The sequence below is a fragment of the Alosa sapidissima genome, chromosome 4 (genome assembly GCF_018492685.1).
Source record: "Alosa sapidissima isolate fAloSap1 chromosome 4, fAloSap1.pri, whole genome shotgun sequence".
Classification (NCBI taxonomy): Eukaryota; Metazoa; Chordata; class Actinopteri; order Clupeiformes; family Clupeidae; genus Alosa; species Alosa sapidissima.
Window position 1 is genome coordinate 30,492,859 of NC_055960.1, and position 123,184 is coordinate 30,616,042.

Below are 123,184 nucleotides of genomic sequence, written 5' to 3' on the forward strand. Positions count from 1 at the left end.
GTCTGGTTTAAATGAGTTACGTTGTGAAATGGAGAATGGCACAGACTAAATCGTTTAGTCTATTTCTTTGTATTGTGAAATTGAAATGAGATATGGACTATTATAATCAATAATATGTTGAAATTATTTAAAAGTAATCAATTTCTATGGAAAATCTAGGTCTGTTGTGTGCGTGTGTCAAGGTAAAGCCTAGGCCTACCGTGCGCATACTGTACTGCGCAAAAGCGGCACTTGCGCCTAGGCTATTTCATTGTATCGCCTTGTTAGGCTATGCGCGGGGTGTGCCAACTTTTTATGAGATAGAGAGACCCCCTTAAAGACAAAAAGTGATAGCTGCAGGGGCAAAAGCAAAAGGGAAAAGAAAAAGAAACCTAGATGTACCGCATAGCGGTACAAAATATGACCGCCGCTCAGTCCTGTACATCCGTTCCGCGAAAATAAATCACACTTCAATTTGTCTCCATATTTTACTCCATCCCCCACTCTTGAAACTTTTGTGTATGCTTGTTTGGCATGCCTGAGTGTGTGTGTGCGGCTGCACAGAAAGTAGCCTACTGGTGCTGAAAAGGTGAATAGATTGTAGAATAGCCAAAGAAGATGTAGCATTGTTATAAAACCTTTAAAATCTCTAAACAATCACAAGTAGGGCAGTTCATCACAGTTCATCCATTGCAACTGGATTGATGAAAGATCACTTACACCTGTAGGCTACATTGTATTTGGGAAAAGCAAAAGGTATCAGCATAATGTTATTTATTTATTTACTTATTTATTATGTATTTATAAACAAAAACATCTCTGTCAGTTCCATGCCGTTTTCAACAGCTATCAAAAACAAAGGTCATTTTTGGATGGATGGATTTTTTGTGAATGTTTCTTCTTCTACATAAGATTTTAGTCATCTTTAGTTCATGTAATACTTTATTGTCAATGCACAAATTAAGTAACAGTAGTCTGAAACGTTATTGTTAATGCACAAATTAAGTAACAGTAGCCTAGTCTGAAACGAAATGCTGTTTTACATCTAACCAGTGGTGCAAATAACTGACATGTCCAAATGGGCCTTGATGAAATGCGTCGCTAGACTGTTCATACACATTTTAACGGGCCAAAGTTGAAGAGCTTTTGTCCGTTATTGTTCGTGCAAATATAGGCTGATTCATGTTCCCTTGCATTGTGTAACTGAGGTCCATGGCTAGTCTGGCTTTCATCAGACCAAGCTCAATCTTTTAAGAAATCAAAAAATAAATAGCGGGCAGATCAGGCTGGGTTCACCCAGCCTAGTCAGTCCATAGGCACCCGATATTGTTTAATTTTCCGATTGAGATATACACGCTCTGGCTATTCTAAATGCAAAAATGCATCAGGGAGTTATAACAAAACGGTAACTAACAAACTAGATCCTAATAGAAAGCTGTTAGCTTCCCTAAGCTACAGGTAGGATTATAAGGTAGGCCTATTTACAACATAAATTGTCAATAGGCTATGCTGGCGACACAAATAAAATCTCCTTTGGAAACCAATGGCTTAGCCTACGCCTTACAGTATCAAGCGGACTTAAACTGTCATATCGTGGCGAAAAGTTGTAATAACATTCACGCAGCTCCATGAGTCAAGGAAAGCGCGAATGAAGTAGCCACTTCTAAATGGGACCCACTACACAGTAGCTTAAGGTGTGTTGCTAAAGCAGCCATAATGAAATGAAGGTGTCATTGTTTGGATACTTCACACACACGTGCTTTTTAATTTCACAGACTACAACTACCAAGCTGTAATCAAAGCACATCGATTCCCCTCTCACACCCTGCACGCACTTAAAACAAAATAAACAGGCGTCTCAGTCTCACGCATGTATAGGCAAAACTGTATCAGACCGGTGTAACGTTGGTAAATCTTCCATTGCACAGAATGATTTTGTAGCACGTGCAATAAATGACAGTCGAAAGATACAAACAGTGCTGCTATCAATTTGCTTGGTATAACCACATTTATAGTTTTCTACAAATGCAATCAATCAAATGCCTCTATCACTCAACCAACGCTAACGGTAACATTACATAGGTCCTTGTTGATATTACAAGATTAACGTACCTGCAGTAAAAACCAAGCATGTCCGATAAACATCCTCAGATTTATTTCGGCTTCAAGAAGAAATGGGAATTACACTTCATGTGAACATAGTCCTATCCTTATTAGATGTTCGCTGCGGTAAATTACAGTCCTTGTAGGAAGCGTCCATTGTTTTTTCCAACCCACTTTTAACTTCCAACAAAATTACGTCTCACTGCAACGATGCGCCATCTAGTGGACAAACGACTACTTATCGCCAATACTGAAAATGCAGCCATGATGATGAATATTTATTTTGGCTTTCTTTTAATCCTACTGAATTTGTAATTATGTATCGGCCGTTCTAATACCAATAGTATGTGGGTGCCTGTGTGTGTGTGCATGTGTATATGTGTGCACCGCCATTTACAGGCCAATGAGTGTACAGTCACTAAATGTACACATAACCTAATTTTTTTAGACCCCCCCATGGATGAAATTCTACGAAACTTGGCATACCCCCAGAGAATGCCAGGTCAATCATACACATAAAATTTGGTGCAGTTCTGAACATCTTAACTGAAGATAGGGGCGATTAAAGCAGAATAATATTGCATTTTCATTTTTTACCGGGGGGTGGGGGTGCAAATCACAAATGAGTGATTATGAGCCAGGTTGATGTGGGCCCTTGAGACCAACATACCATAAAAGATTCTTCATCCTCAGTGCCACGGTTCAGGTAGTTATTTAGGAAAAACTGTTTTTTTTTTTGCGGTTCGGGGGGCCCAGCACGGGGGGGGTTTGAGGGTGGCTACATTGTATTTGGGAAAAGCAAAAGGTATCAGCATAATGTTATTTATTTATTTACTTATTTATTATGTATTTATAAACAAAAACATCTCTGTCAGTTCCATGCCGTTTTCAACAGCTATCAAAAACAAAGGTCATTTTTGGATGGATGGATTTTTTGTGAATGTTTCTTCTTCTACATAAGATTTTAGTCATCTTTAGTTCATGTAATACTTTATTGTCAATGCACAAATTAAGTAACAGTAGTCTGAAACGTTATTGTTAATGCACAAATTAAGTAACAGTAGCCTAGTCTGAAACGAAATGCTGTTTTACATCTAACCAGTGGTGCAAATAACTGACATGTCCAAATGGGCCTTGATGAAATGCGTCGCTAGACTGTTCATACACATTTTAACGGGCCAAAGTTGAAGAGCTTTTGTCCGTTATTGTTCGTGCAAATATAGGCTGATTCATGTTCCCTTGCATTGTGTAACTGAGGTCCATGGCTAGTCTGGCTTTCATCAGACCAAGCTCAATCTTTTAAGAAATCAAAAAATAAATAGCGGGCAGATCAGGCTGGGTTCATTATGATTGAATTTTTATGATTATGAGCCAGGTTGATGTGGGCCCTTGAGACCAACATACCATAAAAGATTCTTCATCCTCAGTGCCACGGTTCAGGTAGTTATTTAGGAAAAACTGTTTTTTTTTTTGCGGTTCGGGGGGCCCAGCACGGGGGGGGTTTGAGGGTGGTGGTGGTCGGGGACGAAATTAAATTTTTCCGTAAAAGTCTAGTGGGGCTACATACCCACCAAATTTCATGTACCCCGGTGGTTCGGTGTCCCGGGTATCAATGACCAAAAATTCAGGGAGTAGATGACGGGAAAAATTCTTGAATTGTGTGCATGTGTGCGTGTACAAATTTATGTTTATGTGTGTGTGTGTGTGTGTGTGTGTGTGTATGTGCGTGCTTGTGTGTTTGCCTGCGTATGTGTGTTTGTGCATGTGCATGCATGCGTACATATGTCTACTGTGTGAGTATGTGTCATACGTATGATTACTGTAAATGTATGTGTGTGCGTGTGTATCTGTTTATGCACATGTGTGCACATGGAATGGGTTAACATGACCCCTGGAGGCAAACATACGGAAAACATTGGTCATCCTAGGCCCTACATTTCTCAAGATATTCACAGAGAACTGTGTCTGCCCTACCCTCCTTTCGGGGGGTCCAGTCCAGCGGGGGGGGGGGGGCTACAGATCAAAACGAAGAATGACAGTTCCATGCTATCCATGTGGGGGTACATGCCCACCAAGTTTTGTGTACCCCGGTCTTTCAGTGTCACGGGAATCCTTGTTGGTGTACGTCACTAAATGTACACATAAATTATTTTATTGTAAGGCCCCCCATGAACGAAAGTACACAAAACTTGGCATGCATTCGGAGGGTGTCATAATGATCCTACACTTTTAATTTCGTGCAGTTTTGACCTTGTCAGCCAGAGATATTGTGATGAAAACACCTAATTTTTTGCTTTTTAATTTTTAACTAGGTGGCGCTATACATGAAATAAGTGGTAATGGGATGGGTTGACATGCCCCCTTAAGACCAACATACATAAAAAAGGTGGACCTCCTAGGCCCTACGGTTCTCGAGATATTCACAGAAAACTGTCTCCGGCCACCTGCAGGCCAGTTGGTGTATAGTAACATAAATTAATTTATTGTGTGGCCCCCCATGAACGGAATTCCACCAAACTTGGCGTGCATACAGAGGGTGTCATAATGATCCTACACTTCCAATTTCGTGCAGTTTTGACTATGTTAGGTCACAGATACCTTCAATTACAACACCTCATTTTTACTTTTTTGTGTTTAACTAGGTGGCGCTATACATGAAATGAGTGGTTATGGAATGGGTTGACATGGCCCCTTGAGATCAACATACAAAAAAAAAATGGTCCTCCTAAACCCTACGGATTTCGAGATATTCACAGAAAACTGTGTCTGCCCTACCCTCCTTTCGGGGGGTCCAGTCCAGCGGGGGGGCTACAGATCAAAACGAAAAACGATGGTTCCATGCTATCCATGTGGGGTTACATGCCCACCAAGTTTCGTGTACCCCGGTCTTTCAGTGTCCCGGGACTCATTGACGGAAATTTGGGCATGCGAAAAAGAAAAAAAAAAAAAAAAAAAAAAAAAAGAAAACTGACTAAACCTATATGACCGCCGCTTCGCTGCGCGGCGGTCATAATAAATAAACTTTACATAACGGAAGAGGGAGGCATGTGTCTGGTAATGTACACAGCTTGTAGTTATGTTTTTGTGGAATTTAGAAATCATTCTATGACTTGGACGGGATCAATTCTGAGCAATTCGGAGTCTTTCAAGCATCACTTACTTGTGAGCCTGACTTGCTTCAGAGCTTCTAAACAAAGAAATCATAAAGTATGCCCCTTCACTGCCTGACGTCACCATCTTAAGGTAATCCAGAGCATCTCCATACCTACCGCACAAGCTCCCCCTGCGCCCCGTCCTGCCTTCATTACAGCCTGAGCTGCTGATGAAGACGCCGCAGCCTAATGGCCACTGACACTCCAGATCTTATCCTGCTCTCTGTTTTATGAGATTTGGGCTGGTCGTAATGAAATGAGCTCCATGATTAATCGCCTTAGCCATATCAAACAGTGGCCGCAGACACCTCTTCCTGTTTTCTGTGCCGGAGAGACTTGGGCACACTCCTGTTTGCTTGTCTGGGAGCCGACCGCATCATATGACTTCCTCACGGCACACCTCGGCTGCCCCGCTCAGAGCAGATGGTGTAAGCCGTCACTTGCCGTTGTGCGATGGATGTTCTAATCTGTGAGTGTGACAGTCGTATGCGCAATTTGACAAATGTGTCTGTGGGCTCGTTCTCCAACAGCCCAGCTACAACGTTTGACAGAGTCCTGGGACTGTGAGATGTATTTACAGATAATACAAATGATTTCATTTTGTGCGTGGTGGGATTCGTTGGCGCTTTATGATGTGATTGCAGTTACCTGCATCTCTCGCTCTCTCTCTAATCTGAGCCTCTGGAGGACAATAAAACAGATGGCATGCATTTCCTCTGACATGCCTAATATGGACCTAATCAGGAAGCTTTGGGACTAGAGGGCCCCCTTGGGATCTACAGACTAAGTCCCCTTTATGGTGTATGTGCGTACATTAGATAGATAGATACTGTAGATAAATATATAGATAGATAGATAGATAGATAGATAGATAGATAGATAGATAGATAGATAGATAGATAAATACATAGATAGATAAATACATAGATAGAAAGATAGAGGGGGTAACAAAATGCCCTCTGCAATCAGGCTTTAACAAATCGTCATGCAGCATGAGGGAAACCCAGCATCTTGCCACATTGTCGTCACAGCTGATTGCGCAATGAATAATGTATAGCTGTGGAAAAGACAGAACAAAAACAAAAAAATCTCCTCTTGCTAATGGCGCTCAGAGAGAAGGGCGCTGAGGGACTGCAGTGGACGCAGGCTGCACATCCATCAGCCTATCAGAGCCCATCATGCTACCGACACTAATGAGCACGAGGAAAGACTCAAGGAGTGAGTGGACTCCATGAATCTTTCATCTCATGGCGCTAGAGTAACATGTAATTAGTGTCTGCGAGTTGCAGGAAGTCTTCTATTGCCGTGATAAGGGGGTTTCCCCAGTCAGGCATAATAGTTTGTATGTGCGTGTGTGTGTGTGTGTGTGTATGAGTGAGTGAGTGAGTGAATGGGTACAGTATACAGTGACACTAGAACCAGCCACTTAACATGCTTAATAATAGCAATTCAACCATGAGACAGATGGCCTGTGCATCACTCATCCAACATCTTCAAAGGTGGAAAGTCCCAATCACTAAGGACCATTTCCTGTCTCACTCCATATCTTCAAACTTCACCCTTGGCAAGGATATTCTCACTTTTACAATCAAGGCGCACATTCAAGTCCTCCCAACAAAATCTAACTTGGCTTCCTGGTACGATAAAAAATATGCAAACACTGTGCCGTACAAATGGACTGGTTCAGTGACGAAAATACTAACAACATCTCCCTCTGTAATATTCCAAGTGTGAGTGTGTGTGTAATCGGGGGAGTGAGAGAAGGTGTGTGTTTGAGTGTGGGTGTCTTGTTGGACTATTTTGTTGAGTGAGGATGGATATTTTGGAGTTTTGAATTCAGTCGATCATGATGACAGAGTAACTGTAGCCAGATTCCCCACTCCCTCTTGGCCAGCAGCACAGTCAAGCCGTACCTCCACTCTACCGCACTGTGTCAGGCTTCTGTGATTGACAGACACAATAATTGCTGTCCCGCTTGTTTTCACACTACACTGAACCTCTCATTTACTTCGGAAAGTTTGTTAGCTGCCAACAAATGTGAAAGACGCAGCGGCAGCAGCGTATGTGTGTCGACTGGTTTGGTTAGTGCATCAGAAGGAGAGGTGGTGAAACTGAACGAGCCGCTGAACATGTTGAAGCCGCGAGGGAGTCCCACTGTAGCTAATTTTTGTGCGTGCGGCGTGAAGCTGAGGACAGGTGCATTTAAATCCTTATTGTGTCTATGAGTGTTTTAGTCTGTCCACCACGCTAGCTGCCAGAGAGAGAGAGAGAATGTGTTTTTGGACCATGTTCAAATGATTATCTAGTGAGAGTGGCAGCACATAGTCAGGCAGTTGTTAGGAGAGGATTAGTGTGGATGAACAGTTAAAAAAAAGATGCTTGTCAGGCGGCCGGCGTGCCTGTAGGGGTACTGCAAGAGACTGATTAGGAGAATTAAAGCAGTCATTTCAGCTTGCATTGTTTGCAGATTGATTGCTACTGGGGCAGGCTTTGGCACGGCAGCCGTGCAAAAACTGTTTGGCCCCAAAAAGATGTGATCATTTTGCTCAGGCCACCGTTAAACAAGCATTTGCCACATGCATTACGGTGACTAATGACATTTAAATGACCGCATATCCCCACAGATTTGATTTGAAATCTCATGTCATTTTCATCAGGGCGGGGAGCTTCTGCTGCTGCTGCTGCTGTAAACATCAGTGGGATGCAGTTCTATCACACACACACACACACACACACATTTACTATCTCAGATCTTCCACCACAGAAATTCCATATATCTACAGTGAATCTGTCATGTGGAGCCCTGCTTCTCATACTCACTCTGTGGTCCCAATGCAGCCCTCTCCTAATGGGAGCAGATCCAGCTTCCGAGCTAGTTAATGAGGGGATTCCCGGGCTCCGGAGCGCTCCACGCCGCATATAGATGACCTCCACATCAGGGAGGAAGCTGGAGCCTCTGCGCCAATGGGGCTCTTTGCATATGAATGCGGCTCTCTAGACCTGAGAGGGATTGGGAATCCTCACACAGATTCACACCTTGCGAGGACCACTCCTCTTCCAATTTGCTCATATGTCTACTGTGGCAAATGCATGAATACACACAAACAGCTGGATCAGATGCACATCACATATATCACACGGACACCCATAGGCAACACACACATATACATATACATACACACACACACACACACACACACACACACACACACACACACACACACACACACACTCACACACACATACACACACACACACATGCACGCACGCACGCACGCACACTTTTCTGCATTCTTTTGCACTGTGTACATTGAGCAGTGTAGGGAGCTGGCATCCTCCACATATTCAAATTAAAGAGGCCATCTGGTGAAGTGGAAAACAGAGCTAGCTTGAGAAGGGAGGGACACACACACACACACACACACACACTTTGGCACGGCAGCCATGCACACACACACACACACACACACGCACACACACACACACACACACACACACACACACACACACACACACACACACACACACAAAGAGACAGACACATTTGACAGCTCTCTGAAGAGAACAATTGAATTAGACTGTGGGCTGAACATTTGGAATGATAACTATGAGTATGGCTCCACTTCAAAAATGCTAATAAACTTGCATGGACAATATTTTCAAGTGACAGGCGCCGTCTACGAACTAAGAAGTAAACTGTTAAGACTGCATGTTGTGGATCCTCTGTTCAATGTACTGTATGGTGGATATGCTGAGAAAACTGTAGCTTTGTGTGTGTGGTGGTGTGTGTGTGGGGGGGGGGTGACCCAGTCTAGTGGTCAGCATGGGCAGCGGTCCAGCAGGAGATAGAATAGAGAGACCAGTCAGGAGGAGGGGAGCCGGGCCGAGCGGAGCGAACTGCAGGGGGTTTCCTGGCCTGCCGTGTTGAGTGGCATGAGAGCGGCCTCTCCTGGGAGCCCAGTCTGCTGATAAGAACGCCACATGTTCCTGTGGAATGGGAAGCCTTTGTCACTCGCCCTCACCTACGCGCTGCGCTCACTGACACGCGCTCCGAGTCACAACGCAGGCGAGATCACCACTTCTCACCGCCAGCACAGGAAGAAAACAATCTCTCCCTGTCAGCTACGATGAATGATGACACATTTAGTAATATCACAGTAAGCAGGTGAAGCTAATACACAGAGTCAATTGTTGTTCTATTCAAGATGTTCTACAGTTCAGTGAGACAATAAGCATTGTAAGACAGCATTGCATATTCATGAGACTACAGTTGCATGTTAATTCCTGACCGTGCTTGTGCATTGTGAAGTGAATAGAACCTCACTTCAAACACTGCTACTCACTGATTGACCTGCCAATAACCTCTGAGCCTCCAAACTCTCTTCTGCTGAGGACATTCAACCTGTATCCCAGTGAGAGAGCTGAGCCCAAATAAGATCCATGGTGACCAGGTTATGTGCCCAGTGAGAGAGCTGAGTCCAAATAAGATCTATGGTGACCAGGTTATGTGCACAGTGAGAGAGCTGAGCCCAAATAAGATCTATGGTGACCAGGTTATGTGCACAGTGAGAGAGCTGAGCCCAAATAAGATCTATGGTGACCAGGTTATGTGCCCAGGCCACATCTCATAGCTCAGGGCTTTTTCAGCTGTGACAGATTCATGATCACTGTAATAAAGGTGTAATCACAAGCTGAATATTACTGTAAATGGAACTGAGATGAAATTGAAGCCCATCATTAAATATTCAACCTTTATCCCTCTGGCTGCACCTCAGCACTGCACAAACAAACACCGAGGAGTACTATAGCATATTAGCCCTAAAGGACATTTGTCATTCGTGACTTGAGTGGTCACTTCAAGATCTTATGGTCATCAGCCACTAAAGGGGAGGTTGTGCACTCTGACGCAGCCACCGGAAATAGCCAGGGCTTGACTGACCACACTAATGGACTGTTGCTGTGTGTACAAATCCCTGTGTGTTTATTGCCAGTTTCTGAGCCAGAGAGAAGTCTTTTAATATTTTAATATCACTTGACACACTCACATATGCAGAGCCACATTGACCATCACATAACAAACTACTTTTCTAAAAAGAAAATCACTTTGCTGTTGTCTAAAAGCAGAGGTGTGGATATTCCTCTGTAGAAACTAATTACATGAATGTTAAATGAATTAACGTGTCCTCCTAAATTAAAACATTTGTCACTGCTGACATTAAGATAACATCAACCCCTGCTCTATCAAAAATGCTTATCTCCATATCTGTACATTAGCTGGTTAGCCAGCCCTGTGGAGCATAAGCTGGCCAGACGGAGGGGAACCCATTAACCCTTTATGGGCAGGGAGGTGTGGGAGAGGCATGCTGTAAAAAGATACGGCCAATTTACAGTCGGCTGGCCACTGCCCCCCCCCCCCCGGGAGCCGCTCGCTGGTCAGATCGGCCCACTTGTCCTCCTCTCCACACTCTATCTGGCCTGGCAAGTTTCCATGGAAACAAAGCCTTGGGGGAGAGGGGGGGCTTAATGAGTGCTAGAATGTGTCTCTCGGTCAGATGAACACATGTATCTTAGTACAAGATGTGTGTGTGTGCCTGTGAGTGTGTGAGTGTGTGTGAGAAAGAGAGCGAGAGAGAGAGAGGTGTGAAGAAGAGAGAAAGACTCCTAGGCCAACATCTGTGGGATGCCAGGATGGTGAGAAGTGAAGTGTACACAAAACCCTCGGGCTTTGGACCAAATCTACTGCAAGCGTGGCTCTACTCTACTGCCTAGCTGTGTATCAGATATGAAACACCAACACTGAATCCAGAACAGCCTGCAACCTTCTGTACTCAATATACTGTATATCCTTCAGAAACATGCTGACCAAACCATATATTTTTTCAACACATAAACAAGTTACGTAATATTGTAACACTTTACAATACTGTTTCATAAATAAGCATTCTTTAAAGCTTTGATTAATGTTCAAGAGGTAATGTATGCTCCTCAATTTATCATTATCACATGGCACACTCAATTTATGTGTTAATGCTTAACACATGTTTTTTTTCTTCATTTCATTTTAGTAACATTTTCCAGGACATAAACATAATCCAATTAATATAATCTCTAAAATTAAATGTTTGTCTCAACATCCAATGATTGCACTGAATACTAACACTAAATACTTTGAGTGACAGGCTGTGTTTCATTTACCTCTGGGCATGGTGGGACAGGGGCGTGGGACTGGGGGTAAAACCAGTACTGATTACTAGGGCCCCAAGGGGAGGGAGGGCCCTTGAAAAGTCTGGAATATATTTTATTACATTTATTATGAGGGCCCATCAGGACTGCTTATGCATAGGGCCCAGGATCTTGTACTATGCCCCTGGGGTGTGTTAAGAAGAATAGTAATCCACCATTAGTCCAGACTAGCTCATCTGTGTCCTTAGGCTGTTTGACATCAGTGAATTTGCTCCTTGTGTTGCGCTCTTGTTGACAGCGGCAGTGCCCATTGAGCTGAAGGGCACAGAGAGAATGGATGGAGGATGACCTCATGTCAGCCATTCCACTGACTCTGGCTGAGAGTGGGCAGCGCTGTGTGATGATGCTTCAGCTGAGGAGTGTGTGTGTGTGTGTGTGTGTGTGTGTGTGTGTGTGTGTGTGTGTGTGTATGTGTGTGTGTGTGTGTGTGTGTGTGTGTGTGTGTACTGGCATGCAGATGTTTTATAGGGGAGAGCGCATATGGCACTTGAACAGAGACACAAACAAACACAAATACAGACAAGATTTAAGGACACCAAAACCATTGGGGTTTATGCTACTTTGTGTGTGTGTGTGTGTGTGCTTGTGCAAGGTCCGTGTATTCATCTGTTGAGTATACAATGTGTGCCAATATGTTATAAGTTTTAAATCTGTATTTATTTTTATATGGAATTGTCAAGAGTAATTTATATCAGATTGGTCTCTGACTGAGGCTTCATGTCTAGCTCTGTGTAGTGCTGTGTGGGCGCACGTGTGTGTGTGTGTGTGTGTTTGAGTGCATCTGTGCAAGTGTGTGTGCGTGTACACCTGTGAGTCCATGCGAGTGTGCATTTGAGTGCGCAGGCGCGTGTGCTTGCGCACTCTATGAGTGAACGGCTACAGAATGAAGAATGCGGGATCTGTACATGAGGTCAGATAGGAGGGGGAAGGCTGGACACCACTGCAGTTGCGTGTGCCCTGAGGAGAGGACTTAGGACTGGACACACCCTCTGCCTTAAGCAGAGTGACATTGGCGTGCATTGAGTGGGACTGCCTCGGTATCCATGCAGAGAAAACACCGGGAGCCTGCATCATTATCCCACAATTCCATAGATCTAAAACTGTGGAAATGTGGCACACAAGACCATCAAACAGGGAATATCTCTTTCTCTCTTTTAATCTGTCTTTCTTTCTTTCTTTCTCTCCATATACACATATTTATTTCCTAAGATGTGTATCCTGGGCCTATACAAAATGTGATTCTATTTCCATGATATTCAAAGTAGCTTTATTGGAATGGCTGCTTTACAATTTCAAGTACCCTTTAAAAACACTGGGAAGAAACATATATGCAAGTGTGCACACAGACATCTATTTCAGTCAAAGGCTCTCTCTCACTTTGCGTAATGTTCAGCATCCTTCACAGAGCTCTGGGGAAAACCACCTTATCAGGCAGCCTCTCCCTGTTTGCTTCTACCAGGAGGCTGAATTCCCCCACAGACCATCTTGCCATTTAACACAGACTGGGCATATCACCTCACTCCTGTGATGTACAACTCAGAGGCGCCACCATTATGAATATCCCCCTGAATTTGACATGAGTATTATGAGAGACGGGTTTATGAGCAAGTATACTGTATCCTGCTCATAAACATGGCAAGAGGACGTAAGGGGACTACACAAGCCAGTAAAACTCTATGCATATTGCATGTATATTTCATTTGTAATTGACTGAAGCACCCAAGCGCTGTTTATTTGACTTTTAGTTATGCCATCCCATTAAAGGTTACCAGCAACCATTCGCACTTCTCAAACGGCTTTACAACCCTGTATATATCAAATACATACAATTGGACATTAAAGAAAACATTATTAACTGCAAATAATAACAATTATTTGTCTTAATAACAATTATTTGTCTTACACAAGTTACAATGGGAGCCAGTCACACAGCTGTCCTTGTGTGCAGCAGAGCAGAGACTGACAAAGGTCTGATTGTGTTTATGTTAGTTTGTTTGTGTGAGACAGTGACTGAGGCTCCTCCTGTTTGATCCGCAGGGGCTGTGATCTCCAGACCTGAACAGAAGACGATGTCACTGACGGAGATAGCCTCGGCCTGGACAGAAGTGCAACGTCTTTAAAGCCGGGCCGTGACGCATCCCTGCCGTCCCATCCCATCCCCAGAGGGTCACCAGAGAGGGTGAGAGCAGGACCCAGACAGAAGGGACAGAGGGGAGTGGAGGAGGAGGTGAGAAGGACTGAAGTGACCCGACCTGCCCTGCCCTGCCCTGCCCCGCAGTCATGATGGCTGGGAGGTCACCGCGGTTCAGAGCGACGCCTGCGCGCTGGCTGCTCCAGCTGGAACTCCTCCTGCTGCTAGTGCCGACGGCGTGGACGCTGGCCCTGCCGGGCCTCAACTCGGACCCCAAGCGCGAGATCGTGGTGGAGGGGGACCTGGTGATCGGCGGCCTCTTCCCCGTGCACCACAAGGGCGAGGGCGCGGAGGACTGCGGCCGCATCAACGCCCAGCGCGGCATCCAGCGGCTGGAGGCCATGCTGCTGGCACTGGACGTGATCAACCGCGATGAGCGCATCCTGTCCGGCCTCACGCTCGGTGCCCACATCCTGGACACCTGCTCCAAGGACACCTACGCGCTGGAGCAGTCGCTGGAGTTCGTGCGCGCCTCGCTCACCAAGGTGGACGACAGTGAGTACACGTGCCCCGACGGGTCCTACGCCATACACGACGACGTGCCCTTGGCCATATCCGGCGTCATTGGAGGCTCCTACAGCGACGTTTCCATCCAGGTACAGACTCCCACATGTCTTCTGATATATAGGGCTTATTATTGCTGCGGTGATGTCGCCAAATTTAAACCAACAATAGTTTTTTTTTAATCAGATTGTGCTCCATGGTGCATGTTTACCACATTAAAGACATCCTATTATTTTTGATAAACACCCCCACACATTTGCTACAGTACATATACAGCAAATAAGCCAATAGGAAGGAAAAATTAAGCCAATCAAAATGTTTCGCTCCTGTGATCAGCCCTATGCTTGCAGAATGTTGATGCGAATTAGTCCCATGGAATGCTTATCTTGCCCAGCTAAGCGTGACTGCTCACAGAGAAGGGAACATGCTACCAATAGGATGCCACACAGCAACGGGGAAATGTGGCTGATTAAACGTGCGTGCACTGAGAAGCTGGTCCAAAGCCATTAATGAGGCTACACGTGCCAAGTTACCATACCTGCTGCGCATATGGCTGGCGGAGTTCATTTAACAGGAGCCACGTTTTAAGGGCCTCATCCGACATCAGCAATTCACACCGGCAGTCTGTCTGTCAAACGTCTGTCAGACATCTCCCAGATCTTGGAGGCAAGTTGGAGGAGGAGGAGGAGGAGGGAGGGCGGGAGAGAGGGAGGGATGAAGGTTGCAGGGGTGTGATGCGATAACTAGTGACAGCATCATTGCCTGGGCTCTCGCTTCTCTGAGAGACTTGATGAAAGCCCCGTTAATTGGCCCGTTGTCACAGTGGGTTCCCAACAACAGCTCTGTCGATATGTTTGTACCCGCGAGTGATTCTGTAACACCTCAACTAGCGTGCAGACCCCTGGAAGCACTCAGAGAGACCGATTGATGAGCATGATCTAACAGCGGTGTTGGCTGTAGGACGTCAGAGGCGTTGATTGACTACAGGCTGCGGGCTCTATCACACTGTAAGGTTAGGGAGGGCCCATGCTGGGAAAACCACACAGGCTGTTTGGAGAGAGACAAATGACTTCTCTTTTGTGGAAGCTCAAAGGCAGGACAGCAGTTCTCTGGGTCTGTGGGTAGCTGTTAGACGTGAAGGCTGAAGTCTCTATTTCTCAGCTTCACAGGCAGGAGGATGGCTGCAGGGCTGGAGTGGGGGGATGCAGGAGCGCTTTAATAATGCAGTGGACCACTACACACATCTCAGTGTGTGTGTGTGTGTGTGTGTGTGTGTGTGTGTGTGTGTGTGTGTATGTGTGCACGTGTCAGGAGGGAGGCAGTTACTATCACTGTGTGTTCACTCCAGGATATACAAGCAGAGAGCGCTCTGTTGGTATAAATGTGCCAGTGAGTATCAGTAGTGGCCAGAGTCCCACTCTTCAGTGGCAGATGTGTTACTTTATGAATGCAGACCAATACCTACTCTGCCATCCCAGACTGCATCCACTCGCTCTTTCATCCCACCAACAGCAGAGTCACGTCAGCCCCAGCCCTAGACCAGGTGAACTGCCTCCCAGCTACTGGGGAAGCAGAGCTCCGCCTCAGGCTCTTCAGCCTGGGAAGCCAGCGCTCAGAGGCAGCCGCAACAAAAAGGACCAGCACACAGGCTAATGGATAGAACAAAGAGAGAGAGAGAGAGAGAGAGAGAGAGAGAGAGAGAGAGAGAGCAAACATACTACTATACCATCACTCCACTTTGGACACTGAAAGCCCTATGCCACAAAAAGGTCGACAATAAGTCACTTTCTTTAAATGGTTTCTCAAAAAAAAAAAAAACAACTCTGGTCTCATAGCCCTTTGGGAAGGTGTCTAAGGGGTCCTGAATCTCATATGAATGATTACTTTATCAAAGGATGATGATGTCAGTGCACTATGTATTTTGTTATATAGGCATCTAGTTATCTCATCTTGTTTTTAACACTCAGCTGAGAAATTTTATTGAATATTTTCATGTTCAGTTTTTATTTGATTCGCTGTAGTGATTAAATGATTCATGTGAATCCCTAACCAAATTAATATGCTCTTGTTCTTCTTTAATTACCAGATGCCATGATTCATTCTTGTCATCACTTTAGTCACAGAGGACTAGGGACATTATTATTTCTAACTTTTCGATCTTATCTGAGCTTCATTCACTTAACGCTGGCCTATAATAGAAAAGCTGCCATCAAGCAGCTTTTAAGGAAGTATTCAGTAGTTTAGACACCCACCATACCTGTGTCTCAGGAGATTGCAAGCCACAGGGATTTGGAGTTGAACTTATTGCTGCTTTTCACAGATGTACATGATTCATATCTGCAGTGTCTGCACGTCAGACTGCACGACTGCACGTCTGAACACTGGCACCCTTGCATCATTATGATGCTAATCAATACTTCATGGTCTTGCTAATTCTACCATGGAATTGGAATGAGTGGGTTAGAGTGATTTGCTTGAGATGGGTTTCAATGTATTACTATCCAGAGCTATCGCTGGGTGTGATAACTGGGTTATGACGTTCTCTCTCCCTCTGGTGATGGTGAAGCTTGATCTCTGGCTACGCTGGCCCATCTCACCCTCACTGCACTACTGTTGCCCCCCAGCCCATCTCACCCTCACTGCACTACTGTTCTGTTGCCCCCCAGCCCATCTCACCCTCACTGCACTACTGTTCTGTTGCCCCCCAGCCCATCTCACCCTCACTGCACTACTGTTTCCCCCTAGCCCATCTTACCCTCACTGCACTACTGTTGCCCCCCAGCCCCTCTCACCCTCACTGCACTACTGTACTGTTGCCTCCCAGCCCATCTTACCCTCACTGCACTACTGTTGCCCCCCAGCCCATCTCACCCTCACTGCACTACTGTACTGTTGCCTCCCAGCCCATTTCACCCTCACTGCACTACTGTACTGTTGCCCCCCAGCCCATCTTACCCTCATTGCATTACTGTACTGTTGCCCCCCAGCCCCTCTCACCCTCACTGCACTACTGTACTGTTGCCCCCCAGCCCATCTTACCCTCATTGCATTACTGTACTGTTGCCCCCCAGCCCCTCTCACCCTCACTGCACTACTGTACTGTTGCCCCCCAGCCCATCTCACCCTCACTGCACTACTGTACTGTTGCCCCCCAGCCCATCTCACCCTCACTGCACTACTGTTCTGTTGCCCCCCAGCCCATCTCACCCTCATTGCACTACTGGTGCATAAGCTGCTGCAGTCCAGTGTGTGAGCGGCTCCTCATTCTGCTCCTGCAGGAGACTGTGTGAGTCATTGGGAGGTGTTTCAGCCATACTCATAGCAAGATATCTCACTCTATTTAAGTATACATGGGACAGATCAACTGTGCACTGTACACACACAGCGGTCAGCAGTACGAGCGGGGAGTGGGGCGGTGTGGGGTAGGGGGTGCATCGCTGGGCACTCAGAGGCATCGCCCCAGGCTGACCTGCCGCCTTGCTGTTGGCTGTGTGGCCGTGAGGTGCCAAGGCGCCCTGAGCATGACGTCGCCATGCCAACCCAGACTGGGCGCAGTGGTGGGTCCAATGGGCAGATTCAGCTGTAGATGTAGACGTGTGCTCCAACTTACAGCCATCTGGACACTTCAACTCAAAGGATTAATCAACCAGTGTTTTCTGAAACTATGTTCCTGAGGACCATGAGATTCATTCAAATGCCAGAATGCCTATAGTTTTGTTCAAATGACATTCCAAAAATATAATTAATACCCTCATGAAACTAATGTAAACACTGTATCTATGACAATCCCAAGCTCTTGAAGTACATCTATGGTGAATAACCTTTCATTTTCTTATGGTGCTGCATTTTAATTGATGGGCTGAACAGTTCATAGGAATGTCATTCATGAATCTCTACTTCAATTCATCGCAAAGATGCCAGTATGGTGGCATGCTGTCACATTACCCTTGTGTAAATGAACAAAAACGTTGTTTATGCAGCATTAAACATCGAAGTGCCCAGAATAGACATAGCTTGCACAGCCTGGTCTGAGACAGCCATCAAACAGCAGACACGCTATGCTAATTGGTAACACTCTGTGTTCTGCAATTACAGTGAAGAACATCTAGCCCCGGGGCTTACTAGTAATTAATTCATGGCTGAGACTCCAGCTCTTTTTTCCGCTACTCCTCCAGACCTGGACTGAGTTCTTGTGATGAGAGTGAGTCATTTGCTCGAGTGTGTGAGCTGCAGCACAGCTGAACACCACAGCGCTTCATAATTCATACCTGTCAACATTTAGCTTTCCAAAAACGGGAGATTTTGTTTTCGGGGGGGGGGGGGGGGGGGGGGGGTCAGTGTTTATACTGGATCAGGTTTGCATATTTATTTAATACGTTTCATGCACGTGTTTCAACACTGCATTTCGGTCGTTGCTTTGCGAGGACACAAGTTCAGTGTATCAACAACACTCAATAACAGTTAATGTGATGTGAATTAAATTTCACAACAGCTAGTTCTGGAGTGGGCCATTCAACCAGCCCGCTTGCTTACGTCGAGACTCAGGCTGCGCAGTCGGCACCCGCTTCCTTATTTGGGATTTGGGTTGCCAGGTTTTAGCCTATGACAAAACGGTCGAAATTGAAACTAAGTGATCGTGTATGTGTAGGGTGTATTTCATACACAATCTGGCAACCTGGGAGATGTCAGACTAATACAAGTTCTCCGGGAGAAATAACAAAACGGGAGGGTGCCGGGAGATGACCTTGAAATACGGGAGAACCCGGGAAAAACGGGAGTGTTGACAGGTATGGCATAATTGGGACGGAGATGAATTCCATAACATTGACAATTTTTCTGCTTATGTGTTCAAGTGTTTTTTTTTCCAGCCTGTGTCACTGGAACCTGGTGTCATAACAAAACCAGTTGATCTGTTTAATATCTCAGTGAAAAGGTGTGAGATAATGAGACCTGGGGTATTATGTGTTCAACCTGATGAGCATCAGTGCTCATAGACACTATTCCTCTTTCAACTATCTGAGATGAAAAGCTAATCCCATTTCATCATGCTCCAAATTATTTGGCTTTATTATCTCTGCCATACAATAAATTATAGTTAAATGATTACTGTTTTGCATCCTAAAGGTATCACTGTGAATTCCTCTCTACTTCAGGTAATATTTCAAGATGACCAAAAGTGAAATGCATTATTGTGCTCAAATATATTATATATATGTTAAACATATTAAGTTTAAATCACTCACTCATGCATATATGATACAAAACAGCAGAATTGTAGGACAGCTGTGGCCTACTGGTTAGCGCTTCGGACTTGTAACCGGAGGGTTGCCGGTTTGAACCCCGACCAGTAGGCACGGCTGAAGTGCCCTTGAGCAAGGCACCTAACCCCTCACTGCTCCCCGAGCGCCGCCGTTGTTGCAGGCAGCTCACTGCGGATTAGTGTGTGCTTTACCTCACTAAGTATAAGTATATATACTTTTTTGATCCCATGAGGGAAATTTGGTCTCTGCATTTAACCCAATCGGTGAATTAGTGAAACACAAACAGCACACAGTGAACACACAGTGAGGTGAAGCACACACTAATCCCGGCGCAGTGAGCTGCCTGCTTCAACGGCGGCGCTCGGGGAGCAGTGAGGGGTGCCATGTGTTCCCATGTGTTCACTGTGTGCTGAGTGTGTTTCACTAATTCATGGATTGGGATAAATGCAGGGATCAAAAGAGTATATATACTTATACTGTTATTGTGTTGTATATTTTACCAGATCTGTCATTTTCATATACACATACACACACACACACAAACACACATACACAAATAAGTACCTATTCTGTACATTAAGAGTGGATCATAAACTCATCCAGCATAGACTAATTTCTGTCTTCCACCAAACATGATAAATCCCTTGTAGCTCTCATGAGTCATGGATGGCCTTTCAGAAAGGTACAATAATTATTGGGTCTATCATTGAGGCTTTTCCATGTAAATCCATAATTCATAAGTAAAAGTATAGAAAGTGTGCTATCTGGTAATAAATAATTTAAAAGTGAGTAGATAATTCAGCAGATTAGCCAATTTTAAGCGTGGAGTCTCTCCCAGTACATCATTCCCCCTGGCCCCTCTGTGTTGTAGACATGTTTCCCCCTCTCCACTATGAATCCCTCCATTAAGACAGATACATACTGTGGTTCGTCTCTTATTAAAACAGTCCAGAAAAGCTGTATATCTAAATCATTTTACCTTACTGCGTCCAATTGCACTAAATGGACCACACATTTGTAAATGAGGATATATGTGTAATTCACCCAATCAAAACAATTCAGCAGATTGAGAAGTTGCTCTGATGCGTTTGCCGTCAGCTCAAGTGTATGTGTGAAAGACTCAAGTGTATGTGTGAAAGACTCAAGTGTATGTGTGAAAGACAAAAGAGGAGAAAGGACAGTGGAGCTACTGCTTTGCATTGCTGCTTTGCTGTGCTAGACGGTTAGTGAGATTTCTGCTTCACTGGGTGGCAGGTGCCTGTGCTGCCGGGGGCCTGCTACAGAGGTTGCTTAGGCGCTGGCGTGCGTGTGGGGGGGCTGCTGCCACTGCTGGCTGGATGGGTGGGTGGGCGAGGGATCAGCGTTTGATTAGAGGGATGTTCTCCCGGTGTCTAACGGGGTCACTCCTCCACCTGCTGGAGCACATTAAGAGAGGTTGCCAAGCAACCAAACCCTATCGAGCCATCATGGGATTTATGGTCTCGTTGTGGCAAAACATGGTGGACACTATACCTCTACAGATGACGGAGGAGCTCAGCTTAAACTCGGTGCTTGGTGCTAGTGGCACGGCTCCACTGGCAGCCTGGTCGTTGGCAGTGGTGAGTGCGCTGCGCTGCGCTACGCTGCGCTGTGTGTTTGGCGCGTGGGCGTAAGAGAGCTGTGGACAAGGCCCCAGCCTGCAGCTCGAGGGATATTATGTTATTGCTGCAGGAGCACACTGAGAAAGCCTTCTGGGAAGAGCAGATGGGCTTTTCATGTTGAAAAAATCATGACATCTCCATGAGGTAGGGCTGCTGTGATCTGGAAGAGGGGTTGTTTATTCTCTCTCTCTCTCTCTCTCTCTCGCTTTCTATCTTTTCATGTGTACTCTGCCTTAGGTCACAACCTCAACAAAAAGCTGTCTAGGATTCGAACCCAGATGGGCAAACACACAGGCTGCATAGTGAATGTAAATATGATTGTGCAATGGCTTGGTGCACTGCATACCGCATGCATAGACAGATAGCCTGTGCCATCTGATGTGAAAATGCACGCCATAATCACCTGACTGTTTGTTTAATCCTGTCATTACTTATAGGAGCCTCTGCCTTCAAAACTCAGAAATTCCACCAATCATGAGTTGGAATCAATTCTGCCACGTGGCAGCAACATAATCTCATCTCTGCAGAAATCAGCTGCAGCAAAAATAACATGGAACTCTCCAACAGCATTTCATGGCATTTCACATCAAAGACTCTAGACAATGGGTGTCGCACCTGTTTTCTACCACTACTGACTGCCATAGTCTCCTCTCAGAATACCAATGCCTTGGTCTTTGTAGTGGTGGACAGCTGACACTATCCACTCGGTGCTCTGAGAGAATGAGACATCGGTGGACAGAAGCATCTGTCTCACAGAGCCTGTTTTTAAAACATCATTATCAGACTGTGTGGTATCCAACTTATTCATCAAATGCTTTCTTCCACAAATACTTTATACAAATTACTCTATTAATGAAATCTGGAGGAACATTCCACAATGTGGTCGATTTAGTGCAAATGTGGTCATGATTTGGTCAATTTAATGCAGTTAGACAAAAGCACTTGTGCATAAGACAAGCTGTCTGGATGTGGTGCTGGTTGCAGCTTAAGCTTTTATTCTCACAGATGGGTTTTGGGGCAGTGATTGTGGTTCTTACTTTTTGCTGCAAATAGAGCTGACTGGCTGAGAAACTGAGAAACCTGGAGAAGCTTCAAATGAGATTTCTGCAATGTGCCATAAGTTTGAGATAGTATCAATGATAGCATAACAGATAACATTCTGAAATGAAATGCATTAAAATGCGCAATTTCCTTTTCTGGTAAGAGTAATGAGACTCGGCTGCCTGAGTTATTCCACTGTGGCAACGCAGATTTGCATTTCATGGTTGAAGAAAAGACTGAGACAAGATTTAGAATGAACTGCGATGTTAATGCTGTATTTTATCACACTGGTAGTGTGGCATTGGTGTTAGGGCATCATGCAGTGTATATTTCTGACAAGCTCATTACCTTTAAGCACCATGTTATACTCCCAGGAGAGGCACTGTGGGTTCTGTAATTTTCATCAATAGGCAACCTCCTTGTCCTCTGCACAAGAGAAAACAAGGTCATGTCAAGTGACAGGAGGTTAGGGAAAAAGCCTACATTTTGTTCTTTGAAGAAGGACAAAAAGAAAAATAAACTTCTAAAAACACCTCCTCTAAAATAGACACTTAGCTCCTTTAACATAACTCACATAGGTAGAAACATCTTTGATCAGCTATCTGTAATCTTTTATCCTCGTTGAATGTCACACCCCTGTATTGCATTCACAAAGCTCATTCTCTGTCATCCCTCGGTTGGCAGCTATCTGCTAACAAGATTAAATGGGTTGTCAAGACAACTTGTGCTGGGATCAGGACAGGTGTGTGTTTTTATTTTTGGATTTTGTCTTAAGACGACTATGAACCAGAATGAAGATCATATCTGTGTAGGGTGGAAACCTCAAGGGGAACCTTTCTTGACAGTATCCCCCCTTCCATTTACCACAGACCACCCTTTCCCTCAGAACCGTTTCTATGGAAACATGCATAAAAAAGTATGATCAGCCAGTATGGCTTTTTTTCTGGGAATGAAAAGCTGAATCAACGCAGGTGACACAACACACTGGGCTATACTATCGCGTTGCGGTTATGAGATTGTGCCAATGTTCAAGGGTGTTATTCTCATAATTTCTTCTCACATTTTTTCACACATTAGTTTCTTTTTCACACATTTGTTATTGCTAAAGAATGTTACCTCTTTTGTAATCTCCCTCTCTCTCTCTTAAGAAACTTGATCATCTTTAATCTATTTAAGCTTTTTAAAGCTATAGCACAGAAGACAAGAATATAGAACTCTGTCAAGCCATGCCCTCAAATAATAGAAAGTATGTAATAAAGTATGTTATAAAGCAGGGTGTCAGACTCATATTAGGCGGTGGGCCGGATTTGTGAATTAGACATCGTGGGGACCGTCATTATCCTTTTTCGGCATGTTATTAGATTGTTGTTTGATGATACAATCCTTTGCTTTACTCACTTATGAGCAAACAAGTACAAATCTCTTTCTCTCTTGAAATACCCTACCTTTCAGCCTCTTCCTTTCTGAGGATGATTTGTAGTATTAGGTTTATTAAATGTATATATCGTAGAGATATTCCTTATTGGACATTATTCAAGACAACTGGATGTGAACATCTTATTTTTTCTAATTTTCCCCTCCTACCCAAAACATCTGGGTGGGGGTTATGAAACCTGCTAGTGGGTCAGATCTGGCCCCTGGGCCTTGTTTGACACCCCTGTAATAAAGTTCAGAATGTACATGTATGCTCTTACAGTTGAGAATGAGGTAATATTTCTGTGATTACAGGGTAGACATCCATTACAACAAAGAACATTGCACAGAGTTATAGGAGCCTGAATACTCAAGGAAACTTACAATATCGGCAATATCTGAAAAATAATTGACGTTCTAAAGAGCGCATCACAAGCAGTGGTAAAATACATGGATATTTACACCTGAGTGGTTGCAGTGTCGTGGGCAGTTTTCAGATTCTACTAATTCAAATACAGTAGCCTATGCTTTATTAAAAGACTTACCACCGCTTCCTACACTCTTAAAACGAATGTTGTCCCAATCTGGACACAGACAAAAAAAACAATGCAATGTGTTAAAAAACAATGCAAGTTGTGCTGTTTTCAATGCAAGTTGTGTTATTTTCAGCACATGTTGTGTAACAAATATAAAAGGAAACAACACAAACTCTGTTGTCCCTACCTGGACACAGAGATGTGTTAAAAACAACACAAGTTGTGTTGTTTACAACACATTCATTTTAAGAGTGTATCAAATAATGTCACAGCTAATTACCGGCAGTATGACCCAGTAGTCTTTTTGGATCCTTTTCTGGCTGTCTTGTAGCATAACTGCATAAGAGGACAGATAGGGATTCACTGAGTTATATATGCCTTTGTATCCAATCACAACTCCTGTAAATTTGATCGTGACCTGTCACTCTGTGTTCTCATTTTCATTGCTAGACATGGCCAAGAGCATCAGATGCTATGAGACAGCCCTGGAATGTTTGTCCCTGGCGCCCATGATGACTCAATGATCTTATTAGGCAATCAGAAACATGACAATGTGTGAAGCAGCAGGCTGCTTGAGTGAAGAGTGTAAGAATGAAATGGAAGCCATACCATGAGTTACAGATTGCCCCTGTGACCTAGACAGCTTGTCAAAACTAATAATATGCTGGGGAGGAAGCACAAAGAAGAAGGATGCTGGGCGACTAGACAGGCTAGTAAGGAAAGCTGGCTCTGTCGTGGGAGCCGAACTGGAGTGCATCACTTCAATATCAGATAAAAGGACCCTGAGCAAACTGATCAACATCTTGGACAATGAATGTCATCCACTCTACAGCACTATTAAAAAGCAAAAGAGCTTGATCAGCTGGAGACTTCGCTCACTGCCATGCACAACTGAAAGGCTGAGGAAGTAATTTGTCCCCAGGGCCATTGAACTGTTCAATGCTTCACTAAAGGGAAGAGGAGAGATATACTTCTCTGCATAGTCTGTCTGCCTCTCCACCCTTGCCCTGTCTACATTATACTTTACTCTGTTATTTGTCCATATTATTTATGCTGGTCTCTAGACCTTATTCTTGCACTGTTGGACTACTGTTGGACTACTTTTTGCACCTTCACCATGACACTCACTCTCTTGAGCACCTTACCATGCTCACAGAACTATAGGACTACTGTTGGACTACTTTTTGCACCTTCACCATGACACTCACTCTCTTGAGCACCTTACCATGCACACAGAACTACAGGCCAGTCCCGGCCCTGTCACTGCAAACATCTCATGCTTGGTCACCCTGGCACAAGCACACTGTGGATTTTTTATTTAATTTATATAGTATATTTAGTATTTAGTTTTGTTAGTTTTTCTTATATTCTACTGTCTCTATTGTACAGTGGAGTTTTGTTATATGTTTATACTTATATTTACCATTTCTTGTCATGAGCTCTCTCTCTGCCTGGTAACACGTGCTGATTGAAGCCTGATGACCTCCACCTGTTCCTGCTCTGCTCTGCCTCACCCTCGTTACCTACCAGCTGCACTGCATTCACCACTCATCATGCCCTCTATATAAAGCCTTGCTTTTCAGTCCACACTTGTCAGATCGTCTGCAACCAGCACCAGTTACCTGCCTGTTTATTGAAAACGCCTCTGACTCTTTGCCTGTGATCCCGGACCCGCTCGACTACTTCTGTGTTCTCCAGCCCCGGTAATCTTGACCTGCCTTCCGTCCCTCTTCTACGAATACCGCCTAGTCCTTGACTGTACTGCTGCTTCGTTTCAATTGCTGTTGTGTGTGTGTTTCCCCCAGGACTTCCTGGATCATCCAGCTCCTGCCTTCGCTGTTCGGCTACTGGGGGAACACACACACGCAGACTCTTGGAACTCCTGTACCCCCCCCGGAACCCCTGAAACCCCCAACCCTTAAATAAACTTTTGAACGTGACGCAATTGTGGTCCTCGTCCTGTTTGGTGTCTGACATTTCTGCTGTAAGTGCATGTTGTGTGTGATGTCTGTATGTTACTGAGACCTTGAATTTCCCCTTGGGGATCAATAAAGTATCTATCTATCTATCTATCTATCTATCTATCTAATAATTTCTCACTTGTTTCCACCAAATATCTCCTGCTTTAGTTTATAAAGTATGTTTTCCACAGGGAAACTACCATGTTTCTTATTATCTCGACGTAAAACATGCACACTCTTCTTAAACGTATACATTGATCAGTCTGACTGTAGTCGCGCCATGGTGTGGTCTAAGTGTAAATCTCTTTCTGTTGCAGGTGGCAAACTTGCTTCGTCTGTTCCAGATTCCTCAAATAAGCTATGCTTCAACAAGCGCTAAACTGAGTGACAAATCCCGGTATGACTTCTTTGCTCGCACTGTTCCCCCTGACTTCTACCAGGCCAAAGCCATGGCGGAGATCTTACGGTACTTTAACTGGACCTACGTCTCCACTGTGGCCTCAGAAGGTGACTATGGTGAGACGGGTATCGATGCCTTCCAGCAGGAGGCCCGGGCTCTCCAGATTTGCATTGCCATTTCAGCCAAGGTGACCCGCTCCATGGACCGCTACAGCTACGAGAATGTGATTCGCTCTCTGCAGCAGAAATCCAACGCCAAAGTAGTGATCCTGTTCACACGCAGTGAGGACGCACGCGAGCTACTGGTGGCTGCCACGCGCATGAACGTCACCTTCATTTGGGTGGCGAGTGATGGATGGGGCGCGCAGGAGAGCGTGGTCAGAGGTAGCGAAACGTCAGCAAACGGGGCCTTCACTATTGAGCTGGCATCTTATCCCATTCCCAAGTTTACCGAGTATTTCACCAACCTTAACCCTTACAACAACACCCGAAATCCATGGTTCCGAGAATTCTGGGAGCACCGCTTCCAGTGCAGCCTGCACAACGTGAGTTGCGCAAAGCACACCCTGAAAGACGGCAAATTCGAACAAGAGTCTAAGATCATGTTTGTAGTGAATGCAGTCTATGCCATGGCACACGCCTTGCATAACATGAGACAGGCTTTGTGTCCCAACACCACCAAAGTCTGCAGTGCCATGAAGCCGGGAAATGGTCGCAAGTTCTACAAAGACTACATTCTGAAGACAAAATTTGATGGTGAGTGTGTGTGTGTATGTGTGTGTGTTTTTTTTAATGTGTGCGAATTAACTGGTGTAATCAGCTTGCACTGTACAGTATAACCTGAAATCAATAGCAATATTCAGGGAGTCATCATTTTTACTGCACACCAGTTTAAACGTTTGCATTATAGGTGAAAGATCATATTTGTAGGAATGTTGTCCATGTTTTATAACTATTTTTCTTTTGAATGGAGCCTGAAGACAGTTGAAATGCAGTTAGTACAACGAAGACCAGGACAGGGCCACATAGCACATATATCTTTATTAATGACAGAATCATAAGCAAAAGCACGTCCATAACACATTGTTTCCACCACTGGGATTGGGAAAGGTATACAGTCCAAGGCTGTCAATTAGCTCCCCCGGAGACAGTTAAGCTTTGCGTTTTAATATTAAGCAGAGCCTTGCATTGATCATTTTATGGAACTATTGCTAGCAATGCAGTCACGTGGACTGTTGTTTTGACAATTAATTACCTGACTCAGTTCCGCCTTCCACCTTGACACCGCCTCATCAGTAAGCACTCGTTGGCCCTAGGGTAAAGGTGAGGCCAGAAATTTGGGGGTACTAGCCCCGAAATAGTGCGATTAAAGCGCGATTACGCCCCTGAAGTGATAATGGGGACAGGATTAGCCTCGGCTCTCCCGTGTTTGCACGTCTCGCTAATGTGTACTTTGTGCACCAGGCAATGTATACAGATAGATGTAATGAATATGTCTATATATATATATATATATATATATATATATATATATATATATATATATATATATATATACCTATTAAATTGCTAGTATTCTGTATTTGTACACGGCACACTTTAATACAAGGTGGCTGTCAAGATTATCAGGATTATCCTGTTTCATTTTTATCCCTCTGATGACTGCACAACCATACAAAATTGATCAGGGTGTGTCAAAGCCTCTAATTCATTCCTCAATGGCCCCTCAGCAAGCTGGCAAATTGAATAATATCAGTGACAACTCCGCACAAATAAACACCTACAGGGAATCTAAGATTAATTTAGTTTTTTTTTCATTTTGCCTCACATGATAAGGTTGTGTTATAGCCATAATTATCAGCTTCATGCTTGCAAACAACCTCGTCACACTCCAGGCGAGAAAAGGATTTGGCCCCAGAAACGTGAATAGCTCTGTCAAAGACATCAGTGAAGTACTTAACAGGCAGAAGCATAACCTTGTCAGATGCTATCCTCTTGGAAGCCACTGCCTTGAATTATGCATGGACTCTATTGTGTGGAGCACATTCTTCGTGTTCCGTGGCTTTTGTCGAAATCCTTCAGCATTACCGCAAGTGGGGCAACACCCCCGACCCGTGCTTTACTGCAGAGCTTGGATTTACCATTTGATGCTGCGGCAGCGTTTTCCACACGCAGGTTCCGATAGGCTGCGCTTGCAAAGACCTTTTCCATCCTTGTATGCAGGATACACGTAGGTTCTCAGACATGCGGGGTGATCCTGCCATCCATCTCAAATAGCTGCGGATCTGGGATGCAGCCGCCAGTGAGTTTCAAGCTGGAAGTCCACCTGAAGCTGAGTGGATGTAGGAAAAGGCAAATATTTTCTACGAGAGAGAGAGAGAGAGAGAGAGAGAGAGCAGAGCCCAAAGATTTTGTTTTTGTTGACAAATTAGCCTTAATCTCTCTCAAACTGGTTTCATTTTCAGTGGTTCGATATGTACAAACCTGAGAGGGAATTGTTTTGCTAGTGGAGTACTATTTAGATAGATGATATGCCAATGTCTGTACACAAGGGAAGTTATCTAATGTCTTCGGTCCAATTTAAACTCATGAACTCATGAAGTTTGTTTGGAAAAAAACAAAAAAAAGCCATAGGAGGTTTTGAGAGCAGATTAAATCAAAGACACTGGACAACTCTGTGAGTCTACCTTCTGGCCTCTGTTTTGCACATTTTAGTGCAATCCATTATGCCTAATGCTTTGCTTTATTAGTCAAGCAGTCCTGCTGGGAATATCCTAAGGTGATCCTAAGTTGTTACGTGTGAGAAACATGGTGTCTGTCTTGATCATGTTTATTTAAACCGTCTATAGATCACTTTAGGTATCTCCTGAACTGCTGCATTGCCATGGACAGTCTGTCTGAATTTACCTTTTGAGTTTTGTGTTGCTAACTTAGAAATGATCAATACTGCTGCATTGCCATGGACAGTCTGTCTGAATTTACCTCTTGAGTTTTGTGTTGCTAACTTAGCAGTGATCAATATTGATAATGAATTAGAAACGGATATGTTGTTTTTGGATAAAAATGTAGCTGAGTAACTGATGAATTATACAAACTCAAACCTTTTTTTTTGGTTGTGTTTTATATAGTTTTTTTCTGATATTTTGTGTTTTACATTGTGTTTCTGCTGTGACCTAACTGACCCCACAGTATCCTCTGTCTCCACATTTAGCCCCATTCCGCCCAGCAGACAGGGATCACGTTGTTCGCTTCGATGCCTTCGGCGACAGCTTTGGTCGCTACAAGATCTTCCACTACCACAAGGAGAACGGCAAGTACGCGTACCACAAGGTGGGCTACTGGGCTCAGAGCCTGAGCCTCAACACCAGCCTGATCCCGTGGGAGAGCCAGGCGCTGCCCACGTCCCAGTGCAGTGACCCTTGCCGCAAGAACGAGATCAAGAGCATGCAGCCAGGCGACGTGTGCTGCTGGATCTGCATCCCCTGCCAGCCGTACCAGTACCTGAGCGACGAGTTCACCTGCGCCGACTGTAGCTTCGGCCAGTGGCCCCTGGCCAACCTGACAGGCTGCTACGACCTGCCCGAGGAGTACATCCACTGGTCGGACGCGTGGGCCGTGGGGCCGGTGACCATCTCCTGCCTGGGCATCATGTGCACGCTGTTCGTGGTGGGCCTCTTCCTGAAGCACAACGACACGCCGGTGGTCAAGGCGTCGGGCCGCGAGCTCTCCTACATCCTGCTGCTGGGCGTGCTTATGTGCTACGCCATGACGTTCATCTACATCGCCAAGCCGTCGGCGGCCGTGTGCACGCTGCGGCGCCTGGGCCTGGGCACATCCTTCGCCGTCTGCTACTCAGCGCTGCTGACCAAGACCAACCGCATCTCGCGCATCTTCAACGGCGTGTCCGGCGGCGGTGCCCAGCGCCCGCGCTTCATCAGCCCCACCTCGCAGGTGGTCATCTGCGCCGCGCTCATCTCCTGCCAGCTGATGGTGGCCGTGGGCTGGCTGTTGGTGGAGACGCCTGGCGTGCGCAAGGAGGTCAGCCCCGAGCGCCGCGACGTGGTCACGCTCAAGTGCAACAGCAAGGACGCCAGCATGCTGGTGTCGCTCACCTACAACTGCGTGCTCATCATCCTCTGCACCGTCTACGCCTTCAAGACCCGCAAGTGCCCCGAGAATTTCAACGAGGCCAAGTTCATCGGCTTCACCATGTACACCACCTGCATCATCTGGTTGGCCTTCCAGCCCATCTTCTACGTCACCGCCAGCGACTACAGGGTGAGTTCCCCTTATTTATTTCTTCCCTCGAATGGCAGGATTTATTTATAGCCTTATGGTGCTCCTGACTGACAGTTAGATGGATAGAGGGGGCTGCCAGCTCTCACTGCAGATGACTGGGTAAGAGACAACTACATGTGATCATGGGATTTCCATCTTGGACTTCCAGAGCGGATCTGATGGCAACTTGTGCTCAAGTGAGAGGCCTGCAACACTATGTGTTTGGTGTGCTTGTTTTGTGTTCCCTACAAGGCTTCTCTCACATAACTGTGTTTAATACGTAAAATTGTGCTACAGGGGGCGATCATGATGATATGCAATATGTTTGTTTGCTTTCCACCAGAGTGTGAATAAAATCAAAGCGGTTAGTTCCAAATGAAGAAATAATAGCAATAGCAAACCTCTGTAATTTTAACAATATATTGTTTTTAATAATGCATCAGCTGAAACAGACTGATGATACCTTCTCTCACATAGTTTTAGTATCCACATAAAATATGGTGTTGAAATGGAGAGATTGCCTTATTGGATCTTTTTGTGTGGTACCTGCCGATTCAGGTGACAGACAGAGAGATCCCTTTGATGGGCTGTCTTTAGCGCTGATAAAAGGAGCAGCTTGCTTTTCATGTGGCTGGAAAATGTGTCCCAGTAGAGAACAAAGGCACTGCACACATGATATCCTGGCAAATGACTGGATTATAGCACTGGAGCCACACATTTGGTGGCCACTGCCATTCATGAAATATTGTTCATAACTTTTATGTATTTCACATTGTTATACAAGATCCTTAAGGAGTTGAGTACAGAAAAGCACTTCAGACTAATTTAATAACACGGCCATACTTATAGCATTCATTATATTTACCATACTCTTTACAGCCTATAATTCTACATTCCAAATGCATGGACACTTGATATGTAGGCCTATGTATGTATGCATGTATGTATGTATGTATGTATGTATGTATGTATGTATGTATGTATGTACGTACGTATGCATGTATGTGTGTGTGTGTCAGAGAGAGAGAGAGACAGAGAGAGAGAGACAGAGAGAATATGCGAGCATGCGTGTGTGTGTGTGTTTCTGTGTGTGTGTGTGTGTGTGTGTGTGTGTGTGTGTGTGTGTGTGTGTGTGTGTGAGTGTGAATATGAATGTCTGAGGTGCAAGGAGGAGAGTGTGGCCAGAGGACGTGAATCAGGTCACAGAGGCAAATCAGCTGTTGCACTCAGCCACAGAGGCTTAACAGCACAGCCCGGCAAAGCTTAACGCCTGATAATGAACACTTGAAGCACCATACCTGCGCCTTATGAATACTGAGAATCTTAATGACAAATGGGATATTAGAGGAAGGGGGGAAAGAATGAAGAGAGATGATGGGAAAAGGAGAGTCGAGGAATATGAAAGAGAGAGAGAGAGAGAGAGAGAGAGACCCAGATCTCTAGGGACTCATCTTTTGTCCGTAGAGGTATTGGCTCTGTGGAGGTTGGGTGCAGGCGTGAGGGGCAGGTTGGGCGGGGGGGGGGGGGGGGGGTGGGGGGTAGAGACACAGGATGTTCCTCAGTGCTCTGCTGCCACCCAGGGCAGGTTGGGGGGGGTAGAGACACAGGATGTTCCTCAGCGCTCTGCTGCCACACAGGGCCGTGTGGACTGGAGTGTGAATAAGAGGTAAGAGGGACTGCGTCCCAGCTGTGGCCAGCCGTGGCCTGGGACTGAGGTGAGCACGAGGAACAGCAGCAGCAGACTGGCCTAGAAATGTCTGCACTTGAAGAAGGGGATTGGACAAAGTTAGAAGCCATAAATAATTAGTCATATCAGATCAAAAGGGGAAATTAACCAAACCTAACTCCTCAAAATTCAATGCTTGTTGTTTTGTAAAGAAATGTAACAAAGCCTTGTAAGAAGAGGGTTTATTTAAACCCTTAATATTGTTTCCATGGTCAAAAAGACAAAGGAGTTTTCAAATTCTTCCACTGAGAAACAAAGATTACATGAATCTCATTTTAAAAGGAACCACTGATATGAGAAAAAAATGAATATTGATGGAAGTCAAGGGCTGGTTTTCATATTTAATGTCTAATATATATGCAGCTCCAGAGTGTCTTAAAGTATGAAAACTGAATCGCTAAAAGCACCAGTGAGTCTGCGCTCACGACTCATGCAGACTGTTTTTTTTCATCTTAAAAAAAATGAATAATTTTCTTGGCTTACCTTGTCCTGTCCAATTTTGCCTACATTTCGTTTTTTTTTTTTTTTGGTGACTGACATCTGACATGTCATTGCTTGCTTGATACGTTTTGAAAGGCCCTGTCTGTATCTCATTGTAATGCCTCGAGGACTAAATTCTAATTCTATCGTCTGGCATAACTCAACTCGTGTGATTGACACTTGCTGTGAGAGACACGCTGGTGTCAGAGTACTTCACCAGGGTGGGTGTGCTAGAAGCGCCCTTAAGCAAAGAGACAGTGGAACAGACGCTGAGCAGCAGCTCACCGAGGCTAACACATGCTCCACGCTCCTATTCACATGCCCTTGACTGAGAAATATTCAAAATATTCATGAGTGTTTTTCGTGACATGCAAATCTAATAAACACAGCAACATTTTCAGAGAAGATAAGAGTTGGCACTGTCTGTGCAGGGATGGCTAAAGACAAGATGGCACTCATGTGCAATACAAACCGAGGGGCATTTTAAGGATGATTCACATTGTAATTTTGGACAAGGTCCTCTCATGCATCTCATCAGACTGAAGCACTGGGAACTCAGTAGCTTCTCTCGAATATTGAACTCAGCAGCTGTCCAATATTTGTTCCTTTGTTGTTGTTGAGGAAGTAAGAAACCTTGCTGGAAAGCCAGACAAATCTTGAGTACATTGTCCCTTGTTAGAAACATGCTCTGCATTATTAAAAGCACTTATGCGTATTCTTATGCAATACTGTTCTCTTAGAAATGGCGGTGGCTCTAATTTTAGGTAAAAGTGGGCAGAAGTCCATGGTCTCCAAGCATGATCCAGACTCTCCCCACACGGCCACATCATCACCACAGCTGACCCTGTCACTGCCCGCTAGAGCAGTGGTTCTCAACCTTTTTTCAGTGATGTTCCCCCCTGTGAAATATTTTTTTAGCCAAGTACCCCCTAACCGCTATGCTTCAACCACGACTCCATCGTTTGAGTTTTGACAGTGATTGACAGGTGATGGCGGGTGGCATGTGACAGGTTGGGTCGAACCATCCTGGGTTTTTAGGATAATGAAATTGAATAGCCTAATATTCAATTTCATATCCCAAATTCATTTTATGAACTTTATATTTTCCTGAAATATTTATTAAATAATTGTTTTAAAAGTATTTTTGCATGGATTCTACTTTTTTAATATATGTATATTTCAAAATCTCACGTACCCCCTGGAGTGCCTTCACGTACCCCCATTTGAGAACCACTCCGCTAGAGTGACTGACTTTGTGGGGTTTGCCAGGGAGGTTAGATTGCAGCACCCATAACCGGACCAACTGCACCCTGGTAGTATCTGTTAGTGCTGTTGGTCAAAGAGGAAAACTACGCCTACTTTTTTTTTTTATTCCAAAAATGGCCTTGTAGCACCCCAGATTAGTTGTTGAAACAATGGTTTTGTCCAATTTTGCCATGTTTTGGTGACATTATGAAGAACATCGGCAAAAACGTCTTTCAGTTTAACTCTATGTTTTCTTAATGTTGCATTACATTCTAAAAAATATATATTATGAGAATATTGTCCTAACATTCATCTTTGCATTTGTAATACAGGCTTATAATACTCCCAATTGGATCATATTTTTGCAAAAACGTTTATGGAGCATTTGCAATGCATTCCTCCAATAAAGTGTCAAAATGATTGCATCTAATAAATCAGATGGGAACGTTAAGAGAGTGTTATATAATGCTGTAAGAATGGTATCTGTACTTTTACCTGTTAGCTAAGGGCAATTAGGATGAATAATGAACTTGCACACATTATGACAGATACTGCCATTTGTAACACCAACTTATAAGAAGCTCAGTTCAAACAGCAGCATGTGAATCAGTGAATCATGAATCAGTGCAGTCATTTTCCCTTATAGTATCAAATAACACACACATACGCAGCATGTTCTCTTTACTGTACAGCCTCTGTGCTTCCATGAGTCTCTGAAGGCTCCACGTCAGAATGCCTGTATTAGGATGCAGGGGACCCACCTCATTTACTTGCCATACAGCTACCTGCTGAGCGCAAGGCCTACGAAGAAGGAATGCTGGGAGATGAAAATAATAATGATAAAACTAATGGCAAAAATAATAGAAAATGACCTGCTGAGAAACACACTTCTTGGCGGGATGCATTCAGTGTACAAAATGTGGTATATAACCCAATATACATATATATTTAAATATATGTTTATTCCTGGGTTGTTTCTAGGGACACTAACAGTGTGGGATTTATTACATGGGAGTTGTTCCAGCCCCACATCTTGGTTCTTGTACCCACTCGCTCAGACGCTCTGGGTGAGTGTATGTGGGCCATTGGTTGATCTATGTGCCCCACTGTGCCTGTGTCCTGCAGGTGCAGACCACCACCATGTGCATCTCGGTCAGCCTCAGTGGCTCGGTGGTGCTGGGCTGCCTCTTCGCCCCCAAGATCCACATCATCCTCTTCCAGCCGCAGAAGAACGTCACGACGCTCAGGGTGGCCACCACCCGCTTCAGCGTGACCACAGGACCAGGCTCCAGCTTCTCCCAAGGTAGCACCTCCGTTCGCCACATGCTCAGTGTCGTAATCATCACCATCATCATTGTTAACATCAAAATAAAATATGTAAATATAAAAAATGCAACATCACAGTTGTGCCCACCAGGATCATCAGCATCAGCATCATCACCATCAGCATCATCAATCTCCTCCTCCTCATCTTCCTCCTCCTCCTCCTCCTCCTCATCATCATCATCATCATCATCTCCATCATCATCATTATTACCATTTTCACAGTTGTGTTAATCCAATATCTAATGTTAAACTCCTTACCATTTTTGTTTAAAATCTCTACAGTCAAATGATAATCTGTAATAATCTTGTGTCAAAGACTAAATGACTAATTTCAAATAAGTCAAAATACTCCCTACAAGATAATTGGCTCACCCCATCAGATGCCTCAACCACTCACCATCAATGTCAAATGTTCAGACTCACTTCTCAACTAACTCCCAACTAGCTATCAGCTGCAGTCTCACTGTTAAAGCCCTATGTCTATTTTACCAGGACCAACCAGAGGCACTTAACGTAAAGTTTCAGAGCTGTCCTTCCACTACTGTCATCTGATCATCACAGACAAACACTGCTCGCACGCACACGGCTGAACATGTTCTTCCTCTGTTCTTCGTCCTCTTCCTCTCCTGCATTATGCATGTGCTCCCTCTTCTCAGCCTCAGCCTCCAACGTCGTTCCGACCGTGTGCAATGGCCGAGAGGTGCTGGACTCCACAACGTCCTCACTGTAGAAGCCCAAGCCATGTTCCCCTGCCAGACATGGTATACAGAGTTATTTAAATGCTAGTCGAGAATCTGGTGTTACAAGTATTGAGGCGGTTAGACTGAAGACCATCCTGATTATGTTGTCCTCAGCGTGCTGTGAGTACAATGTCCCAATTCTGTTTTTCTTTCTCTGGCTAGTAGATATGATGAATGAGCTGCCAATAAAGATCAGTATACCCCTTTCTTTTTATTGAAAAAAAAGGTCAATGTTTATTTGAGACATTGAGTAAATTATAGTAAATCTGTTCAATATACAATATACAAGATGTTTTTAATGTAGATTTTGGTGAAACCAGTTTGTGCTTTCTTGTAATTTATGTAAATAAAAAATGTGTTTTTTATGAATATGAGAACAAAGGTTTGGATCGGTACTCCTTTCTTTTTTGCATAGTCTATTTGCTGTCTCTGGGGTGGGTGGTGGTGGGAGAGGGGAGGGGCTCTAAGTTCAGTCACAGTTTACTGAAGCCTGGCTGGTAGAATTGCAGTTTAAAACCTGTTTGGATAAATCACTGACGTTCTTCTCCTATTTCTTATTAAGTGGTTTTCTCTGCTGGTGAATAGTAAAACCTGGGACATTTAATTAGTCATTTTAATCCCCACAAAAGCTACTGGAGGGGGATCGCTGAGAATCTCTTTCAACGCTCTGGTTTTAAAAGCATCTCAAGTGCTGACATTTTCAGTCCCTTAACAGCTGGCATTTTCTACAAGCCACACTGTCTGCCATGGATACATCAGAACAAGGTAACGATAAAAGTGTCCATGATTAGCAGGAGGGCCCCATTCTCCTCTTTAGTGCACCTCAGATGTCAGTGGAGTCTGAATCCCTTGAAACTGTTTGTGCTCTTTCTGCAGGCTATAGTTGAGTTCTAAGTCAAGTTCTCAGTTTTTCAAGAGTTCATGCATTAGACTTTATAATGCTCTGCCATCTGCCAAGCTGTCTGAACAGCCGGACCTCGTGACCAGTTCACATGGGTCAAGAAGGCCAAGATAGCTTACTCCGTGCACTTCAGGATTACACAACATAACTGACTTTGACATCCAAAGAAACATAAGCACCCGAATGTACCTGTCAGTAAACACATTGAACTTTGAGGCTGGAGCTCCACCTAGTGATCATGTGAACTTATAACAACTATGGCTAGGCTCAGTCGCCTTATTCGCCCGGCGGCCAGAACGAGACTAAAGGGTACACTTGCCATTACACCTAAGTCCAGCAGATGGTGGTCGTAATGCAATCCATTTGCAAACTGCCAAAACAAAACTCACTGAAAAAGAACAGGCCAGTGAACTTCTTTTTCAGTGTGCTTTTTTTTTGGCAGTTTGTAAACGGAGTGTATTACCACCATCTGCTGGACTGAGGTGTAATGGCAAGATTAGCCTCGTTCTGGCCACCGGGTGAATAAGGTGAATTGGATTCTGATAGAGCAATAAGTCTTTGCTGAGATCAAATATCCTGATTTCAGTCTGTTGGGTGTGACAGATTATTAACTCATAGTCTACATATTTAGTCTCTACACTCATAATGAGGACATCCTCTCCTCCCTCTCATCTCAGATCCTCTCGCTTGTCTTTCTCTGCCTCTTTGCACCTCTCCTCTCCTTGTCATGTATAGACTATGCAGAAGCGTGGATGGAAGGGAAAATAAAGGCAAAAGGTGCCAATAAAATATCAAAAGAAATCTAAAGAAGTTGGGGCTTGCTACTGTTCTGTAATGATGCATTAATGGTTAAAGGTCAATTTAAGGGTCAAAATTTGTTGCTTCTAAACATGCAATTTTCATATTTTTGTCTCCATTAGTTTTCAGTGGTGTTCTTAACCATCATGACCTGATCTGAATGTAGAAGTGCACTCTAGGACACCCTTACTCTGAAACATTATTTTCAAATCCAAAGTCAATCAGATTAAATAATTTATTACCACTGAAATTTTGTCATGTTTTATTTATTTATTATATTTATTTTATTATTAAAACCAAGGTGCATGATCCAGCAGCACCCCACAAGGACACAAGCCCTTGAGCATACCTTCCTCTTGTTATTATCTTCACTGTTGCATCAATTAATTATCAATAAAGTCTAGACAAAAGAAGACTATGAAAAGAAAGACTGTGCATTCTGCCATACAGTACATGAGGACACTGAGGAGTGACAGTATTTATGTGTATTGTACACTTGCATGTACAGTATGTGCGTGCCGTGTATGTGTGTGTGTGCAAGCAGGATGGGGTCAATCTTTGCACGTTGCAAGATCAAAGGGCAGCCTGCAGTACTGGGGGAAGGGGTATGAGTGTTCATAAGCCTGAAGGTGTGTGTATAAAAACTTGTCGTTCTTGCATTCTCACTCCTGTTTCTGATAGGCTGAGTTTGACTAAGATTCTGTGCACAGCACATCTCAACCACATTCGAGTTCAAGTGCTGATGAAAATCCAGGTTTGATTCTGACCCACAGATATTTCCAAATGCCACCCCCATCTCTCTCTCACACTCGTTTCCTATCAATCTTCACTCTGAGGCAAAAGGCCCCAATAAAATATTAAGAGAAGTTTGATAATGTTGGAGGTGGCAACTGTTCCTCATGCTTTTACATGCCCTCCTGACCAGGTATTCCAGCAGGCTGTTCCTGTAGACCTAATGGTTTGTATGGGTTTCAGCTTCTCCCACCACCTGCTTTGCATGGCTTTACAACCGTTGAGCATACAACCAGACTGTGGTGGAGCTGGTGATCATGGTCTTGATTGTGATCTGGAGAAGCCATTGAGGATTTTGCTTTGCACATCAAATTCTACTCAAAAAGTTGAGACTTTGTCTCCCGGCTTATGCTGTTGTGAGTCCAAGCAAGATCCTCAGAGATATGCCTAACATGCTGCATGTGAACAAGTTTTGAGAAAAGGTGACTGACAAGAGGACCTAAACATAGCCAGGCTAGTTCATAGCCTATCACTGTTGCACACAACTTCATCTTAATAACCAGTCCTGTAGTCTTTATTTCACTATACAAAAGTTTGATTATGACTCAGGAATCATCTGATCTCTTTCTTGACTACTTTGAGAGTTAAAGGGAAACTTGGCAGGATTTCCCCCTCTGCTGGAGAAATTGTGCATTATGCTATTTCAAACTCTGGGAAAAGGTAACGATAAAGCACATGGATTTGTTTACAAGCTAGCGAACGGTTAGCATAAGTTTGGCAGAACTATGTGGATGTTACAAGGTAAGAAACACGATTTAAAACTAGTTTCTTGTTTCTCACTCTTTCCGGGACGGTAGTCTCAATGTTGCAAGGTTGGTTTTCCGCCTGAGGATGTTAGGCGCAGCGGGGAAAGTCACCATTTTCAGCGGAATAGGTAATTTAACCATCCAAATGATTTCTAAACTGGTTTATTACGTTGAAATAGTTGCCAAGTCCCCCTTTAAATCCATAGATCATTTGCATGCATTGCTGCAAATGCAAACACAAGGGCGTGTTTCCCAGACTTTGCGTCTTTTGATTGGACACAGTCTAGGCACACGAGGACCGAACGAACCGAACGTTAAATCAAAACCGGAAGCAAGTTTCCAGATTTAGTTGACTGCAACAACCGTGGTGCAACACTATTTTCAGGTTATCTTCAGAAATCACCGTACTTTCTCTTAAGGTAGGTGCATTTTACCACATACCAGACAATATGAATCGCTGTATGCAGCCGAGTAAACTTTCAAATATGCTCGGTTGTACTATCAGTAACGTTAGCTGGAGCTGGAGGGGGCGGGTGACAGGACAGGATTGTAGCTAGCTGGCTGTATTTTACCAGCTATTTGTCACAGAAAATATGTTCTATACACGATGTTATGACACTGATAGTTTAGCAGGGAATCGCATCATTCTGTAGGACAACTAGACTAACTGTAGCTGCTAGGCCTACTGACTGCTTCTCGGTTTGGCTTGGTGCCTTTTTCATGACGTCATACTGAACACGTCCAGACAAGACAAGCCCAGTTCAAAGATTGTTTGCCCAGTTTACTGACCAATCGATATTACGGAAATCACTAAGCATCTGTCCAGCCAGCCACGTGAAGGACCCACGAATTAGGCTACTCTCTATTTTCTGTATACAATAATAAACACATTGACATAATGTGTCGCGTATCAATTATGTAATACTAGGCTATAGGCTAACAAACTTGTTCACACAAACATACGTCACAGACCACTTGGTGAAAACAATAATATCGGGGTTTTGGTCAGTTTACTTAGAAACATCTGTTTACTTTGGATAGGCAATAGTAATACATCATAGGAGTGATTAACGTCAAAAAATATAGACTGGAGTAATTCAACATTTGACACCTCCGATATGTTTACTGTTCTAAAGACGTAAAATAGCCCGTTATTAGGCTGCCAAATTGATAGCCAAGGAGCCAGAAGTGGACACACATGACATGACTATAAAAACCGCGCTTTCATTATACAAACACGACAAAATAGTTTTATAACCCTTGAGCCAGCTCCTTACTATGTGATCTCAATGGCGATGCAGCGCTTGTTTGCACCTCAAACAGCATGGCATAGCCTACCTACGCCCACAAATTCCCGCATGTTTGAGTGAAAGAATGTGTATGATAGGCCCTACATTAAAAAGTTTGTCTATAGACTGCCATTTTAAATTGGTCAAGCCAAAAACCTTGACATGGCTGAACAATATTGGCTTCATACTGTGAATGTCATGAGGTTGAATAAGTTGCATGGCATGGTAGCTTATTTAATCTAATATACAAACACATGGTGTAAATGTGACAGATGGCACAGCAAGTGACTTAACCCTCCTGGCCATTGCTGACTACAAACTCATATCATAATTTAACTAGAAAATGCAATTCACCCTTCGCTAAGCCACACCCGAAAACCGCCACAGGCCAATCGTGGCTTAGCAACCCGTCACTAGGCACGGGAGGTCTGACAAGCTTTTCGAGTTTTGCCATGTTAACCTGAAGACTGAAGGCCTGTGGGTCACGAAGGGCACTTATTTGGATGTGTGGTGCCCTAACCCACGTAAAGACACAGTGAAATAACATGTTACACTATAGAAACATGATATAATTGGGAACACATATTGTTCTAACTATAAAAATGGCATATTGCATGATATTTCCATAACTGCGAGATACACGCTTCATGATAACGGCAAGAAGTTGTTAACAGACATTCACCAAGATGTATAGCCCATCAGCAATCTATTTAAAATAACACCTATTTGAAGTACCATTCATGATATGTTGTCAAATATTGAAGTTGTGGGAAGTACATAGCTTAAATGGTATGTTTCTTTCGTCCCCCATGCCTGTTCCATTAATTCTGACCAGGAGAGTCGAATGAAACAAAACGCACATTCGACTTCTGCTTAAATAACTCATGAACAGTTTTGTTCAGAGATGAAATTCCAACTGTATTTGACAGAGGACAGATGTAGGTTGCTAGTGTCAAAATATTAGCTTTCAGTGTGGTACGATGTCTGTAAATTACATTTCATTGAAAAATCCCCCTTCTCCCCCTATGTAATAGACGTGCAGGGTCCTAAAGCTTGTCAGGCATAGCAACAGTAACTAAGGAGGGCGGGACTTAGCGAAGGGTGAATTCCAGGGAATTACCATTGCATGTAAATGCAAAAAAGCTGCTGTGTAACATTATATTACTTACAGTATGATTATTCAGATTACACAGTCTTACAGTATTCTTGAAAACCACTTACTTGGTTAGATGTTAGCTTAGAGTATATGACAGTCAGTAAAAATAAATGGTCAATTCTAGCCTGGCGGGCCATCCTATATCATTGAAATGTATAGTCTGGAATCGAACCATTTACCTCGCTTAATCCAAGGGGCGGGCAGAGAATTGTCTTTCAAACTGCCTAGGCATGCAATAGGCCAGCGCTACGACCATATCCGTATCTGGTCGGCAAAACGGCAAATACATCCTTCTTCGAAAGGAATTACTTAAGTGCATTGTGTTGCTCAACTTTCAAAGAAAAGCACAAGTCCAACTCCTCCAAAGTTGACGCAAAGCCGATTCAAACAACCGCTCTTCGTTAGCCATAGCCAACAACAACAAAATAGAGCGCTGTGATTGGATGAAGTCCACGGCGTCAGCCAATAGAAATCCCTATGGTTTGATACTAGACGTACAGGCTGAGCAAATTAATTTGCCGCCGCTAGGGTGCGTCTAGATTTCTAGGCTAGGTCAATTCAATATTGATCAACATTCTTTGTTTTAATACAGCAGAATGATACTCAGAATACACTAATGAACACTTACCAATGTAAGCTTGAAGTAAAAATCACAGTTGTGTGTAATTCATATATATATATATATATATATATAACTTGATAATGCCAATCATATTATCCTAAGACAGATCTATTTATCAGTGGTAACTCTGAACTGGCAGCAACAGCTAGAGGCCTCAGTTAATGGTATTTGGTCAAATTTGATGGTGATATATACACTGAAGAATAAAAGAGTCAGCCCTTCAGATGATCAGTTTTAGACAGAACTTAGGTTAGAATCTTATTTTTCACACAGCACAGCTCAGGTCTAAAAAGAGAGGTCTAACAGCATAGCTATGTTTCACAGATGTTACAGCACAGGAATGATTCAAAGGTATAAATGGTTGACAAATATGATTCACAGGTATACATGTTCCATATAGTTAGTGAGTATAGTCCTCACACAACAATATAGTTCTCAGAATGTCTCAGTGTAGATCTCAGATAAGTCTCAGTATGGTTAAATGGTATGTGCACAGATATGGTTACATGTTTGTAAGAATGTATGTTAGTATGTTGCTAGCAACATTGTCAGAGATGTATGGTTGACAGGTGTGCACACAGACAAGCACACACGTAATGTCATGCATGGTCATCACCACTGGTCTGGTCTGGAACCTAAAAGACAAAAGCAAACAAGTTTAACAGTTATGCCAAAACAATACAAGGAATGTCTGCAATTGTCCTAACAGTAGCCTATTCATGGCTTTCATAAGGTCCCTTTCCACAGGAGTATAATCAAGCACCAAATGCATTCATAATCTAGGTGCTTGATTGTATACACCTGTGGAAAGGGACTTGATGAAACCCATCAATAGACGAACTATGATAGCATACCGTGATAGTGTTTACTTAGGCTACGTAAGAATCAGGAGCATAGAATTAAAACGTAGCCATGGGCTATTTGATACACAAACAAGCGGTGAACAACGTTACAAATTTGGTAAAAATAAAAACAGGAGCATATTTGTTAGCTTTAACTAAAATGTGAACGGTGGAAGCTATAACGTTATGACCATCAACAATGAGTCACGTTATTCATGCCCTTCATGACACCCATGATGGGTTTCATCAGGTTCCTTCACACAGTATAATTAAGCACCAGTCTGCATTCATAATCTATTCTAGGTGCTTGATTCTATACACCCGTGTAAAGTGACCTGATGTCGAATAAAATCAGAGCCATAGTATCTGTAGGCCTACTTACTTCTCTGGTTTACGTTAACGTTCTAGTTAAAACGCTGCTGGTTAGTAGGCCTAATGAACAAATGTAACGTTAATGTTAGTGCATTAGGCCTACGTTTGATTGTCGTTATCTATCGAAACCTACAGCTAACCGGTCACTGTAACGTTGACGACATATTAACGTTGATTAACAGTGGGTTTCCTTACATAATCAACGTAGCAAGGTGCTAACGTCCACTAGCCTATTTCACTAATGTTAAAACGTTAACGTTACCTAACGTTATAACGTTAGTGTAGTTTATATGTTTCATACATTCATACATATATAACGCAAACGTTACATAATGTTTGACGACATAAATGACTCAAATACCAAAAACCGGAACACTTACCTTGTCTGTAATTAGAGAAATGTGCCTCTGAATGAGAGTTTCACGAGCAAATAAAGTGACCACGGCACAGCAGCCGAAGACGTTCAGCAGATTCACAGCTTCAGGTAGCTCTGCTACTGTTGATTGCTTTCAGGTGGAGGTCACGTCATAATGCTAAAAGTTGCCGCTACGGCGGTCAATGTTAACTCTATGAGAATTTCTTGCTCTTTTATCGTAAATATCTCAAAAAGTATAAAGTTCACAAATGTAAAAAGACATTGTACAATTGTCCGTTACAAGACCTTTGTAGGAGTGTTTGAATGACGTCAAACGGTTCAGTGGTTTTAGAGCCTTTGAACGTCAAATTTGGTCGGAAGAAGAATAATAACTAGAAAAGCATTTCCTGAAGGAAATACAGTGCATGAAAATGCAAAAATATGTTAACTATGCTAACTAGCATGTGAACAATGCTAACATGCTAACTATGTTAACCATGTGACTTAGCTAACCTAGCTAATCATTTTAGCAGTTATGCTAACTATGTTAACTAGCATGCTAAAATGCTAACCATGTTACTTAGCTAACTTAGCTAATCATTTTTAGCAGTTTTGCTAAAAATGCTAACAATGTTAGCAATGCTAACTATGCTAACCATGCTAACTAGCTACAGTGGGTAGGAGTCATAGTTGATGACAAGTAACAGTTACAATGGCTGAACAGTTAAAAAGTTCAGTAGTTTAAAGGGTTAAATTGTTTAACAGTGAAATATTGTAGTGAGGACTTTTATTTTGAAACAGTTTTTGGCAGAGGAAGCAGTTGAACAGGATGTGTAGTCTTAATAGGGCCAGTTTGTATGCTTAAAGCCTGAGACTGGCAGTTGATCCAGGTGGCCGGAACACCTGGCATAGGATTCTAATTGCTTAACGGCTCTATTGTGATGTCATCAGCCCATGTTAAGTCTATGGGGAAATTTTGAGTAGTTTTTAATTAATAGTTTTAAAAGTTACAAAGCTGAAAAATACATAGCCCACATGTCCTAAGTAAGACCTACGTAACATAGTTTGAATAAAGTTTCTACGTTAAACGGTTGATGCTGCATTAACTGCGTTAGAAGAAGAAGAATAAGTCAGAAGAAAAAGCCTTGGAATAACAGTACAGTGCATTTTCATGCACTGTAATTATAAGAAGAACAGTGATAATAGACCATTGCATTTACATGCAATGCAATTACATGCAATGCAATAACACAGCCAACTTCAGTACATGTAACAGTAAAGCTTGACAAACCTGCATAGGCCAGGTCTGTGTATGATATTGTTGACCTCTGAGCATCATTTTCACAATCTGAAGCTGACACATAAACTGGCCAGTTGTTATTTCCTCTTTTCTATTATAACCCACTTGCTAGAATCCATGATTATTTCATTTTCATATGATCTAGTTACTGAAAGTAAGAAAGAACCATGCCACCAAAGAGAAGAGCAGCCTCATCCTCCAAGGCTGGGAGAAAGAAGGTCAAGGTAGAGGAAGAGGCTCCAAAGGACGCCTTCCAAAGCGCCAAAGAAGCTTTGAAATCAGCAGCTCCAGAGCAGAAAAGCCAAAGGAGGGTTGATGGCTGCTGTCACATATCTGCGGAGGTGAGGCTGCCGCCACTATGTAGGACGGCTCAGCAGGATAGAAAATATTGGGCACACTTGAGTACTGTGGTATTATGTTTTGTGACACTGTAGGCTATTGATTTGTAAAACGACTGTTTTTTGTTTGTTTTTGTTTGTTTTTTCCTGATATACTGTAGACATAGGATGTTAATCCCTTTGCTCAGATTGCAAAAAAAGTGCCTCATGCTATGATAATGGATGTTACAGGGAATGATGAATGCAAATGTTGATCCAATTTTTCTGATTGCATGAAAAGTAATACCTTGTAGTCTTGTTTACATTGTCACAATGTGTCTTAGTATATTAAATTGTAACCCCTGTATAGGGCTGCTAGAAAGAATCATTATCACGATTATTTTGTTCAATATGTGATTAAAACACAATTACTTAGTGAGTAATTTTCAAAACTTACATTTTTGACATTTTTAAATTGAATTTTAAATATAATCCAACAGAAAAAAATACATGTAAAATACATGTAAAAAGGTAATGCACATGACAACTCAAGACAATGGAGAGCATTGCTATAAAACTGAATGTAGCAAAATCGTTGGAAGTCATAATCACGATTAATCCATTTATTTGATTAATTGCACAGCCCTACCCCTGTATTATAATACATATTGTTATTCAGGTTCTCCAGATACACACAGCCCTAGGCCTATCTAGTATAGTGTTTGTTCTGAATGTAAGAAATGCACAGAAAGCATTTGCATGAAATAGTCAGGTGCATCTTCACAAATTCATTCTTCACATTTCTGATATGTATCCAAATATACATCTTGTCCTTCAGAGTTCAGTAAACTGATACTGTCATTATTGCAGAGCATTTACTGTCTGCAGTGTTGGACCAGGAAGTGTAACACTATCTTTGCCTGATTTGCTACTTTCCAGGTGCATGAAGACTATGATTGCATGCTCAATCAGACCAATATTGGCAATAACAACAACAAGTTCTATGTCATTCAAGTCCTAACATCAGGAAAGTCATACCACTGCTGGACAAGGTGGGGCAGAGTGGTAAGTAGCCATTAAACATTTTTCCCTGGAATGTAAGATTAGCCATAACAGTCAAAATCTCAATCCAAAATAAAATCTGAAGCTTAAATTGTTGAAGCCTGTTTGTTCTCTTTTTACAAAGGGGGAACAAGGTGCATTCAATTTATCTAGTCCCTTCTCAGATGTGAATAAGGCTATAAAAGAGTTTGAGAAGAAGTTCAAAGACAAAACAAAGAACAACTGGAGTGATCGGCAAAATTTTGTCACTCACCCGGGAAAATATACATTGATTGAAGTGGATGGGGATGAGGACGCTGAGATCAAGGTATGTATCTTGAGTATTATTTGCCTTAGTGGTGAACTTCAAAAAATATGTTTTAACTTGTCTAAAGGAAGAATAGTCATTTGCTTTTGTTAGGAGACCTACTCTTTAATGGTTGGAGTCATATATGCATTTTACAGGTGGATACGGTTGATGCGCCCCAATCAAAAGTGTCAAAAAATGTCCTACCCTGCACCTTGGATGTTCCTACAAAGAAGCTGATTGAGCTCATCTTCAGCCAGCAAATGTTCAAGGAAGCCATGGAGGCCATGAATCTAGGTGGGAACCATTTACATTGTTTTAATATGAGCCATAATATCACAATGCATATATTACACATCACCTCAGTTTTGATCAATAGCAGATTAGCTGTTTAATCTCAATATATCTAAATGTGAAAAAGAAAGTACACCCTCTTTCAATTCTATGTTTTTTTTATGGTGTCAGGACTTAATAAAAAAATCATCTGATCCTAACCAGGTCTTAAAATTAGGGCGATACAACCAGATTACCAATAACACATGACGTGTCATTTTTATAATAAGCCAAAATACTGAAGCAGTGTGTGAAAAATTGGTACATTCTTACTGCTTCTATTGAAATTAAGGAGGTAATGAGCAGCCAGGTGTTCACAAGTGGAAAGTGTAAGTGGAAATCTGCCTAGGAGTGGAAAAAAAAATTGCAAAAAAAAAAGAGCACCCTACAGTCCTCCCCCCAAGAGACAGTTGTTTCTCACACACACATTTATACCTCGCATGGTATCATAATCTCATTGTATCATTGTATCATTACACCGTCTCTGCACACACACATGACTAGGTCAATACAATGGGTTATTTAAGAACCAAGGACATTAAGAACATTTCTAATGTCATACAACACATGATTTGCCATCTGAACATCACTTATCGGAACATAAGTATCAAATAATAAGAACTTTAAGAACTAGGTTAGTTTCTACTGGAAGAATGACTTCACACTGCAATAGAAGTATCAATTATAAGGAACATCATGCTCCTAGTCGACATCATTATTGTTGCTGTTTCTCACGTCAATTCTTGCAAAAGCTTCAACACACAGCTTTGTGAAATCAACCTACAGTAGTCTAGGCCTTTTTAGTAAGAGTAAAAACAATTATCATTGATTATTTTTTAGATAACATTCAAAGCTCAATAACAACTGCTACTTTCTGGCATGGCTAATGGAAGTAAGACTGCAGGGTACCACGACGACGAACATCAGTTGTGTAGCAATGGAAGCCACCTCCAAGGGACATGGCATGTCGGATGTTCACCTTGACGGTTTTAATGCCTTTTGGAGGAGAAATGAATTTTAAATCTTTAGAACCACAAAAGACCTTTGGTAAAATTCTGCCACAGAGGGAAGTCGTTTAAACTTACCAAGACTCTCAAACATTTTATGGATGGTAGTCTCATTGGCATCAACCATGACTCGTTTCTCATCCAGCATCAGGACATTCATGGACAGCCATTTTGAGGCCATCCACATAGGATGATCTACCAAGGGAGCAATGATTACATGACAATATCCATTAAAACAAAAGTAGGACATATACAGGGAATCTACTCCAAAGTCAACTGTAAATGATGACTTTGAATTATTTATAATCACGTTATAAACCCACCATCTGGAATCAGAGGTGTTGGGGGTTTTACCACTGTCCAGCCTGCCTTCTCAAACATTTCAATCTGAAAGAGAGAAGTTTCAGTTAGCTTCCATTGCAAAGTCTTGCAACATTATACTACAAGATGGGAGCACATTTGCATGTCCAAACAGCTTTGCTGTAGCATGGTATGTGACTTAAGCAATGGGTTACCTCTGGGAGATCTCTCACCACATAATTCTGGGAGCACATAAATTACATTATGTATTTTTCCGGGGTATTAAAAAAAAAAAGTTTGCGCTAGTATGAAAGATAAAGTTTATAACGTAACAGTACATTTGCCTAATCTGTTCTGATTACATTACGTTATTACTGTCAACCGGGGTGGCTTCGGACACTTTTTAAAACATTTTTGGAATTTATTTAGAAACCTGAAAAAAAAATCGGCAAGTAGGCTATGAGACTCTGACTGATGATTGCATTCAGGAAGCATTGCACCATTTCGACAGTGGTTTACACCACGTTAGTTTCAGTTTTTTTAATAAAAAATGAAGACAATCTATTCTCAATAATTGCTTCAATCATCGGAGAGGCAAACTGCTTATGAATTTGCAAAAAAACTTTTCCTTTTCTATAAAACTTTGGTCTGGCATAGTATTTCACGTTGTAAATTTGGTTTGTGTAGAACAGAAAATTGGTTGCTACGGAAACGTGTGAACAGCAACTAAGTACATTTACTTGATTACTGTACTTAAGTATGATTTTTGGTTATCTGTACTTTACTTGAGCATTAATATTTTTTTAAACTTGTGACTTTTAGTCTACTACATTTGAAAGACAAATACTGTACTTTTGACTCCACTACATTTGAAATATGAGCATGAAGTATTTGTTACTTTTAACCACATTTGAGTCTTTGAATGCAATAATGCAATTGACCATCTTGAAGTTATTTTTTTTCCCAATAGTCCAATTTGAACTTCTGAATTGGCTGTGGTAATGATGGTGACAATAGATTCTTCATCAGAACATCCTCCATGTAGCCTGGAGAAACTACACAAACTTGTTTGCGATATGAGTAATAGGCTACTCTTTGCAATAAGAGTAATAGGCTAATTCCCTTCATGGACTAAAAAAAGATGCCTGCAGTCCAACATTGGCAATCGGCCAAAAAGTCATCCAACATGCCTTCCAGTGAAGCTTAGAGATTCATCGCACACCTGAAAAGATAACACTTTGATGAATGTTTTCCACTTGTACCCACCTGGTGACATGGGCGAATGGGGTTGGACAGCACCAGGCCAGGACCAATAATGTTGAAAGTGGCATCAATGTGCATGGGATTAGAGTCCTTAAAAGAAATGATGTGCACCTTGTATGTCGGGGCAAGGTGACGACGCATCCATTCAATACCCATATAATTTGTAACCTGTTGGGGGGAAAAATGGCCTTATCAGTTCATCAAATTTACTGTGTGAAAATCTGAAACTAGTGCAAGCTGTTGGTACACTGCAATAGGTTACCCTTTACTCGTAATTGTAGTGGAAATCATTTACAAACCTGACTCCTTTGCACAAAGATATCTGTCCCAGCCCTTATGAAATCAGCAGCGTCGAAGCAGGGCTCATGCTCAGTGGTCACAAACTTGCCCTGGGCTGCTAGCTTGTGCCTTTCCTCCACAGTGCGATAGGGGTAGTCCTATGCACAATGATAGGAATTAAGGATAAAGGAAATACAAAAATAAGAATGTTCATAAAACTACCATATCTTTCAATGACAACTTAATCTAAATAAGGTTAAAATGATTACAGTTCTTTCATCATATATGTAAGCTATGTATTGTTTTTTTTTGACTGGGATCACTTTGTATTGAAACTTTCATGCCTGATCATACAGCTCATCAGACATGGTAGGTTTTGGAGCTGTGGTCCACTTTGCCCCTCTCCTAAAGTATTCCTTGATGAGAGGCCTATACGCTCTGTATTCAAAGAACCGGGACCTCCATGCCATTGGAGCCTCGATAATCTCCTCCCCAATGACAATAAGTATATCTCTAGGCATGGCAGCATACATCCCTGCAGGGAAGTGAGTAGTCAGAACATTGTGTAACAGGCAACACTTATGGTGTTTTGGATACATTTTGTATAACAAAAAGTTTTAACTTTACCAGTAGATGAAAAATCTGGGGTTTTGTATTCGAAAGACCAGTCAAGGGGTTCTGGCCTTCTCACAGTAACACCCTCATGGCGGAGAATATTGCACATTTCCTCAATTTCAGCAACAGCTTTCTTCAAGTGGTCCTTAGGGAAAGGCTGGCCCCCATATTTTTGGTAGAAGGGCCGATACTTCTCATTAGTGTGGGCCTGTCAAAATATGGCAGCAAAGTAAGTGGTCTTGTTTGAAGAGAAACAATGAGAAAACCTCAACCTGCCTTGTGCCGGGTCTGTGGCATCTTGAATGCATTCAAAGCTTGGTCACTACCTTGATCTCCACAGTGAATGGAGGGACACATGCGTTCTCGGGTCGTCCAACAATGACTTCCTCCAATGGGTCCCATTCATTGTAGGCGCACACCGGGATCTGTTGGGGTGCGAGATCAGTAGCAGGTTCCTCCACTGCAATACGTGGCGGAGCAGCTGAGCTGGAAGTGCTCTGGAAAGCCCTCTGCACCCAACCGGACATGGTGCGGCCAATCTGGATAGAACAGAGGCACACATTCTTTACAGCTCTCACAACATACTTCCAGCCGTGAAACTTTGAATCTTCTTGAAATCTTCAGCTGTGGCCATCACATAGCCTACGAGTCATGTACAGACATGCACATGTCAAGAACTGACCCGTGGTCTAGTCCTCTAAACGAATTGGAACTTTTTGAAAGAAATCATATGGTGGTGAAACATTTTAGTCAAACTGTGATATGTAAATTATGATTCCAAGAAATTGATGCATGCGCAATTCCTTCATAGCTCACATCTGTGTACACATGCAGCTGCGACTACCAGCTATTTACTGTCAGTCAGCAGTGCATTGCTAACGCTGATCCAGCAACTTTAATTAAGCAAAATAGAGTTTATCAAAAAACAATTGAACAATCAAATGAAATAAGTTGAATGAATATATACATTAGGCATATACCTGATTGTTTTAAATTGTTGTTCAGCAATGTAAATTCCGACCATTGGTTTCTTAAGTTCCTGTAAAATGTTTGAATATATCCAACCAAAGAATAAAATATGGTACTGCTGTGTATACTAACCATAGCTCCAATCAGATGGGCTGCTTCAGCCCCCCTGCTACCATCTCTGTGACACCTTACTCGCAGCATTGTCCACGGCTTTTGGCAAATATTCTGCAAACTAGAGACAGTCTGTCTTCTCTGACTCTGGGAATAGATTGCAAGCTGTGTGGGTGTGCTTTTATATCCTCTTGGCTTCCTGGTATTGGTGGATACAAGTTTAACAAAATTTGGTTCTGCCCATTGTTGTCTGCTGTTTATGACAGTAGTGACGTGCCTTTTCAAACATGCTATTCCTGTAGTGAATTAAATGGTTTAGAAATAATACATGGTGTGTTACGGCTGGTCTTAGCCATAACATAAAATGGAGGCAGACAACAGAATTAAGTTTATCCGAAGGGTATTTTATTTAAAGTAATGAAAGATAATAAACATATGTAATCAAATGTCTAGGGGAAAGAAAGATAAATTAAATGTATCCGTGCGATGCCTTTGTCATTAATAAGAAAGAAAGAGGGAGATGTTAAAGAGAATATGCCCATACTGAGGGTGCTTAATAACTAATTGACGCCGCCAGGTCTGCACTGACTACACAGAACCTGATGAGGGCGCAGGGGGTTGTAACACCTCCCTTCCAAAAAGAAGGTTTCTAATAGGAAACTTGAAACAAAAACATAAACAAGGACAGCCTGTGATCCCAACTAGTCAACCCCCAAGATCTCCACATCCTTGGCCCTAGGACATAGAGGTATTTGTGGAAGCGGGTGCGCACATCTAAAATATGTTTTAACAGGTGCCAGACAAAATGTGTCGGAGAGAGAGAAGGAGATGCACACTGTATATGGGCTCCAAGAGATACTTTATTTATTCTAAAAAGGCAACGTTTCCATCTCAACAGATCTTCAATCAGGCAAATAAGAACTGGTAGGGGTGGCCTAAGTCACATGACCTTGTAATAAGGCCTAGCAATCAGACACCTGCCTTAAAGCAACACTAAAGCAGTTTTCCTCTGTCGCATGTAAGCTATTTGAGTAGATATATGATGAACAAGAGAGGGACAAAAACTGGGGGAACTCTTGTGGTGACAGCTGAGCTCTCTTGCAGTTCATCATTTGGACAAATAGTGTCCTATCAGTGAAGTATGATGTGAGACATTGAGCACATTTTCATGCCGGGAATAAACCGTTTTCAATCAGTTTATTGCCCAAATTCCATTTATGACAATGTTCTGTTTAATCTGTTTACATGCAAGTAGAATGTCACGTTTTGAGCATATTCCTGTTTACATCAGTCGACATTATTCCGAATAAGTCAGCGACGCAGCCCACAAATAGATTCCCAACATCATGACGTAAATCTCCGCTGGTGGAATTCCCTCTTTTGCTTGAATAATACAACATTCAGGGCCTTCCACCTGTATTTCACTTGTTCAGGCGTATGTCGATAGCCAGCCTCAATAAGTTTTTAAAATCGTCGCTATTACGACATTTTCTCCTGTTGATGAACTCCATGACATTTGCATGATTGCAAGACATAAGTTTATCTCCTCGTCTTTCTAAAAGTGTATGCGTTGTTTCACTATGAGACAATTGGTTGATTGCTTAATTCACACAGAATTATAATTATGTGCGAGTGATCATGCGCAGGCCTACAACACTCTTCCTTCTGTGAGTATTTTCCGTTTAAGGTGTTTTCATGAACCAATATTCTGTTTAAAACAGGCATATGCTAGGGTGTGCATCTGTGCAAACAGTTTATTAGTAAACCAAATATGGCCTTTTTCAGTTTATTTCAATCAGAATAAGGTGTGGCTATGTATAAAAATAGAATCTTAAGATATGAAACTTAGTCTTTTGAACAAAAACATAATAACGACAACAACCAAATCAAAGTTACCAGTATTAAAAGACTTAGTAAGCTTCATAAATATAACTTTGAACTAAGACTTAATAATTACAAAAAATAATGATGACATTATTACTATCATAATCATTTGTATTATCATTAAACAAGATAAAGGTCACTGTTAAATGTTTGAGTGTGCGTGTGTAATAATTAGTCCCTATTGCCTTATAAGCTACCTTATAATTACAATGTCAGCTTGCTTATCCCTTTACCTGCACTTTTAAAATAATTTCCATCAAGCTACATCAAACTATTTTCAATCATCAGTTGCTCCCTGCCTTCTAAAACCTACTATTTAGTGATCTAAATCCATTATGTAACTCGTTAATGCTGTGGCTGAACGAGTCTGAAACGCACACTTGACGTCATTGGATTTCACACACGTGTAAAAGAAAAGCTAACTTTTATGCACAAGCTACTTTTTGCACAAGCTACGTTTGATACTTTTTCTCTATGTCTAAATGTTCACTCCTCGCACGTCTAACTTACATTTTACAATGCAGGGACTAGATATACTAGTTATAAATCATTAGCCTACTTTATTTAGGCAGAATAAATTCGTTGTGGTTTCCAAGCTCATTAATGTTAACGTTAGCGGTCTTCCACTGATATTCATGGAATTAGATAGCTTTGTGGTTAGCTAGTCTATGATGAGCCCTAATTTAGCAATGGATAACGTCATACTGCAAATTGTAAAACATACGCCAGAGCCCGTCTACGGAGAGCCTCCCCACTCTCTATTAATCCCATACAAACCGAACTTGGCTGCAGTTCACCAGAGTTCACCTAGATGGCGATCACGGGCGAGTCCAAAATAGTGTTGCACGGTGTATCGATACTAAAAAGGTATCACGATGCCTTCACGCAAAAAACGATACGATTTCCGACGTTTTTAGAATCGATACTTTATTAAAATAATAACGTTCTGTGTCTGTGTGAACTGCTGCTCTCACTGCTCCTTGCACGCATCTAGGCAAGTGGGCGTGTCAAGCAGGCAGCTCTGAGTGAGTGCGCGCGCAGCAACGTAAACATAGTTCTTTGCCGACAGTCCTCCTCGGCCTGGTGGATAAAACAAAAGGTGATGTGAAATCTGGAACTATTTCGGATACATCGCGAATAGTGAAGGCAAGCCATCAGGTACACAGAGGCCCGTTTGTAAAATATGTTTGAAGTCATTTAAAAGCAGTAGGCTACGCATGGAACTTGGCTAAACACCTCGCAGACATATCCCAACATTTTTAAAGAGTTCAAAGAACGACAGGTTAAATATGCTATAGAAAACACAACTACATGGTTAGTGCCAAGTTCTTCTCTTCTATCCTGTTTTAGTCTAGCCTAAGTGAAACGAGTATGGTTCTCTGGGATAAAGCGAACCTTCCTTCATCAATGAATTTTGACGAGACATAACGAGTTGTAATCATAGGGTGCTAACGTGATGAAAGCGCAATGTTCACGCCAGAATAACATTACCAACACTACCAAACAATCTATTTCATGTTCGGTCAGTACTACTGGTAATATTAGGCATGGCATGTAAACTGCAATTTGTTCAATAATTATTGCCCAGATGTAGGAAAGGCTACCCGAAATGTGCTAATTAAAGCCCACAGCATATATTACCACCGCGTGTTGAGTCCTAATAATAATAGCGGCTTATTGTTACGTGGTAGCAAATCATGTTATCAAAGAAATAGACGTAATGTAGGAATGCACACAGATATATTGCAACAGGTAATGGTGTAGGCCTATCTGACGAAGACCTGAGTGGTTGGAACGTCGTACTTGTACACTGGGCGCAAAGAAGACTATCCTCACATTTTTCCCTTTGCAACTGTCAAAGAAATCCCATGAACACGGAAAGGCCTAGGGTAGCCTATTCATGGGTTTCATCAGGTCCCTTTCCACAGGTGTATAAAATCAAGCACCTTGATTATCAATGCAGACTGCATGGTGCTTGATTAATACTGTACACCTGTGGAAAGGGACCTGATGAAACCCATCAATACTGTACATCAGATGGCCTAAAGATTAGGCCCCTCTGCATAGCATTTAGTGATGCAGTAATTTCATGCAGTTGCATGCAGTAATTTCAACACTGACCTTGATCTAGCCTAGTTTGGCTATTTAAAGCTACTTTATTGCTAAAACACAACACAATGTAAATGAACTATAACAAACAATAAAGGACTTAATCACACAAAGTAGGCCTACTATTTTACTGACTATAAAAAATAATAATTATGTAGGAATTTTAGAAGTTTAGAACCCAGAATTGACCTGCACACTACAAAAGTGCACCGAATTCAACACAAATGACTCCATACACTTGGAGGAGGTATGAGTCCTTTCTTTTCCAGATATCTTAGGATTTCGCCGTAGTATCGTTTCAGTATCGAGCATCGTGATATTTATGGCAGGTATCGTATCGAAGTCATAATTTTGGTATCGTGACAACACTAGTCCAAAATACATGGGGTCCTATGGAGCTACATGGCTACATTTATTGTTTTCACCTATTTAACAACTGAAACCCTCATATTTTATTTTTCGCAAAATGGATATGGATTATCAATCAAAAGTGAAATAATCCGGGAGTCATGTCCTTTCGTTTTCTTACAGGTTGGGTCGTTATTGCCCATAACACGCTAGCATTGATGCTATGCTATGCTATGATCATGCTAATGAATGACGTCATTGACACGTTTGAAAGGCTTTTTAGAACAATGAAGTGACTTTAAAAAATATAATACTCAACCAAGTGTATTGTCTTTGCCTCTCCTTTCGAATACAATATTCAAATTACTTGAAAAAAAATTATATCCCGAGAAAAGTGGATTTTGACGGGTACAGCTCCATAGACCTCCATTCATTCTGGACTCGCCCGCGAGCGCCCCTAGATGCAGTACCACACCGGAAGCGTTCCGAGAGTGAAGGTTCTCCTCTTATTAGACATTCTCTGCATACGCTTTCAAAATAACAGGCCGGGGAGAGATGATACCAAAGATTGTTAAGGCGGAGCAAGATACTTCGTCGTAGTTCATGTCTATGGGCGCAAAATGGGGATCGAATCCTGTCTGCATAAAGAGGCGTGTCGATGACGTATTGATGAGCTTACGTTGCAACCGGCCAACAGCAGCGGCATAAATAACCGGCGCACACCTGATATAAAGTCGATTTTCTCCAGACTGGAATGCTCAAAAATGCTAAAAATGTACCTGAAATGTTCAGAAGGGTTTGAGGATCATGAAAACGTGCCCGAAATTCACATTCCTAACTCTATAGAACCAAGACCTTAACATATGTGGTTAAATTATGAGCTATGCCTATAGACTTCAATGGAGCAGTCGCTGCCTTTGCTCTGCATAAAGGGGGATTATCCTGATGAAATATCTTGCTCCGCCTTAACAATCTTTGATGATACGTCTCACTGCTATAACTGTCACGCTATAGGGAGGGAAAGTAATCTCATCGCCATCTAGTGGTTGCGTTCCTAGAGTTTAGCGGAGTGGATGTTATTTTTTTTTAGAAAAAATATATCTCGGTACACATTGGGATCTTAATTGAATGCCTTCCATATGTTAGGCACTGGGGTCACCTCTATTGCTTCAAGTGGTCATACCTTATTTTTAGGATCAGTTGAATTGTTTTGAGTTTTTGTCGTAACACGGTGATAAGGAACTACAGCTGCATGTGACGTCACATGTTTGGGCGCTTAATCTCTAACTGATCAATACGCAATTTTCTTAACTGGCTTAACATATTTTTGTAATAACGGAACGTGATGTAAACCGCGTGGTGATGACCTTTATGTCAGGATAACTGGTGTTGTGCTTCTACTCACATGAAGAGCTAGCTGTAAGTGTTAAGTGTCAATGCTAACCAGGCTAATAAACAAACCATGCTACCGTGAGTAACGTTGAAGGGTAAAGTCACATGACTTCTTTTGTAGTTCTTTATGAAACAAAAGGAGCAATTTCGATTTTCTTAAATAAGGCAAAATAGGGTCTGACATTTTCACAGTTAGAATATTATTACTGTATAGACACTGAAAAATATTTTTGGTGGATAACATCACTGATTTGGCTTCACAATATTTTTTTAAAAAATAGGTCTATATGACTTAACATTGGAGCTGCTCTTCGATAGGAACGCAACCACTTGGGGCGCTGGTTTTCACTTTCCCTCCCTATTAAAGAAGTACATCTTCAGTCACATTGTCAAAAGTTAAAAGGACAGACAGTCAACTACACTGTAACAACGTAACGTAATTACTAGCTAATTCCGCTTCACTCTTGGCTTATTTAACAGCAGCAAAACTGGACATTGTTTTCACGAATTTTGTCAGGCTTATTTGAGTTAAGAGAACTGACGGGGATGTTCTTTTAATTGTTATTTCAAGCAATGTATGTCTCGTGACCAAATCACCATGAACACACTTCACTGATGATCTCACTCGCGGATAACTGGTTCTCTCTGCCCGACTCTGGCTGGATCAGCAGGTTGCAGGATGTGTGGCGCGTTATACACTAGGGTTGCCAGCAGGGACGGTGTAGAGTGCCCTCTGGTGGACAAACTATACAACGCCAACACTCATGACATGGTTGAAGGGTGTTTCGTCCGTTTTTATTTTATTTTTAAAATATTAATTTATCGGCCATTATAAATGCCGATACCGATAGTTTGGAAAATGCCTAATATCGGCCGATAATATCGGCCTGCCGATAAATCGGTCGGGCTCAAATTTGAAACCGTTTATTGGCTGCATGGAACCGTGCTCACTGATGTACACTGCCATGGACTGTTCAGAATTTTTTTAACTGTGGTGTGAGATCTAGTGAACAGGCAAACAAGAGCCTGTTTAATCCCACAAGGTCGAGTATGTTTTGTCAACAAAGGGTGTTGCATGCATATAATGATATAATGATATAATGAAGCTGTATAATGATACCCACTAGAGTGTGGCTACCCGACCCAAGCCCGACGGGTCCCGACGGGTCGGGTCGGGTTCGGACAAATATTTAGAAATTGTAGTCGGGTTCGGTTCGGGTTCGGACACATGGGGGCGATATGCATTGGAAGCTTTACATTTAAATTTCTTATTATGTTGGGTAACCAACAGGTCTGTTTTACATGATGCAAACGTTTGTTTTTTGAGAATAAAGTAAAATGTAAAAAAGACCTAAAAAGAATAGCTTTCTTCCTGTGTGCAAGATTTGTTTATCGTGACAACGCATTTCAGGCATGCCGCCTGAAATGCACACGCGTTGTCACGTCTCACGACTACATAAACAAAGGTTATGCACATCGCACATAAGCACAGTCTTGGGTGACGTTAAAAGCACTAGCTCTAAACCAAATTTTCAGGTTCCACTTCCAAACTATTTATTTCTTTGAAATGCTCCAAATGGTTCAAAATCTGGACGGTGAACCAGAACAGAACTGGTTCTCTGCTGGTGGAAAGGCCTATCAACTGTCATAACATATAGTTCCAACCATTCTCTTAACTGGGTGATTTTAATTTGCACAACTCTACAGCCAGGTAGATGAACTAGTAATTAATGAAAACGCCTGTTAATAAAACAGATTTTTCATAGGCAGGACTTCGTGTTTTCGTGTCAACCTGTTCACTTTACTCTTAACATACCTTTTTAGGACTGCCAAAAAAGAAGGAGCACAAATAATGATGACATCCTGTTTAAAGGCACCCTTAACAGTTTTTTTTTACCTTAATGCATAATGTTTCCAACATAATTTTGATGGCACATAACCTCATAACATTTCCTCACTCATAGTTCTTCTGCCATTGTCTGAGCGATCCTCTATTAGGTGATTACCGACCTAGCAACTTTCTTCACTTCAGAATGCATTGGTATTGGTGTACATGTATACACTACAGCAGTGGTCAAATGCGTCTCAGAATGCCCAGAATACAAAGCTAGCTAGGTACTGTATCTTAGCTATTCAGCTGTGTCAATGTTCTGATGTAAATTCACAGATATCAAGAAGATGCCCTTGGGAAAGCTCAGCAAGAGTCAGATAGCGAAGGGATTTGAGGTCATCGAGCAGATTGAGGAGGCGGTGAAAAGTGGCTCCAATCAGAAGCGTCTGGAGGAGCTCTCGTCCAACTTCTTCACCATAATCCCCCACAACTTTGGCCGATGCAGGCCACCCGTCATCTGCGACGCCGAAGTCATCGAAAAGAAGAAGGAGATGCTTCTGGTAAGGTTGTTTTGCCCTGAGCCTCCATTAAAGGGACACCAGGCAACGTTTTCATGTTAATTAATCATCTTCGTAAGTCGGTATATGGTTAAATGTCTCATTACGGGGCGAATGAAGGCTCTCTCGCCCGCCCCTACTGCCTGTAGGAAGAATATCCCACTTGCAAGTTCGGTGTATCCTACCTGCCGACCGAAGCAGGATCAGTTTACAGCACAGAGGCAGGCTAACGAAACGCTAGAGATTGTGGCAAACGTGTGTATAATGGCAGAGCCGGCGAAGAAGCAGCAAAAACCCTTGACGGAAGACGCAAAGAAAAGGAAAAGAGCTTCAGACCGAGCGAGGGGGAGTTTCGTAGAGAAAAAAAACATCAGGCTTGCCTGGTGTCCCTTTAAGAACAGCCCTAATAGAGCATTCTTAAACACAGTTTAGCCCAGGGGTCTCAAACTACCGGCCCAATTCCGGCCCGCAACCCAATGTCAAAATAATAATGTAATTCGGCCCTTGAGGGTATTTTTACAGTTTTTTTCAATCGCTAACAAGCGCTTACCCATACTTCAGATACTTTTTCTAAAACTCTTTACACAGACTCACACCTACAAAACACAATTGACCAAATGGATAATTTTCTTCTCAAAAACACATTTTGTTAAAATATATACTAACACATCTTTCTCTGCACACACTAACTTTACCAAAACACTGGAAATCTGACTCAAAATTAAATTATTCTGTCAAAGAATAACACTTGTTTTCACTTCACAAGGTACATGCAGTCAAACACATGTAATGTTCACATTCAAAAGCATTCCAGTAAAAAGCAAATCAGTTTTTTTCCCTTTACTGTTTACTACAGGAGGTACAGTAGAAATACTGTTTACAGTATGATAGAAGTCAAGTCAAGTCAAGTTTATTTATATAGCACATTTCATACACATAGGTCATTCAATGTGCTTTACATAAACAAAACCAAACAATAATAACAAATAAAAGCATAGAAGGGCAATATAGTCAAAGAATAGTTAAAAGGTAAAGATCATAATAAAAAGAAAACATAAAAAACAAGGTAAAATCATTTAAAAATAAAGAATAATTAGTAAGCAAAAACAAAGGCAAAAGTAGTAAAAAAAAGTAATAAAAGACAAAGTAGAATAATTATCAAGGCAGATTCAGAATTTGTAACTCGGCACAGTTAGCAGAAAGCATCTGAGAACAGTTAAGTCTAGATTAAAACAGTTAAGTCTAGATTAAAAACTGGCTACAGTTGGGGCCTTTTTAATGTCATCCGAAAGTTGGTTCCACAGCTGAGCCGCATAGCAGCTAAAAGCTGCTTCGCCATGTTTAGTTCTAACTGTAGGTTTTACTAGCAGGTTTTTCACCTGGGACCTGAGAGGACGAGAAGGTGTGTACTGCTGAAGCATGTCTGACAAGTATTTAGGTCCTGCTCCATTTACTGATTTATAAACAAGCAATAGTGTTTTAAAGTCAATTCTGTGACTTACTGGAAGCCAGTGCAAGGACTTAAGAATTGGAGTAATGTGGTCAGTTCTTTTAGTTTTTGTTAGAGTCCTAGCTGCTGCATTTTGTATCACCTGAAGCTGTTTAATAGTCTTTTTAGGAAGGCCTGTGAACAGTCCATTGCAGTAATCAACCCTGCTGGAGATAAATGCATGAATGAGTTTTTCTAAGTCATGTTGTGACATGATAGAACAGAAAAAGTTTTACAGTATTGCTTACAGTGAACAAAACATCCATGAAACATAAGAGCATTCTGAACAAAAAAACAACAGCAAAAAGCCCAGATAAAATGGGATCTTCAGGGTTAGGCCACAAGTTTTCATCAACATCGCATCTGATATTACAGTATCCAAGGCGATGGGATAATACCGCTTGGTAGCATAAGCAGAGGTTTTTATACTGTATCTAAGGTTTGGAATATTGTTTTTGCTATTGTGGGATGTTGTGTGTTAACATTCGTAAATACTGCAAAAACAATCCATAATTTTGTTAGGAGGTATAGCTTGTTTGTTAAGAAAATGTAAGCATTGTGGAAATGTGTTCACTGACTGCATATTGTGTGAAAACGACATGAAATGTGTGAATGGTATGGCCACAAAAGGCCGATGCTGTGCTAATTGTGTTTTTGAAAATGTGACAACTGGTTAGACAAACGCTTGTTAGCGACTGAAAAAGACTGTAATTGTGACCAACAACAACACTGAATAAAATAGACGATAGATCCAAGTACGGTGACAAATCCCATTTGTACTCTCCTCCACTACTGTAGTTGCTAGACATCCAGAGTTTTGATTCAAGCCCCAAATTCGCTGCACAAAGTTTTCATACTTGTATTAGGCTACACGTGAGAAACACAAAGATGTGCATTTGTTTGTAATGATGCGGAAGCGATGCAGTCAGTTTTGCACAAATTGAAGCAGAAATAGGCCTACACCTGTTGAAAAAACGTTCACGTGTGATGAAGTCTTGGGTAGACTATGTTATTCACCTATTCTGATTCTGAAGGAGAATATCTACCTTTTGGAGATTTTTTTTTATTTATATATATATAATATATATATATATATATATATATATATATATATATATATATATATATATATATATATATATATATATGGACTTTTATGCCTTTAATTGACAGGATAGTGGAGAATGACAGGAAGTGAGTGAGAGAGAGAGTTGGGGTGGGATCCGGAAAGGACCACGGGGCGTGAATCGAACGTGATGATAGTCCGTAATAGACGTGGTACAGACAAGCAGGGGTAGTAAAAATAGGACTGAAGAACTACACAGTCACCCAGGAACTGATTTGACAAGGCTACTGTACTTTATTGTAGGATTATAATAACGGTTTGTGGTTATAGGCTAGTAATAGTTTACTATTGTTAGTTTACATCTTAGGCCTACTGTTTTATGACAAAAAAGAAAGTAAACCTGCTCAAAAATGTTCAACATCCAGTATTTACTGAAAGGTGCATAATTTGAAGTGTTTGCCATCCAGTGGCAAATTAGATGGGTAAATTTACCCCCTTCATAAACTTTTGTTTATACTCTTTTTTACATTTACAGTAGGACTTTATATCTGACCACTTTCAAGCTTTTTTTACATTTTAATGTCAAAATCCAATGGTGTTGTTTTCTTAACCCTGGCGCCTAAAGTTTGCCAGGTTTAAATAAGTTATGAGAGGAAAATATTTTTATTTGGTGTGAAACACACACATACCTGTTTTTATGCTTTTTGTTTGTTTTTATAATTTGTATTAATATTTATTTTATCATTCTTTTATTTATAAGCTAAGGTTGCTACTGTAGCACAGGTGTCTAAAAAGAGATAAGAAGACTTTTCTGTTTGCAGTTTTGTGTAGTATTTGAAAAAAAAAACATTGCATTTTCGGTGTCCACCACTCTAATTCATCCAAAACAAACCAGAAAAGGGACTCAAAGTGCTAAATACCGGAATTTTCCTTTAAAGATATTTACTGGTATGTTTGTCTCTCGGCTATAACAGGTTCTGGCAGATATTGAAGTGGCCCAGAGTCTGCAGGCAGAGTCGGGGAAGCCTCAGGAGGTGGAGATGGTGCCTCATCCTTTAGACAAGGACTATCAGTCTCTGAAGTGCAACCTCAACACATTAGGAAGCGATACAGAGGAGTTTCAGGTAGACATTCTTATCATATTATTAACTTTTGCATTGGTTTTTGCGGAAATAACAAGTGTTATGTTTGCATATCTCTTTTTTTAGGTCATTCAAAAATACTTGGATGCCACAGCAGACGGCTACAGGAAAGCAAAGATTGTGGATGTATGGCAAGTGGAGAGAGAAGCAGAGGTGAGGATCGGGCCTTTCTACAGGCCAGGGCCCGGTTTCCCGATAACAATGCATACACTGTACACGCACTTTCGAGGGTTTTCTACGATTCATCTTAAGATCGTTCGTTTGTATTTTTCTGACTGTTTACCGAACATGCTCGTAGCGTAAAGACGCGTGCACTGCTTTCCTCTGTCGCACGCACGCTATTTGTTTATCTAGGACCGGCTTTGCAAATAACGATGTCCACAGACACGGTAGAGTATGCTGCATGATTTAATGAAAGTATGATGTATTGCGACATCAGAAGCAAGGCAAATTTGTAGTTTCTTATGTCTCATTCCATCGAACTACAGATCCGCTACCCGATCTGACAAACTTACATAGTGCGGTTATAGCCAATAGAGGCCCGCAAAGCGAATGCAGAAGTGCCGTTCACCCTGTTACGAGTTGATGAACCACTGAAATGATTTTGGAAACATTATAATAAGGTACAAAAAACTCTTTGGTGTTGCTTTAAGTAAAAAAATGAAGAAATATCCAACCTTTAAGGACACCAATTTTCTTTGTGAATGAATAATGTATCATTTAATAATGTTCTTCCTTAAAATACAGGGGTCATAAGTATCGGCACTAGGGATCGACCGATATGGTTTTTTCAGGGCCAATACTGATGTCGGTGGTGTTTTTGCAACTTCAGTGTAGAGGATTGTGATTCATTGGAACTTCAGCAATGTAAGGTACCTTTCTTACCTTTGAAAAAGAGCTCCGTACCACTGAAGCCTAGTCTGCCTCAATGAGAACCCTACATTTTCTGTGTGGTCAGTCTTCGATCATTATTAGCTGCATTCGTGCTAACTAACAAATCACACGGTGTAGTGGGCGGGCCAATGCTCTCGACCACAGAGTAGCAAATGCAGGGAGTGAGAGACGCAGTAGCGCATTTCATTCTTTATCCATTTCAATATCGGCTTATCTGTGGAAAAAATTATCGATATAAGGGTCGATATTATAACATTTATATAAAAATGCTAAATATCGGCCCTAATAATCGGCCCGGCCGATCATTGGTCGACCCCTAATTGGCACCCCTATGTTAAATTCCCACAGAGGCAGGCAGATTTTTATTTTTTAAGCCCAGTTATTTCATGGATCCAGGATACTATGCATCCTGATAAAAGTTCCCTTGGCCTTTGGAATTAAAATAGCCCCACATCATCACATACCCTTCACCATACATAGGCGTAGTGCTATTTCAATTAGCCTATTAGCTGGTTTGATTTGCACTGAGCTCAATGAGAAGTAGCTGTTAAGGCACTCTTAGCCAGTAATGAGAACTCTGAACTCTGGTAGATGTACGAGTGTTTTCACGACACTCCTAAGCTACGATGGTTTCGGGAAACAGTCGGCAAATCTTAAGACATTCATAAGAGGGACTTTACGACCATCTTAGGCTTACGATGCTTTCGGGAAACCAGGCCCAGACCATTGGGCCTTTCTACAGGTCAGACCACTTTGTTGGCATATGGGCTTGCAGATTGGTGGGCTCAGAGCAGGGGTTCTTTTGAATAGCCTGAGGGAGAGTTGTTGACATGCCAGATAATTTCATCAGGTGGCACCTCTTCTAGAAGGGGATGGAATCAGCCACTTTGGATAGTATTTCAAATGATTGCATGCACATTATTGACTCCATCGTAGGTTACGTTCCATCAGTTAGCATCTCACGCCTGATTGTTCACAGGCCGAGCGGTTCAAGCAGCATGACCATCTGGAGAACCGGCGACTGCTCTGGCATGGCACCAATGTGGCTGTGGTGGCGGCCATCTTGAAAGGGGGCCTGCGGATCATGCCGCACTCAGGAGGACGTGTGGGCAAAGGCATCTACTTTGCCTCCGAGAACTGCAAGTCAGCCTCTTATGGTCAGTGAACAAATCACAAGCAGTCACACCCTAGAGAACTGTGCATAGATAACATACTGTTGTGATACTGAGAAAAGTAGGATGTATTAGCTTTCATGTTTTTTCTTCAGTGCACATAAATTGGTCCACCCGACAAGTAGTTAGTTGTCATCCAACAATTCATTCACATGTGATGTGTGATTCAACATGTGATGTGTTTTCCACATGGGAAGCCATATTTTCAAAGTGATGCTATAACAGACTTTTTTTTATGTTTGCAGATAAGTTCCCTAAATGTGTAAATAATTCTACGACTAGACTACCACATCTCTGCTGTGTTTTTTAGCACACATCCTCACACATCCTCAGACTTTCAAAGCGTCAACCTTGTTTACATCATGTCGGCTAATTTATCACATTGTAATCACCTCCTTCCCAGTGGGCCCTAATAGTAATAATAATAGTGAAAATGATAACGATAACAATAATGATAATGCTAATAATAATGATCATTATAAGAATGATTCTTTCAGAAACGATGACATCCAGCTTTGTTTGCATGCTCACAAAGTGCATGTCTCCACCAGAGACTGCCCCTTTTATTAATATATATTGTATGTGAATTTTAGTGCACCTTTTACCCAGTTCATGAAGAGAGAATAATTGTGCAGATTAACAGGTGTAGAAAGTGGTTGATGTAGGTTTGCACACATTTTAAGATCTGTTTTGTTGTCATATTCTTGATGTCAAAGTTTTTGTTCTTTGCAGTCTCTACTTCCAAGGGCTTTGGAATCATGTTCCTCAATGAGGTGGCTTTGGGTAGAGAGCATACCATCACCAATGATGACTGTTCCTTGAGAAAGCCACCTGCTGGTTTCGACTCTGTTGTGGCGAGAGGCAGCCAAGAACCAGGTGGGAGCACATATAAGTTACCTCTTACCTGCTCATAATCCTTCTCTTTAACAGTCTGGCATCATTTTCCTGATGTGACTATGATGTGAATATCCCCTGAGACAGTCCAGAACTGCAGTACTCCAGCATGCATACTACCAAACACAGATGTCTACATGGGCCAATGCTATGATCAACCACACTGTGACAGAATGGTCATGGGTGTGTTAAGTAGAGAAACTAAAAAATACAGGCTATACCGCTCCTCATACTACCCAAAATACAACCAATATATGACTAAAACTATTGTCATCTATTTTGCAATTCAACATCCAGGAAATGTAGTCCATTGCTTCAGTTTGTTTTCTAAAGTTAATTCCATCAAACACATGCATTTGAACTACATCGTAGGGGCATTGTGCATACCCTGAGGAAGTGATAAATTAGCCATACTTGGCTGTTTGTCGGGTAGCACATTCTACTCTGGGAGAACACAGATTACACACATCCATCCTTGGCATCGTTGTAGGCAATATTTGAGCCAATCATTGGAGTTGTAATTGCTACATTAGTGTTTGCACTTGAAAGCCACTAGCAACCCAGAGAATCACTGTGCTATTGCCAAACTGATTGGTCGGCGGCATAATCACCATCTGAAAATCAGGCCAGCATGACCAAAAACCATGAAACACTACAAGAGCTGTCCTGGAAAAGCTCTACGGTTCCCATGGATGAGTTCAGATAAGATGATCATCCTTTTGAACAGTAATGCCATCTGTTTAAATTCTACATCAGTTTGAAATGCTTGGTCTATTAGTTAGTGTTTCTGAGTAAAGTTTTGTACGTACATTTTGGAATCCACTTGTTGTAGGACAAATGAAGGACTTGTGTTTTTTTGGTGTACGTGTGTGTGTGTGTGTGTGTGTGTGTGTGTGTGTGTGTGTGTGTGTGTGTGTGTGTGTGTGTGTGGTTGTTGTTGTTGCCGCCTTTATTCAGATCCTTCCAAGGACGTCTTCATCACTCTGGATGGCAAGAAGGTGGCTGTTCCCCATGGCCGTGCCAAAAAGCAGCCCCAGTACAAGGACAGCAGCTTCAGCAACAGCGAGTATCTCATTTATAAGGAGAGCCAGTGTCGCATTCGCTACATGCTCAAGCTCAGCATGTAAAGCCCCCATCCTGACACGCAGTCAGGTCACACGGGAGGAAATCCTCAAGTATCTGCTTTTAGTCCTCTGTGCCTTTTCTCTTCATATCTGATGATTCTGGTCACTTTTTACATTTAGTTTAGCTATTGACCCAAGTGCAATATTCACTTATGATAACTGACTATGTCTTCCAGCAAAGCCTGGTGTTGAAGTAAGAGAAGTTATGTCTCATTGAAATATTTTCTCATATTGCACACTTTAAAGTCAGACAGAAAACTAAGCAAGGCTTACACTGTTTGATGGTCTATAACTGCTCCTTATTTCTTTATATTAGTCTAGCCTAATGCTGTATATGAAGGTTTTATTTTAGTAATTTTCTTTTTTGTTGTTTTCAAAGTTGCCAGGTAGACGATGAGGCTTTATGCATACAAGAGTTTATGCAGGAGGATTTTTGTTTGTTTGTTTGATGCATAGTAGAGTTGAATCAACCAGCATGAGATTGTATTCTTATTACACTGAAGACACTTGGTTCACAAAGTAAACCAAGGCACAGAGATTGCCTTTAAAATGTTTTCTGTCATTGGGTACTAGGGAATACTATGGTTGTGATTCTGCCTTTAACCCTTGTTAAAACTGACCATAAGATGGCACTGTTGACGTCCATTAAACTGTTAAGTCAATGTGAGGCTGTCTGATCAATCTTTTAAAACCAGAGCTGCATTTCTAGTAGAGGAACCATTATGCTCATTCTGCATTTAGTTATGTTTTCAGTTTAGGAACTTTAGAGCATAGAATATTTTAAGTGTCTCTTTTTTTTAAATGTTCATGTGATGTCAGTGTTGGGGGGAAGGGCCAAAGGACTCCCATGATGCAATGTAATAGCATTCCACTGTCACCAAGACATTATGTCATAAAGCAGTTTTTAATGCACTTACCAAACGAAAACATTGTTCTGTACACTACCAGATAAAATGATTACTTGCGTGCCGCTGTTAACTGTGGTTAGAAATGTTGTTAAAAGTCATTATTAATGACATGTACAAAGTATACAGTATCTATATAAAGTGTTTCCATTAAGTTAACTGGTTTAGCAGGAAACTCACAATAAAGTCTCTCATGTTAAATTTGCAATGGTGAGTCTGAAATTGGTGTCAGTGACGTGGTGCACTATAGGACCCAGGGGACATCTGCCTGTCAAAGGGACAGAGGAGCATCTGTCTATCCGAGAGAAGGGGGGGGGGGGAATCAGCAAGGCACACAATGTGTGACAGTCACTGCCATACACAGTGAGGGAGTGAGCGAAGAGAAGAGACGAGAGGAGGAGGAGGAGGGATGGGGAGAGCGAGCCGCATCACAGGTCCCTCACACATCCTCAGGGTCACAGACGCTTCTCTGCGCTACTGAGAGTGTTGATCAGCGCACCAGTGGAGCTTCTCCTCCTGGCCCCTGCACCTTATCTGAGCCCGTCAGGCCGAGCCTCACAGATAGCAGCATCAGGACAGGCTTTGTGTGGTGCACCAGCCCAGACCAGGCGACCGCTGCTCAGGTCCCCACAGCTTGGCTGGCCGAGGCAGGCCATCGGCCCTGTGATCTTTTATCACTCCGGTGCAGGGAAACGACCAGCTCCATGAATAGACCGGGCCGGCGGACTGACCTTGGGAAGTTCTCTTCAATGGAAATAACTGGAAACTTCACTAGTTAAATGGTAGTTTTCTTCCAGTAGATCATTTGAGTTAACATCACTGGGTGACATATAGGTACTGTTCAGAACATGTGGATATGTGGAATCTTACTGTGCTCTCAATGGACAGAAGATGGGAAAGGTAAGAGAACGAGTATCGATCTGTATGTTGAAGTAGACTTATGCATGTTCTACCTAGGCCTTGCTGTTTATCAAATGATACAAAGGAATGAACCTTCATGCTGAGTATCTTTCATCTCTATGCTGTACATTCATTGATAATAGAATAGAAAAGACATCCACTGTTTCTCAGAATTTATTATTATTTGCAGGTTTTCCATGTTATTTTACTTTATCAAATGTGAAAGGGCTGAAAGGTTTCTAATATTCTGGGTAGTATACTTTGTTACGAGGGAGCAGATCTGTGGGGATCATTAGAGAAGAAGAGTGGCCTTGAGGAGGGAAGGTCATGGGTTGGTTGATGACCTAGGGACAATCATGTGTGACTCATGCATGACCACATCACTGACAGCAAAAGACAATCCCACCCGCTAACATTATTGATTACGGAAGGTAATCCAGTGCAAAAACATATTATTCTTGAGTTGGGTGAAAGGAGCTGGCACATTACTGAAGGGGGAGATAGGGCTGTTTGTGTTCTCAGCTCTTTGTTTTTGAGAGACATGTAAAATAGAACACCTACGGTGTCTCCCATCTCGATTTGTCCTTGACGACAAAGACAAAACAAGGGGCCCATAAATCAGTCTGTGAACCCGTATGGATCACAGAGCTGTGTCCATCACTGAACTGATCTTCATATTAAACTGTGCTACATCTGAATATTAAATTGTGCCACTGGCTTGAGGTGAGCATTGCATTCACAAAGAATTTTAAAGACCACGTGCGTCTATTAATAGAAATGATTCAGAGGATGAGCCTTTGGATACAAGGCCAGCATTAATGTGTGAAACCATCCACCAGAACATCTCAGTATTACATATTTTGGCTCTGATGTTCTAGATTAAGGGTTAGAAGAGAGGACACACTTACGTAACAGAGATGTCATGGCTTTGAAATATACAAAGCCATGAGCCTCCAATCCATAGGCCGCCCCTTGCCCTGCTAAGATCATTTACATTTATGGAGTAATTTGCGATTATCCTCTTACCACACGAACAGTGAGATATACAGGAACACACAACAGAAATATGGATTTTTCATGCATTGGTGACCATGGTCAGTATTATTCTTTTTTTTAATTATTCAAATAGTCATGACTTATTAAGATTGATTAATAAGATTGAACAAATTATGGTAAATAAAACATGTTAACCATAATTTACTACTATTAGGCCAACTGAAGAATAGTCATATAGAAGACTACAAAAATAGACTAAAAATACCACACAATGCATCAAATTTCTCCTCCCATTGTGCGCTTTCATGACATGATTTCTCTTACATTCTGCATTTTGGTGTATAATCTATTTCAGCTATGTAATTATATGGCATAATACCACATATAATTGTACCATTGTTTAAAATATGCAAAATAACAATCTGCTCTAAGGAGGCCAGTTACCCCTGAAGAGCTGTCTATTATATATTGAAAGTGTGAGGTAAATCTCTGCTCCTATATATTTGTCATACACACCTGTTCCTTTAGAAAGGATTTGCTCTGAATAAACTTCAAGTGTTAAATGTTTTTCTCCCATTGTAAAAATGTTCTAAGCAGTATTTTTTTTAAATCTTTGATTGATTCAGTTCTCCATCCCAATAAGTCCTGCACAGAGGGTCTGGAGAGTGAAGTGCCGTGATGGCGGTCTGAGTCGCTGGCCATATTCTGAACAATGGAGAATGCAGAGGAAGGTCCAATGATGGCAAAAGCTTGGTCAGGTCCAATGCAGAGTCCTGTGACCTACCCGTCCGTGCCAAACGCCACAACCAGCCTGTGGGCCCCCACGCGTCTCACGCCGCCCAGTATGGAGGTGGTCACCACCTCGCAGTCGCAGATGAAGGACCTGGTGGGGCTCTTCTGCATGGTGACGCTCAACTTGGCTGCGTTGCTAGGCAACACAGGCGTCATGGTGGCCATCGCCCGCGCGCCGCACATGAAGAAGTTTGCCTTCGTGTGCCACCTGTGCGCGGTGGACCTGCTGTGCGCCGTGCTGCTCATGCCCCTGGGCATCATCTCGAGCTCGCCCTACTTCGGCACGGTCTCCTTCACGGTGCTGGAGTGCCAGGTGTACATCTTCCTCAACGTGTTCCTCATCTGCGCGTCCATCCTCACCGTCACCGCCATCAGCGTGGAGCGCTACTACTACATCGTCCACCCCATGCGCTACGAGGTGAAGATGACCCTCAACCTGGCCGTCGGGGTCATGGTCTTCATCTGGGTCAAGTCCATCTTGCTGGCCCTGGTGACGCTGTTCGGCTGGCCGGCCTACGGCCACCAGAGCTCCATTGCGGCGGCCCACTGCTCCCTTCACTGGAGCCACAGCCGCCTAAGGAAGGTGTTCGCCGTCCTCTTTAGCGTGCTGTGCTTCTTGCTGCCCGCTGTGGTCATCTTCGCAGTCTACTGCAACGTCTACAAGGTGGCGCGCGTGGCCTCCCGCCAGCAGGTGCCAGTGCCCACATGGGCCGCCAGTGCCGCGGTCAAGCGCCGCTCGGACTCCATCAGCAGCCAGACCACTATCATCACCACCACGCGCAACCTCCCGCAGCAGCGGCTCTCCCCGGAGCGCGTGTTCGGCGGCGGCGGCAAGGCCGCACTCACGCTGGCGGTCATCGTGGGCCAGTTCCTGGTCTGCTGGCTCCCTTACTTCGCCTTCCACCTGCACCTGTCACTCACCGCTCCGGTGCAGAGCCCTGGCGACATCGAGGAGGTGGTCACCTGGCTGGCCTACTCCTCGTTTGCCGTCAATCCCTTCTTCTACGGCATGCTGAACCGGCAGATCCGCGAGCAGCTGGTGCGCCTGCGACGCTGCTGCACCGGCCGGCCCGCAGAGCTGGCCGCGTCCAGCCACGAGGGCTCGCTCCAGGAGAACTTCCTCCAGTTCCTGCAGAGGACCAGCACCACGGCCGAGACACGCTCCAGCTGCACCAACTCCAGCCCCAGGAACACGCTGGACCAGGAGGTGAGGATCCCTGGACAGATCCCAGAGGAGTACAGCTGACCGGTTTTCCCCCCGCACCTCCAACCCCAAGTGGTTTTTTATAATGTCACTGAATGCCAAGGTGCCGCATACACTTTGTTGGAATTTGTCTGGACACTCAATCATGGGTCACAGAGGATATCACGTAGTTGGCTTCATGTGAATACAGGGAGCGTCCTGTATCTGACTGCATGTGAATTCTGTTCGGAGCATGTTAGGGAGTGCTTTGCAAAGCAGTTCTAGCAGCACCTCATCTAGCAGCACCAATCTCTCTTTTTTCCAAGGAGATGTGCTGTCCTGGACAGAAGACACGTGGACCATTTGTTTTTTGCATATTGCCATAACCTTTTTTAATCATTAATATAGTCACAGGAATGGCTTACAGACCAAACTGTCAGCCAAGATGAAATTGCCCTGTAGTAACATTGTTATTCATCCATAACAACTGTCAGATCTCAATGTGTTAATCTATGAACACAGTTTCTCCAGGTATTTCAGTGCTGATGAACTGAAGTTAAGCATTTCATTTAAACTATTACCACCTCAGTGTTCACTGCTTACCCAATACTGTACGCTTGAAGTGAAGCTGTTCTTCTCATGGAACATTAAAAATGTTTTTCTTTATACGTCATCAATTGCGATCAATTTAAACAAATATTATGAACCTGTTCAACTTATATATGTATTGTATTTGTTAAACAAGATATCTATTATTTATTAAACAAATATAAAATGAGATATACCGTATCCCTTGTAAATTTTGGAGAGGTGTAACAATTTATTATTTATCAAATAAACAGAAAATGCTGACATATATAGTATCCCTTATCAATTTTGGCGAGATATAGCAATCTATTATTTATCACTTATGCCATCTGTTCTCCGTCATCGCTGTTATTCCACTTGGCTGGAGCTCCCATACTGTAGTGCTAAGGTGCTGGGTTTGGTGAAGCCTTGACTTCAGACATGACGCCAGCAGTCTGACAACTCCTCATTGGCCTTGAGCATTACTCACTGCCTTGCAACAACACTGTGGAAGTGGACAGACAAGACGCAAGAGCCCTCTCTCTCTCTCTAGTTTCAGAGGTCCAGTAGTGTTTTGAGAGTAAGTGTCCCTGTGTGTGTGTGTGTGTGTGTGTGTGTGTGTGTGTGTGTCAGTGTGTGTACACACCAAAGGACAGAGGAAATCATTATGGAGCAATGAAAGTGCCCTGAGAGAGATATCACTGTGTCATTTTATGGTCTTTTCCTATTTGTGTAGCACCATGGTAAATAGAGACCAAAAATGCAGATGATGAGAGTTTGTCCACAGCAAACAGTGATGATGGCCGTCCTGCTCTCAGGCATCTCCAGCCTCACCTCAGCATGTGGCCGTTACATAACTTTTGTTGTGTGTTTTGTCCTTTAGTTTGCATCACCTGTGACCAGTACACAGCCTAGAGGACACGTCTTAAATTGGCCTGAGGACACACACACACACACACACACACTGCATCTTACTGGTTCATCTAGGGCAGATCACCAAATGGCGGACCGCGGTCCGAGTCCGGACCGTGACGTGATCCTATCCGGACCCAGACCATAATAGCTTAATTTAGATTTTCACGTAGGCCTAATATTTAAAAGCTGCGCTAAATGTTTCGTTGGTTAGGATAACAGCATTTACTTCAGGAGCTTCAGGAACCATCATTTCGCTTGCTGCTACTCAGCCAGTGAAATCTGTGAATTCTGATAAAGTCGAGTCAGTGAGTAAAGTAGCGATAAGTAAGTTATTTTCAAATCATCGATTGCTCAAAGAGGAGAAAGCTAGACAGCGAGAACAGAGCTTTATATAACGATACGGGGGCAATACCACGCAAAACTGTCACGTCCGTAACGCCAACTAAATATGGATGTGACAAATTTTGCGCGGAATTGCCCTGGACCTCTTCTATATATTCTGAGACAGGCGATTTTAAGCGCCAATTTGAAGCACCTCTACTAGACAAAGCATATATTTTGAGCAAGCATAGGGTAGACTAGGCCCATTCAACAGTGAACTGAGACCACAGAATATTTTACGATTTAAGAAGGCAATATGATTGATCCACCACAGTTAAGCCTACATGCATTCACTGCCCAACAACGTGATATTCCTGGGTTTCCAGGATTTCGGGTCAACATAAAAAAAAAACTAAAAAAAAAAAATTAAACTTGCTGATTGGGTTCAAGGAACCAGCTGTGGAATATCCATCCTTGTCTCAGCTCATTTTATTTTAAGTTCACGTTAAGATCTTAACAATAGACAAGGCTACTCAGTTTTTCTCCCCAATTAGGCTACTCTTATGTTGCCTTATTTCTCCTCATTTCGAATGTTGCCTTTTAGGCTAGCCTACCTATTTTATTTCACATTAAACATTAGGCCTAGGCCTACAATCTTCTATTTCTTGAATTTCCCCTTGGGGATCAATAAAGTATCTATCTATCTATCTATCTATCTATCTACAACTAGGCTCCATCCATCCATCCTAATATTATACATACATACATATGCATAGCCTAAACACGCATGTTAAACATTATGATGCTCTGGACCTTTGCTTGAGGAAATTTTTCTGTAACTGGACCTCGCTGAAGATTAATTGAATAGCCTACCCCTGATCTAGGGATTATCCTCCACACGCATGAAATGGCAGAAAGCCCACTGTGATATCCTGGATTATCAGACAGCTTCTCTATTCACAATGCACACACGTCTCTCTCTCTCTCTCTCTCTCTCTCTCTCTCTCTCTCTCAATTCAATACATAATTGTCAAAGTCTTATAAGTAAGTTTTATAAATGTGTGCTGCTGGGGGTTTGATGAATGTTTAATGGGTTTACAGTGACCATCTGAACATGTAGGCTATACAAATGTTGGCATCAGACACATCTATGTCCTAAAAAACAGACAAAAAATCAGACAGTTAAATTTGTGTTTGGGAGAAATTACAATTGTGCCTAGAATCTTCTTTGTTTCACCACTTGAATATTGAATTATATTGAAGTAAACATTTACCCCGTTGTATAACATAGGCTACATTTTGACTAACAGAATTGACCATGGATTTAAGAATAAATTAACTGGCTTTATTATTTTCTACCAAATGTTTTGTGTGAATTTAAACTACAAACTATGTAACACTGAAATGAAGAAAATTGTTTGTTTCTGTTGTAGGTAAGACCTTTATATGTGATGAGTTGTTTTTGTTTTTGTCCATGTTTCAAACAGCTCCTTGGGAGTGAATGATCTGAGGAGGTACGGGTTGCTATGGTTACTGTCCGCTGTTGTCATTTGTCAATTAAGCTTGGGTTCACCTCTTCAGGCAATAAAACAAATTGAGACCGTTTAGACATTAGGAACTGTGTGTGTTTGTGTGTGTGTGTGTGTGTGTGTGTGTGTGTGTGTGCGTGTGTGTGTGTGTCTGTGTGTGTGTGTGTGTGTGTGTGTGCACGTACATGTGTTAGAAAGAGACTGTATAATGTGGTCGGGCATTCATAAACTTGAGTGTCCCTATCAGGATCAGAGCCAGACCAAAATAGCATCTGGAGAGGAGACACTGTGATGAAGATTAAAGGCAAATTATTAAAGTGTGAGAGAGAAGCGTGTCCTTAGCGTGAGCTATATAAAGGACATATTCTTGGGTCTGAAGGACCATATACAGTAGGAATACAGGGAGAACAAGACAGAAAGGCTTGCAAACCTTTCAAACACAAATACAGTACAAATACTTCTTTTTGGCTTCTGGGTGGATTGGATAGTGGCCTCAAACAGGTATGACCACACAGGAAGTGTACGATTTTAACCATCAGGTCAGATTGGGGATCAAAGTCAAGTAAATCCGCTCACTGGTTGTCTGTGGCAGACTGTTCTGATGTTCCATGGCTACAGAAACATCTAGAGCAGCAGGTGTGGCATGGCGGGACACGGTACTCCGAGTTCGCAAATCAGACCCACTTAAGCTGTAGGGGTAGCCATGCGGAAGCTGTGCTATCATGGAATTGTCCGGGACTTTTAAGTAGATCACCGTTTTATCTGCGCTGCGTCTGTTCGTTTTTTCTACAAAACTTTGATCATGAGTTAATCACTCTCAACTGCACAGTCAAAAACCTGAAACACTGATGATATAATGATGATAAGAATGATCATATAGGCTAGTGTGTGATGTATTCAGATCTTTTTGACTCACTATATCACATAACCTTGATGTGCAGATATCTATCTGTGCATTTCGAGGAACATCTTTCCAAGATAGATATCACTAAGTGAACCCCAGGGTCAGCTAATTGTTTCTAATTAGTGATCTGACTTGTGTGGTGTTATTTGTGACTCTATGTGGTTTAGACTGACATGCAGTTGTACAGTATGTGTTGTCTTTGTGGAGGTAAAGCAAAAGGGGGATCTGATCTTTCCCACACTCAGCAGTGGCAGCAGTCTAAGATCAGAGTGACACAACACAACGGTGAGATCTGTCTGTATTAAAGTGTGCTTCCCTGTAGTTTCTTTCAGTCAACACAGCAATTAACACATTTAGTTTAATTTAGTGTTTTAATTTTAACACAACAAATAATAATGAATAGCACTAATCTACTAGAGTACTAATGCTAATACACTTTGTCACCAGTGTGATCCAGTGTGAGTGTGTTTAAATTAAATTGATATTAATGTATTTAGATATCCCCATCACATCATAAAATACGTTTGATGGTGATGATATCCACAATGCTCCAGTTCATTGGAAATGTTTCAGGTCATTCTTATGACATTCAGTAGTTGAAAGAGATTGGATGGATTATTCAGCTCAATTGCATTATGCCTCATCTTACAAAATGACACCTTGGTACACATGGTGGGTATAGCATCCAATAACAGCTGTGGATGTGGATATCAGAAGTTCAAACAATGAAGTAGACTCTTGACTAGACAGGTCATAGCTGTTTTCCCTGGGCTATCTGGGAGGGATTAGTGGATTTTTTTCCAGTGAAAAAAAAACCTTGCCCACAAACACTGTCAAGGCTAACACATGCTATTAATAGAGGAAGGAAGGTGATCTGTTAATGGGTCCAAAGGTCAGAGAAAGCAGATTTTCCTAAAAGACTATGAATTTGCTCTGCCTGTGCGTGTCAGTGTCATCGGCGTTGACCCCCCCACCCTCCACCTCCCCACCCCCGGCTTCCCAAGCCTCCGCAGTGTGGCGGCTCTCTCTGTGGATGCTCCTAGGAGCCTCAGAGGATGGCGGAGGTGCAGAGCCCACTCTGGGGAATAAGCACTTGCACTGAGGTCAAGCATGTTCGGACACGGAGCGCACATTAACGCTAGATGCTCTGTTGCTAGGGGATACACAGGCTGACAGTGACCAGTCTAAAAAAGACCACTGATACGTGAAACTGACCAACCTCCATGACTGAAGGACAAAAGGGGAGCCCTAAACTTACTGAAATTTGTATTTCCATGTTCTCCATTACAACTCTGTTTTAAAGGTCTGGCCTTCAGTTGTTGCTTGACCGGTCTTTCTTTTGTGATGTGCATATTTAAATGACAATGCTGAGTACAATAATAAAAGCCCAACACTGACAGCCGTGTGGAGAAAAAAAGAGAGTAAACAAAAAGAATAATGGCCCTCGGAAAATGGAGAGGACACAGAAGAACAAAGGGGAAGGAGGGAGTAATGAGGAGATGTCATTCAATCCAGAGGATGGGGCTGTGGGCAGAAACCTTTTGAGAGCGCTGAATCGGTGCATGATAATATGTGTCCAGCATCTACCAGGTGATGAGGGGGTGGACAATGGAGATGCTATTTTGTTATTGCACACTGGAACCAGAGGCACTTGAACCCAACCTCCCTCATAAGCTCCATGATTGAGCTTGTGTGTCCCTGCTCTGATCTGTCACCTTGATACACTCGCTCAGATACTGACGCACTGATGGGGGATCACATAGGGTACTCACATGACATCAGCATCTTCTCAAAGGCTCAGTATTACAAATTACCTTCATAAAAATGAAAATACTTATGTGCTGCTCTGTGCCGTCAGTGAAATATGGTCACACACTGAAATTAGTGGCTGTGTGTGTGTGTGTGTGTGTGTGTGTTTTATTTATTTTTTTATTTATCCTTTATTTTACCAGGTGATGTCCCATTGAGATGTTCAAATCTGTTTTACAAGGGAGCCCTGGGGCAACAGATACACAAGTTACACAGAAACATTGATGACAAGACAGACTAATAAGGACAGAATAACATAGAAGAAAGACATGAGGACTAGACAGACCAAAAAAACAGCGACACAAGCCAGTGACACAACAAACAAAACAGATTTACAGTATGTAAAAACAATATAAAAGAGTATAATGCAATACAATGTACATGTAAAAACAATATAAAAGTCACATAAAGCGGTCATTGGTAACATGTGCATTGTTTAGATTTGGAATATAAAAATCACATAAAGGGGTCATTGGAAGCATGTGCACTGTTCAGATTTGGATCGTTTAAGTAACTGTTTACAATGTCCAAGTGGGATAAAAACAGAAAGCTTCAAAACTTTTTGGAGCAAATTCCAACACCAAGGAGCAGCATAGCTAAAAGCAGTCTTACCAAATTCAGTTGTTGTACGTGAGATATTTTTAGAGTTGATGTTTGTGTGTGCAAAAAAAGTGAGAAAGGTTTTTTCACAGGGCTTGTTCAGTCTTGGTTAAAGATTGAACCTTATTCCAAGCCTGACCAGCAGAGAGCGCTGTACACTGTGATATGAGGCAGATGGTGTCTGTCTCGAAAATTATTCTACCTTGTGTCTTTGTCTTTTTAATCATTCTCTATTTTTAAATGATTTTACTGTGTGTGTTTTATGTTTTTTTTTATTATGATCTTTACCTTTTGAACTATTATTTGACTATATTGCCCTTTTATGCTTTTATTTGTTATTATTGTTTGGTTTTGTTTATGTAAAGCACATTGAATGACCTCTGTGTATGAAATGCGCTATATAAATAAACTTAACTTCACTTGACTGACTTGGTGGCTGAGAAGGTTTTCAGTGAGGAACAGCTGACAGACTGACATAGAATTTCCAAACAGCCCTGATAAAGAAAAACAGGAACTCCCAAAGTTGATCCTGTTGATGAAGCACTTTAGTTTTAACTCCATCTCACCTGAGGAGGCATGTAGTGGCAGTAAATCTGGAAGTGCAGCTCATTTTCAACTTTGTGTAAAAACAGAGACTTTCTAATGAGGAGACACAGCACTCAAAAAATACTCCATAGAAATGCATGGGGCTAGTTTGTCACGCCAATATGGCCGTTATCTACACATATCCCACCCCTTCCTCGGCAAAACGTCGACATGTGAATACATTGAGCCAATCATATGGTGTGTTGTGAAGACATCGTGCCAATCATGTGTTGTGATCTCGCCGCTGGAGCAAGATTGGTGTCGTGAAGCCTTGCGCACGCGCAGTTCGACCCAAAGACTGTGCCCGATGAGTGCTCATAAAACGTTGGTATATGGCCGCCGAGTGGAGGGACTTGCCTAAAAGGACTTTGGTAAAAAGCAGCCACATTTTAAGCAATAATTGTGTAAGACAGGGGTTTTCAACCAGTGGTCCGCGGCCCACTTGTGCTCCGTGAGGACTTTGCTAGTGGTCCGTGACCATGGATTCAGTAATGTACTGTAGTTGCAATGTGGGAATCAGTATTTTTATTCATCGTATTATTTATACGGGGTTGCGTAATTAGTCCCTGGTTCACAATCAGATGAAACCCCCTGGTGTAAGAGATCTCTGATATACTTTAAGTTTATAAGCTCTAGTTAATGAGTATAGTAGTGGAGTATACTAGAGTCTAGTACGAGAGGAGGTATTTCACCATCACTAAAGTACACGTTCAGCCACATTATGCTCATGGCACTAATTGGTTTCCACAGTGTGCTGTTTCTCATGCAGGCCCTAATGAATCGCTGGAGAGGTTTGGGTGGTGGCAGCCGTAAGCACAGAGTGGGACATTCTGGAGGAGAGTGGAGTCATGCGTCCACTATGTCCCACTCTGGTGTGAGCGACCTGCCTCTCGCAGGGAGAAGAGTGTAGATGACCTGTCAGACAACAAGCTGCAACTCACCCTTCTGGTTTCCTCAGTCGCGTTTCCTCCATGCCCCATCTTTAACGCTGCGCCGCACCACGCCGTGCACACACACACACACACACACACGAGCGGACATGGATGTGGACAGGACAGATTCTCCGCCCGAGACCAGGATCGACCTGGAGAGCCTTGAGCAGCAGCTGAGGTCCGAGCTGTGGGAGCAGCCGGGGGTGTACTCGGCCCCTGAGCCTGGGCCAGAGGAAGACGTGGCCCCGGAGGAGCAGAGTACGGGACAGGGGGAGGGGGACCCTGAAGGAGAACCCACGTCCACTCCAAGCAGTGTCCAGCCTCTGGTGAAAGACAGGGACCCTAAGGGAGTCAACAAATGCCTTAAGGTAATCACCTCTTCCACTGTATCTCAAAAACCAATGGTCATAATAGTCAAACAATAACAATGTTACGTGGGCTTTAATTTTAAAATATGGAAAGATTTCTAATACTTGAAGATCCATCACATCAACAACAACTTTTAGCCTCTCAACATCAGATGAAACTTGTAATTTCAGGAACTGTGAGAGGCTGAACAGACACTAGACATATGGAGCTATAGTGCCCTCTAGTGGCAGATTGTAGCACCTCTGTGTCTTAATTTCATGTCCCTGGATTAAAACGGATGTTTCTGGGGGCTAATTACCGGTACATCTCAGTGTTGGTTGGCTGTCTGGCTGCCATGGAATAACGACTCCTGATCTGAGCAGTCTGCTCTGTCTCCCTGAGTGTGGGACATCAGTCAGCCCAAACATTGATTCTTTGTTTATCATCAGGGACAATCACTGTGTGTTCTCAAACACAAGCTTAATGTTGTGATGATCAAAATTTACAAACAGTGCTCGTTGCTTGGTGCCTCTCTGATGGTCAACACCTGACACTGCAGGTCACCTTTGAGGACGTGATTGCGGAGCCCCCGTCTGTGCGCAGCTTTGATAAGGTCTGGCTGTGGAGCAACGCGCTGTTTGAGGTGTCCCGCCTCTGGTTCTACCGTCTCATATCTCTCCTGCTGGCCGTCCCCATCTCACTGGTCGCTGGTATCCTCTTCGCCATCCTCAGCTGCCTGCATATATGGTGAGAGAAGTACAAGATTACACAGAGCTTCTTATTTACTATGCAAATGGAAAGAACACATGGTGAAAGTGCCTTGTGCTGTTTGATAGTGTAATTCATGTAAAGTAGCCTACATGGGTACAGCTACTCATGAGTGGAGAACAAATGTGAATGAAGTGGGACGTGAATTGTGTTAGGTGGGAGTTACTGTATGAAGGTTGAGTGAGGGAACAATTTTATTTATATATTATATCATATTTATAATAGTTATTAATTATCAGACAGAATGTATGTGAGGCGAACGAGGCTGATTGACATTAGCTGTGATGAGAAAACGGCACAGACCAGTTTCTATTCCAACGGCATTTCACATGTGCGTTGCTCTCCCGTCTCTCTCTCTCTCTCCAGGCTGATCATGCCCTGTGTGCAGCTGGCGCTGATCAACATGCACTGGGTCAAGGTGGTGTGGGGGAGCGTGCTGGACATCCTCATCGCCCCCTTCTTCAGCAGCCTGGGAAAGTGCTGCGGAGCTATCAACATCCATGTGGCTAAGGACTGAAGCTGTACACCTCACACACACACACACACACACACACACACACACACACACACACACACACACACACACACACTCACACACATAATTATGTGACGTAAAATATATTTATCACATGTCATAAATCATGTAATTAAATGAGCTAGTTTCTTAAATTGTCAATCTAAGTGAGAAATGACGGTGGCGTGCACATCAAAGCCACAGGTAATGCCAGGCTAAGCCTCAGTAGATAAGAGCGGATGAAATGATATCGCTCATCATCTGCTGACTTATTCATGGACACTTTAAAGGCAAAATGTGATCAAATGTCCAACAGAACTACTACACTTTGAGACCATTCTTTTTGAACCACTGCAGATAGGTATGACTCTGTTAACTTTTTCACATTTCTTGCCGTTTCAAGACACTGTGTTTGTGTAGCGCAAAAAGTGGTCTGGCGTTGGACATAAAACTAGGGGATGTCCTCTGGAGAATGACTCGTCTGACCTCAAAGTGCAAAGACCCATTAAAGAAAGTTTGTGAAAATACGTCTGCAACCTATTACTTTCAGTGTCAATCACACATTTTGTGTATACACACCGACGTGTGCAAACACACACACACACACGAGAGAGAGAGAGAGAAAGAGAGAGAGAGAGAGAGAGAGAGAGAGAGAGAGAGAGAGAGAACACTCCCAACCATACTCAAGGGAAATTCCAAATGTGGGTGAAAATGAAAGAGATCCTATTGACAGCACCCGGTGTTCTGATTAGGGGGTCAGTGGAGCATATTGGCCAGGTGAGTACAATGTAATTTTCCAACTGACCAGTCCAAGTTCCACATCAGACATCAGTGGTAATGGATGGAGTGTGAGAGGTCCAGGCCTGAGGAGAGATATCCTCCCAAACAGACATATATCCTGTTCCAATCAAACGCCTTTCACCCCCCCTCCTCTCATCTTCATTGGTTTAGTTCCAAGACTTGACATTTGAGATTTAATTTAATCCACACATTTCTTTTCTCTGTTTTATTGGTCTGTGTTTACTGAGGGCTAGATAGCCGCTGGATATTTTTATTCAGGAGGAGTAATTCACAGTAATACTGTAGGTCTCCAGGTTCAGGTCATTGAAGAAAGGCTAAGATGGTGAAGGCATATAAAGTTATCCACAACCACGGGACAGTAATGTCTAATGCTTGATCATCTGGATGCAGTATGGTGATTGTTGGTAGGCTATTTTATATTTGTTTATGCTTTGGTGGCAGTGATCATTGTTTTGATGGCTTTGACTTTCAGTTATTATAGCATGGCATCTCTCTATTGCTCTTTGGCAGTGCGCAAACAGTGTTGCCAAAACAGCATGAGAGCATCATTGACCGGTTGGAAAATAGAAAATAAATTCTAGATAAGTATGTTTGTCTGTCTGTCTGTTTATTTGTAGCTACTAAGCTTACTTATGTTTGTAGCTACTAAGCTTACTTATGCTCTCTTGTCTTACTTACTAAGACAAGAGAGCAGCTTCCCAGCTCACTTTACTGTATTTACATAAACAGCAGCCACACGCATGCTTAGCCTGGCACTCTCGGAGATATTTCTGTAGCGTTTCCTCCAGGGCCCTACCCCACCCTCGTTCACAAGCTGATGGCCACATATCTGTAATGAGGTTAACGTTGCTTTGCCGCCGCGCTGGAGACATTCCTCCGCTCCCCTCACACTTGTCGTCTCTCCTCGGGATCATCAGGCCGCTGAGCGCGCCCAATTTGCCTGCATTAAAATGTAATATGATACTATGCAACACAATCCGAGGCCGTTTAGCTCCATTATTGTTGCTATTAGTGTCACAATGACACGCATTGTCTCTAAAATAAAAATGACTTCATCAGTTGGATGGAATCAAGTGTGTGCTGCCTAAATACATGTACATGTTGGCTTTTAAATCCATGCATACAGTGCGCACATATGCCATGCCATCATGTGATACTGTAGGCATCAACTGTGTGTTAAAGAGTGTGGCAGGGCCAAGTCAAAGGATTTGGTTTTATAGGATCAGTTTAAACTTGAATCATGAGTTAGTCATGTATCACTATGGTTTCTGTTTATCCAAAACAGCTATTTTAAGACCAAGCACATTCCAGGCCATTTAAATATATCCAAATATGTCTTCAATTCTTCCTACCTCCAGAGCTATGTGGTCTCTATGCGGAAATGGCCAGATATACTGCTGGCATTCTCCACTATACTGCTGAAATGACAAGAAGGTTCTTTTCCGGGACTCATTAAAGTTTGTTCATGAAGAGTGGTTATTTCTTGTAACAACTCTTCATTACAAGTGCTGAAAAGGGCTTGGTTCATTTTCCAAACTTTAAACAAGAAGCAAGAAATCCATTTCATCTGCAGCACGAATCAATCTAATATTTCTGCAGCGTCATCAGCCACAACAAAGCACTGAGCTCAGGTAAAATCAAAGTGACATATCACAATTATGTCCACCTGAATGAACTGAACACCTTATCAAAATTATGAGATTCTTTGTATAAACTCTTGATAACAATGATGTCTGCCAAATCAGCTACAGTAAATCAGTAGCCGATAGAGAAAAGATCGTCAATAAATGCAATTTCAGGACAAATGGTGTAGATCTGATGATGAGGACATATTGTGGGTGTCATATTTAATCAAGGTTTCACATTATGCATTATGTGTGTGTGTGTGTGTGTGGGGGGGGGGGGGGGGTGGAGGTGGAGGTAGGGTGGTGGTGGTGGTGGTGGTGGTGGTGGTAGGTTGAATCATTCATCAGCCTTACAGCTGCTCTGTATAGGCCTGTCAAGGATATGACTGGCTCATTTTTCAAACTTGGTTATCTGCAATCACCATCAAATACCTCAGCTTTCATTGTAGAAACATTATGCTCATTTCCATTTTTCAACCTCATAATGACGTGAAAGCTCTGAAATAATGAAATCGGCTCTATAATTATCCTGATGTATAATGAACGATAGAGACATATGCATCAGCCCCTGTGTTCAGAAGCCGGCCCTGTCACCTGATCCACTGCCCATAGAAAACCCATATGACTTATGGACTCTGTAGTGACCGTAGGACCTGGCCAGGGGACTTGATAACGGTACATGTAAGTCTGACTTAACACATATTAGACCGCTGCTGATCAGGATGTCTAACCAATCAGCTTTCTCATTCACTCATGTAATGGATCTCTAGGAAGAACAAATGGCCTGAGCATACAGTGATTTATGTTATCTTCCTCTGACAAAAATTGAATAAAATTGGCCATTTGCTCGGAAACAATCCATGCACAAATTCATCTGACTTTCTATAACAAATACTCTTGAATCATTAAGGTTTTCAGTTTCACGGTGAATCTGTTGCACAGATAAGGACTGTCACAGTTACTAGTGATGACTGAAATGAAAATATGAATAGAGTAGCACTATGCTTTATTTTCCAAATACCAAATTGGAGAGTTGAAGACTAAAACCAAACACGGAAGAGTAAGATGGAAACTATATGGAAATATTTTGGCTTTCATCAAAAGAAAATACAGCTAAATAGCCATTGAAAATGGAAATGGAAACTGTCCCACATACAAAGCCCCTTGTTTTAGTGTAACCAGACAGGGTCACCAGGTCCCACTGTCTGAGAAATACCCAAAACTAATACATTTCTTTAGCTTTTCTCCACTGTGGGTATGGGGACAATTGGACAAAGAATTTAGCTTTCGCTGGAGTTTTTTTTTTTACCCAGGGACATGGCCTGAGATTGGCATAAAAAAGAAGTATTAAACCCCAATGACGCCATGTCCATTTCAAGTGTGGGTGTGAGAAAATTATTCTTTTGGGATGTCTTTCAACCAGGGGGACCTAGTGACCCTCTCAAAGTAAATGGTAACACTAAAACAAGGGGCTAAATTAAGATTCTGGAGGAAAAGATCAGGCAGTGTGCCGAGAGACCTGCCCCAATAGATTAGCCTAGACATCTAGACGCGCCCCTAGCGGCAGCAAATTCAATTTGCTGCCAGGGCTAGTCTAGCAACTCTCCGTTGGCTTGTGAGCTCCAGAAATCGAAACTTAATCAGGACATTGAAATCGTGTATAGAGTCGTTTGGTGGGATTAACATAATGATTGATGGCAGAGTTGCAACGGTTTGGCTTGAATTCCCTGCTACTTGAAAACAAATATCCAATTGCGTCCTATTGCGTGCAGAGGGAATTTGAAAGACAACTGATTATCCCACCCCTCGGACTGAGCACTGCGAACGGTGAGTGCCCAGACCCTACATTTTAATGTGGGTCTGGCTCGCTAGGCTACCAATAGATGGCATTGGACCATTAAACCACACAATGAACCAAAACATACAGCCAAACAAGGCAAGAAATGGTTAACAGAGCACAATATCAACATTTTAGAGGGGCCCAGCCAGAGTCCAGACCTCAATCCGTCAAAAAGTGAACACAAGGCCAGAGTGATGTCAAATAATGGTTCCTGCCTCAAAAGCCGGATTGCTGCTAAAAAGGTGCAGTCTAGAATCATTGTGGAGACATGAAGAGGATCTCTATTATATGAAACCATTTGGAGAGTTGTGCAGTGTCATTTTCAGTCAGAACAAACATATTGGTCAAGAGAAAATCACCATTAAATCAATATTTGCCAGGGGTATGACTAATTTTGTTCTTAAATGTACACTAAATGCTGTTGGATCCCAGCAAAGTCTTGTGATGCATTATCTGGATTCTGTTAGGGAATGAGGTTACAGGGCAGGAGCTGGAGTGCCCTAACAGAAAGACTCTTGAGTGGAAATTCATGCCACTGTGCAACTCCTGCCTGCTCTACCCAACAGGAGAGTGTGAAATGTGACACGGCCGTGGGTTCCTCTTTAAGACGTGCTTTTACTCTCTCTCCCTCGCTCTCTCTCTCTCTCTCTCTCCCTCTCTCTCTGTATGAGCCCCTATGTCTGCACACTAACAGGCCCCTTGGGCGGAGACTACACAGGAGCCCACTTTTGACAGGAGGCCTGTCTGTAGCAGCTGTCCACTGACATTCCACTAGTGTCGTCAGACCAGTGACAGCGGGGTTGAGCTTGCGGTGGTGCTGGAAAGGGTGGGGTGGACTGGGGTGGGGTGGTTGTTCTGGGGGGAGCCTCAGGGGTCCAAGAAGTTTGCACACACACCCACACAACGCTACCGAGCACTTCACTCTTTCACTTCTCTCAAAACCCTAAGTTCCCCCCGTCTCTCTCTCTCTCTCTCTCTCTCTCTCTCTCTTCCCTGCTCCGGGCTTGCTGCCCTACCATGGCGGACCAGTACAACATCAACGAAGAGAAGTACGTGAAGGACAGTCACACCAAGGAGATAGACCTGGTCAACCGGGACCCCAAGCAGATCAATGAAGATGTGGTCAAGGTACGCAGTGGATTACATTCTCTCATACACCTTCGATGGCAAACAGAAAGGGCTGGAATGAATCAAAAGCTCATGGTTGCCACGGGCAGCAGACCGTTGTGTATCTGAGGTTTGTGTGATATGTGCCAAAAATAGACCTGAGGCCTACTTCTCCAGCCAGCACAAGGCACGATAGGGTTTATTTCTGGAAAGGGGGTAAAAGGGTGTGTCGAATGGAGACGCTTTCATATCTTATTTCCCCATGTTGTTGTGCTGTTTGATTTTAAAAAGCAAATCATCAGAAAATAGGAAAATCGTCCTCATAGTGCTTTTTGAACATGACAGCTTGTATGTTCTTCCTTGAAACCTGTTACACGGCTCTGTTCAAGCACTGGCACTGTGTTGTTGAAGCTTATTTTGTCAAGCATGTGTATATTGTTGAAATGCTTTATGTGGCACAAGATATGATATATCAGAGATATCAGGCATACTGTAATGAAGTAACAAATACATTACAATCTTCCATGCCATTTGCATGTTTGAAGTTCTGGTGTAGAGTTACTGAGCCAAGAAAAAAAACTGAAATGGCCACCTTGTGCTGTTGTAATATTGCACTAACTGCTGCTCGTCTCCAAAGGAAAGTATTGATGTTACCATGGAACAATATTTGTGGTAGAGGAACTGACATATTGGTGTATAATGTCATTAGAACACTTGCAATGCAACAGCACCCCCTGCTGAAGTGTCGAGAGGGTAAATGTAATGTAAGTGTGTGATGAACAAATAGAGGTTTTAATGATACCTGAACAACACAAAAGGATTCCAGTTTTGAACTTAATCTAAATTATTTTAAAATCAACACCTAAAAACCATCATTGTAGCTACTAAAAAAATTGCATAAGAAAGCAATGTTTGAAGGTTTTGTCATATGTAACAATCTCGCCAGATCTACAATGTGTTTTCTGGATGACCAGGTGGACTTTGAGGACGTGATCGCTGAGCCAGACGGAACTCACAGTCTGGATGGAGTGTGGAAGGCCAGCTACACCACCTTCACCGTCTCCAAGTACTGGTGCTATCGCATACTGTCGGCCATCTTTGGCGTGCCCGTGGCCCTACTCTGGGGCTTCCTGTTCGCCTGCATCTCCTTCTGCCACATCTGGGCTGTCATGCCCTGCATCAAGAGCTACCTGATCGAGACCCAGTGCCTAAGCCGGATCTACTCCCTCTGCATCCACACCTTCTGTGATCCGCTCTTCGAAGCCATAGGCAAGATCTGCAGCAGCGTGCGTGTGGTGGTCCGCAAAGAGGTGTAGGGCCAAGGAGAACAGCCACGGAGTGTTTACAAGCCTGCCTTTGGCACAAACAGCAGTTCATCCCTCTCCCTGCCTGTTCTCTCCTAGCTTCTCTCCCCCTTTCTCCCCCATCACACCCACGTCTCTGCAACTTGCACCCGAAATGTCTTAGATCTTCTTCTGCTGCCCTGTGATGGCTTCTCGGTCGCTCTGATTAAGTGCAACGAAGCTCTGTGACACAGCCACATGTGGATGCCATACTGAGAAAGGAAAAAAGCTCAATTCATTGAGGTGACAGGACTTGCAGCTGTGCGAATGACAAACAGCATGCTGACGAGAGAACCCTTGCAGTCGTGTCAATTGTCTGTAACATCTCAGTGAGATAGTTTGCCAACATGAGGATCTTTATAGATACAATATCAGACAATGTGTGTTCTCACTTCTTGACAGTAATTGTTTAGCTAGTCACAAGTAACCAAGAAATTTACAGTATGATTATTGAGTGATTATGAGTGAATGCAATCTTGTCTTTTAACACTGAGGCAGAAACCCAAGTTTCTACCATTCAATTAGTTACATTTTGTATATTTAAATAAATATGATCTAAATATTTTGATCTTGATCCATCTTTGCTATCTTTCCATAGTGAAACTGCCTGGTAGAGTACACAAACATACTAATTAAAGCATTTTTAAAGTTATTACATTACAAAAAAATAACATGACATGTTGACTTGTATCATTGTTGTCATATTTATTTTTAATACACTTCTGAGAAAAACTTAATCATCCATAGACTTTGACTCAAATACATACATTTTTATTTTCAATAAATAAGAGCTATATCTATACAGTTTTAATTATATTACACTACATTTGAAAATGGCCATAATGTTTTGAAAGAAAAGTCAGTAGCCTTACAAAATAAAAGGTAAAACTTACATTTTGTTGTAAACTATGTAACCAATGTCATAACAAACCCCAAATCATTGTTAATACTGTAATTAATTATTATGTGGACCAAAGTTTCAAGTTGGTGTGTTAAGGCAATTAATCAGTCACTTGATAGTCCCAAAATCTAGTTTATACAATACAGATGAATAAAAACGAAAAAATGTGTTGCCATTTTTTCTGTGAAGCATAAACATATTTCTATGTCTTCTGTGTGCTTACTACAAATATATCAGAGGAATCCATAAAGGGCTGTTTTCATTCAGATTTGTGATAACATTATCTAGTATAACTACTTTGTAGTGAAATATATTACACAGATTCTTCTATACACATTCCTTCATCAGCTCCTAAATTTATTTCATGGAAAAAGAAAGTGACAAACTCTTTCCTTTGCTCTCTGGAAAAAAGAAAACAAGAATTAGTGAGTAGACTTGTCACATTTGTCTGTCTAAAAGCTTATACATTCCAATGACTGCGAGAGTGGTAATGTCACATATGCCATGGTATCACAAGGTGAGGCCACACAACAGTGTAGGCTACGGACACGTCATGGGGCTGACATATGGGTGAAATACACATAAGTACCTTCTTCTTCCCTGGGCTAACTGTTTTCTTCTTAAATGCCCTCGCGGCCCTTGCGAGAGGTTGCAGCCCAGTGCAGGGCATGACGACTGCACAGACACGCTCACGGCAGAGTGTGAAGCAATTCACAGGGGTCAAATGACCAAATCATAAAAGGAAAGCTCAGGTCAAAGACTTTAGTGGGCCGTTGAGCAATTCTCTTTGCTCAGAGAGCTACCAAAATGTATTGCACATTCAGCTGATTACTGCTACATGCTCCTGGAGGGAAATAAAGAATTTCAATAAAGAATGTTCTCCCCTTTTTAACCACACTATCTACTATAGGTCTCAGAACCTAGAAGGTTTCAGAAGGTTTTACGATGTAAAATGTGAATGTTAAAGAAGACGTCGTACAGACGAGACAGATGATGGATGAGGTGGTGACCACATGAGACTGAGAGGGAGGCTGTAGGCTGTGTCCCCTCAGAGGGTTTGTGGTGGTGATGGGGCTGACTGGGGATGGCAGTGGGCAAGAGGGCCGAGAGCTGGACCAGGAGTGGACACTATGTGGTGGAGGTCTGAGTGATGCTCCGCTGGCTGCTGGTGCTTTTGATGACGTACGTGGAGGAGTTGCTCTTGCGACTGGAGTCCTGGTCGCGCTCGCAGCGGCACTGCGACGACTTCAGGTAGTGCGCTGAGCAGCAGAGCAGCGACTGCCGCAGGTCCTGGAACAGGTGGCCGGCGAAGAACATGTAGATCCAGGGGTTGCAGCAGCTGTTCAGGCTGGCCAGCAGCATGGAGATGATGAAGGGCATGGCTAAGATAGGAGAGGGACGAGGGAGGAGGAGGAGAGACATCGGTCATAAGTAATGGCTAATTGAAATCATTTTCTCTATGCATATCAAGCACAAATGATCAAAACATCCTTCCTTCCTCACAACTCGCACTGACTTGGCAAGCGCAGAAATGTGTGCAGGCATGAGCCGCTCATTGGCTGGCAGAACAAGTCAAGCCTGATTAGAGAGCTGAAATGTCAGTTGCGGGCTGGACTGGCCAGGCCCTGTGGCGGCGCTCCATCATGCCTGCTGGCGTGGAGGGGGCCGCAGGGCCAGGTGACATTTACATCGCAGTCCTTCCACCGCTCAGCAGCTATTCGTCAGATTAGGTTCGAATGGACAAAATTGCTTGGTGACCCACAGTTAACCTTGGTAATTTTATTTCCATATAACCATCCCTCTCTCGCCACAAAGTTTAAACACCATTATGTTAAAGGACAATCAGACAGACGAGACTGAACAGATCTTGCACTAATTAAACTGCTATCTGACAGCGGATAATGAAATTCTACTCGTGGCCCTTAAAATATATGTAGCAAATAGGAAAATATAGAAATTCATCTGTTAATTGATTGGTAATAATATATTAGCTCTTTGTACTTTCTATAAAATGGTCTATTCACTGTTACTAATCTCTATCTACTGTATTTACTTGTATTTAACATTTAAAGCTTTACTAAAAGAACATCTATTGATGTGGACAGCATTGATTGAAGCACATATTGGAAACAAATAGCCTTCTTAAAAGTCTTTCGGTGATCTTGAGTAATGAATCTCTAATACACATGGTCATGTGCATTGGCAGCCCACATAGCGGTATGCTGTTAGATGTTAAAGTGCAAGAGTAATCACTATTTCTCTGCTTTGGTCCCACATGCTCAGGACACACTCCCAGACAGAGGAAAACAGCCTCCATAATATGCAGGTCAATCAGACTGAATGGTGGCAAAGCTACTCAAAGTGTCTCTGAGCCACTTTCTATGGTAAATGTGAAGTTGTCGGGCATTATGCTGATAAATGACCTTAGTCTAACAATGTCTGGAGGCTACTTAGCCATTCCTGGTGGAGCTGATGCATTCACTGACATTTCAAGGCATATTTTATGAGGGGAGTACGTGAAGACAATATGAAGGCTCATAAACAACACAAGTCAGTACTTTGTTCCAAGGTTCATGTTTGGCCTTGGTCATATTTGTCTTGACTTAAACCCAGTAGTGAGTGCCTGCTTTGCACATTTTTAAGTGTAGGCCTAGCAGATAGTGGTCTGACAGATCACTAAAACACTAAAGAAGCCAAAATACCATCCATCCAGTCTCCAGCATGAGTCATCTAACAGGCATTAGTGTGTGTGTGTGTGTGTGTGTGTGTGTGTGTGTGTGTGTGTGTGTGTGTGTGTGTGTGTGTGTGTGTGTGTGTGTGGAGAGATTCTGACACGTCACCTATCTCTTGGCTAAACGGTGAATTACTCAGCAATTGGGAATAAATAGGGAAATAGATGCTGTTGTTGCTGCAGTCAAATACTGCTTCAGGATGCTGTTTGAGCATCCTGTTTCTGCTGAGCTTTAAGAGTTTAAACAGGAAGCCACTGGAAGAACTCTGTCTATTCTGTTGGCTCTGCAATTTGATTCATGAGCAGACGAGGGGAAATCATTGACCTGTCGAGATGTTCCCCAGGGAGGCAATAATAAACTGTTCTGAAAACTACCTGCAAAATACACATTAAAATCAAGTACTTTGGAGTGAATTATTTTCCTGGTTCCTTCTAGAATTCTACGCAAACAATCTATAGTTTCAGTGTTCCTTATACAGTCTATGGGGAAAATCTCTGAGGGTAATTGTGACATCATAATGTGGAACTCTCGGTTCGCGAACATTCTAATCACATATTTGTGACCGTACTCCTCAACAGGTTAATGACACAAAATATACACGGTAGCTTTTATACTAAAAGGCAGTATTATAATAATATAGTTGGGGTCTCCCTACCCGCATTAATCTCTCATTCAACTTCACTTCATGTGTTTTCCATTCCAACACATCCCTCTGGTTTTAGATTTGTATTCTTTACCCACAGAAACATATTCATTCCCCTCAAGTTTCTCAATCTTAAATATCATTTCCTTTCATCTGAGGTTCATTTGAAAGGGCTGTCTTTGCCAAACCCACCATGGACGTACATTTTGTGCTGCAGTAATTTACCACAACCTAGTGGTTGAATACGCTTTGGGACACCATTTCATTTTTATGACACTGAGATTTCGTGTTCATTTGAGACCTTATTTGTTGTAACCATTAAAAACATAATGGTAATGTTGGCAACAGTTCCTATTGTCAGGACTCGAATATATTAATAACACTGCATAGATAATGGTTTCATTATGTGCCTCTTTTTGCTTGTAATGTTGATTTTTGTTTTCGTTATTTCACAAATGACTGAAAACCTAACTTCACAGACTAGTATTGTTTTATATTTGGCCTGCAGCCTCGAGAGGTTTCTGTGAGATTAGACACTCAATGTGTGTGCCAGAAGTATACATGAGCCAACAGGATGTCAGTTGTCTGTGGCTAAATTGGTGCTTCTTTCACATAAATTCAGGTGGGTCCCGTCTACAGTACTATATTCAGCCTTGTGTTTGTGTGTGTGTGTGTGTGTGTGTGGAGGGGGGGGTCTGCAGAGGTCACAGAGAGGTGATTAAGAGTTTTTTTCTGTTTTCATGGTATCTGAATGGATTGTGCCCAATTGATTTTTTTTCACACTAACAGAGGTGGACATAATGTGATACTTATCTATGAGATTACAATGGATTTAAACAATATCTACACTAAGTCCAACTGTATTGTACAGTAATACTAAGATGTTTTGGAGTGCAGGCAATATACAGTAGAATGTGTTTTAGACTTGTTCCAGAAGTGCAGATTGAAGAGAAGATATTGACTGATATGGAAAAGAAAGGAGAAGAAAGTGCCCAAAAGGTTGTCATTCTATGTAGTACAGCACATTTCAAACTTCACTAAATAGATCCATTTGTTTAAAGGTGTGGAAAAGAATTAAAGGATTTCATTATTGTAACAAGCTATCCCACTGAGAACATAATCGATCTCTGGATGTGGACAGATAATATGTTTCAAGACGTGAGCATAATACAGGTTACTAACAAACATGTGGTGTCTTCTTTGGGATTCATATCGAATAATGAGGAAAACAAACAGATAATGCGTCAAAGTCTGGAAACTGAGACCAAAACCATCAATTGTAAGTATTTCCCTTTTTGGTCCATTCTAGTCGATTCTGGAACCTGTTGGGGAAACTGAGGATGCAGTGTTATGCTATATAACAGATTCCAACGTAAACATTAGGCAACTTTGAACCCTTGGCTTTGCACTCATAATGCATTCAATTATACCAAACGAACCCTTATTGTAAACATATATTACCTGATGTTCTACAACACAGTGACCAGAACATTTGGATTGTTACAGGTGTGGAGAGCCCAGGTGCCACGGCGCTTCACACAGAGACTGATTTGCACCATCCTTTGCACCAACCTTTGCACCAACCAGGGGGCCTAAATATCCTCCAAAATCTCCACACCCTCTAACTAACATGCTGTTATGATAGCAGATGGCAAATGTGAATTCAGTTGCGTTGTGTTAAGAGGAAATGCTGTGCGCGGAGACAGTCCACATCACCTACCGCAGCATCTTAGAACTTGCGTTGGCGTGGTAGGCTAGAGCAAGACCACTCTGAACCTTTCTGATCAATATACTCCAGGACTCTTGCCATGGGCTATCATTTCAGTGAAGTAAAATGCATGGTCACTTGAAGGCACAAGAGCAGCATCATTCATTTCAGCACCGGAACAGTGTTCACCTCAAGTTCTATCTTTCGAACAAATAAAAGGGCGCGTGAAAACTTGTATGCACGTCACGTAGGCTACAACAATCTGACCATAAAACATGCTTACATTTTTAATTGATACAGTTTTTGGTATATTTGTTCATACAATTTATATGAAATTATTAAAGAAATCATAATCTTTTTTTCGTCATCTTATTTAAAATTATGGTAAGACAATGTGTTAAACAATGCCTCATTAAAACCGAATACATTACAACTATGAGGATATTAACGAGTCAATGTTACCCACACTTAAATGAACGTGGGCTATGAAGTCGCGAAAATAAGCCAAATTGTTCAACTTCATAGTTTCCTCAGTGCGCCGCGATGCGCTCTATCATAGACAAGATGCTATACTCTAATTTGCGGCCAGAAAAACTTACCCTCCCTCGGAGCCGCTGGATCCCACGCAGACCACATCTGCACGAAGAAAAACGGCGTCCAACAAACGATATAAGCCACCACAATGACGAATGTCATTTTCACGGTAGTGATCTTTGCTTTTGAAATCAGCTTCACGCTGCTCACTCTTGCGAGTGCGTTGCCTTTTGATGCCTTTGGAGTAAGAGTGATACACTGGTCTTTCTTCGTTTTCAGTTTAAAATTCTGCCATATTTTAAAGCTAATTAGTCCATAGCAGATACTCAATATAGCTACTGGTATTATATAGATGGTTAGGCTAATCCATGTGATGTATGCCTTTGCACCCCAGGGCTGTACAAAGTCACCCCAACAGTCATATACTCCAGGTCCAACTTCTCTCAAGGAGAAAATGCACACTTGAGGAATACTAAATAATAGGCTCAGGACCCATGACGAAACTACATAAAGTCGGTCCTTTCTCTTGTGTAAAGACCGTAAAGGTTGGCAGATAGCTAAACACCTGTCTATAGACATCAATACAAGCATGTAGGTAGATGCAAACATGCCAACTATTTGCAGGTATTTGACTAATCTGCAAAGAATATCTGGTCCATAAAAACGAAAAGTTATGTCCCAAATAAGTTGAGGCAAGACCTGAAATATTGCAACAACAAGATCCGCAATACTTAGGTGCTTCATGAAATAGTACATTCGTGACTGGGTGTGTTTGGTTGTATGGATAGCCACCAAAACGCAAAGGTTACCGGCTAGGGCCAGAAATAATACCAGAGCGAGCACTGTCACCTCCACCTTGGCCACCTCTTCGTTCCGCTTCAAGGGGTTCACTGTTTGGTTCCCTGCTTCAGTCGCGTTAGTGAATGAAGAGTTCTTCCATGACTCGTTTAAGGACCAAAAGTCATGATCATTCAAGATATCCTCCATGGTGTCCAAACCGTGCTTTGAATTACTCTTCGTCGAATAGCTGCAAAAGATAATTAACCCTCAGCCATGTTTGGGAATATGGAAAAGGCACTATCCTTACTGGTACTCCATACATTAAAACAGGTGTCAACACAAACACGTCCGACCAGTGTGTCCCACCAGCATTCGCGCGAATATTGTTTCCAGTGACGCGTCACTTCTTCACTGCACGGCGACAATCAGGGAAAAAAGACGATAAAACTGGAGAAATTGTTTAAAAAACAGTTACGCACACATCTGTCCAATACAAACTGTAATGTAACATAAATACACTTTTGTTCTTTTCAGAGTGCCCAAAACCACCGGACTAACAGCATATCTTTAAAGGATTCACTATATGAATATTGCCACTCGGCTTATTGCGGTGAAATGGCACACTTGCCACGGACGGATAGGTTTTGAATGAAAATAAAGCATCCAACTAACTCCACACCTCGCGTCTACTGACTGCACAACGTCACGACAACCCATTCACCCACCCTTGTGGAGGACTACGTAAAAGAGTGAGACTTCCACGTTATTCCCACTAGGTGTCCTTGTGTGCCACTGCAAGACTGGAGGGCCATATTGTGGCCAAAGGTAAAATGAATTGTTTAACAAATAATATGTTTAAATTATTGTTCAATCAATGGCAAGAGGATATTAATTCATGTAGATGAATCTACAATCATATTGTATTGTGAAGAGACACGTGATGGTAATCAATCATATCCATGCTTTCAGCGTTTCAGTGACCTTTTCACCATCGTGACTCATCGCCATTCAACTTTGCCATTTCATATCTACGTTTGTGGACAATGGAGGAGTGCTTTTCATAACTGGGATTATATTGGTCCTCTGTGTCAGATGCACAGGGGTGGTTTTCAAGAGCCACGAAGAGATGGGATTTGTTTTCCCATATGCCTGTTCCGGTGACGCTGCTAATATAAGATTGTTCAGCTTTAGGCATAAACTTATTTGTATGCCCTTGGTGGACATGGTCGCTGCCGGTTTCGTCATCGCATCTCTGCAGACAGCCTCAATACCAATGTTGAAGAGAATCACTAAAAGTCGTCTCTGTCCCGAAATAGAGGCGGACCTGAGAAAATGGAATTACGGTTACGCTCGCAGTGGAGCGCATCAGCACCGGCCCAGCTGCCGTCTTCTTCCTTAATCACGTCTTGATTAATGGCACAAAATATAAGTTTGGAAACTGCTACACACTTGATAGAGCAAATTTGGCTGCATCAAGCAGAAACTAGGTGGAACTTTGGAGTCTGGCTTTGCAAGTAAAATGTAAGAAAGATGTCATTCATACTAGACTCAAAAGACAAATCGTACATGCATGCAATGAAGTCCACACTTAGAATACAAACATGAATTTCCCTTTGCATGGTGTGTGTGTGGTCATACATGCCAGGACTGCAGGACATGGATGATATGAAGAGCTTTCAGAGTTCACTTTTTTCTGCTCCTTTGTTTCTTCCTCCCAGACATAAAGTATTTATATCTGTTTAAATGTTCACTGTGATTTGCAGATGAGCTATGTGAAAATGATGGAAAATAAAATGTTGATACTGGGGAAAATAACCTGAGAAACAACTGAAAGATTTATGAAGGACCTGAGACAATCTTTTTGCAGCCTTTCCTCTGACACCTAACTGTTGAATTCTCATCTCGCCTCAATGTGTGATGAGCTGCCTTCCAGAACCCACTGCAATGTGACATAAATCACTCAAAACATGAACACCTCTCATTTTACAGTCCAAGACAAGTGCATCCAACTCCACAAACCTATCAATCACCCCTTCAAGCTTATGGATGAGAGTGGAGCTTCCACACAAAGCTGTTAAATCAGTGTAGTGTAAATTGAAACACATGGAATTCAAACCTGTAGGTATATCACTTTTATCCTATAACTGAAAGATGCTGGTCTTCTGCCAAACACTAAAACTACTATGTACTGTTACCATATTCCCAGTCATTTGATGTAGCCTTTTGGGTTCAACATGTTAGCAGAGGGTCATGCACTGTGTTTGCCTCTGTGCGTAAATGGAAGGCAGCACAGATGTGCACATGCTGACTAGTGTTACCCCTAAAGGACTGGTAGCCTACAGAGGCTGGAAGTGAAGAGATCTCCTACCTGATAGCACTGTCAGTTACAGGCGTCCAGTGTGGGTCAGTGGCGCCTGTCATAAGCAGCCTGCTGCTCTTTGGTCTGTCATGGTGGTCAGGAGCAAAGGCTACTGCTCGTTATCCAACAAACATCCTGTTTGGGCAAGAACCTGTGCAGTCTCACACCCCAAGACAATAACAGGACATGGGCTCCTATTGAAGTCCTCTTTCCTGCTTTGTGTTTGTATTCGAGTCAGACAGAAGTAGGGCACAAGGCATGTTTTGAGAGGGAAAAAGGGGACAAGGGTGAACATTCTACTGCCATTAAGTGCATTGAGACACAAAGAGAATATTCCCAACATAATTCAGACATTTGTTTCAAACTCATTAAACTGAACATGGGCTTCTTGCGTACACAAATCCACAAAAATTAAACAGAAATCAAATTATCATGATAGACTATAATGTACTGATATGGAGAGCTCTGTAATCTGGTGATTACTGTTATCAGACAGGACTCATTAGGGACTTAGATCATGTCAGGCAATAATAATTAACTTTTCTGCATTAAGACTCGCTTGCAAATGAGTGAGTAACAACGTAGCAAAAGATTTGGTCTATTGATGGGATTCTGAGAAATAGAAATGCACAGATCTGTTTTATATGCAACAGATTATTTCATGTGAACACACACCCACACACGGTAGACATCAGATGTGAATAGTTGAACATTCTCTGCAGAGGGTGTTTAAATTAAATGGATGCCTTATAGGCAAGGGCTCCCTATGGACAAAACTGCCTATGATCCAGAAAGGGAAGAGGTCTCTTGAGTCACAGCTGTGTGCCAGCCAATCTAATATGCTCTTTGTAATTCATTTTACACACTTCCATACATAGAGAATTATATGAACGGACAATAATAAGTTTATCTTAGCTAGTATAGCGTAATGGTTAAGTTAAAATCTCCATATGATACATTTGTAGCAAAATATTAATGACTTGTCTTGTCTTCAGATCCATACAATCAAGTGATGTAGTGGACAGATTGCATTCTGGGAGATAGGAGGCTATAAAAATCCATTTGAAAGGCTCCCAATTCTGGTGCTAAACATTATCAAACTCAATGTATATTGTATAAGACTAGGTATATATCAGAATTCTAAAGACAGTTTTGCAGCTTTCCCTAAAAGCATCATCCTAATGAATACGTAATGAAATGAAAATGTAAATGTGAAAAGCTGCGAATATTGCACATGGTGAGCTTCTTATTTGACCACTAAAAAGGAGCACTCAGCGAGATGAATGGTAAAAGGACGCAAGTGGTGCAACCATGCAGTGCTTGTTTCAACATCCCTCTTTATTGTCTCAAGAGTGTGTGTCCACATGCAGGATCAGGGAAGGATGTTATTGAACAGACGCTGCTGAGCACAGAATCCACCAGCCATCACCTGGAAACCTGCTTATCTCTCTGTGCTCCCATGATGTCCAGTCGATGACTGCACGTGCACTGGCCATTTGGTCTGTACCTGTTCACTATCAACACGAGTCTGACCACGAAACTCAGCCTCAGCTGTCCATGTGGTGGTCCCTTATCATTCAACCCCCCCCCCCAAAACACACACACACAGACCCACCCACACACGTGCTTGGCTCCCTCAGATGATTTCTACAGCAGAACAAGTTGCTGGTCATTAAATGGGAACTATGCAGTTTCTTCCCATCTTAATTTACCTTAACTTAACAGCTTCACAGTCATTGGAATGGTTGTATGACTTTTTCCGGGTTGAATGGTGGCCGTTTCGCTTCCCCCTTGGGTCTGTGAGAGAAAAAAAAAACAGCCTTGCAACTTTGGTCCGGCGAGCCGCCGGCCTCAGAGTCAGAAAGTCTGGTGGTCTCGCTATGTAATGAATTGCTTTACGGCACTACACACATACTCGCCAGGCACCGGCTAGAACAAGGTAGCGATGGAGTTTCTCAGACATTCGTCATGGCAGAGCCGGCGAAAAGAAGCAGAAAGAGAGTAATCTGGTGTCGGAGGAACAGTGAAGGAGGAAACGGCAGACTGACCGAGCGAAGAGTGTCATAAATTATATAGTCTGAAGCTGTACGGGAGCTCTGTAGAGAAAACTGCGAACAAAAAAACGAGAAAACAGCGAAGACATGGACAAAACTGCATAGGGTCCCTTTAACTCGTACACAATTAGATGCAGTCAGACAAACAATTTCTGCCTAAAAGCCTCCTTTTTTTAAACCCTCCTTCCATTTATCCTCGTAATGGAAGTACTGATTTAATAGCAGCTCGCAGAAGCCATGAATGTCATGGTAAAGCGCAGGTTGACCTTGAGTGCACTCTAATTTTTGGTGGAGCCCAGATTCAACCCGGGGAGCTTTTGTTTGGGAATGCAGAGTGGCCCTTACAGCCAGAGCCTGGACAAGGACACTCTGCATGTTTGAAGAGACTAGCTGTAATCCCTCCTAATGGAATGAGTGGGCATAGAACTCTCCAGCCAAAGACCAGGAACTTTTGCCAAACTTTAGGGTTGTGACATACAGACAAAATGTATACAGGGACAAAGAGGAGAGGCATTTGGATAGGTTTTATATTCAAGGTGATGGACAGATGTGTGTGTGTGTGTGCAGGCCTGAGTCAGAGAGGGAGGGGGGAGAGAGAGATAGAGAGAGAGAGATGAAGTTAAAGTAGACTGAAGTTGCTGCAATAACAATGAGAATGTGGTTCATAACAGACATGTCAGTGTAATTTAAAGAAAACAAGAAGCACTTTTGTATATTATGGGTCATCTCCGGGCCATTTGGAGCAAAGTGTGCAGATACGGTTTGTTAATGTTGGCGTTTCTCCTGATGTTATGAATCATAGTTATATTAAGTATGACTGCTGCCTGCCCTGGTCACTCAGGCAAATAATAGCGCCTACAGGAACAAATTCTTTGGGAACACTTTGACCCATCCTCTATATGATGATGTGAGCAGAGGTCACTCGTGTTGTAAGCAATAGAAAATGTAACCTAGGGGTCCACAAAGATATTGGTTGCATTCAGCCTTAGGTACAACCTGTCTCACCCACCATCAAGCCACATAATTACTAGTCAGGGGTCTTGTGAAACCAAACAGTAGGTGGAGAAGTGTTCTTTCATCATAAAAGTTCCTTGGAATGGTCTTGAAAATGCTTTTTAGAGCATTTCCTCAAAACACAAAAAGAGTGTGCACGTGAAACTACTTCTTATGTTTGGCAGTATACTGAATTAAAGCACAACAGTTTGCATTTGAAAAAGCAACCAACGAACATGTTGCATTGTGTTGAATCTCATAACTTCTGATGTGTCTGGTTTCTGGATGCCGGGCACAACTTAATGACCTCCTTATCTCCTGTTATGTCTCTCTTTAACTACCCACATTCATAATTCATTAGTGGTGATTAATGAAATATAATATGGCAACTCTGGTGGAGATTTGTTACTGCTCTAGTACAAAATAGAATTTGTATTTATCAATCACAAGAGTGAAAGCACCCCATCCAGTGTATGTGTTAATGTAATTAATCACACTTTCTTGACACTTTCCTCGCATATACTTTAGAATAGTTAGGCCAGAGGGTGTGATGTGTGATTTTCCAACCCAAGGAGATCATTTCTGGATCAGTGCTATGCAAATTAACTTTGCTCTGGAGCCTGTGGCCCCTGGACCAGTTTCCCATGCTCTGATTCAGGCTCGGGGGGCAGATTGGTTACACTAGCAAGGCCAAAGGAGAAATGAATTTTTTAATAATTTTTTAGAAATTCATTCGGTTAATAACAGTGATGTAATTACAGTATTTCGCTCATGGTGCTTAAAAAGATGTACATATTGAAAGCCAGAAGACACATGGCTTAGTATCGTTTGAACCTTGTGGAATAGTAGCACATTCCTTCTCAATTAAGCTAAAGTGCCTGGAACAGATCATAGCTCCCAACTTATCAGATCTTCAAACTTTTGTATGCAGTTGTAGGCCCATCTACGGTTGCTATCTGTGATCATGACTCTCCACTATCTCAGTCCTCACCTCTCCAAAATCATTTTCTTTCATTTGTTTAGGGAGGTTAAGGACATAGCTCCTGAAATGTTCATATTTGTCAGATCAGAAGCTTTATATCGAAATACAGGTTTTGTTAGTTCTTACATGCAGCCCCCACTGGGATTTTCAGAATAACAGTGATGCATTCAAGAATCTCTATCTGCCATAATCCTTGGATTTTACAAACTACCATACTTTGGGGAAAATGCATCAAGGTGGCATTTTGAAGCAAGGTTTTTTGTTGTGCTAGACAGTATGCAGCAGCTCTCAGTCTCAAAGAAATCAAACGGGAAGTGAGTGCCGGAGGGGAGGAGTGGTCTGTTTTCAGGAGGCCCATGTGTACCAATTCCCATGTCAAAAAGGCATTTCGATTATACTTTACATTTTCTTTGGGCGGGTGGGTTGGATTAATACCGGTCACCGGTCACCTCATCTTTATTCAAAAGAACATGAAATGTCAGTCTGTTTAATCTCTCGCTCTTAAAACAAACTTAATCCTCTTACCCTGTGAAACATAGCTTATTACCCGGACACAGTCCATACTATATGTAAAGTACTGCTCCAAGAAAACTTGTGGAGGAGGCCTTAAGCTCTCCCTCAGCACTTTTTGTCCAGTTCCCCATTCAGTGGGAGCCCCCTGTACTGTGGTCATTATCTACAGAATAGGGGGGACTAAACCAAATAAGGCCTGACATCTTACATAATGGCTAAGATAGACCACCAATCTGTATAATTACACAGACAAGCTGGATAATTGTTGTAGATGTTATGTATTTCTTGTAGAAATCAGAGAGATCAACTCTGATTCATTATCTGTATACATCCCAAGTAGGAAGTTCACATTACAAAGGCACTTGGCAGAACATGCCATTTAGATATGGAATTAAGCAAAATGGAAGACTTGTTTGTGCCTGACAGTGTGTAAAATGTGACAACTGGGATGGATGAGATGAAAAGGATGGTGTACGTTATGAGGTGGGGCTGCTGTCTGACTGAAGGCCTGGGAGCACCAGGGGACAGTTTCTCTGATGGGATCCACATACATCAACACAGGAGTTATCTTCAATAATCCAGTGTCTAAACCCAAATAGTGAACTTTCTGGGGAAATAAATAACTTGTGATTACTTATTCCACGAATATGGTAGTTTTATAAACAGATTATATATATATTTGTCTAGAATACAGTGGAATTATAATCTGCTATGCTATAATATGCAAGGCACCCTGCCATCAGTCAAAACAAGACATTCTCGCATTATTACAGTGCATGAAAATGCACTGTTCTGTTATCCGAAGTCTTCTTCTTCTTCTTCTTCTTCTTCTTCTTCTTCCCACCAAATTTCTGCGTCTAATTCAGCTTCAACCATTTAACGTAGAAACTTCGTTCAAACTTTGTAACATAGGTCTTGAAAAGGACACTTGAGAAATGTATTTTCACTTTTGTAAACTTTATACTTTTTGAGATATTAACAAAAAACAAGCTTATTTTTCCCCATAGACTTTACATTAGCACTATGACATCACAATGGACTAATTAACTTGATTTGCACCTGTATCAACTTCCAGCTGCTCAACTAGGACCCATCAAAGGGCCAGTTAAACTGATTGCACCTGTATCAACTGCTTTCTGCTTAACTAGGCCAACTCTCTGTGTCTCTCCATTCTACAAGGATATAAGGCACATTCCATCCAACTTTCTATCCAATCATCCTCTTCAAACCATTCACTCATCCACCCATTAAACTATACATCAACATCCATTAAACGATCTGCCTATCAACATCCATTCAACTTTCTGTCTATCAACATCCATTACACTATCTACATTCAACTTTTAAACTATATACTCTGTCTCAGGCTTTAAGCATACAATCTGGCTCTCTTAAGACTACTATTTCCTCTGCCCACAACTGTTTCAAAATAAATGTCCTCACTACAATAATTCACTATTAAATAATTTAACTATTTAAACTACTCAACTATTTAACTGTTCAGCCATTTCAACTGTCAGTTGTTATCAACTGTGACTCCTGCCAACTGTTTCCAAATAAAAGTTTGTTTGGCATTTTATGTTAATATACAGTATGTTTATATTTTCATGCACTGGTAATTTCCTCGAAATTACATTTTCTAGCTATTCTTCCCACCAAATTTCTGCGTCTAATTCAGCTTCAACTGTTTAACGTAGAAACTTCGTTCAAACTTTGTAACGTAGGTCTTGAAAAGGACACTTGAGGAATGTATTTTTCACTTTTGTAAACTTTATACTTTTAGAGTTATTAACAAAAAACAAGCTTATTTTTCCCCGTAGACTTTACATTAGCACTATGACATCACAATGGACTAATTAACTTGATTTGCACCTGTATCAACTTTGCTCAACTAGGACCCATCAAAGGGCCAGTTAAACTGATTGCACCTGTATCAACTGCTTTCTGCTTAACTAGGCCAACTCTCTGTGTCTCTCCATTCTACAAGTATATAAGGCACATTCCATCCAACGTTCTATCCATTCATCCTCTTCAAACCATTCACTCATCCACCCATTAAAATATACATCAACATCCATTAAACAATCTGCCTATCAACATCCATTCAACTTTCTGTCTATCAACATCCATTACACTATCTACATTCAACTTTTAAACTATATACTCTGTCTCAGGCTTTAAGCATACAACCTGACTCTCTTAAGACTACTATTTCCTCTGCCCACAACTGTTTCAAAATACATGTCCTCACTACAATAATTCACTTTTAAATAATTTAACTATTTAAACTACTCAACTATTTAACTGTTCAGCCATTTCAACTGTCAGTTGTTATCAACTATGACTCCTGCCAACTGTTTCCAAATAAAAGTTTGTTTGGCATTTTATGTTAATATACAGTATGTTTATATTTTCATGCACTGGTAATTTCCTCGAAATTACATTTTCTAGTTCAAATTAATTGGCCACCGAAACTATCTGTAATGGGTTTTGGCTAGTAGCCTATGGTGTCAATAGCTAACGACAGTAGTCCTACGTTAGCTAGTAGCAATGGATAAAGTTTCTAACAGACGAACTTTATCCCCGTCAAATGTAACTGTGGAAATAGCATCTGATATCTTACGATCTAGCTCCTCTGCTGTCAGACCGAGAGATTCTTCCTCGTTGTAATTATCTTCGGCTAAGGTCAGCTCTAGATTAGGGATGTTCTCCAATGTAATGCAGTCGCCTTCATCATCAGATTTAGCTCATCTCAATCAGCTGTGCTTTGTCCATCTCCATTCCAATTGTAAACAAACAGCATGCTGGTTCAGTAAGTAGCCATGAGGTTACTTCTAGCGTATAGCTGATTGGCCGACAGAACAAAAGAGCACTAATAGTCACGTCCAATTCAAACGCTGGTTTACTTCCTGAAACTTAACCACAAAGACAAAATATACACTTTTAAAGCAACCAATGCTGTTATCTGAAACATGGAATTGCTTCTTTAAAACTTCAACTTGCACATTCTGCAAAAAAACGAAAATCACTAATTAAAAAAAAAAAAAACTTCAAAGTCGTTTTTCGCGACTTGCGTTTCTGCGACTTGAGCCTGGTTTTGCCATGGTCAGTGGTCACATATGTTACTGCCATGTGCTTTTTATATCAAATTTCTTATCCTCGAATGTGCACATCTTTTTTGTAAGTTGACTTGGATAAGTGTCTCCTGGTTACAAAACGATAGCCATACATCACTTGATTTACAAAGTTGTTGATAGCCATTGGTTTAATAAAATGAATAGAAAAAAAAAACAATGAAATGCACTTGTGAGTTAAGAATGTTTGACAATTTCTGATCATAATTTGACATCTAGGCAGGGCTGTAGTCAAGACCACCTTTGTCGAGTCCAAGACAAGTCCAAGACCAGGACTAGTCGAGACCAAGTCAAGACCAAGTCCAAAGAGGTTTGAGTCCAAGACAAGACCGAGTCCAAAAAGGTTTGAGTCCGAGTCAAGACCGAGTCCAGGATAGGAAAAAAAGTCTTATGCATGACAGTATCAAGACAATCATTTTGGGTTATTATTATTATTATCTAAAAGCAAAAACAGTGTGACAACACCCAGGATTTGTAAGTGTAGCCATTCCCCTTCTCCTCCAATATTATTATAGGGCTGTCAAACAATTAAAAATATATATTTTGAAATGAATTAATCTCGATTAACCACAATTAAAAAGTTCCTAAAGACTTAAATGGCATTTTAATACAACATAAATCACAAAATTAATGAGTAACCACAAATGTAAAAGTAAAACACTTTTATATTATTTAAATGATAATACTGACACAGTAATTGTGTTTTAAAGTATTCATTTCTTAAGAAATACTACACATTTGATAGCCTAGAAATCTAGACACGCCCCTAGCGGCTGCCAGGGCTAGTCTAGCAACTCTCCGTTGGCTTGTGAGCTCCAGAAATCGAAACTCAATCAGGCCAATGAAATCGTGTATAGAGTCGTTAGGTGGGCTTAACATAATGATTGATGGCAGAGTTGCAACGGTTTGGCTTGAATTCCCTGCTACTTGAAAACAAATAAGATGGATGTTGCTGTTGGCGAACTGTGTGACACGAGTTAAGCTTTTATTAAGTTGGCAAACATTTGAACTAGCCAACTAGCTCCGCTGGTGGGAAACGCATGGGACTCGGCTAACTAGCGCCAGATTTTGGAGTGCAGGGGACAAGCCGAGATAGACTATGAGACATACGTTCACACTCGGTATCATGTTTCAATACACTTTAGGTCAATATCACACCGGAATTCTCCTTTAAAATCAGGTGTAGCCTAATCCGAATCGTAGTTAAAACCATCAATTAGACAACAGAATCAGTAGGGTGCCAGTTTTGTTTCATTGTACCAGGCCTACTGTATGTCAAAAGCAGGCTCGGATGAAGCTGGGAAGGATTAAACACACCGTTTCCACACCGCGGTAATCATCCGTGATAATTATGATATTTGAAAAGAAAACGGTAATTGTTATCGTCAACATTTTTATCGCGGTTTATCATTATACTGGTAATCGTTACATCCCTAGTGGCCACGTTCTCATAATGATCTTTTTTTTACCAGCTCCATTGAAATATAGCCTATAGCTAGTCCACAAGCTCTAATATTGTTTGTACCACATGCATTGCACAATATTAACAATGATAAGCATGATATTAAGTTGGTATAAACAGCTTTCATTCCTTTGGAAATAGAAGCATGTAATGACATGATGCTACAGTAGCTAGACATTTTCTGTTTGCAATTAAAAGTGAATAGCCAGTCACCTAGCTAGCTGAGTGGAATGTGTTTCAATCGGCATAATATGTGCTTGAACAATACTCACCAGTTCCATTACACAAAGCCAAAGACAACTCTTCATATTTTTGTCCATTTTTCGAATCACAGTGAGTGCAGCCTACAGTATGTCAAAGTGCCCTGGCTCTCACAGTTTATAACTGGTCAGTAGTGGAAACCTGATAAATCCGCAATCTCCTCTAACCTTGTCTTTGTTGCCTTCCTTTAAGTTATAAGTTCAATAAGTTATAAAGTTTAAGTTATAAAGTTTCTTATGTTAAAAAGGAGATACCAATTATCATCAACAACTGACAAGCCAGCTGGAGCCTGCCACTTGTTTTTCTCTCCCTCTCGTGTGCGCTCAGACGCGCTCTCAATTAAATGGAGTAGCATACATTCAAGTTGGATCTTAATGGAGAGGACCCAAAAAGTATCATCTTTATGTAACTGTTGCTGTTGGTGCATTTTGACATTCTAAACGTTCTCTAACAAGAGTGAAAAGCAGTTTGCAGTAAAGCTACTATTTATTGGCTAAATGTTGGTTCCTCTTCATCTTCAGCTAACTCCACAGACAGTAAAATAAACTCTCAGGCTTGCGGTTTTAGGTTTTGCGGCTTCCGTTACGTGACATCAGCCCTCCAAAAAGGTAAACACTAACGCATTATGTATTTCAAAATGAATCGCGGTGATTAACACGTTAATTTTGATGGCCCTAAAGACACCTGGACTCGGTGGCCGAGACCGAGACAAGACCAAGTCCAAATACTAGCGAGTCCGAGACAAGTCTGAGACCATAGAAAAACGGTCTCGAGTCCAAGACCGGACTCGAGTACTACAGCCCTTTTACCTCCCGGTTTCTTGAAAGATTAAAAACATGGCTCCTTTGCCCTGTCTGCGGTCCACTTGTGGTCCTTACTCTACAACTCATCAGCCCGATGCTATCTTTGCTGGTCTAGGCCTTTCCGAATGGACACACTTGAATGAACATGGCAGATATAAGCTTATGTGCCTGTGCAGAACTCCCCATGGCACATACTGTTTTCACTCTAGTCTGTGCGCTGGCTAGGGCGATGGACTGCTAATCTAGCGGGCTGTTCAGGGCTGGTGGAGGTCTAGTGGTTACACACACACACACACACAGGGCTGGTGGTGGTCTAGTGGTTATGGACCTGGGCTTTCAGATGGAACACCAGAGGGTTGTCAGTTTGATCCCAACTGCTCCGCTTGGGCCCCTGCAGGAACTTGCCCAACTCCACATTGCTCTGGGGGCATTGTCCCTGTAGTTAGTTCACTCTAAGTCGCTGTGGATGAGAGCAAATGACAATAGACCTTCTTCCCAGCAACCATTTTGGAATAGTAGAGTAAGCAGAGCTGTTACTAATTACCTTAATGAAGTCTCTGTTCAATTTAAGTGTAGCTTCATTAATGTCATTAGTAACACCTAGGCCTGCCATATTTTTGGCTGCTGTGAAGGGTCCAGTTGAAATGTGCTTGTGGTGAGTCTGTGAGTGCATCTGCAGCATGGATGCTGATTAGCAGGGCTGGGGCAGAGTGGCATTCTGCATCACACAGGTGTGTGTGGCGCCTGGCCAGCCGCATTGAGGTGCAAACCCATGAGCGGTGATTAATTGCTAGCACTGTGTCAGTCAGATGAAAACACCTGCCCTGGGGACCAGGGGACGTGTGAGTGACTAGGAATCAATTCAACAGGTCCCCACCATTTCCACTGCTGTGTCAAGTATTCCCTCATTTACAGGACATTTGGCCACCAACCCACTGGTCAGGTCATATCTCCATGCTGGCCTGGTAGACGATGGTCCTTCCTCTATTGAGAGGGCAATTTAGACCATTTTTGCGCAGACTAGCTCTATTGTGGTAGCTATAAGGGGGGCTGGTCAGTCACGTGAATAGATGTCAGAAGCTGATGTGGTAAACCTGATGAGCTATTCCATCCCTATCCACCATCAGGTATTCATGAGGATGTTCATACACTAAACAAACTGAACCAAGTCTGTTATTTTATTGTTCAGCATCCCCTTGATGTCTCAAAGAGTTGTGGTTTCATTCATAACAATTTTGCAGGTGTACTGTTCAAAAGATTTTGGTTGAAATCGTAGTCATAATGTCTCGTTAAACCTCATTTGCATGTCCCTCTGTTGTCTTTAATTTCAGACACATTCCTGGAACACTCAAACTCCTCCTCCTTCCTTCCACCCATCTCTCCACCCCTTTCTTTCTCCATTTCATTTGTTTACTCATTTACTTTCTTCTCATTTGCTGGATTCCAATCACTGGCCACACACACGCACACACACACACTATTGATCTCCTTCTCGGATTGCTGGGCTAGTTTGGCCTGCAGCAATGACTCATTGCTCATCCTGAGGATCAGAATCCAGTTAAAATTCAATAAAGGAACACGCATTGATGTCCAAGAAATAAAAACAATCATTTGGCTCCTTTGAGGGGGACCTTCAAAGAACAGTAACATTGAGCTGCATGAATCAAATATGTGACTTGGGGTCTGTAGGTTCTTTTATTGTAAAAGAAACAATAAAAAAAAACATATTCTTCTTAATGTAGTGGACCCATGAGGACACTGGGCATGCTCTTTCAATAACCACGTAACCAAGAGTGATCACATGGGGTTTCACTCCATGTTTAAAGTGCACGGTGAAAAGACCGAAAGGGTGTCTGTTAAGGGACATAGTAACAGATATACAGTATTTTGGGAATGGGAAATCTGCAGAGGACAGAATGTACAGTGTTTACACACAATTACATTTACCTGGATTAAATGGGGGTGGTAGTGTAGTGGTTAAGGAGCTGGGTTAGCGTGCAGTAGCCTGAAAGTTGTCGGTTCAATTCCCGGCTTCCACCGTTGTGCCCTTGAGCAAGGCACTTAACCCCAAGTTGCTCCGGGGACAATGTGATCCCTTGTAATATAGCATTACATATGTAAGTCACTTTGGTCAAGAAGTGTCTGCTAAATGTAATGTAATGTAAATCATACCATTCTAAAATAAACTACAATACTATTTCATGTTCTTTGAGTACTGTGATGTATCCCGTGGCCCACTGGTTAGCACTCTCCCAGCCGTGGCCCACTGGTTAGCACTCTGGACTTGTAACCGGAGGGTTGCCGGTTCGAGCCCCGACCAGTGGGCCGCGGCTGAAGTGCCCTTGAGCAAGGCACCTAACACCTCACTGCTCCCCGAGCGCCGCTGTTGAAGCAGGCAGCTCACTGAGCCGGAATTAGTGTGTGCTTCACCTCACTGTGTGTTCACTGTGTGCTGTTTGTTTCACTAATTCACCGATTGGGTTAAATGCAGAGACCCTCACGGGATCAAAAAGTATATATACTTATATACTTATACTATACCCTAACAGAATTTCAATTGTACAAGAGTTCTGTCAGGATAAATTGTTTGCTTAGATTTTATCTGTAATTATTGACATAAATAATACATATTAGTGTGAATGAACAGGAAAATAATAGCCCTAGAGAGATAATCACAAACATCATCACCACTCTCAACAGCATAGTGCTTATTCTTCACATGTGCATCAGAATCCAACCACACATTAGCATGTCACTTCCACTAATCTACATACCATTGCATGATTTGCATTGTGTTGCAGGTGCTCTGAAAAAGGACTTCAGCCACAAACATAAATGGGCTCAAGTTATACACCATCTGTGTGTTCAATGAATCACACAACATCTGCAGCACTCACACAAATTGAATACTGAGTAGGACATTAGGACTAAGCAGTTAGCAAGTCTTAGTGTCATATCAGAAATGTTGTAAATTGCCAAGATATCATAAACAGCTTTATTTATCTTTTTTTGTTTAATTAAATATGAAAAGGTTCACACAAAGCCCAACAAAAAAGGTATGTTATGTTTCAGAAAGCTATTTTCCTTACCACTGAGTTACTTGGCCGGTGTTTTGAGCAGTGCCATTATGTTTTTTTATTTTAAATATTCTAAAAGATATTAAAGGTAAGCCGAGCCAGTTGAAATCCTTGCCACAACCGCTTCAAAACTCTTTAAATGGTAATGCTGTGAAACTATCGGTCTTGAATCTATTCTGGTGCTAATATGATACAGCTGTGTCAAAAATGAGTTAATCTGTGACAAATGAGAGGGCTGCATGTTTTAGGTACCTTCTTAACCTGTGCCAGTGCTTAAGGGAACTAGAGGATAGAGAACAGGAGAGAGGGGATGTTTTCCACAGGGGAAACTGGGCCTGCTCTCGCTCTCCATACAATTTTGCAGCCCAAGGTCAGCTACGGTACCTGACCCATCAGTGGAAGCAGTGATGAACAGAAATCGAATGGGCTATTATGAGGAGTGTCCGGGCGCACCTCTCCTCTCCTGACCCCCCACCCCCCCCAAACACACACACACACACACACACACTCAGCAGGGTGGTCCAAAGCATTTAGCACCCAGCTGGAGTGCTCGTGGCAACCCCATTTGGTATGTGCCCAGTGACACGCGTCTATTCCGTGCCCCTGCATACAGCCAAGAGTAAACAGAGTGGGAAGGTGTGTGATGTGCATCACTATGGTCAGAAAACAGCTATGCTTGGTGTGTGTGTGTGTGTGTGTGTGTATGTGTGTGTGTGGCTTTGGATTTTAGAAGTTTGGGCTGAGAGTAGGTACAAAGATTAAATATTAATATGAGGAATTATACAAAGTGAGACAGAGACAGACAGAAATCCATCTAATGTCTGGCAATAAAAAATATTCACTTCAGTTTTCACAACATAAAATCTTGCCATTCGTCCTTACACTGCCAGTGAATACCAATGGAAATGGCAAGCAAGAAATAGTTGGAAACACTTCAACCAATAGAATGCAGCCTAACTGTTTCCCGATGGAGAGGTCTGGCAGGGAGGGTGTCAGGGTGGGGGGCAGGTATCTCGAACACTGCAGTGCTAAGTCTGAGGATAATGAGCCTCGTTTGGAGTGTGCTAATTAGCCCCACAGGGCTAACGCTAAATCCCTAATGGTACGCATATAGACCATTAAGATCTGCTACTGCTTCTGTCGGGTCCAAAGGCCTCACGCACCTGACAGACATAAGGTTGTACCTGCAGGTTCTGGAACAGATAGCAGGGCTGCTAACAATTCTCACAAAGTACCTTGGTGAATACAAAGAGGACAAATGAACAGACAGGGGGAGGGCTGTGTTTGAGCAAACCTGAGGCATGGACACACACACACACACACACACACACAGTACAGGGGCCATAGGGGACTGGTCAGCCTGCAGTGTTGGAGCATCTTACAGTTCCCTGACTCAGTACTGTACCTCACCCTTTTAGAGCCTCAGGGGTTTAAATGTAGACAATAGACACATTTAGATATACTGTATAGTATAAGGATACAAAGCAGAGCAGAGTCCCAGATGTGCTAAGTGCTAAATTGCTAAAAGTCAACATAAAATGACACAAAAAGTGTTTCTGTCTGATGTTGTCTCCTGTTCTGTGCAGGGCTTAGGGTGAGGGAGAAAATTCTATCACTATTAAGTACTATGGCTCTTCTGAGAATCACAGTGGTTAAACTTGCTCTTTATGAATGCAATGTTCTCCCTGCTGACTTGCTCCATTTCAGGTGTTCAGTATTACAACAGTCAGTGTTCTGAACTCATTCAACAAAAGTGCTGATGATACAATTCCCCCGGACTCTTCTATTACCCTCTTTACAATCCCCACGACGACCAGGAGCTCATTAAAAGCCAGCATTGCTGCTGAGCATTTCATCCCGTGCAGGAGAAATGTTGGAAAAGTGAATTATGATGACGCTGGAACAATATGGTTTAAGCGATGCAGATCAGGTAGCAGGACTGGCCAGCAGTACTGCTGTTTGGCTTATAAAATATCAATGAATATGAGGCACGCGCTGTTCCTATATGTACAGGCTGCAGTTGCCAGGAGAGATGTCTGGATAAAACCTTGACAGCCACCCCCTGACGAACACCCACGCACATACCCAACTGCTTATTGGGAGAGGCTGGGCTCTGGTCAATGCCTGGGAACCACTGGTAAATAAGTTAAAATTCAAGGTTTTACAAAAGTGCCTCTTGGAGCTACTGCATAAATCTCTCCAAACTACTAGCAGCACCTGACCCACAGGTCATCGGTGCAAAGCACGGTTATCTAAGTCATCTCAGCAAGCAAAAACAGCCTCACAAAAACACTCAGCTTCAGGACTCTTTTTCATCTGCAGCAAAAAAAAGCAACTGCAGTCAAGGTGGATGAGTTTCATTTTGCATGGCACCAAATTAAGATTGCAGTGAAACATCATGTCTGGAGAATGTGATAAAGCCGGACTGCTTACAATTCTTATCCCTCTGGACAGAACTGTTAGACTAGAAGTTTTCCCGGTGTCTAAACAGTGCGGTCCTCCATAATGTGAATTCTAAACAAAGCGTGATAACAGTGAAACTAGTGATGCATCTGCATGCCTCGCGCACCCTCCTCATTCTGCCTCCTCTGACTCACAGAGCTGATCGATCGGAGAGAATTCCCACAGTGACTGTTTATGTTCCCTGCATACATACCTAAAACCCCAGACTATTCCATTCTTTTGTTTTGTTTTTTTATCATACAGACATCCTGGTACTGTAGATCTACACTGACACTAAATTTAGTGGTGACATCATTCTGCCCATGTAAAACAGAATATTCATCCCTGGTTTCCTAAGAGGGTTAGGAACAGGAAGCTATAAAAAATACCATTAAGACCATTATTGGACTAAAAATAGGCCCCTGTGGTAATAAATCCAATGGCTCTGTAGGAACAGGTTTTTCTCACCAAGTTATGATTCTCACCTTTTCCATAAAATAATTGCATGAATTGCTCTGGACCTGGTCATTCAGAGTTCAAAGGATGACATTTTTTGCACTGTAAATATTAAAATAAATTACAGCATATAGATGGGCATTTAATTAAGTTTTCTACCCACAAATATAAAATTTGTTATTTAACTAAAAACACATTCTCCTTAATAAAACTGTCCATGCACTGACATTTCTGAGCCCAGAGAAACATATGAGTTTTGATGGACTCCTCTGAGTGTTATTGAGTGTTTCATGATACATAATCCACTAAATAACTGAATGCACCAGCTGTGCAACCAGCCAAAGCAAACCACTGAGCAATCCAGCTAGCAATTACAATAGTTGTCCTGGAAACAGGCTTCCAAGTATCTTCCAATTCCAGAGCACACATCAACATCAGGCATCCATAGTCAGGAAAAAGGTGAAAAGAAAACATTACATGCAGAAGTTCAGTGGGAAAGGTGTGTGTGTATTTGCATGATGGACACGTTGGACATAAAAACTGAAGAGAGTGTGAATAGGTTAGGCAGAGGTGCTGAATAATGATGTGAAGTTCAGAGGACCTGAATTAAATCAGGTGTACACCCTCATGGAATACATTCAGTGCTGTTGAGACCAAATTTACATTTTGCAGAGTTCATTTCCCTGTCCATTGCAAAATAGGAAGTCTCTTTGCTTCTAGGAAAATGGAATTACTACTCACAAGTGAAATGTTCCGTATGTCTCCAGCTCATTCCCAAATTGAGAGCAAGAAATGCAAAGCCATTGGAGGGTCCTCGTCATCATCCAGGCCCACATTTCACCTAGGAGACTCAATCACTTGTGGTGCCTGACCCTTGCTGTGGCTAAAGGACCATGGCCGGAGATTTCTTCGTATGAAGACCTGTATGAAATCACGAGTTTGAAGTCCACTGATGGTGTCCTATTCATTCAAGCGTCCCTGTTTCAGTAAGTTGAGATTATAGGAGCAGAAGCACTCCATGTGCACTTCCTTTCCCATTAACTGCTTTCTTCTGGGCTGAAAAGTCAATAATAAGTGAATAATAGAAATAGAGAATTATTTCTCATAATAGCCCATTGGATAAAACCGATGACTGGAAATGTGTGAATACCCCAATATTGCGTGGTGAATCACTGACACCATGGCACTTCCCTTCAAACTTGTTGTAAATATCAAGAGCCACAAAGACATACAGTAGGCAGCAAGAGATTCAATACATGTTAAGTGTAGACAATGGCAGAAAAGGAAGCAGTCCATCTGCTTTTCTCTAAGTAGAGCAATAATGATCATCCAAACAACAGGAACACTTAATTTAGCAGTCTTTGTGCTTTTTTGTTCTTAAATCTCTCTGAATTGCAGCAAATTTAAAAACATGTAGGAGGCCAGTCTCCTCATTGCGCATTGTGTCCGTGTACCCTCAAGACAATATCTGCAAAGAGAATCAATTAATGTGCTCCCTGCATATTTTCCTTTCCTTCCAGGAGCCTGGGAGGCTGCTGCTCTCTCATTCTGAATGTGTCTGTTTGTGCATGAGTATTAACAAAAACACCCAGCCATCTGAGTAGCTGCTGATGTTTAAACATACGGTACATCCAGGGATCAAGATAAGGTTAAACATAAACCAGCTTGAAGCTGTCTAAGACCACCCAAATACTGACACAAATAGACAGAGAGAGAGAGAGATAGAGAGAGATGCCATGGTTAAAGCCAGCGTTACATCTCATTACAAGAATAAAGCACCTTGCAATCTCTCATTCAGCATAATCATTCAAAATAATAAAGGAATGCATTTGGCACTCAGGATAATGTTAAGGAATAGGCATCTCTTGAACCAGTCAGGCAAAAATGAAAGCATATGGAGGTACATGTAAGTGTATCTCAGGAGAATAATAACACTTTTTTTCAAGGAAGATGGGAATCACTCAGAAGTCTGATTTCAAAGTGTAATAATAAAAAAAACATAGTATAATAATAAAAAAAAACATAAAAAGCAGACCTTGGACATGGTGTGGTAAAAAATTGAGAATACAGTCCAAAAGACATGCTCAACCTGTTCCCCTCAAGATAAAGGAAAACAGAAAGCATATCTTAGTGGATATACAATATATATGTAGAGAAAGCATATCTCAGTGGATATACAATATGTAAATGCACACAGCTACTATTTTTACCAGAAAGATTCCTGGAAGAGATATCAAATCTAATATGTCTACAAGAAAACCCAGTAAAATCGAAAAGCTCTTATGTGTGATCCATGTAATGCTGTTCTCCCTGCTTTCCTACCACCACTGACCTGGCTAATAACTCCCAACATATCAACCAAAACACCTGGTCCAACTTCCCATATAGATACGGGCCCAGGGGTGAACAAAACAGTTCTCCTCATGCTCTCTCCTCTTCAACACACAGACAGTGTAGGACAGTGTAGGTGGTGCACTCACACAGTCAGACACACACACACACACACACGCACACGCACACGCACACACACACACAAACATGGAGCAGGAGCAAACTAGAGGGAATAACACAAATTGACTCTGCAACCCTGTGGTTATTGCAGCTTTTGAACATGGTTGTCTACATTCACGGGTGTTTTCTCCCCCGAGTCTGAACTGCTCGAGAGCATCATCAGGCCGAGGTGAGGGCGAACACTCTGCTGGTGATGAGTCTCACTGAGCTGCTGTTTTCACACGTCCCTCATTTCCACATGTGGCAGGCTGGACGCCGATGACCCAAGCCCACTCAGCACAGAGGAGCGGAGAGGGGAGAGCCAACGGCAAGGATGGCACCAAATCAAATAATAAATCAAGTCAGATTTATGTCAGAGTAAGAGAAAACCTACAGCTGCAAACAAAACTGTTCCAACAACAAACAGCCATGAATGTATTTTCCATGGATGTGCTTTTAAGCTGGAGTGACTGATAAGGGACCTATATCATGGAGGTGATTAGGAACACTATGGGGTACATGAACTAGCCAGCAGAGATTAGCGCCCAGCCAACACTGCGACTTATCAATGCCATATCGCTAGTTAGCATAATACATGCTCCTGCCTATCAGTAGCTTTATGCTTTTATGGCACTGTTCCAAATGAAAAAACAAGCCATCAGATTAATGGCCATCTGCTGTCTGACTAGGAGAAATGTACTGTAATGATTCAAGCGTGAAAGTAAACTTGATTAGGAACTACAAATGCAGATAGGGATTCTCTTTACTCAGATGGAGAGAGCATAACTGGGTGCGCTTATATTGCCAGAAGAGCTCAGGGGTGTTAATTAACATCTTAATATTGGAGTTGGGCAACTAAAGATTTTTGAAAAGACCATTAATTGTTTAGCACTCAAACACAACACACTGGCACACCCAAAGTATTGTTTCTGTTCCCTCGAACTCCTTCAGTCCAATTGGACTCTTGATGGTCTGAGTCATGGGTACCCTCCATAGAGGGTGGAGGGGAAAAGGTGTTGATGCTCTTAATTACAATAATGAACTTCTAAAAAGGGTGCCAGAAAAAAAAATGTCATCTGATTAACTCAGCGTCACCCTGGTACCTGTTCTGCATGGACTGATAAGAATAAAAATGTTGCTGCATAATAAGAGGAGTTGAGTCAGGGGCACCAACTCATTAAGGCTGCACACACCACGGCCAGGGCAGCGGCTGAGAAAAGGGCTCCTGTCTCCTTGGAATGTAAGGAGGACGGCGTTAGCGGCGGAGAGGTGAGACGCGTGGTGACGAGGGAGCAGAGCTGCCCCAGCGACACGTCGCTCTTTCCAGAGACGGGCCAAGGGAGCGCTCGCCGCCATGGGGGCGCTCAGATGCACCTCAACACCACCCCCCCCCCCCCCCCCCCCCCCCGTACCGAGGAGCCCGCTCACCTCACGCGGAACAGCAGCGACCAAAACAAAAACAAAGCCTTCAACAATCAGCCTCAGCACCTGACCCCACCCGTTTTCAAATTAGTCTCACACAAAATACTTCAAGGCAAAGTGGAGAGAGGTGGGGGGGTGGGGGGGGGGGGGGGCTGGGGGCTGAAAAAGGCGAAAGTGGAAAGAGGAAGAAAAACAATGTGCAAACAATTTCAGGGCTTAAAGCAATACACACAAACACACATATATTTGCTGGTGCAGGGGGCTGTCTGCGCTGTGATTCAACTGGCCATTGCACACAGGTGGCCAGGGCAAACAAAAGACACTTCAAAGTTTAGCTCATTAATCCAGTGATTCATGTTTGCTCACTTCTCAATGAATCATGCCTGTGAGCTCAAACACAATCACAGTTGAGGAGACGGACTGCATGAGAGAAGTTGGCAGTAAAGAGCCTGATCAAGTTTCTTTCAGGCTGCTCATTAACCTCCTTCTCAGCTGGCAGGCACATGGAACGCACCCCGCTTCTCCTGCGGATGCATCAGACGGCATCAGCAGACGAGAGCAGAACATTACGAAGAGACGGCACAAATACGTGCAGCCCCCCTCATCTGGATGGCACACTTCACTGGGCGTGTTGATAAACGCTTTTGTCTCTCTGCTCCTCTACTGCCACCACCACCTGTGCGGAATGAGGCGTGATTTAGAGGGGATGAGAGGGGATGTTGTTTTCTGATAATGAGTGGCTACCAACAGGAGCCTTACGGCAGGATGGGCACATTCAGGCGAGCTCAAAGAAGCTGCTGCTCTTGAGCGGATCTGGCCTTCAAGATGAACCATTCACACAGCCAGTCAGTCCTTTACAAAGAGTTTGGATGACCAGCTGGCATTCTTGCAATACTACCTGGTCCAGAGAATTGCCGACTGGCTGTGCACCACCAGTGTTGCTTTGCTGATGCCAACTATGCCTCTGAATCAGACACATCATTCAGCTGGTGGTCTAGGAACATCTGGGAACACAACTGTTTCACAAACAAACAGGCTTAATGAAGACTACTGACTACTGAACTCTTATAAAAAGGCAAGTGTTTCAGCTGGCAGACTATGCCAGACTATAAATCCAGAAATCTCACACGATATTAACTTCATTTGCGTTTTAATGTTTTAACAGGTGATTTATCCTTCTGCAAAGTACAGCAGACACAAATATAGTCATGAAAATCCTGGAATTAAAATTTCTAATCAACTAAAGGCCTTGTAGAGAGTTTTGGATGGAAGTTTGCTGGAGCGAATCCAACCCTGCGGCCCAGCCCGGGCCAAAGACAACAAGCAGAGGGGAGAAAGGACAGTCAGTCTTTCCAGGCGGGACTGGATACCTTGCGAAAATAGAGGATCTAACACAAAAGAATCTCACCGAAGTCACCGAGCCGTGTCTGTCCAGAAGAACATATGAAAAGGGCCCAGAAGTCTATTATTACTGCAGTAGTGCCTCCTTAATTCAGCCTGATGCAATTCTTGTAAAAGGTCATAGCGATGGAAACAGATCCATGTTAAGCTGCGCACAAGCTAGAAGGTGTGATATCATAGTGTTATCTGCTTCCCTTTTTCATAACACCCTGCTGCGTGTCCAGTGGAACTGCATCAGGGGCAGCGTGCCATGGACTGGATGATTTGCTGGGCAGACTCCCACCCAAACAGAGCACTGGGAAGGACTGTGACGCACAAGAGCAACACATCATCCTCTCCAGTCATTTCCTTCAGAACCAACCTGATAGATAACAATAACAGATAAAGGTGATTACCACTATAAGCGCTGCTATTTGCAGCACAAAGCTCTCAGAAACATTTCAAATGCAGAATTAATTTCGGCTGTTGGACACATATCTTTGAGTTTCAGTAGGCAATGAGGTGGAAATTAAATTGCTTTTCAAAGGAATAATTATGAATCCTATGACGGGAAAAAGCTCCAAAGTGATTGTGCACAACTCACACAGTGTTAAGTCCTTAGAGTGTACTAATTACTCAGGAGAGAGGAGCGATTCCTAAAGAATTAAACACACAATATTATACATGGCAAAAAGCATGTGTCTGTTTGCATTGCATTGCAGAATGCATAATAACGAGATGGGGTGTCAAAATTTCACTCACTGCTCAGTAGATATTTGCAAATGAGGTGTTCTTTGTTGATGCAGTTGTCACAATGAGCATCTGAACCCCAAATCAAGACTATGTCTATTACTGCACAACCACAGGGACATGTTATTGGTAAGACAGCAGCTTTGTCATAGACCCGTTTTCTGTTGTGAGGAAGAAAGAGCATTTCATGTATAGTATTACCTCTTACCAGGGGAAGCAGCTGTAGTTCAAGCAGAGACTTTCTATGGCAGTTGTCTACACATGTCCCGCCCTTTCCGCGGCAAAAAAGTTGACATGTGAATACATTGTGCCAATCATGTGGTGTGATGTGAATACATCGCGCCAATCATGTGTTGTGATCTCACCGCTGGAGCAAGGATGGTGTCGTGAAGCCTTGCGCACACGCATTTCTGCCTTAATAGATGCCCGATAAGTGACCAAAAAGCGTTACAATATGGCCGCCAAGTGGAGGGACTTGCCTAAAAGGACTTTCAAGGCTGTAGTTCAAATCGTTCTTTAGACTGCATGCTATTACTAGCTTGGCCCACAAAGGGAGGCTACAGTGTCTGTTCTCTGTCCGGTCAAAAGCCTCAAATGCCTTAGTTTTTTTTGACCAAGTGCTAAAGCCCCTGTCTGGTCAGTGACTACTTTCAACTAGCTACAGTGCAAACAGAACGTTTTCAACAACCTGTTTTTTTGTGGAGTATTGGAGTATTTTGTGTAGATTGATGAGACAAAAAATAATTAAATCCATTTTAACATGAGTCTGAAAGTAAAATGGTCAGTAGCTAATGGTGACATTGATCAGTCAATGAGCAGAGCTAAGATAATTCAATAGTAACAGCACAAAGTGTAGGTGTGGTGTTTCAGACTGACCGGAGTCAGATAATTAGAGCTACTCAGTCACTTCCAAGATCAAAAGGACATGATGGAGAGGATTCTGACGGCCCAAATTGTTCTTTCTGACAGGCCAGCCACAGTCAAACTGTCCATGTCATGCTTTGTGACTCATGCAAGTATGCATTTGGTTAGTCACAGAACGGAATAGAATAATTAAATTTCAAAACAAAGGAGTGGTAAGCCACTCCTTTGTTTTTCAGAGGATTTTTGGGAGAAAAAATAGTAAAGTGCTTGGTTGTTCTCTCCGGAGCGAGCTGAAATATGCACTAGTAGGTTCGCTAATCGGCTTTGAGAGTTCACTTGATGTGCTGCAGTGAAAACAAGAACATAATTTGGAGTACTAGGCATTCATGAAATGCACAATTAAAATGTGCATTCAACCAGGGGACAAAAGCAACTTTAAAACAAATATCCATAATATACATAATCCATTTTCTTACATTAGCATGCATGGTTCTCCATAGGGTGTGAGGTTAACTTGTGTGTGCCTCCGTTCTTAATCGGATGTGTGTGTGTGCATGTGTATGTGTATATGTGTTGTGTCTAGCTGGAGTACTGTTCCTGGTAGTGGCGATAACACTGCCTGCTTCACTGCATCCCAAACACCAACTGCCTTACAGTTTCAGGCAAATCAACCACAAGCCCTAGGGCTTTACAGTCTAGGATGGCTGGCCTGGCTCTGCAGCAAAAAGCAGCCAGACAAAGCCAGGTCGGGCTCACATGGAAGTGTGAGCGCAGGCGAACCCTCGGACCCCCTCGCTGGGGTCGGCGCAGGGTCCCCCGTCGTGACTGCAAGGCCACTGGGCGGAAAGCCAGCCATCGAGGCTTCTCGTGTCACCATCCGCGCTTCACCTCTGGTTTCAATTAGAGGCAGAGTCCTAGGAACTCTGGCAAGCCTCTGCCCTAGTCTCCTGTTTCTCTCCCTGGACTCCCTCTCTCCCCATTCACCTCCACCGGTGCTCATCTGTAGACCTTGAACACATTTAATTATCCTGCCTTATGATTTCAAACAAATGCAAGATCAGATTGAAAGCTGTTTCCATGGAGCCACTCACGCATAATTCCAAACGACAGGCAAAAACAAGGCACCTCAGATTCCCGACTAACCTCAGAGGAGTGGCCACCAGGCAACTGGGAGGAGGAAAGTGAAGAACAGTCGCACATTTGCAAGTGGCAAAGGATTAGGAACCAAGGACAACGAGACTCTAACACTCACAGTGCTGATCGTGGAAACCTAGGGTTGGAACACTGATCAGAGGCATTTCACTTCGACTCTGCCAGTTTCTCAT

The 123,184-nt window shown here is 42.4% G+C and overlaps 7 protein-coding genes across 9 annotated transcripts in view; 5 read left to right on the forward strand and 2 right to left on the reverse strand.

Annotated features, from left to right (window-relative positions):
* Window positions 1-36,696, forward strand: part of grm2a (glutamate receptor, metabotropic 2a) — a 40,323-nt gene extending 3,627 nt beyond the window's left edge. Inside the window, exons 2-6 of one of the 2 annotated variants that reach the window (XM_042089042.1) lie at window positions 13,515-14,264; window positions 26,342-27,179; window positions 29,635-30,701; window positions 35,278-35,455; window positions 35,971-36,696. In XM_042089042.1, the coding sequence (XP_041944976.1) occupies window positions 13,758-14,264; window positions 26,342-27,179; window positions 29,635-30,701; window positions 35,278-35,455; window positions 35,971-35,990 (2,610 nt within the window). In that variant the 5' untranslated portion in view covers window positions 13,515-13,757 and the 3' untranslated portion in view covers window positions 35,991-36,696. The remainder of the gene's footprint in view (window positions 1-13,514; window positions 14,265-26,341; window positions 27,180-29,634; window positions 30,702-35,277; window positions 35,456-35,970) is intronic. The other variant, XM_042089041.1, reaches the window with a different exon arrangement.
* Window positions 36,697-39,721: 3,025 nt separating this feature from the next.
* Window positions 39,722-68,497, forward strand: parp3 (poly (ADP-ribose) polymerase family, member 3). Its single transcript, XM_042089049.1, has 11 exons — window positions 39,722-39,874; window positions 45,537-45,732; window positions 46,648-46,773; window positions 46,895-47,077; window positions 47,215-47,353; window positions 59,834-60,057; window positions 63,584-63,733; window positions 63,818-63,904; window positions 65,625-65,802; window positions 66,550-66,693; window positions 67,669-68,497. The coding sequence occupies exons 2-11, from the start codon at window positions 45,559-45,561 to the stop codon at window positions 67,836-67,838; spliced, it is 1,575 nt and encodes a 524-aa protein (XP_041944983.1). The 5' UTR covers window positions 39,722-39,874; window positions 45,537-45,558; the 3' UTR covers window positions 67,839-68,497.
* On the reverse strand, window positions 47,162-52,109 carry LOC121706920 (glycine amidinotransferase, mitochondrial-like). Its single transcript, XM_042089061.1, has 9 exons — window positions 51,955-52,109; window positions 51,180-51,392; window positions 50,866-51,061; window positions 50,583-50,773; window positions 50,259-50,396; window positions 49,963-50,127; window positions 48,720-48,783; window positions 48,475-48,591; window positions 47,162-48,385 (listed from the first exon to the last, which is right to left on the reverse strand). The coding sequence occupies exons 1-9, from the start codon at window positions 52,021-52,023 to the stop codon at window positions 48,273-48,275; spliced, it is 1,266 nt and encodes a 421-aa protein (XP_041944995.1). The 5' UTR covers window positions 52,024-52,109; the 3' UTR covers window positions 47,162-48,272.
* A 655-nt stretch (window positions 68,498-69,152) lies between the features above and the next one.
* On the forward strand, window positions 69,153-73,389 carry gpr61l (G protein-coupled receptor 61-like). Its single transcript, XM_042089053.1, has 2 exons — window positions 69,153-69,640; window positions 71,263-73,389. The coding sequence occupies exon 2, from the start codon at window positions 71,349-71,351 to the stop codon at window positions 72,672-72,674; it is 1,326 nt and encodes a 441-aa protein (XP_041944987.1). The 5' UTR covers window positions 69,153-69,640; window positions 71,263-71,348; the 3' UTR covers window positions 72,675-73,389.
* A 7,283-nt stretch (window positions 73,390-80,672) lies between these two features.
* LOC121706923 (caveolin-2-like) lies at window positions 80,673-82,928 on the forward strand. The gene is made up of 3 exons (XM_042089067.1): window positions 80,673-81,141; window positions 81,681-81,868; window positions 82,256-82,928. The coding sequence occupies exons 1-3, from the start codon at window positions 80,752-80,754 to the stop codon at window positions 82,404-82,406; spliced, it is 729 nt and encodes a 242-aa protein (XP_041945001.1). The 5' UTR covers window positions 80,673-80,751; the 3' UTR covers window positions 82,407-82,928.
* A 4,593-nt stretch (window positions 82,929-87,521) lies between these two features.
* cav3 (caveolin 3) lies at window positions 87,522-89,687 on the forward strand. The gene is made up of 2 exons (XM_042089074.1): window positions 87,522-87,797; window positions 88,751-89,687. Exons 1-2 carry the CDS (start codon window positions 87,687-87,689, stop codon window positions 89,090-89,092), a joined length of 453 nt encoding a protein of 150 aa, XP_041945008.1. The 5' UTR covers window positions 87,522-87,686; the 3' UTR covers window positions 89,093-89,687.
* Window positions 89,688-89,959: 272 nt separating this feature from the next.
* On the reverse strand, window positions 89,960-98,825 carry oxtr (oxytocin receptor). Of its 2 annotated transcripts, none has more exons than XM_042089058.1 (2): window positions 98,786-98,825; window positions 89,960-91,402 (listed from the first exon to the last, which is right to left on the reverse strand). In XM_042089058.1, exon 2 carries the CDS (start codon window positions 91,398-91,400, stop codon window positions 91,149-91,151), a length of 252 nt encoding a protein of 83 aa, XP_041944992.1. In that variant the 5' UTR covers window positions 91,401-91,402; window positions 98,786-98,825; the 3' UTR covers window positions 89,960-91,148. The 2 variants fall into 2 exon arrangements, with proteins under 2 accessions (XP_041944992.1, XP_041944991.1); XM_042089057.1 differs by lacking the exon at window positions 98,786-98,825 and adding an exon at window positions 95,703-97,078.
* Between the last annotated feature and the right edge of the window lie 24,359 nt (window positions 98,826-123,184).

Bases quoted from the DNA above. Each gene is read 5' to 3' on its own strand.
- parp3 (XM_042089049.1), top strand. From the start codon at position 45,559: ATGCCACCAAAGAGAAGAGCAGCCTCATCCTCCAAGGCTGGGAGAAAG. The intron at 46,774-46,894 runs GTAAGTAGCCAT...CTTTTTACAAAG, and splicing joins GGACAAGGTGGGGCAGAGTG to GGGGAACAAGGTGCATTCAA. The intron at 65,803-66,549 runs GTCAGTGAACAA...TGTTCTTTGCAG, and splicing joins CTGCAAGTCAGCCTCTTATG to TCTCTACTTCCAAGGGCTTT.
- LOC121706920 (XM_042089061.1), bottom strand. From the start codon at position 52,023: ATGCTGCGAGTAAGGTGTCACAGAGATGGTAGCAGGGGGGCTGAAGCA. The intron at 51,393-51,954 runs GTTAGTATACAC...TGTTCTATCCAG, and splicing joins CCCATCTGATTGGAGCTATG to ATTGGCCGCACCATGTCCGG. The intron at 50,128-50,258 runs GTTTGTAAATGA...TCCCCCCAACAG, and splicing joins TCTTTGTGCAAAGGAGTCAG to GTTACAAATTATATGGGTAT.
- gpr61l (XM_042089053.1), top strand. From the start codon at position 71,349: ATGGAGAATGCAGAGGAAGGTCCAATGATGGCAAAAGCTTGGTCAGGT.
- LOC121706923 (XM_042089067.1), top strand. From the start codon at position 80,752: ATGACCTGTCAGACAACAAGCTGCAACTCACCCTTCTGGTTTCCTCAG. The intron at 81,142-81,680 runs GTAATCACCTCT...CTGACACTGCAG, and splicing joins GAGTCAACAAATGCCTTAAG to GTCACCTTTGAGGACGTGAT. The intron at 81,869-82,255 runs GTGAGAGAAGTA...CTCTCTCTCCAG, and splicing joins CTCAGCTGCCTGCATATATG to GCTGATCATGCCCTGTGTGC.
- cav3 (XM_042089074.1), top strand. From the start codon at position 87,687: ATGGCGGACCAGTACAACATCAACGAAGAGAAGTACGTGAAGGACAGT. The intron at 87,798-88,750 runs GTACGCAGTGGA...CTGGATGACCAG, and splicing joins TCAATGAAGATGTGGTCAAG to GTGGACTTTGAGGACGTGAT.
- oxtr (XM_042089057.1), bottom strand. From the start codon at position 96,624: ATGGAGGATATCTTGAATGATCATGACTTTTGGTCCTTAAACGAGTCA. The intron at 91,403-95,702 runs GTAAGTTTTTCT...CTCCTATCTTAG, and splicing joins TCCAGCGGCTCCGAGGGAGG to CCATGCCCTTCATCATCTCC.